Genomic DNA, 133546 nt, shown 5'->3' with positions numbered 1-133546 from the left:
AATCTCATCCTTGCTTGTGACTGCTCACTGAGAGACATGCTCCAGTGCTGCTGACCTAGCAAGTGCTGTATACAGTGATAAACTTAAAGCTTTTCAGTGATTAACACCTTCACTACACTATTGTTCTATTGTTTATTAGTTATCTAGTTTGATTGCATTAAGCGACAGTCAGCTCAGACTCTGTGTGCTGCAGCAGCTGCTAGTTAGGTCCTGTGTCTGTGTGTGCTGTGCACAGACCAGGCCTGCTGCTGGCCTGCTATTAGCCTTAGCTACAGTATAGGTTAGGGCACAGGTGTCGAACTCCAGGCCTGGAGGGCCAGATCCATGCCAGTGTTTAGGATGGACTGAGAAAGAGAGAAATGTGTTCTACCTGATGGACCACACCTTTCCTGATTCAGACCCATCAATTCATTTGAGCTGTATCAAAAATGTGTGAGGATCTCGACCCTCATAGGACCGGTTTGACATCCCTGGGTTAGGGAATAGGATTACTGTGTTATTGTGTAGTTAGTACTGCAGTGCTAGTTAGATGTTAGAGTAGTACTGTGTTAGCTTACTACAGATTACTGCAGTGCTGCTGTGCTGAGCAGTGTCAGTGTGACAGTAAGACAGTTAGTGTGCACTAACTGCAAACGGAAAGTCGTGGGAGGTCCAACACCGACCTAGGGACAACTGCTTTGCGAAGGCACATGATCTCACATCACAAACACCTATGGGATGAATACATCAGGAAAAGCAGCACTGAGTCTTCTACTCTGCTGTCTGTCACTCCATGCTGATTCGCTTTAAAATCCAACCCCGATTTTAATAAAGTACAAGTACCCCAGATCATCTGGTGACATCATCACATATAACTTGTACTATGTCTGCTGGCACTGGCAGCTGGGGGAGGGGCAGCAAGGCCAAGAGGAGAGCGAGCAACATTGCGGCCACCATGAGCAGTTCAGCCGTGTCAGTGTCCATTCTGCCGCTAGCCACTGGCCGTCCAGCTGTTAGGGGTAGTCACGCTGCAGAGGAGCAGTGTGTAACAGCCATTTTCCAGCTGATGGTGGATGAGCAGGCCACCACCAGCTCTACAACTGAAACCTCCACCCCCACCAGCACTCCTGTTCGCAGCAAGCTGGCGCTGGCAGTGGTCAGACTCAGAGCATCAGAACCCCCTCTGCCACTCCTGTCGACACTAAGGCCTGTTCAGGCACCCAGTCCTCAGTGGCCTCCTCTGCTCCCTCCACCGCTTCCTGTGCAAGGAAAAACCGCCGCCAGACCCTGTTGGGCGAGTCTTTCCCTGTTGTTGGCAAGAAGGGGACATGAAGTGGCTGGGAATCACTATGCCTGTCTTACCACCCTTTACCACCACCACCACAACCTCCTGGCTCCTCCTGATTGTTAACTATTACTAACTAAGCCGCCTGGTTCACAATTTTTTTTACAGCCGTGGTATCAATGCTACGTGCCAAGGTACAATCTCCGGCATGCTCCTGGAACACGTTACACCTGCTGCTGCATTGCCCTGCTCCTGCTGCCTTTACTGCTCCCATCGCAAGGGTGCTACAGCCCACTGCTTCTGTGCTGATATCACCTATACAGGATCTTCTCAAAAAATTAGCATTTTGTGATAAAGTTCATTATTTTCTGTAATGTACTGATAAACATTAGACTTTCATATATTTTAGATTCAAATACACACAACTGAAGTAGGTCAAGCCTTTTATTGTTTTAATATTGATGATTTTGGCATACAGCTCATGAAAACCCAAAATTCCTATCTCAAAAAATTAGCATATTTCATCCGACCAATAAAAGAAAAGTGTTTTTAAAACAAAAAAAAGTCAACCTTCAAATAATTATGTTCAGTTATGCACTCAATACTTGGTCGGGAATCCTTTTGCAGAAATGACTGCTTCAATGTGGCATGGCATGGAGGCAATCAGCCTGTGGCACTGCTCAGGTGTTAAGGAGGCCCAGGATGCTTCGATAGCAACCTTAAGCTCATCCAGAGTGTTGGGTCTTGCGTCTCTCAACTTTCTCTTCACAATATCCCACAGATTCTCTATGGGGTTCAGGTCAGGAGAGTTGGCAGGCCAATTGAGCACAGTAATACCATGGTCAGTAAACCATTTACCAGTGGTTTTGGCACTGTGAGCAGATGCCAGGTCGTGCTGAAAAATGAAATATTTATCTCTATAAAGCTTTTCAGCAGTTGGAAGCATAAACCCACTTTTGAACCAGAAACAGCGGCAGAAGCGCCTGACCTGGGCTACAGAGAAGCAGCACTGGACTGTTGCTCAGTGGTCCAAAGTACTTTTTTTCGGATGAAAGCAATCTTTACATGTCATTCGGAAATCAAGGTGCCAGAGTCTGGAGGAAGACTGGGGAGAGGGAAATGCCAAAATGCCTGAAGTCCAGTGTCAAGTAGTGTTGGGCGAACACCTGGATGTTCGGGTTCGGGAAAGTTCGCCGAACATGGCCAAGATGTTCGGCATGTTCGGGCCGAACCCCGAACTCCCCGAACATCCCGCTTTTGGGGGCCCTATGGGGTCGCAGGCATAAGGGGGGAGCATGCCCCGATCGCGGGGGGGGGTCGGAAATTCCCCCCACCCCCTCCGCTAGCGCTCCCCCCTCTGCCCGCTTCCCCATACAAAAGTTTCAGGAAGTAAAACAGTACCGGTGGTACTAGTGGGTGGCTGGCAGTGGGCGGCACTGTGAAGTGAGTGAGGAGGAGTCCGGAGAGTGACGCGTTGAGGGAGGCCGGGCAGCGGGCGGTTCAGCAGTAGTACGGTACTAGGCACCACCAGGTTAGGCACCACCAGGGGGGTCTTAGGGTTAGGCACCAACAGGGGGGTCTTAGGTTTAGGCACCAACAGGGGGGTCTTAGGGTTAGGCACCAACAGGGGGGTCTAGGGGTTAGGGATAGGTACAGGGAGGGTTCTGTGTGAGAGTAGGGTTAGGTATAGCTTTAGTAAAATTCTTATTAATGTTTTATAAAACGTTATTATAAATTTCAATTTTTAAACAGGGAAGATTAACGTTTTTAAAATTGCCGATTTTATACACATTATTTAATGATTTATAACTTTATAAAACATTATTTTTAAACGAAATATAACACAATTTTTTTTAAACGTTATTCATGATTATCTTTTAAAACCCTGCGCCCTTTTTTCCCGGCGCCCTTTTTTAACGTACGCAGTTTACCCACCCCTTCATATCAGTGTCTAGTAGCTCATAATATATTACTGATAGTGATAGAGGCTTTTCTAAAAATTTGCTCATTAGCGTTATTTCCAGGTGGCAGGAGTTCATATTTCTTACTCTGCCGCCTGGGAATAGGTATCCAAAGGCATGTCTGATTTGAAGATAATGGAAGAACGTATTATTTTTGAGTGAGTAAAGCTGTTTAAGTTGATTAAATGTCAGGAGCTTTCCATCATCGACTATGTGATGCAGTGCCTTAATACCACTTTGCGCCCACAATAAAGGAATAGGGATTTCCATAAAATGAGGTAAATTGGGATTATCACAAAGGGAGGAGTGTGGTGACAGTATGTTGTTTCCGCCTCTAAGTTTAATCATATCTTGCCAAACTTTTGCGCTCGTGGCCATAGGAGTTGTGGTTATGTCGTTGTTACCTGTACATCTGAATTCTAATAGGGTGAGTCTCTCATATGACCCTAGCCGAGCTGCCTCCACTGTGACCGATGGATTATATGTGTCTTGCGTGAACCACCAACGGACAGAAACCAATATCGCCGCACAATAGTATAAATATAGATTTGGAAGGGCTAATCTGCCGTGGTCGATCGGTAGTTGAAGCGTGGTTACAGCTATCTTAGGAGGTTGATTATGCCGTATGAACGTAGTTACGCATAAGTGAAGGATTCGAAAAATCTTTTTGGGAATTACTGTAGGTGATTGGCGAAAGATATACAAGAACTTGGGGAGAAAGATCATTTTGAAAAGGTTTATGCGGCCGATCAATGAGAGTGGGAGATTTTTCCAGACACTAGCTTTCCGTTTAAAGTTATGTAATATGGGAGGATCACATTTTAGTGTATAAAAATCTGAGACCTGTGCAGTTATGTTAACACCAAGTTACTTAAATTGTTTAACCCATTTAAAGGGGTAGTTAGATGTACCTATAGGAAAATCATCTATCTGCATCATTACCGATTTCCCATGGTTAATTCGCAGGTGTAAGAAATATGGAGGAAGCAGCTGCGGGCAGTCTGGCGTCCTCCGCAGCTGCTTCCATTCCGCTGCCCAGTATGTCACCCGTGCCTCAGGCGTCTAGCACGCCGAGGACGGGTTTGTCAGCCACACATAGGGTTGCATTGTTGCGTGTGTGCGCGCACAGACAGGACCTTTATGCGGGGAGGAGGCGCGTCAGCTGACCAGAGGGTCGGCTGACGTCAGAGGAGACGTTTGCCGCTCCTCATTGGCTCAGAGGAGTGGGCGTGCCAATTGGGTCTCCTCTGCTTCTTAAGCCTCTCGGCTTCACTTGCAAACTGTCTGCTGTTGCGAATGCTACGTGTTAGCACTCAAACCTTAGATAGATCCGGTGTGCTTTGATCCGGGAGGAAACCGGGGATTTCACACAAGACTAGGATTTATTATTGTTATTGATATATTGCTAGATATCCTGTGTTTGACTCTGGCTCTCTTCTGACTTCGCTTTCGCTTAATGATTCTGTACTTTAGCCCATCTGATCCTGTTGCTAACTCTGCCTGAAATATCTCTATCCTCTTGCCTGCCGATTTTGTACTGTATCTTCCTGTCTGTTGCCGATCCGATCTGCCTGACTACTCCACTCAACAGTGAGCCCTTGTCACTGGTGAGGTTCATTACTGATAGTACCCACCAGCTCTTCTGGTGAGGGCTTCTGTACTGATAGTACCCACCAGCTCCTCTGGTGAGGGCTTCTGTACTGATAATACCCTCCAGCTCCTCTGGTGAGGGCCCCTGTACTGATAGTACCCACCAGCTCCTCTGGTGAGGGCTTCTGTACTGATAATACCCACCAGCTCCTCTGGTGAGGGCCCCTGTACTGATAGTACCCACCAGCTCCTCTGGTGAGGTATTGCTATCAAGTACTACTGTTGCACCAAGCACTATACATTGTATATCTCCTGTGTGGGGCTACACCTGTTACACCATCTGTATTTGTTGTCACGGCAGCTTCTGTAGTGGCTGGATGGTGTAATGTAATGTATTCGAATCTCGGCTCTGCCTCTTCAGTAAGCCAGCACCTATTCAGTAGGAGACCTTTGGCAAGTCTCCCTAACACTGCTACTGCCTATAGAGCGCGCTCTAGTGGCTGCTGCTCTGGCGCTTTGAGTCTGCCAGGAGAAAAGCGCGATATAAATGTTATTTGTCTTGTCTTGTCTTCTGATACACCAGCATTATAGGTGATTCTGCAGATCACCTTATAATCAGGTATATATCTGCATTATAGGTGATACTGCAGATCACCTAATAATCAGAATTCTGCCTCTTGCTGACACAGATCATTACAGAACAGCAGACCAAAATGTCTATGGAGACACTGTGCAGTCAGGTTGAACTCCAGACAACGGCTGTAAACAATTTAACCACCACGGAGAACACCCAACAGACACAGATAGACCAGCTATCTTAGACGGTGCGCACTTTACAACCGCCTAATGTACTAGTGTCATCTCCTTTTGTTATGGAACTCCGGATACCTCTCCCTGAAAGGTTTTCAGGGCATAGGTCTGATTTCCAAAATTTTAAAAATCGTTGCCTTTCCTATTTTGAGTTACGGCCTGCCTCTTCAGGTTCAGAGAGTCAGAGAGTTACTTTTATAAAGACGTTATTATCTGGAGATTCACAGTCATGGGCCTTCAGTCTTCCCACTGGTCATGAGGCTTTAAATTCAGTGCAGGAATTCTTTAAAACTATGGCAATTATATATGATGATCCCGATTTAGCAGTGACTGCAGAGAGGAAGTTAAAAACTCTCAGACAAGGGCATAATACTGTTGAAACATACGCTGCAGAATTTAGAAAGTGGGCAGTCTCGGCCAGATGGGGACAGTTTGCCCTTTTAGATTGTTTCTTGTCAGGGTTATCTGACGCTGTTGCTGATCTAATGTTGAGTCACCCAGAACCCAAAACTGTGGATGATGCAATTTCATTAGCTGTAAGGATAGATCGACGAGTTCGCTAGCAAAGGCTAATGAGAAGTAAAGCAGCAGTGAAATCCAATTCCATCACATTCTCTGCTCCTACTTCTTCTCGTCCTCAAGATGAGCCAATGCAAATCGGACTATCGAAATTGACTGAGGCAGAGAAAACTAGGAGACGTACTGAGAGACTTTGCCTATACTGTGCTGAGAAAGGTCATATGGTACAGAATTGCCCGCAGAAGGCGGAAAACTGTATTGCCTAGGTGTAGCTGGAGGTACTACCCTAGGCGAACCTTTGTTACCTCTAAAAGAAAATCGGTTACTGCTCCCGTGCTCTATCACCTGGGAAGATCAAGTCCAATCTACCCAGGCCTTTAGAGACTCGGGTTCCGCAGCCAATTTCATGGACTATGACTTTGCTGTTAAGTTTGGTTTTCCCCTTGTTTCCTTGGGTCGTAGAATCTTCATCACTGCAGTGGACGATTCACCACTGCAGGGGAAACAACCGCTATCACAGACTCCTGTATTGTTATGTCAGGTGGGGGCACTGCATAAGGAGCAGATACAGTTCTTTGTTCTCAAAATGGCTACTTCCACAGTGATCCTTGGTATGCCGTGGTTGCAAAAACACTCCCCTCAGATCGACTGGAGTTCCAGACAGTTGCTGAGCTGGTCCTCCTTTTGCCATCATCATTGTATGGAGAAAGTCACGGTTTGCACTACCAAGGTTCAAATGGAAGGTTTGCCTGCTCAGTACTCTGATTTTGCTGATGTATTTTGTCCCAAAGCGGCAGACAAAGTTCCTCCACATCGGAGTTTTGACTGTCACATTGAGTTAAGATCAGGTTGTATGCCCCCTAGAGGTCATTTGTATAACCTTTCAGGACCTGAAAAGCTTGCTATGCAGGAGTATATTAAGGAAAACTTGGCCAAGGGATTTATCCGTCCTTCTAGGTCTCCGGCCGTAGCGGGATTCTTTTTCGTACAGAAAAAGGACGGTGGCCTGCGGCCATGTATCGATTACAGAGAGTTGAACAAAATTACTGTAAAGAATCGTTATCCTCTCCTCTTAATTGACGATTTATTCTCTCAGGTTACGGATGCTTGTATCTTCTCAAAACTTGATCTGAGAGGGGCATACAACCTGGTAAGGATAAGGCAGGGTGATGAATGGAAGACGGCGTTTAACACACCCGACGGGCACTATGAGTATCTTGTCATGCCCTTTGGGTTGTATAATGCTCCAGCCGTCTTCCAGGAACTAATCAATGAGGTTTTCAGAGAAGTCCTGGGGCGATTCGTATTCGTGTATTTGGATGATATACTTATTTTTTCCACCAACGTAACTGAACATAGAAAGCATGTGAGATTTGTGCTAAAGAAACTTAGGCAGAATTCTTTATATACAAAGTTGGAAAAATGTCTTTTTGAAGTGTCTGAGGTTCCTTTTCTGGGATACATTATCTCTACTGCTGGACTTTCTATGGATCCTGACAAAGTTTCTAATAACGGATATTTGGGAGCATAACACGGATATCCGCGGATATTGCGGATATCCGGATCCAAAATACTGTAACTAAAGAGATGACGTCCTGGAGCCAATCAGAGGGCTCCCAGCAGAAGCCCTAGCAACCAATCACAGAGGGGAACCCTGGCCAGCCCCACCTGACCTCATTGAGCCAATCAGAGGGCTCCCAGCCTAAACCCTGGCACCCAATTACAGAAAGGAACACTGGCCAGCCCCCCTGTATAATAAGGAGGGCTGCCAAGAAGAGACTTATCGTCTTAGCTTGCTGAATGCTCACTGAGAGACATGCTCCAGTGCTGGTGGCCTAGCAAGGGCTGTACACAGTTATAAACCTAAAGCTGTTCAGTAATTAAACCCTTTACTACTATCACTACACTATTGTTAAATCGTTAATTAGCTTGATTGATGTCATAGTGTGACAGTCAGAGTGTGTGCTCCAGTGCTGCTGGGCCTAGTAGCAAGGGTTGTACACAGTGATAAGCTGTGCAGTGATTAACCCCTTCACTACTATCACTACACTATTGTTAAATCGTTAATTTGCTTGATTGATGTCATTGTATGACAGTCAGAGTGTGTGCTCCAATGCTGCTGGCCTAGCAAGGGCTGAACACAGTGATAACCCGAAAGCTGTTCAGTGATTAACCCCTTCACTATCACTACACTATTGTTAATTCATTAATTAGCTTGATGTCATTTGTATGACAGTCAGAGTGTGTGCTGCAGGCAGCTGCTATGTGTCTGTGTGTGTGCTGTGCACAGACCAGTCCAGCTGCTGCCTGCTGGCCAGCTATTAGCCTTAGGTATAGGTTAGGTTAGGGATTAGGGGATAGGATTACTGTGTTATTGTGTAGTTAGTACTCTAGTACTGCAGTCATTGCTAGTAGTTGTTAGAGTAGTAGTACTACTGTGTTAACTTTCTACAGAACTGCTGTGCTGTCAGCAGTGGCAGTGTGACAGTTAGTGTGCACTAGTGTCTTCTTCTCTGCTGTCTGACTGTCACTCGGCACTTGGCACGTGTCACGTGTCACATGGCATGTGTCACATGGCACTTGGCACTTCCCACGTGGCACTTGCCACGTGTCACGTGGTTTTTCTATCTAGATATCCAAATTTGCCCGGATATCCCGGATACTAAGGTCGGATATCCGATTCGGATTTGGATCGGAAAATTTATAGAGGGCTTTAATTAGCGATATAAATTTAGGGCCAAAACCATATTGTTCTAATGAATGCCAAAGGAAGGGCCATTCCATGGAGTCGAAGGTCTTTTCTGTATCAAGAGAAGCCACCCCTTGACGCCCAGAGACTGTGTCCGGAATAGAGATATTAGTGTATAAACGGCGTATGTTAATGTCTGTGCCTTTGTGTGGCATGAATCCAGATTGATCACAGTGGATTAAGGAGGTAATGATTGGCTTAAGTCTGTTGGCTAGTATTTTTGCTAACATTTTTGCATCTACATTCAGAAGAGAAATTGGTCTGTATGAACTACATTCATAGGGGTCTTTAGATGGTTTTAATATTACTATAATTATTATTGCATCAGAAAAGGAGGTAGGGAGAGACTCTCCTTTAAGGACGTTATTAAACAGTCAACAAAGTTTGGGAGCTAGTTTACTGTTACCCCTCTTGAGAAGGAAGTATGACATGAATGCTTAGTCCATTGTACCCAGGACTTAGTCATTCTGTTACAAGTTTATTTGGTAAAATGGGTTTCCTGGAGGACTACTATATATGAGGACTATACCTTTTAATTTGTGATAGGACTGTGCTTCTCTTCTGTGCAGCCCCTATGCCCCTCACATTCCATGATAACATTCTTATTCTTTCAGCCATAGCAAAACCATCTAGCTTTAAATTGTGACTGTCTCATATCAAAATGATCATATATTTTTATAGGTGCCCGCCCCTGCCATGGCCCATAGTGCATGCAAAACAAACATCTTTACATAATAATACCACCTCAACATGAGGGATTAAAGAACACAAATTAAAAGAAAAAATGCAGATTCCTGCAGCAGAACAAGAGGGGGAATTTCCCTTAGGATGATATCCCAGGCAATATCAGGCCCAGACAGTTCAAAAACAGAGGCACACAAATGGAGGAATCATAGACATTTGCATTGCAGCATATTATGTGAGCAATATTCTGTGGTTCGGGCATAAATATAAGAGGATCAAATGTTGGGGTCTTGCCAACAATCTGGGCAGAGGACCTTTGGTTGCCAGCCAGTCCGCTACTTCCTATGGTGTGAAAAAGAACAGAACTTTGCTCCCATCTATAACTCTAAGGCGGGCAGGATAGGCCATTGAGTACTTATAATCCTTTGCTTTCAACAGTTTCTTAACAGCAATAAAAGAAGCTCGGATCTTTTGAAGTTCAGCTAAAAAATCTGGATAAATGCTTAAAGTCACATTCTCAAAGGTGATGGTTTGTTTCTGCCTAGCCAATTGCAGAATTTTGTCCCAGACCTTACAGTTGAGGAGTCTAACCAGATATGGGCGAGGGGGGGTCCCTGGGGGGAGTGGGGATGCAGGCACACAATGAGGTCTTTCAACTGCATATGCTTTGGAAACGTTTTCTCGGCCAAATTCTCTGACCAACCAGTCCTCCATGAATTCAGAAGGATTGTTTCCATCGGCTCTTTCAGGGAGGCCTATAATTCTGATATTATTGCGTCGTGATCGATTTTCAAGACCATCAGCTTTTTGCCGCCAGAATTCTACTGTTTTGGTTAAAGCTTGGTAGTTACCAGGCATGGGGTTAACAGTATCTTCCAAATCAGAAATCCTGCGTTCGGTATCGGTGACTCTGGATCTAATGTTCTGTAAATCTTGATGTATCAAACCCATATCCACTTTCACCTCTTTAAGCCTCCCCGTAAGATCAGTTTTAAGGAGTGAGATCACACCTAGTGGATGGTCTGCCACTTGCTTTACTGTGGGCTCTGAATCTTCCTCAGTTCCCTCATTTACTTTGGGATCCTCATCCCCACAGTTGGAATCGGTTCCCCAGGCCTCCCCCGCTTTATCAGGTTCCGACTCAGGGGGTTGGCGTTTGGTTTGGCCCCAGTGACCCCCTTTAGCCCCCTTAGACTGACCGTGTTTGGTGGTGGATCTGAGAGGAAGCTCTCTCTCCGGAGGTGTAGGAGGGCTCGCAGGGTTTTCAGGGGAGATCGTCGCACCCTTCCCGAGGCTTACGGGCACCATCTTAAGTTTCCACTCAAGCAAACTCTTTAAGTTTCTACATTGCCGTCTGTCTAGTGTTCATCTCTGCTTATCATACCGGTGTCAGCAGAGGTTCAGAAGCCCAGCCAGGTAGATTTAAAAGCCAGATTTCTTTGCAGGATTCATAGTGCGGCAAGTCTCAAAGCTGGAGCTCTCTCACATGCGTGTGACTCAGACGGCTTCTGGTACCACCCTGCAGCTGCAATTTTTTAAATTGAAATCGAACAAAAACTATTTGGTGTAGAACGGCGATTCAGGCATCAAATGAAAGAGGAGAGCACAAGCTACAGAAAGGTATGCATCTTTAAGTACTTTGCAGTACTGGTCGGGGTCTCTAGGCATACCCATAAGAGGTGCTCAGAGTCCCAACCAACATATGCACTTAAAAGCCTTTAACCAGTTCACCACTGGGGTTTTCTTCCCCTTAGGACCAGAAAGAGCAATTCTCACCTTTCAGCAGTCCTCCCTTTCATTCACCATTATACAGAAACTTTATCACTACTAATCACAATGAAAAGATCTATAGCTTGTTTTTTTTCACCACCAATTAGGCTTTATTTGGGTGGTACATTTTGCTAAGAATTACTTTTTTTTAATTGCATTTTAATGGGAATAATAAGAAAAACATTTAAGAAATGTTTTTTTCTCAATTTTCAGCAATTATAGTTTTAAAATAATACATGCTTTACATGCTTCCATAACTAAAACCAATGTATTTTATTTTCCCATTTGTCCTGGTTATAACACCATTTAAATTATGTCCCTATCATAATGTATGGCAACAATATTTTATTTAAAAATAAAGGTGTATTTTTTTTTTCAGTTATGCATCCGTCACTAATTACAAGCCCTTTTTTTTTTCAAAATCAACAGTAATACACCCTCATGACATAAATATTTAAAAAGTTGAATCCAAAAGGTAACTCTTTATGTATTTTTTTATGTAATTTTTTTATTTATAAAAGTGTTTGATATTGGTAAGTATGGGAGTATGGGGAGGTAATGGTAATTAATGGTTATTTTATGTATTTGCATTTAATGGGAGGTTTATGTAGGTGTAATTTTACTATTTGGCCACTAGATGTTCCCCTCACTTTATTCTGAATCAATAACTTTTACTGCATACATGCGTTACAGGAAGTAACCCGTGTATGCTTTCACTAACTGCTTTGATAATGAACACTGTATCTCATTGATGACAGTTTAATTGATCACAGGGAGTTGGATCAATGAATGGGAACTGTGTTCCCATTTACTGACCTCCTTAACAGGCAGCGATGCAAACGTGCATGGTAACACGTGAACTAGTGAGCAGGAGCATGCACAGTGGCGATCAAGGCGAGATACAAATATCAATGCCCCTGGAGCTAAGATGAAGTCTGCATGGGCATAGATATACTGAATCTTTTACATTAACTTGTTAAAGGAGAACTGTAGTGAGAGGTATATAGAGGAAGCCATATTGATTGCCTTTTAAGCAATACCAGTTGCCTGGCTACAGGGGAGGACTGGGACCTTTTGGCCTGGGGGGAAAACACAAACTAGAGGCCCGTTTTCACGGCAGCCCCAGCCCAAATGACATCACACACGTGCCCCACGTGCTATATGTCATTACTCACGTGGGAAATACAGCAAGGACACTCAAGGGACAGTGTGACAGGTAAACTATAAATGCACTGGCACCGGGGGGGGGGCACATAATACATTTTGAGTTACAACAGTCGGGGTTTCTACCTCTTACACAAGTCCTGCAAGCAGCCCTTCTGGAGTCTAGGGACTGTCTGCAAGCAGCCCTTCTGGAGTCTAGGCACTGTCTGCAAGCAGCCCTTATGGAGTCTAGGGACTGTCGAAAACTTGTTAACCTAGATAATATCTTATGTAGCTGTGCACACGCAGTTAACAATGGTGAGAGACCAGACAGATATTTTCCCACGGACCCTGCAGGCAAGCCTCTGCTCTGTATCATGCTGTGTATATTTACTAACTTTCCCGCCCTGCAATTGCTCTGTAATTGGGCGTTTATTTTCCTCATTCAGCCTAGTGTTTCACATTGCCTTATACAAAAACCTAAATTCACCAGGTACAGTGCCAGCCCTAAATCATTAAATGAGAGGCAGCCTGGGGGGAAACCTCCCCCCTTCCCCCCTGGCCAGTCCTCCCCTGCCTGGCTATCCTGCTGATCCTCTGCTACTAATACTTTTAGCCATAGACCCTGAACAAGCATGCAGCAGATCAGGTGTTTCTGACATTTTTGTCAGATCTGACAAGATTAGCTGCATGCTTGTTTCTGGTTTGATTCTGTAAGCAGATAGCTCAGCAGGGCTGCCAGGTAACTGGTATTGCGTAAAAGGAAATCAGTGTGGCAGCCTCCATATAAGTCTCACTACAGTTCTCCTTTAACATTGAACAATAATACATTTATAACAAAAATGGTCCTGCCTAATAAACAAGTTGCTCCACCTCACCATCCACCAAAAAGACCAATCAGCACTGGTCATCCTCCCTCCCTTCTGACTAATGCTAGGTACACATCATACACTTTTCTGGGCGATTTACCTGCCAGATCGATTATTTCCAACATGTCTGAATTTTGTTAGATTTTTTATTTTCAATCGTTTTTCAGATCGATTTTCCATTCACTTCTATAGAAATCGATTGGAAAAAGGATTGGAAAAATGATTTAAAAAAAAAATTGGAAAATCGAAAAATCAATCGAAACTCAGATCGGACATGTTGGAAATAATCAATCTAGCAGGTAAATCAGCCAGAAAATTGTATGGTGTGTACCTAGCATTAAGATTATACTATGCCCATGAAGGCTGAGGCAATGCACGCTACAGCAGCACATAGAGAAAAAACAAATGTCACCAAAATAATATTATAAAACTGGTGAACATGACACAGACCCCAGATAATGGCGACTTTGTTTTGAGTATATCTATGGATTTTCCAAAGGGCAAACTCTTGTTGATTGCCTTTGCCCACTTCACAAATGTGGGAACAGAGGTCTTAATCCATCGTATGTGTAGGATTTTTCTTGCCATATGTATAGTTTCTAATACAAACTTTTTTTTTTTTTTCAAATTTGTTAAAAGTACTTTTTGGTAGTATTAACAGCAATGGTTTAGGATTCAATGGTATTAGGTGTTCTGGCAGCCACAGCTTATCTGCAACACAAGTTCTGCTATTAAAGTACATTGAGCGCATATCTTACTTTTTTTTAATGACCTCCCCCCTCTACCTATGCCCCCTATACTATACCTTAACCCCACCCCCGTGGCACAGAACCCTTGACAACCCCACCTGTGGCCCCTAACCCATAACCACTCCCGCTGCAAAGCCGTGATTTGCGGTAATGTGCGGAGATTTGGAACCCAATAAAATAGCAGGCACCAAGTCTACCTGCTAGAAAAACTGCAGCTTCACATATGGCTCTGTGCTCACTATGTAAAGCTGCAAATTACATAGCAGGAAGACTCAGCATCCATTATTTTATCAGGCACCCAAATTTCCGTACATTACCACGAATCATGGCTTTTATAATGGGCACCTTTTGCAGCACCCTTCTTTCCAAGGTGCATGCGGCACCCTTCTTTTCTGGCTTTGTGCTGTATCTTCATTCAAAATACTAGTTAATTTAAGTAGTGGTAACCCATTTGAAGCAAGGATGCATCTTTGGATTTCGTGTTTAATATTGTTGTTATGTAGATTTAATGTAGGGTAAGTTTTTTGAGTATTACTGTATATTGTAATTTATTGTGACACTAGCAGTCCTAAGCCCATTACAATAATGGGCTCTAGTACTCCCTCACAACCCCCATCCCCTCCTGCCCCTGTCACCGCCGCCATCCGCTGCATGTCAGCATGTATGGAAAAACCACACTCCCCGCCATGCACACTCCCCGCCGTGCGACCACGAACGAGCGCCCCATCGCATGCACACGTGCCCGTGTGCACGGCCACGCTCCCCCTGCACCCATCCGCCTCCTGTCCCAATGGCCACCCACATACACAGGGACAGGAGAGGACTCAGGGACACAGGGGGTTTATTATATATGGAGACTCTTATTACATTTTTCTCCTAAGAGATCATTTTCCATCTTTTATTTAAAATAACTTTTCAGCATTCTGCAATTAAAAAAAAAGTACCAAAAAGTAAGTGAAAAGGTGCTTTCAAAGGTATTCTATTTTCTTGCTTGCCACCAGGCTTAAAAGGCATTTTATGTATGCAAAAAATGAAAAATGTAAAAATATCACCTAGGAGAAAGTATAAGAAAACAAGTGAATTGAATAGGGGCTGGACTGTGGTAAAGATTCGTTACACAAGTTATACAAGTAAGCAAACATTTATTTTGAATACATAGCTCAGTGTCATACAGTTCATGGCAAATGACGTAAAACTTTTACAATGTATGCTATACCTTAAGTTACTCATTACCTGAATTGATTAAAACTCAACACTAGCACATTGTGGCTTGGACCTTTCTTTTTATTTACAGGAGTGAAAGGAGGTAAGAAAATCTGCAAAATTATATCTTACTTACAGCAAATACTTTCTTTCTTTCTTTCTTTCTTTCTTTCTTTCTTTCTTTCTTTCTTTCTTTCTTTCTTTCTTTCTTTTTCTTTCTTTCTTTCTTTCTTTCTTTCTTTCTTTCTTTCTTTCTTTCTTTCTTTCTTACTTTCTTTCTTTCTTTTTCTTTCGTTAGTCATCATGCATTTTTTGGGGTCTTTAGAAATAATGATGGTCATGCCTATGAGAACTCATGGAGAAGCATGTGATTTGTTTGATCAGCTGATAAATTTGCACATTATCATGATTAGCTAATAAAAGACTTACATATTTATCACTTGATCAAACTGACCACCTGCTTCTCCATAAACTCTCATAGACAAGACCATCACTATTCAGAAGATGTACGTTTATATTGGCCAATTTCATGTAATTAGCTAAATTTTTAAATGGTGGTGATATTAACCACTTGATGACCCACCCTTTACCCCCCCCCCCCCCCTTAAGGACCAGCGTTATTTTTTGTGATCTGTGCTGGGTGGGCTCTGCAGCCCCCAGCACAGATCAGCTGGCACACAGAGCGATCAGATCGCCCCCCTTTTTTCCCCCTATAGGGATGATGTGCAGGGGGGGTCTGATCGCTCCTCCTGTCTGGCATGTTGCGGGGGGGCACCTCAAAGCCCCCCTCCGCGGCGAAATTCCCCCCTCCCTCTCCTATCTGCTCATCCCCGGTGATCGGGGCTGCACAGGACGCTATCCGTCCTGTGCAGCCAGTGACAGGCTGTCCCCTGTCACATGGCGGCGATCCCCGGCCGCTGATTGGCCGGGGATCGCCGATCTGACTTACGGCGCTGCTGCGCAGCAGCGCCGTACAATGTAAACAAAGCGGATTATTTCCGCTTGTGTTTACATTTAGCCTGCGAGCCGCGATCGGCGGCCCGCAGGCTATTCACGGAGCCCACCGCCGTGAATTGACAGGAAGCAGCCGCTCGCGCGAGCGGCTGCTTCCTGATTAATCAGCCTGCAGCTGGCGACGCAATACTGCGTCGCTGGTCCTGCAGCTGCCACTTTGCCGACGCGCGGTATGAGTGCGCGGTCGGCAAGTGGTTAATATGGTTTAATTTTTTTGCTTTTACGTTTACCTGTGTTTTACTGTTTCTGCAGCAGAGGTATGCTCTATCATCCTTCCTCTACCATCTCTGTAAAGCAGAACATGCTGCCTGACTCGGAGCCTTCATACCAAAAACGACCACCCAAAATGATCTGTAAAGACTGTCTATTAGGTTCAGTTCCAAGGATGTTGGGGTGTTTACTCTGGTCACACCAAATTAACAACCAAATGGAATCTCAATCCCTAAAGCTACAGAAACATAGTAGATATTTGTCTTGGGAAATGAGAGTAATGCTAGGTGCACACCATACTATTTTCTAGCAGATTAACCTGTTAGATTGATTATTTCCAACATGTCCGATCTGAATTTTGATCGATTTTTTCAATTTCTTTGATCGTTTTTTTCGATCAATTTTTATAGAACTGAATGAAAATCGATCAGAAAATCGATTGGAAAGATGATTTAAAAAAAACAATGGAAAAATCAAAAAATCGATCGAAATTCGGATCGGACATGTTGGAAATAATCGATCTGGCAGGTAAATCTGCCAGAAAATTGTATGGTGTGTACCTAGCATAAGTTAATCCATGATCAATGTATACATATGCTACTTGGCTCTCTGCCAAGCAGCAAATTCTGAACAAAGGCTTATGCATTGACTACAAAAAGTGGTTAATGATTAATATCTACCTGAACCTGATAGCAATTGTTTACCACAGCGCCTCCTTGTTCTCCTTGACAGTAAATCAGGTCTCAGCAGAGATTTTATGGGCTATTATGCACCTCACTGCTTCTTACTACTTTATATGGCCAATGCAGTGCAAAGCAAGCATCCCCCTATTGCCCCAATTACATTGATCTGCAGAAAGAATGATCTTTCCTGATCATTATTTCTGTGACAGAGTGAACGAGAATTCAGGGAGCCTTCATTTTTAATAGATTTTTATTAGATTCAATGTAGCATCAAATCTAATGTTGAATTGGTTATGATTGTAATGGGTGGTATATGCCTTGGTTTAATAGAGAGGAGACTAAGACAGAGAAAATACACTAATAACCAAAGAGATAAAGCATAATAGCAATAGGCTGAGTATTTTAATTGGGTTAATTACTGTGAGGAGAAGGATGGTGAATTAATGGACATAGTACATTACTGGCAACAATGATTACAAGCATTAAAGATAACCTTTAAGTCTAGCAAAACAAATGACATTTAATCACCTGGGGCTTCCCTCAGCCCCCTGCAGCCAATCGGTGCCCTCGCCGTGTCTCGGAGATCCTCCCGTCCTCGCCGGCGACCACTTCCGGTTTCGCCAGAAGGCCGCAATAGCAGCATAGGGGGCAATATTATGGCTGGGAACGCGAAGAATCACTCGCGTTCCCATGCCTGTCGGTTCCTGACGGCGAAACCGGAAGTGGTCGCTGGCGAGGACGGGAGGATCTCCGAGACACGGCGAGGGCACCGATCGGCTGCAGGGGGCTGAGGGAAGACCCAGGTGAGTAAATGTCATTTTTTTTTGTCAGACTTAAAGATACACTGAAGTGAGAATAAATCTCGCTTCAGTGCTTATATTCAGCAGGGGCATGTGTGCCCCTGCTAAAACGCCGCTATCCCACGGCTAAATGGGGGTCCCTTACCCCCTTACCCTAACGGCTGCAGCCCTGCCTCTCAGCGCCGTCTATCAGCGGCGCATCGCCGCCTCTCCCCCGCCCCTCTCAGCGAAGGAAGACTGAGAGGGGCGTCGGAGAGGCGGAGATACGCGCTGACAGACGCGCGTGAGGCAGGGCTGCGGCCATTAGCCATGTCTCAATGCGGAAGTGATCCCCCGCTGCACGTAGGGGATTTGGGAGGTAAGGGACCCCCGTTTAGCCGCGGGACAGCGGCGTTTTAGCAGGGGCACCCATGCCCCTGCTGAATATAAGCACTGAAGCGAGATTTATTCTCGCTTCAGTGTCTCTTTAAGGTTACCTTTAAGCACTAGCAAAACCTAAAATCAGGTGACGATGATGTTGCCTGAACCAATTACACATGGCAACTAGCAGGGTGTTTAAAAAGTCACCTGGATGATTTCAGTGACCAGCAAGTTATTTACACCCTATCTTAATCCATTTTATTGCCACCCAGAATGTATGCTTCTCGTAAAACATGAGCGTTAGCTTAGACCTGATAAGGAGGATGTGTAGGACCAATGGGGAGCCGTGAAAATTCTTTTGGCAGGGTTCTAGTGTTCTGTTTAAGAGGAGGCAGTGGAGGAGAGCAGTGGTGTCCTGAGTGACTAAAATTTGGCTACTAGATGCATGCTTGTTTCAGGTTTCACTACTGAAGCTAACAAGAATTACAGGGCAGCCAGGCAACTTGCAGTGCTTAAAGCAGACCTAAATTCAGAACTTCCTCTCTTTTGTAAAAGATAAGCAACATCATAATAATTTTTAAAGAAAAAACATTTCTGTTACAGCTAATACAAATCCTATTAGCTGCTCAGATGACACAGCTGACAGATCAAATTACAACTTGTGATTAAACACAAATGAGGGGAATTAAACAGGCTAAACTCTCTAAATACATACAGGGTGCATTTCTATGTTTTCTTTCTGTCATATGCAGGTTACCTTTAAGCACTAGCAAAACCTAAAATCAGGTGACGATGATGTTGCCTGAACCAATTACACATGGCAACTAGCAGGGTGTTTAAAAAGTCACCTGGATGATTTCAGTGACCAGCAAGTTATTTACACCCTATCTTAATCCATTTTATTGCCACCCAGAATGTATAAACTCTCTAAATACATACAGGGTGCATTTCTATGTTTTCTTTCTGTCATATGCAGGTTACCTTTAAGCACTAGCAAAACCTAAAATCAGGTGACGATGATGTTGCCTGAACCAATTACACATGGCAACTAGCAGGGTGTTTAAAAAGTCACCTGGATGATTTCAGTGACCAGCAAGTTATTTACACCCTATCTTAATCCATTTTATTGCCACCCAGAATGTATGCTTCTCGTAAAACATGAGCGTTAGCTTAGACCTGATAAGAAGGATGTGTAGAATTACAGGGCAGCCAGGCAACTTGCAGTGCTTAAAGCAGACCTAAATTCAGAACTTCCTCTCTTTTGTAAAAGATAAGCAACATCATAATAATTTTTAAAGAAAAAACATTTCTGTTACAGCTGATACAAATCCTATTAGCTGCTCAGATGACACAGCTGACAGATCAAATTACAACTTGTGATTAAACACAAATGAGGGGAATTAAACAGGCTAAACTCTCTAAATACATACAGGGTGCATTTCTATGTTTTCTTTCTGTCATATGCAGGTTACCTTTAAGCACTAGCAAAACCTAAAATCAGGTGACGATGATGTTGCCTGAACCAATTACACATGGCAACTAGCAGGGTGTTTAAAAAGTCACCTGGATGATTTCAGTGACCAGCAAGTTATTTACACCCTATCTTAATCCATTTTATTGCCACCCAGAATGTATAAACTCTCTAAATACATACAGGGTGCATTTCTATGTTTTCTTTCTGTCATATGCAGGTTACCTTTAAGCACTAGCAAAACCTAAAATCAGGTGACGATGATGTTGCCTGAACCAATTACACATGGCAACTAGCAGGGTGTTTAAAAAGTCACCTGGATGATTTCAGTGACCAGCAAGTTATTTACACCCTATCTTAATCCATTTTATTGCCACCCAGAATGTATGCTTCTCGTAAAACATGAGCGTTAGCTTAGACCTGATAAGGAGGATGTGTAAGACCAATGGGGAGCCGTGAAAATTCTTTTGGCAGGGTTCTAGTGTTCTGTTTAAGAGGAGGCAGTGGAGGAGAGCAGTGGTGTCCTGACTAAAATTTGGCTACTAGATGCATGCTTGTTTCAGGTTTCACTACTGAAGCTAACAAGAATTACAGGGCAGCCAGGCAACTTGCAGTGCTTAAAGCAGACCTAAATTCAGAACTTCCTCTCTTTTGTAAAAGATAAGCAACATCATAATAATTTTTAAAGAAAAAACATTTCTGTTACAGCTGATACAAATCCTATTAGCTGCTCAGATGACACAGCTGACAGATCAAATTACAACTTGTGATAAACACAAATGAGGGGAATTAAACAGGCTAAACTCTCTAAATACATACAGGGTGCATTTCTATGTTTTCTTTCTGTCATATGCAGGAGTTTAGGTCCACTTAAGGTAAATATAACAGGATCCATATCTCTCTCACTGAAGGGTCACTGTAATTCAACACAACATCATCTCATGCCTCAACTGAGAGAATGTGTCCTTTGAACTTTGAAGAGCAGGTACAGTAATAGACAAGTAAACATGAGATAAGAGACAGCTTATAATGCTTTGGTAGAAATATAAAATACACAAAACTGGAACTTCCTGAGGAGAGGAAGAAGAAGAGGGGAACTTTTTTTTAGAAGCAAAAGCATCCAGTCCTGCAGTTAGAGCACTCTGAAGGCAGACCAAGGCTCGTTATCAATAGACTCATAACAAGAGGTATGGAACCCATTTATCTCTTAAAGTAACAGGGGGAATAGTCATGCAGGATTAGTATCCTAATTTTCTAATCCCCTATCTGTAGTCACTATAAATGTATAGACCACTCTAATAACCTCATCTCCTAATGCCTGTTGTCTAGGGTCAAATATGACTCTGAGACCTCTTGTTACTTGATGTTTTAAGATAATACATTTAAAAAGAATATGAAGGCAAAATTAAAAAAACAAAACAAAAAAAACAGCTACTTCCCTAAGGAAAGGGAATGCTCTGGGTTCTATTTCCTCTCCCCATCCCCTCATTCCCCCACAGGCTGCTCCAATTAAATCTCGAGAGGCTTCAGAATTCTTGGGAGCCCAAGTGCTCCCAAAGGCGTGCGGCACTGTACTGCGCAGGCGCAAGTGCACGAGAGGGGCCACTCGCACGTGCACAGTATGGAGGGGCTCCGAGTGCTCCTGAAGACTTAGTGAAGCCCACCAGAAGTGGAAGAGAGCAGTCTCTGACTGGGGGAGCCAGCACAGGAACAACGGGATGAGGAGAGGAACAGGAAGGCTCTATGGGACCCAGAGCCTTTCCTATCCTTAGGCATCTGTTTTTTGTTCTTTTTTCTGCTTCAGACTCCCTTCAAATGTCTATACAGACATTTTTAGACATCAATTGAAATCAGTTTGGGCTACAGTCAAATATTTGTATACATACCCTCCATGCTCTACAGCTAGCATGACTAGGAACTGGCCAAGTTGGATTTATTCAGCTGCATGCTCTGTACTCACCAATAGCTGGAGGCCTCCTGTTTCTACTTTCACTCCGAAATTTAACAAAAGCGTATTTCAGGTGACAACATTGTAATGCATGTATGACCACTTAAGATTGCGGGAAAATTATTTAAAGCATGCTTATATATATATGTGTGTGTGTGTGTGTGTGTGTGTGTGTTTGTGTATTTGGTTATTCTAGTTTATATTAGTGACAACGAGGCACAGTTGTGTTGGATGTAAGATCACCAAAGAGCTATAAGAACTGCCAAGTTGTTTAGAATACAAAGTCAAAAAAGTAATATTAATGAGAAAGACTGTCTTTTCCATAGACTGGTACGCCTACCTTGAAGTTTGTACACAAGGTATGATGGAGAGGCTCATCATAAAAAGGAAATCCATAGTGAGTAGTTTACAACCAATCATATCTGAATGCAGAAATTTTCTCGCCCACACAAATAACCCCCAATACAGACCACTACTATTTAACCTCACGTCCCGACTAAAAAAGTTTGAAATAGACACTATAGACACTAAACTGAAAAAATTAAACAGGGACCGACTGGCATATGCGGAACATAGAGAAAGGGAACGCAAACCACGCGGCCCTCCTGGTATCCCACAGCTAGTCGCTCCTCCAACGTATCCCCCCAAACGCCCACCACCACTGATGAGTCTCACTATCCCACCACCTTCCACAAAATATCCACCTTACCCACCACCACCGTTTATTCCTCCAGTGAACTTAGCACCACCAAAAGACACCCCCACAATCACTCCTACACAAAAAACCACAACCACAGTCACCAAAATACCCACAAAGCCATTCACAGCCTCCACACCTCCCCCCAACAGCTTCAACTATAACACAAGCCCAACCACGAACCCTAAACCACGCCGTCAAAACAAAAACACCATCACTAATAACAATAATAACAAAAAGGTGATCACGGCTGAAATACATACCATACCATCCAAATCCATCACCTCTACTCCACGTACTGAGGGCGACAAGCCAATCACCCGACCACCCCTGTTAAATCCGGAATTCAATTTTGCGGGCAAACACCCTCCACAGACATTGATTCCACCAAATCAAAGGAAAAAGTCAGTACCGGAGACGAGTGACAATCCTTCTCCCCTACAGCTGAGCCCCGAACACAATTCACCAATCAGGGCTTCACAAATTAGCATCTGCGAATCTGCCCCCACATCACTCAACTCCTCTGTACATGAAAGTCCCCTAACAATTCCAATTATCAACCATAAAAATACCCACCAACGCCCCCAATACCAAACAGCAACTCACCAGTCTCCAAACGTCCATCAATAGTTTTTTTCAACCAAGCTCGAACACCACCAACCCACTAAGTAACCAGGCTAATTGCAACTCAACCCTCACTTCATCTTTTTTAGACCTCCCCTCATCCCTATCCCAGAACATACTTACAACCCAACTACCCAGTCCAAAAGCATCCCGCACCATACTACAACCAAAGAAAAAAAGACCCTTGCCAGACTCAGAAAAAGGGGCAAACGAGGGAAAAGAAAAAAGAAACAAACACCAATAACCCCAATAACACTGACACTAAATGTATATTCAACCTGTCCGATCACCAACTGTCCCTTAAAGGGGTTCTGTGGGGGTTTCTGAAGATAAAAACTGCCACCTACCTTGGGCTTCTATGAGCCCCATGCAGCGGTAATGTCCCACGACGTCCTGCTCCCATCCGCCGCTCCCCGCAGCCGGCACCGGGCTATTATTCATCTGACATACAGACGAATAATGCGCGTTGCCGTGCCTCCGCTCGCGTCATCTGAGGCTTACTGCACAGGCGCAGTACAACGGAGCCTTGTACTGCGCCTGCGCAGTAAGCTTCCGATGACGCAGGCGAAAGCGAGCGGGTGCGCGGCCACTCTAGCGCAGCCGCAGTTGGATCCCATGCAGCTTAGACCGGGGCCGGCGGCGGAGAACGGCAGATGGGAGGAGGACGGCGTGGGACATTACCGCTGCACGGGGCTCATAGAAGCCCAAGGTAAGTGGCAGTTTTTTTCTTCCACAATCCCCCACAGAACTCCTTTAATGAAACCACACTTCTCGAAAAGGGTCTATCCTTCTGCCCAACCAATCAGTCAAACATGTTCGAAATCTTTTCAGACCTAAACGCATATATCCGCAAATTAACACTAAAACGGCATTTTGCTATAAAAGAATTGTCTACACCCCCGGTCACTGACCAAACTTCCCTAATCATTACAAACAATGACGCAATACCACCTTGTACAATATCTTCAGCCGAAATCACCACGGAGAAATACATCACCACACAACTTAAGGGGAGATCACGGTTCTACCCAGTAGCATCCAAAGGCAATTTCATCGACACCTTTTATTCTTTAGTACTTCAGGACCTACAAACCATGCATAATAGCACACCCATCACCTCCTCAAATCTATCCCGCCAACAAAAAGCAGCCATCCTATCACTACAAAACAACTACAACCTCATCATTAAACCAGCGAATAAGGGGGGAGGGATTGTCATTCTCAATACCAAGGATTACCTTGAAGAATTTCTACTATCTACAGAGAGCGACTTCTTATTCCTGAGTGGTGTCAGGATAATCTCCCCACCTGCCTTTACAGTGGTTGCCTATTGGTGACCCATGTTTGTGAGTATAACAACTATTACTCTTTGTCATTACCCCCTTTGTCAATACATACTACACTATTGGGGCTCTTGGTGTTCCTCTGTTAATCTCGTTTGAAGAAGCGGAACGTTTATTAGGCGATAAAAATTACTACGAAATTTTAAACACAGATCCCACTATGGAACTCAATAAAAAACTAAAATCATTCATTAATGAAGCACTACTCAATAACATTATTACAAAAAATGAAAGAAACTTTATCATCAATCCCCACCTGAAAACACCATTTTTTTACTATCTACCCAAAATACATAAAACACTACAGAAACCGCCTGGGCGCCCCATCATATCTGGAATCAATTCCTTAACCAGTAATCTGTCACGTTTCATTGATCATCATTTACAACCTCATGTCCAATCCCTCAATTCTTACCTAAAAGACTCATCCCATCTCATCGACCTTCTAAATAATTACAGCTGGGACAATGACTACCTATGGCTCACATGTGATGTGACATCACTCTACACAACCATCCCCCACACCTATGGCCTTTCTGCAATCAAACACTTCCTTTCCACCAACACATCAATGCCCCACAAGCAATCCTTCCTAGCCCAGTGCACCGAATTTATCTTGCAAAATAACGTGTTCACATTCACAGACAAAGTCTACCACCAGACCAATGGAACGGCGATGGGTTCGTTGTTCGCTCCTTCTTATGCAAACCTATCCATGGGCCTCCTGGAACTCCAAAAATTACACCACAATAACCCTTTCACAGACAACATCATTTTTTACAAACGTTATATCGATGACCTCATTTTCATTTGGAAGGGCGACCACGAACTCATCCCCGGCTTCATGAGCTATCTAAACTCAAATACAGCAGGCTTACAATTTACATCACAACATCATCCCACTACCATACAATTTTTAGACCTAACATTATTCACCGAATCCAGACATATAAAAACCAAAACCTATTTCAAACCGGTAGACGCCAATAATTACATACCGTACATTTTGACAGCTTTCATTACCACCCTTGGACCATCAACACCCCATACAGCCAATTCAAAAGGATCCGTAGAAACTGTACCGACACCAAAGATTATGAAATCCAATCTGAAGTCCTCACAAAAAAATTCCAGGCCCGTAATTACCCCAAAAAGCTCATTAAGGATGCCAAATTCAAAGCAAAATCACTAACAGTCCCCAACACCTCACCTATACCCGCAGACCAGCCAATCGCCAATCATCCACGCTTTATTACTAGATACAATGCTCAACATTTCCAGATCCGCTCCATCCTGAAAAAAAGATGGGACATTCTACTACAGGACCCATATCTTAGACCCACCATCACACGAACACCAGCCATTACCTTTAGAAGAGCCCCTAACTTACGCAATCTTCTGGCACCCAGTCGTTACAAAACACCACCAATACAAGAACCCCCCCAACAACCCCGACGTACACAGCTCAGACCAGGGAGCTCGCCATGTAATAACACTAGATGCAAAGCTTGTCCATTCATCCAGACCACCGCCTCCTATATATCCAACACCACTAAATTACAATACCATATCAGAAACCATATAACTTGCACCTCCAAGTACGTCATCTACATTATCTCCTGTCCTTGTCACCTTCAGTACGTGGGCCGCACCACCCAACCAGCACGGAGTTGAATCGGACAACATAAAAGAAACATACTCAACAACTTCACCCTGCACAGTGTATCCAGACACTTTGGCACCCATCACAACAATGACCCCACCCTGTTTCAGATCACACTCATCGAATGCATAGACCAATCACAACCGGACGCTTTCAATAAACTTAGAGCGCGAGAAATGTTCTGGATCCAAATGTTGAGGACCCTCGTTCCAGAAGGCCTCAACGAAATTCTTGAGAAAATATATTAATCACAATATACGAAAAAAGGTTTTTTAATCGGTCGCCTCTTTTATCATTCTTGTCAGTCACCATGTTCCTATATGTATCCGTTATATACTAGTACTAGCCAATTTTATGATGTTTAATGTTTCCCACTCTTAACAATATACGACGTATAAATGTCCTTTTTTATTGTCACACTCACAGCTAATATGTTGTAGAGTTCCTGTTCCATCTAGACCTGTATTACAATATATTCATATATTTATTTATTTAATGATTTCAATATACTGGTAGAAATACGGTTAGCAATATGGTCTTTTAAGTACGGAAAAAACATTTTTAATCCCGAGTTTTCTAGGTTATGATTTTATTGATTTAACATTCTTTTTATACATTTTCAGATGCACAACTGGGTTTTACTATATGTAAACAGAAACATGTTTTATAAAAATTCTCCTGCTTAAAACCACCCACTAGATGGCACCATAACACCACCCTCTATAGCTATTAGATACAGTTTCAACATAAGGTCCCGACAGCAGGCCATAAAAACAAATAAACCAAAATCGGCATAAGATTAAATATGATTCAGCTGGGCACAAGTGATTTATTTCACCATCCTCGCACCCATAAACCCCTTCTTCCCCATAGCAGCGAGATTCGCCGCGCTAGCCAGCCTTTCCTAAATCAAAGATGGCCGAAATGACATCTGACGCACACGCAGTGCACACGCGTGACGTCGCATGGGATACCTCCGTCGCTTGTGAGTGTGCCGCCTTGTTTATGACAGCAAAACTCTGCGCCCATTCCCCATCCACCACATCATCCAGTAGCGACAAATATGGTCGCATTGGACGCAGGGCAGTAAGGAATTGCTTCCCGTGAGGCGGGAAATCAGGAGCCGGCCCCCGCCTTCTGATTGGCTTAGAATCCCCACTCTGCCATAATTAAACAGCAGGTCCGGGACACCATGGTAACGAGGCGCCAGGTGTTACCCGGACCTAATGCTGGTAAGTGAAACTGCCTTATTACTCCCTATTACCGCAAAGCGTATGTGAATAATGTTATACAACATTTTCCCTACTACCCTCGGCCTGGTCCCGCACGGACCCTTACACTAAGCCAAAACCCCCCTCCCTCCTCCTTCTTCCCAGCACCCCACAGCAAATCTAATGGTAATAACCTCCCCTCTCTCCACACATCTCATACTCCTAATATACCATTCCACACACCTATGGTCCCCCGCGTTTTTTGCCCCCCCATTCCTCCCATACATACCAATATACTATTTACATCCCCCCATACACTAGAAAAATGTGTACATATATACACTGCACTGAAAAAATAATGAATTTCCCCACCCCTTCCATAGCCCCACACTTTCCTAATTTTCCATAATATACCTCACTCCACTTCCCCATAGCAGTATCAAACACTATATATACTAGTGTATACATATATATACATACATATATTTTTTACCACTCTGTACCTACTATACTTACCTAGATAGAGGTCACTGTTTATTTTTATACTTACCTATGTACATATCACCACCATTTTGTCTGATATACTTGAGTTTATTTTTTATACTTACCTATGTACATATCACCACCATTTTGTCTGTTATACTTACCTATGCATATGTCTGGGAATATACATCAATTATGCCTCTTGCCCACGGTTGTGTACTCCGTTTGCTATTGCCTGAGAAAGCAGGTTCTGCCTGCGAAACGCGTTGCGACTACCCCCCCTCCCCCCGGAGTGTACCAATAAATTTAATTTGTTCGAAATACACAGCTTGTTGTGTCTGCTTGCTGGAGGTAAGTCCACCACTGCCTCCTAAGCATTTTTTAAACCTTTTAAGTACTGTTTTTATTCTTTAGGCGCCTCTGTTCTCGTCATATTAATGAGAAAGAGTTGCATGAAACATTAAATTGTAGTAAGGCTGTCACTTTTGATGTGGGATTTGAGTCCTTTGACCAGGGTGTGAATCCTGGCTCAAGCTAGTACATAAAACAGTACAGAGTCTTCGGGCAAGGCTCCCTAATGATCCTAATGGCTTTAAAGCGGACCCAAACCAAACATTTTTTTAATTTAAAATATTTAGTTGCACCACTCTGACACATACAAAGATAAATAAACACTCCTTCAAGCCTATGAGCATTTCAGTGCATGATTTTCACCCTCCTCTTCGCATAACTAGGATTACACAGGGGGCAGCCATTAGCAATTCCTCCTTTGCTGGACACCATCTACTCCACCAGTTTGCCGGATTATTTACCGGCAATATGAAAGGGAGGGAGGGGTTTCTCCAATAAATGTAAAATATTTTATATTTGTCATCATGCAGCTGAAAAAAGACTGCTATTTATTATTATAATTTAGAAAATAGATTTTATTTCTGAAATCTTGTATTTTTAGTTTGGGTCCACTTTAAGTGGCTGCAGCTCTGGTGCTTTGAGTCTACCAGGAGAAAAGTGTGAACGTTCTGTGTCGTGTCTAGTAATATCTGCATGTCATTGACATCTGTGTGTTAATAGTAATACAGATATATGCATCTTTGGCATTTGCCAGTGTTGTAAATGTTTTTTTATTTGCTATTAAAATTCGACATCATTTTCCCCAGAAGCATGTGTGACACTGTGGCCTGAGGGATAGTAATGCATATTTTCTGGGAAAACAAATGTGGCAGATTAGTACAGTGCCTAGAGCTTGTAACCTATGATCACAAATGTTATGTCCATTATTTGGGTCTACTTAGAATTTATAATAATAATAATAATCTGAACATTTGGATAGTGCTGTTCTCCTGTCGGACTCAAAGCGCTCAAGTTGAGAGGCCACCCTGCAGTGTTAGGGAGTCTTGCCTTGAACTCCTTACTGAATAGGTCCTGACCGTAACCAGGATTCAAACCCTGGTCACCTTAACCAATTTATTGTGGTCATACCTCGACTACAAGCATATTCATTGTTTGCTGTCCAAACATGCTTCATTTCTTCTGAGACCCCATTAATAGAGATGTCGCAAACATCAGATTTTGGTTTCGCTAATGTCAAATCCAAACATCCAGAAAAAGTTCAGATTCGCACCAACCGGGTGAGCCTCCATAGACTTCAAAAGGCAGACGAATTTCACAAACTACAAAGACTGTTTTTGGCCACAAAAGTGATGGAAAACTAGTTACAAAGGGTCTAACACCTGGACAGGGGCATGGCGGAGGGGGATCTATGCCAAAAGTCCCACCAAAAATTACGGAGTGGACACAAAGTCAGGTTTTAGTCCCTAAAGGGCAGAAATCACAGTACATTCCCACATTTGAGGAAAAGGGCTGCTTTAAAATGTCCATAGTGGTAATGTAAGGGTTATGCCCGCTTCACATTGACAGACCAAACACTGCATTTATCTAGATTGAGTGCTACCAGGTCTGTAAGGCCCTTAGGTGTGTGGGCACTGCATGCGCGCTCAACTGAGGCAGACTGGCTCAGTGTACAGGTGAAATGTTATTTTTCTTGGGCCTATTTGTGAAAGTTTTTGATAAAAAAAATATTTTGAAAGTTATTTATGTATAGAAAAGATATTTATAACAAATTTAAAAAATACAAATTTATTTATAAAAAATACAAAATTTCAAGGTAATATTTATATAATTTCAATGATAATTTTCAAAAAATGTTAAGTCAGCAGGTGTCAGGCTGGCAGCAGGCCCGCCTGCCATTCGTGGTGGGGGTGATGTGGTGGTGGTGTCACCCAACTCCAATGCAGAGTCACGCAGTGGAGGATTGACACCAGTTGCCATTGGTGTTCACTGGGTGGCAGGTTGGCAGTAGGCCTGCCTGCCATTCGTGGTGGTGGTGCCACCATCAACTGCAATGCAGAGCCATGCAGTGGAGGCTTGCAAGCAATGAAATGCAAGCTACCTGAAACTCCATCATGGTGTCTGAAGTGAAGAACAAAGAATGAGAAGGGAGGGTGGTGGTGGGTGGTATTCATGAACTGGCAACCTCCTTTTTTTGTTTACCTTGTTTGACAAAGTGAATTATGAAAAAATAAAAAATAAATGTTTGTTTTAAAATAAAATGAAAATGGAAAAGTTATTTATACAATTCTACATTTTTCCCCTGAAATGTTAAGACAGCAGGTGTCAGGCTGGCAGCAGCTCTGCCTAACATTCCTGGTGGCGGTGCCACCACCAACTCCAATGCAGAGCCATGCAATGGAGGCTCGCAAGCAATGAAATGCAGGCTACCTCAAACTCCATCATAGTGTCTAAAGTGAAGAACAAAGAATGTGAATGTGAGGGTGGTGGTGGGTGGTGTGCGTGAACTGAGTTTTGATTAAATTTTGCTGCAGATAAATTGTTTGGAGGAGAGCTGTGGGGAGTGGACATTCCTCTGAAAAATCTGATGGTGATCGGAATGGATCTATGGATCCATGATGCCGGATGGAGTTCCCGCTCAGTGACAGGCTTTGTGGCCAGCATAAATTCTTGCCCGAGCCGCTGCTACTTCCGTGTAGTCTTTCAGCTTCCACATCAGGAGATTATGGATGGCTTGAAGCTGTGCGTTGTGGCTGCTCTCCAGAAATACTGCGAGGTAAATCATGCGCTGCCAGAGAAGATTGTGGTGTACCAACCTGGAGTATCAGATGGACAGCTCAGCAAAGTGCAGAATCATGAGGCTCGATTCACAAAGCGGTGCTAACCCAGTTAAAGACTTTAGGCATGATAACCATTTTTATCATGCCTAAACTCAGTTTAGGCATGATAAGTTTAGGCATGATAAGTTTAGGCATGATAAGTTTAGATAAGTTTAGATCGCGCGCAAAGTCCCGCACGCAAAGCAGCGCCATTAAACTCTATGCAAAGTGCACCAGACTTTGCTAGCGCAAAACTTTTGATCAGCTGTGCACTGCGGTGCTAACCCAGTTGGTGCTTAAACTTATCACGCCTAAAAACTTATCACACCTAAACTTATCATGCCTAAACTTATCACACCTAAACTTATCACACCTAAACTTATCATGCCTAAACAGAGTTTAGGCGTGATAAAGGGCTTTTCACCACGGTGCTAACTGTTAGCACCGCTTTGTGAATCAGGCCCATGGGATCCCCCAGTTACAAATCAGCTTTGGTACTTTTAAAAATTATTCCCCTTGCATGATTGTCATCGTAGTGCAAAAAAGGATCAGCACCAATCTACCGTCGTGGACCACTGTCAGCAACCGCGTCTGGGTGGATTTCTTCCTGCTCTCCCACCATTCCAGGAAAGGATGTGGCATTCCCACTCACTATACTGTATATGTGTAATGAACACTGCAAACCTCAGCCCTGACCATCTACAAAGGTTGACTTTTAAATTGTGCCACATGTACTGGAATTGGCCTGGGACCATCCGAGTGCAAATATTTCCACATCGCTTTCCTGTCCAGACAGTTCCTTCACCATGAGCCTTCCATTCAGCTGTGTGATAAGCTCATCTTTCTTTAAGTGTTGGGAACAAGCAGCATTGTTTTTTGCCCGTCGCCCACACAATTACCTTGCTTTGAATAGCCTTCCCTTTTGTTTTTATTGATCTGCCTACGGATCATGCTGTAGATCTCATCCAAAACTGATTTAGCTTGAAATAACTTTTTATCTCAGAATATGTTTTTTTTTTTTTGGGGGGGGGGGGGGGGGTTATAACATTACAAAATAAACAAAACAACAGTTAATGGGTTGAGTGGGAGGAGTATCCCACTCAACCAGGCTTTGGCATCACAGTATGCTTACTAAGAGGCGCATACCAACATCAAGGGGAGCTAAGGGTTTAAAAGTGGTGAGACCTCCATAACAGTTCTGCCATTTTATGCTTATAGCAAAGGTAGCATTGCCACCCAGTTCAGGTCATTCTCCTTTAACCATTTTTACATGGGGGTCCCTCCCTCAACAGGCAGGACAGCATGAAAGACCCCATTTGATGCATCCATTTTGCATCCAATCAGCATGTAGTGGAAACAGTCCCTAACTGAGAGCAACTGATTAAGTGTAAAGGGCCCTTATGCTTCTGATGGGGCTCTGGGATCAGTATACCATTGTTTCCAATGTGCAAAGAACTCAAACAGTGGTGGAGGAGGGACACAGGTACCAAGCAGGTAGTAAAAACGGAATGGATGAAACTGGATGAAAAACTGATGCCATGAAGAAACTGGTCCATTTATACAGAAAATTGATCAGTTTTTACAGGATCAGTGTGAATTTATCCTAAATATAGCCTAATAGCTGTTCCTATTACAGTGGAAATGACAAAATATTTTTTTTTCTCTTGTCATTGTGTAGGTATCAGAATGGTTAAAACAGTGGCAATAATTGGAGCTGGAGTGAGTGGTTTGGTAGCTATTAAATCATGTTTGGAAGAAAATTTGGAACCCACATGCTTTGAAAAAAGTGATGACATCGGAGGCCTTTGGAAATTCTCTGTGAGTTAATTTCTTTTTGTATTTTAACTCCCTTTGAATAATTAGCTTACATATACTACTGTCTCTCTACTTTTCCTAAGATGTCAAAAAAAACAAAAAAAATTGTGTTTCAAAAATATATGTATTTAAAGAAAACCTGAACTGAAAATTAAAGTCAAAATAAACATACACAAGTCATACTTGCCTCCCGTGTAGTCTACTCCTCAATCTCTCTCTCCTTTCTCGCGTCCGGTTTGTCCACTGTGACCAAGGGAATTCCCCGTCCTCCATTTTGAAAATGGCCATTACCCCATAACAGCTTCCTGGTCAGCACACTGTTAAACTGTAACATTGCCCACTTGAGCCATAGGGAAACATAGACATTACTTGGCACAGCAGTTGTCCTCTAAAGCTATAACTGACAGCAACTGATAAATAACTGACAGCAACTGATATATTTCAGATCTGACAAAATGTTGTCAGAACTGGAAGGGATAATTGTCAGAAGAAAATGGTGAGCTTCTGAGAGGAACTGATGGCAAGATAACTATGTAATGTTCATTTGAAGTTACCTCATGTGTTTATTTTAAATAATTTTACTCAGTACAGGTTCTCTTTAAAAATTTTAAGCAGCTACATAGCACTGACATCATGGGCGGTGCTACACTGGGGAATTACTGTGCCCTTGTAACGATCGGTGAGCACAGAGAGTATCTGATTACCGGTGATCTGCAGTAGTGTTGGGTGAACAGTGTTCGCCACTGTTCGGGTTCTGCAAAACATCACCCTGTTCGGGTGATGTTCGAGTTCGGCCGAACACCTGATGGTGTTCGGCCAAACCGTTCGGCCACATGGCCGAACTAAGAGCGCATGGCCGAACGTTCCCTGAACGTTCGGCTAGCGCTGTGATTGGCCGAACGGGTCACGTGGTTCGGACCCGAACGCGCTCTGATTGGCCGAACTGTCACGTGGTTCGGGTAAATAAATACCCGAACCACGTCATATTTCCGCCATTTGTCTGTGGGTTTAGCTTTGGGTAGGCAGGCAGGGTAGTTCGCTCTCCAGCCACGCTAGCCAGGGTCCCCCCCAGTCATTGTGTGTCACTGCTGGGAATAGTAGTACACCGCTCGCTCAGCATTCTGTTTACTGCCACTCTGTGTACCTCGCTCAGCCACACTATATAGCATTCTGTTTACTGTTCTGTGTCTGCTGGGAATAGTAGTACACCGCTCGCTCAGCCACACTATATAGCATTCTGTTTACTGCCACTCTGTGTACCTCGCTCAGCCACACTATATAGCATTCTGTTTACTGTTCTGTGTCTGCTGGGTATAGTAGTACACCGCTCGCTCAGCCACACTATATAGCATTCTGTTTACTGCCACTCTGTGTACCTCGCTCAGCCACACTATATAGCATTCTGTTTACTGTTCTGTGTCTGCTGGGAATAGTAGTACACCGCTCGCTCAGCCACACTATATAGCATTCTGTTTACTGCCACTCTGTGTACCTCGCTCAGCCACACTATATAGCATTCTGTTTACTGCCACTCTGTGTCTGCTGGGAATAGTAGTACACCGCTCACCCGCCACTGTATAGCATTGTGCTCTGTGTCGCTGCTGGGAATAGTGGTACACCGCTCACCCGCCACTGTATAGCATTGTGCTCTGTGTCGCTGCTGGGAATAGTGGTACACCGCTCACCCGCCACTGTGCTCTGTGTCGCTGCTGGGAATAGTGGTACACCGCTCAGCCACACTATATAGCATTCTGTTTACTGTTCTGTGTCTGCTGGGAATAGTAGTACACCGCTCGCTCAGCCACACTATATAGCATTCTGTTTACTGCCACTCTGTGTACCTCGCTCAGCCACACTATATAGCATTCTGTTTACTGCCACTCTGTGTCTGCTGGGAATAGTAGTACACCGCTCACCCGCCACTGTATAGCATTGTGCTCTGTGTCGTTGCTGGGAATAGTGGTACACCGCTCACCCGCCACTGTATAGCATTGTGCTCTGTGTCGCTGCTGGGAATAGTGGTACACCGCTCACCCGCCACTGTATAGCATTGTGCTCTGTGTCGCTGCTGGGAATAGTGGTACACCGCTCACCCGCCACTGTATAGCATTGTGCTCTGTGTCGCTGCTGGGAATAGTGGTACACCGCTCACCCGCCACTGTATAGCATTGTGCTCTGTGTCGCTGCTGGAAATAGTGGTACACCGCTCACCCACCACTGTATAGCATTGTGCTCTGTGTCGCTGCTGAGAATAGTGGTACACCGCTCACCCACCGCTGTATAGCATTGTGCTCTGTGTCGCTGCTGGGAATAGTGGTACACCGCTCAGCCACACTATATAGCATTCTGTTTACTGTTCTGTGTCTGCTGGGAATAGTAGTACACCGCTCGCTCAGCCACACTATATAGCATACTGTTTACTGCCACTCTGTGTACCTCGCTCAGCCACACTATATAGCATTCTGTTTACTGCCACTCTGTGTCTGCTGGGAATAGTAGTACACCGCTCACCCGCCACTGTATAGCATTGTGCTCTGTGTCGCTGCTGGGAATAGTGGTACACCGCTCACCCGCCACTGTATAGCATTGTGCTCTGTGTCGCTGCTGGGAATAGTGGTACACCGCTCACCTGCCACTGTATAGCATTGTGCTCTGTGTCGCTGCTGGGAATAATGGTACACCGCTCAACCACACTATATAACATTCTGTTTACTGTTCTGTGTCTGCTGGGAATAGTAGTACACCGCTCGCTCAGCCACACTATATAGCATTCTGTTTACTGCCACTCTGTGTACCTCGCTCAGCCACACTATATAGCTTTCTGTTTACTGCCACTCTGTGTCTGCTGGGAATAGTAGTACACCGCTCACCCGCCACTGTATAGCATTGTGCTCTGTGTCGCTGCTGGGAATAGTGGTACACCGCTCACCCGCCACTGTATAGCATTGTGCTCTGTGTCGCTGCTGGGAATAGTGGTACACCGCTCACCCGCCACTGTATAGCATTGTGCTCTGTGTCGCTGCTGGGAATAGTGGTACACCGCTCACCCGCCACTGTATAGCATTGTGCTCTGTGTCGCTGCTGGGAATAGTGGTACACCGCTCACCCGCCACTGTATAGCATTGTGCACTGTGTCGCTGCTGGGAATAGAGGTACACCGCTCACCCGCCACTGTATAGCATTGTGCTCTGTGTCGCTGCTGGGAATAGTGGTATACCGCTCACCCGCCACTGTATAGCATTGTGCTCTGTGTCGCTGCTGGGAATAGTGGTACACCGCTCAGCCACACTATATAGCATTCTGTTTACTGCCACTCTGTGTCTGCTGGGAATAGTAGTACACCGCTCACCCGCCACTGTATAGCATTGTGCTCTGTGTCGCTGCTGGGAATAGTGGTACACCGCTCACCCGCCACTGTATAGCATTGTGCTCTGTGTCGCTGCTGGGAATAGTGGTACACCGCTCACCCGCCACTGTATAGCATTTCTGTACTGCCACTGTACTGCTGCCAGTCAGCGTGTACTTTAAGGATAAGTGAAATGAGGAAGAAATCCGGTGAAAGAGGGAGGGGCAAGGGAAGAGGTGTTTCCCCTGACGGTTCACGTACAGGCCACAGGGGAGCACCCAAGAAAACCCACTCAATACCGCCCATGTTGTCCAGGACAACAACCCTCACAAATCCAAAAGAACAGGACCAGATAATTACTTGGATGACCTCTCAAGCGTCCAGCAGTGGGTTAAGCAGCACCAGCACATCACGCACGAGGTCCGAGTCCTCAGCCAGTTACAAGGAGCCAGTGGGCACAAAGCTGACACAACCGGCAGCGACACCACGCACACAACTGCCAGATAACCAGTCCGATGAATTACCTCAGGACACAATGGGGTATTCGCAGGAGCTATTCCCAGCCCAACAAACTTCCACCTTTCAAAGGTCAATGGAGGAACAGCCAGAAATGTTGTGCCCGGATTCACAACCATTAACTGTGGGAAATGCACTGCGCACTGAAATACAAGGCGAGTCCGAGGAGGACTCGGAAACCCAAATCCCAGAGCAAGTTGGGCAGGAGGGGTTGCAATTGCAGGAGGTCGGCCGACAAGATCTGGAAGACGACGTTGGAGTGAGCTGCGCAGAGGTTGTTCTGGGGAGCTCTACTTCACGGCGGCGGCCCCCCACAATGACATATGACGAGTTTCAGGAGATGGAAGAGGAGGGTATGGACAATGTGGACAGAGACCCAGATTTTGTTTGTGAACGAGAACATCGCCGTCGTAGCAGCAGCACAGATGAGTCTGTTGAAGAACCCACTGCTGCACGAGTTCGCCTTGTGCCACAAGGTAGGCGGCGCGCAATTTCAGGCACCACAAGCGTGGAAGTTCAAGTGAGAGGCAAAAGAGGAGCAAACAGAAATCGCCAGCAAGGCAGGTGCTCCAAAGTCTGGGCTTTCTTTGAAGACTGCACTGAGGATGTTACCATGGCGATTTGCAAGGTGTGCAAGACCCGCCTGAGCAGGGGGAAAAGTATTAACAACCTCTCCACCACCAGCATGAGCCGCCACATGCTATCCAAACATCCCACTCTGTGGGCAAATGCGGCAGGACAGGGTACCAGCAACACTGCCTCCCTTGGGTTCACCAGACTCACCACCAGACCCGCCTCAGCAGCAGCAGTAGCCCAGCCATTGCGTGGTTCACAACATTCACAAACATCAGACGACGCTGACACTGTCACTTTCCGGAGTAGTGCTCTTGAGGTCTCCCAGTGTTCATCAAACACAACAACCAACAGCCCTTCCGTGTGCAGCTGTAATAAGACGGCGGCCTGACCGCATTCAGCAAGCGGAACGCGGAGGTTTGGCCGCGTCCGCATCAGCGGCACCATCCACCACATGGTCGCATGCGGAACGCGGAGAAACATCCGCATCGGCGTTGAGATCCACCGTTCGGTCACAGGCCTCTCGGCGTACTTTACGTCGAGGCTGTGGTCCGGTTCTTCCCTCACAGGCCTCTCGGCGTACTTTACGTCGAGGCTGTGGTCCGGTTCTTCCCTCACAGGCCTCAGGGCCTGCCACACACCAACGCTATCCTCAATCCAGTCTGGACCCCGTAGGGGCTGCGCGCGTGTGCAATAAAGCCTTTTATACTCTTAGAAGGAGAGTCAGCTGACCAGCTGGTCAGCTGACCTCAGTAAGGTCCTTGAGCTGTGCTGCAAGGTCCTTGAACTGTGTTGTGATTGGCTGATTGGCTGGGCGGGCTGGTTGAGCCCAGCACAGTATAAAAGCAGGCATTCTGTCAGTTGCAAGTTGTCTGCAGTAAGCGTTACTTTGTGATAGCCCTCAGACCTTAGCTAGATCCGAGAGAGACAGTCCTAGCTGGAGCAAGGCTCCTGTCTCTCATCAGTCAGTCTTTGTTGTTTTCCTGATTATTGTATAATTGTATGTAACCTGATCTCTGTTATAGTCAGCCAGTCAGTTGATCTAATAGTCAGCCAGATAGTGATCTGACAGTCAGTACCATCGTGGGCCAAGTGCGGCTTGCCGTAACTAGCCCACAACAGTCAGATTTGTTATTTTCCTGATCTGCGACATATATTGGTTTTGCCAATATATTCGCAAGCACTATTGTTATCTGTGCCATTTTCTGATCTCCCGTTGCCGAACCTCTGCTTGTCTATTTCACTACGAGTTCGGCTTTCTGACTTTGTACCTCCGCCTATCTGATTTCCGTTACTGACCTTGGCTAGATTTCTGACTTTGCCCCCTTTAGTGGTTCTCCCACTAAAGGGTTTATTCTGCTGAATCCCTCCTTGCGGAGGTCTCAGTGGTTCCCCAGTATATCATTGCTGCTGGGGAACGCGATTCTAGCGTTACGTCATCTAGTCGCAGAATCGCACACACTGCGTTTCTCTTTTAGAGGTACCCAGTCCTCTTAAAGATATCAGTGCGGTGGGTTTTCCACTGTCGTTATACCCGGTATCCAGAGTTACAAATAAATATCCGCATTATTGGCGATTCCGCAGATCGCCACATAATCGGATATATCAGCATTATTGGTGATACTGCGGATCACCAACAATCTGAATACTCTGAGTGTGCACCAAACACCACACATTGTTACAGTACTGCAGACCATATTATGAATATGGAAGGTCTGGTGGAACGATTAAATATGCTGTCAGCCACTATTGGAGAACTGTCCAAAACTGTGACCTTACAGCAAGCTCAGATCTCCCAGCTTACAGAGAGAATTAATGCCCTGTCTCCACCAGTGGTTCAACCTTCCCCTCACACAGTCGAGCCCAAGATGCCCCTTCCGGAAAAATTTTCTGGCTCACGGGCCGACTTTAGTAACTTTAGAAATCGCTGTTTAGCATATTTCCAGATGAAACCTGTGTCGTCCGGTTCAGAGGCACAGAGGGTTACTCTGATTAGGACCCTCTTACAGGGAGATTCCCAGACCTGGGCATTTAGCCTTCCCGAAGGTCATACTGCCTTGTCATCGGTGTCTGAATTCTTTAAAGCGATGGCCATTATCTACGATGATCCCGACATCGCCGGCACAGCCGAGCGCAAGCTCAGGGAACTTAAACAAGGTAGTCGCATGGTTGAGGAGTATGCGGCAGAGTTCAGGAAGTGGGCAGTCTCAGTGAGGTGGGATCAATTCACACTATTAGACACGTATATGAATGGGTTATCTGATTCCATCTCTGATGTCATCATAAGCCACCCTGAACCGAAAAGTTTAGATGAGGCCATAACACTGTCCATTAAAATTGATAGACGTATTCGATATCATAAGAAGGGCAGATCTTTAGCACTCGCCAGGGTGTCCCATGCGGTTAGTCCTCCTGAGGTCTCGGAGGAGGAACCGATGCAATTGGGGCATGGCCATCTGACAGGGTCTGAGAGAGCTAGGAGAATGAAGGAGGGACTATGCCTATACTGTGGGGAGAAGGGTCACCGAGTGCAGAAGTGCAGCAAGAGGACGGGAAACTTGTCCGCTTAGGGCTGGTTGGAGGTACCGCCCTAAGCGAGCCAACCCTACCTCCATATCACAGTAAGATCTTGCTGCCTTGTTCCCTTCAATGGGAGAATCAAGTTTGTCACACGTCTGCATTCATCGACTCGGGCTCCGCCGCCAATTTCATAGATCGTGATCTAGCTTTGAGGTTCAATATCCCCATTCTCCTGATTCAGAAGCATATCTATGTCACTGCAATCGATGACTCCCCACTGCAAGACAAGTCACCTCTTTGTCAAACTCCATTTCTCACCCTCCAGGTTGGGGTTCTTCACACAGAAAACATTCAGTTCTTTGTTTTAAAGATGGCCACCTCATCAGTCATCCTGGGTCTCCCTTGGCTGAGGAAGCATTCTCCCCAGATAAATTGGAGAGAGGGACAACTGTCTGCATGGTCACACTATTGTCAGGAGAATTGTTTAGGGTCTGTATCAGTCTGTTCCTCTGAGGTTCACGTTGAAGGGGTTCCACCTCAGTATTCTGAATTCAGTGACGTGTTTTGTGCCCGGTCTGCGGACAGGTTGCCTCCCCATAGACCCTATGACTGTCCTGTTGAGCTGAGACCAGGTACTATGCCCCCTCGGGGCCGGTTGTACAATCTTTCTGGTCCCGAGAAGATCGCGATGAAGGATTATATCAGGGAGAACTTGGAGAAGGGCTTTATCCGTCCTTTATCCGTCCTTCCAAGTCCCCTGCGGGAGCGGGGTTCTTCTTTGTTAAGAAGAAAGACGGTGGTCTTCGCCCGTGTATAGATTATAGACAACTTAACAAGATCACCATCAAAAACCGTTACCCTCTCCCACTCATCGACGATCTATTCTCACAGATTACTGATGCCTGTGTTTTTTCCAAGTTGGACCTCAGGGGGGCATATAACCTTATTCGTATCCGAGAAGACGACGAGTGGAAGACCGCGTTTAATACACCTGACGGTCACTATGAGTACCTCGTCATGCCCTTCGGGTTATGCAATGCCCCGGCAGTCTTTCAGGAGTTTGTCAATGATATCTTTAGAGATGTATCAGGCAGATTCTTAGTGGTTTATCTTGACGACATTTTAATTTTTTGAAAGACTTGCAGCAGCATAGGCAGCATGTTAGGTTTGTCCTCCAAAAACTACGTGAGAACCAATTATACGCCAAGTTGGAGAAATGTATTTTCGAAGTCAGGGAGGTAGCCTTTCTGGGATACATTATCTCCACATCTGGGTTGACAATGGATCCTAGTAAGGTCGCAGCAGTCCTGGAATGGCCACAGCCTTCAGGCCTCAAGGCACTGCAGAGGTTTTTGGGATTCGCCAACTATTACAGGAGGTTCATTAAGGGGTACTCTTCGGTGGTGGCCCCTATGACTCAGTTGACAAGAAAGGGGGCTGATGCTAGTAACTGGCCATCTGAAGCAGTTAAGGCCTTTGAGTTGTTGAAAGCAGCCTTCTGTTCCGCTCCCACGTCACCCGCCCCTTTATTGTGGAGGTGGATGCATCCGATGTAGGAGTCGGCGCAGTTTTATCGCAGGCTTTTGGCCCGGATGGTAAGGTCCATCCGTGTGCATACTTCTCAAGGAGGTTTGCGCCCGCGGAGAAAAATTATGATGTGGGGAATCGAGAGCTGTTGGCCATCAAACTGGCACTGGAGGAGTGGCGCCATTGGTTGGAAGGGGCAGAGTTCCCTTTTACAGTGTATACAGATCACAAAAACCTCGAATACATCGAGAAAGCTAAGAGGTTAACGCCCAGACAGGCCAGATGGGCGCTTTTCTTTTCTCGTTTTGATTTTGTGATCACGTATAGTCCAGGTGACAAGAACGTTAAGGCTGATGCCTTGTCTAGGTGCTTTGAGCCTGAGTCTGCCCCATCTGCTACTCCCACTAATATCCTCCCTGAAAAGTACTTTCTGGCAGCTACTGAGATCTCGGAGGATCTTTCCAAGGTGCTTTCGGCATGTCAGGCTAATGTTCCTAAGGGGAAACCCAAGGGTCTCCTGTATGTTCCCATCCGCTTCCGAGGGCAAGTGCTACGTATGTTTCATGAACACAAGAATGTGGGACACCCGGGCATTGCCCGTACTCAGGAACTGTTGAGTAGGGCTGTCTGGTGGCCTTCTTTCATGTCCGACTGTGAGGAGTTTGTCAAGTCCTGTTCTGTCTGTGCCAGGTGCAAATCCTCCAGGAAGGCTCCAGCCGGGTCTCTCCAACCCCTGCCTTCTCCACAGGTTCCATGGTCCCACATCTCCATGGACTTTGTGGGTGAACTGCCTGAATCTGACGGTAAGACCGTCATCTGGGTCGTAACTGACAGGTTCAGTAAGATGGCACATTTTGTTGCTCTGCCCGGGTTGCCGTCTGCTCAGGATTTGGCAGAACTATTTGTGCATAACATCTTTAAGCTTCATGGAATTCCTGTGGATGTGGTTTCAGACCGAGGGGTACAGTTTGTATCTAAATTCTGGAGGTCCTTTTGCAAAGATTTGGGCATCTCTCTGTCTTTTTCGTCTGGCTACCATCCCCAGACCAATGGGCAGACAGAGAGAATCAACCAATCCCTTGAACAATTCTTGAGATGTTACGTGGCGGAGGCGCAACATCTGTGGGTGAAATTCTTGCCATTTGCTGAATTCGCTCACAATAATCTCAGGAACACATCTTCCGGGTATTCTCCATTTCAGGTCGTTTACGGTAGATCACCCAAATTCTCGTCGCTTCCAGTCAGGGAGTCACCTCTTCCAGCTCTCCAGGAGTGGCAAGGAGCCTTCAAGAAAATTTGGGAGAATGTCAGGTACAATCTGAATAAGGCCTTTAAGATCCAGAAAAAGTATGCGGACAAAAGACGTTCCATTGAATGGAACTTTGTTCCGGGGGATTTTGTTTGGGTATCCACCAAACATATCTCTCTCAGACAGCCATCGGCAAAACTGGGTCCCCGGTTTATTGGGCCTTTCCCTGTGGAAAGAAAGATTAATGATGTGACATACAGGGTGAAACTACCTGCCAGTCTGAGATGTGGCAGGACATACCATGTCTCCCTATTGAAACCTGCTGTTAGGGTAGACTCGGCTCCCCCTTCTCCTGTGGTGGTCGATGGGGAACTGGAGTATGAGGTTCAGGATATCCTGGATTCTCGCATTGTACGCAATAAAGTTCAGTATCTGGTACACTGGAAGGGGTATGGACCAGAGGAAAGATTATGGGTTCCCCTTCGAGATCTGCATGCCAAAGAGATAAGAAAGAAGTTTCATGAGTCACATCCCGGGAAGCCTGGAGAAGCATGTCCGGAGGCCACGCCTGAAAGGGGGGGTACTGTAATAAGACGGCGGCCTGACCGCATTCAGCAAGCGGAACGCGGAGGTTTGGCCGCGTCCGCATCAGCGGCACCATCCACCACATGGTCGCATGCGGAACGCGGAGAAACATCCGCATCGGCGTTGAGATCCACCGTTCGGTCACAGGCCTCTCGGCGTACTTTACGTCGAGGCTGTGGTCCGGTTCTTCCCTCACAGGCCTCAGGGCCTGCCACACACCAACGCTATCCTCAATCCAGTCTGGACCCCGTAGGGGCTGCGCGCGTGTGCAATAAAGCCTTTTATACTCTTAGAAGGAGAGTCAGCTGACCAGCTGGTCAGCTGACCTCAGTAAGGTCCTTGAGCTGTGCTGCAAGGTCCTTGAACTGTGTTGTGATTGGCTGATTGGCTGGGCGGGCTGGTTGAGCCCAGCACAGTATAAAAGCAGGCATTCTGTCAGTTGCAAGTTGTCTGCAGTAAGCGTTACTTTGTGATAGCCCTCAGACCTTAGCTAGATCCGAGAGAGACAGTCCTAGCTGGAGCAAGGCTCCTGTCTCTCATCAGTCAGTCTTTGTTGTTTTCCTGATTATTGTATAATTGTATGTAACCTGATCTCTGTTATAGTCAGCCAGTCAGTTGATCTAATAGTCAGCCAGATAGTGATCTGACAGTCAGTACCATCGTGGGCCAAGTGCGGCTTGCCGTAACTAGCCCACAACAGTCAGATTTGTTATTTTCCTGATCTGCGACATATATTGGTTTTGCCAATATATTCGCAAGCACTATTGTTATCTGTGCCATTTTCTGATCTCCCGTTGCCGAACCTCTGCTTGTCTATTTCACTACGAGTTCGGCTTTCTGACTTTGTACCTCCGCCTATCTGATTTCCGTTACTGACCTTGGCTAGATTTCTGACTTTGCCCCCTTTAGTGGTTCTCCCACTAAAGGGTTTATTCTGCTGAATCCCTCCTTGCGGAGGTCTCAGTGGTTCCCCAGTATATCATTGCTGCTGGGGAACGCGATTCTAGCGTTACGTCATCTAGTCGCAGAATCGCACACACTGCGTTTCTCTTTTAGAGGTACCCAGTCCTCTTAAAGATATCAGTGCGGTGGGTTTTCCACTGTCGTTATACCCGGTATCCAGAGTTACAAATAAATATCCGCATTATTGGCGATTCCGCAGATCGCCACATAATCGGATATATCAGCATTATTGGTGATACTGCGGATCACCAACAATCTGAATACTCTGTGTGTGCACCAAACACCACACATTGTTACAGTACTGCAGACCATATTATGAATATGGAAGGTCTGGTGGAACGATTAAATATGCTGTCAGCCACTATTGGAGAACTGTCCAAAACTGTGACCTTACAGCAAGCTCAGATCTCCCAGCTTACAGAGAGAATTAATGCCCTGTCTCCACCAGTGGTTCAACCTTCCCCTCACACAGTCGAGCCCAAGATGCCCCTTCCGGAAAAATTTTCTGGCTCACGGGCCGACTTTAGTAACTTTAGAAATCGCTGTTTAACATATTTCCAGATGAAACCTGTGTCGTCCGGTTCAGAGGCACAGAGGGTTACTCTGATTAGGACCCTCTTACAGGGAGATTCCCAGACCTGGGCATTTAGCCTTCCCGAAGGTCATACTGCCTTGTCATCGGTGTCTGAATTCTTTAAAGCGATGGCCATTATCTACGATGATCCCGACATCGCCGGCACAGCCGAGCGCAAGCTCAGGGAACTTAAACAAGGTAGTCGCATGGTTGAGGAGTATGCGGCAGAGTTCAGGAAGTGGGCAGTCTCAGTGAGGTGGGATCAATTCACACTATTAGACACGTATATGAATGGGTTATCTGATTCCATCTCTGATGTCATCATAAGCCACCCTGAACCGAAAAGTTTAGATGAGGCCATAACACTGTCCATTAAAATTGATAGACGTATTCGATATCATAAGAAGGGCAGATCTTTAGCACTCGCCAGGGTGTCCCATGCGGTTAGTCCTCCTGAGGTCTCGGAGGAGGAACCGATGCAATTGGGGCATGGCCATCTGACAGGGTCTGAGAGAGCTAGGAGAATGAAGGAGGGACTATGCCTATACTGTGGGGAGAAGGGTCACCGAGTGCAGAAGTGCAGCAAGAGGACGGGAAACTTGTCCGCTTAGGGCTGGTTGGAGGTACCGCCCTAAGCGAGCCAACCCTACCTCCATATCACAGTAAGATCTTGCTGCCTTGTTCCCTTCAATGGGAGAATCAAGTTTGTCACACGTCTGCATTCATCGACTCGGGCTCCGCCGCCAATTTCATAGATCGTGATCTAGCTTTGAGGTTCAATATCCCCATTCTCCTGATTCAGAAGCATATCTATGTCACTGCAATCGATGACTCCCCACTGCAAGACAAGTCACCTCTTTGTCAAACTCCATTTCTCACCCTCCAGGTTGGGGTTCTTCACACAGAAAACATTCAGTTCTTTGTTTTAAAGATGGCCACCTCATCAGTCATCCTGGGTCTCCCTTGGCTGAGGAAGCATTCTCCCCAGATAAATTGGAGAGAGGGACAACTGTCTGCATGGTCACACTATTGTCAGGAGAATTGTTTAGGGTCTGTATCAGTCTGTTCCTCTGAGGTTCACGTTGAAGGGGTTCCACCTCAGTATTCTGAATTCAGTGACGTGTTTTGTGCCCGGTCTGCGGACAGGTTGCCTCCCCATAGACCCTATGACTGTCCTGTTGAGCTGAGACCAGGTACTATGCCCCCTCGGGGCCGGTTGTACAATCTTTCTGGTCCCGAGAAGATCGCGATGAAGGATTATATCAGGGAGAACTTGGAGAAGGGCTTTATCCGTCCTTTATCCGTCCTTCCAAGTCCCCTGCGGGAGCGGGGTTCTTCTTTGTTAAGAAGAAAGACGGTGGTCTTCGCCCGTGTATAGATTATAGACAACTTAACAAGATCACCATCAAAAACCGTTACCCTCTCCCACTCATCGACGATCTATTCTCACAGATTACTGATGCCTGTGTTTTTTCCAAGTTGGACCTCAGGGGGGCATATAACCTTATTCGTATCCGAGAAGACGACGAGTGGAAGACCGCGTTTAATACACCTGACGGTCACTATGAGTACCTCGTCATGCCCTTCGGGTTATGCAATGCCCCGGCAGTCTTTCAGGAGTTTGTCAATGATATCTTTAGAGATGTATCAGGCAGATTCTTAGTGGTTTATCTTGACGACATTTTAATTTTTTGAAAGACTTGCAGCAGCATAGGCAGCATGTTAGGTTTGTCCTCCAAAAACTACGTGAGAACCAATTATACGCCAAGTTGGAGAAATGTATTTTCGAAGTCAGGGAGGTAGCCTTTCTGGGATACATTATCTCCACATCTGGGTTGGCAATGGATCCTAGTAAGGTCGCAGCAGTCCTGGAATGGCCACAGCCTTCAGGCCTCAAGGCACTGCAGAGGTTTTTGGGATTCGCCAACTATTACAGGAGGTTCATTAAGGGGTACTCTTCGGTGGTGGCCCCTATGACTCAGTTGACAAGAAAGGGGGCTGATGCTAGTAACTGGCCATCTGAAGCAGTTAAGGCCTTTGAGTTGTTGAAAGCAGCCTTCTGTTCCGCTCCCACGTCACCCGCCCCTTTATTGTGGAGGTGGATGCATCCGATGTAGGAGTCGGCGCAGTTTTATCGCAGGCTTTTGGCCCGGATGGTAAGGTCCATCCGTGTGCATACTTCTCAAGGAGGTTTGCGCCCGCGGAGAAAAATTATGATGTGGGGAATCGAGAGCTGTTGGCCATCAAACTGGCACTGGAGGAGTGGCGCCATTGGTTGGAAGGGGCAGAGTTCCCTTTTACAGTGTATACAGATCACAAAAACCTCGAATACATCGAGAAAGCTAAGAGGTTAACGCCCAGACAGGCCAGATGGGCGCTTTTCTTTTCTCGTTTTGATTTTGTGATCACGTATAGTCCAGGTGACAAGAACGTTAAGGCTGATGCCTTGTCTAGGTGCTTTGAGCCTGAGTCTGCCCCATCTGCTACTCCCACTAATATCCTCCCTGAAAAGTACTTTCTGGCAGCTACTGAGATCTCGGAGGATCTTTCCAAGGTGCTTTCGGCATGTCAGGCTAATGTTCCTAAGGGGAAACCCAAGGGTCTCCTGTATGTTCCCATCCGCTTCCGAGGGCAAGTGCTACGTATGTTTCATGAACACAAGAATGTGGGACACCCGGGCATTGCCCGTACTCAGGAACTGTTGAGTAGGGCTGTCTGGTGGCCTTCTTTCATGTCCGACTGTGAGGAGTTTGTCAAGTCCTGTTCTGTCTGTGCCAGGTGCAAATCCTCCAGGAAGGCTCCAGCCGGGTCTCTCCAACCCCTGCCTTCTCCACAGGTTCCATGGTCCCACATCTCCATGGACTTTGTGGGTGAACTGCCTGAATCTGACGGTAAGACCGTCATCTGGGTCGTAACTGACAGGTTCAGTAAGATGGCACATTTTGTTGCTCTGCCCGGGTTGCCGTCTGCTCAGGATTTGGCAGAACTATTTGTGCATAACATCTTTAAGCTTCATGGAATTCCTGTGGATGTGGTTTCAGACCGAGGGGTACAGTTTGTATCTAAATTCTGGAGGTCCTTTTGCAAAGATTTGGGCATCTCTCTGTCTTTTTCGTCTGGCTACCATCCCCAGACCAATGGGCAGACAGAGAGAATCAACCAATCCCTTGAACAATTCTTGAGATGTTACGTGGCGGAGGCGCAACATCTGTGGGTGAAATTCTTGCCATTTGCTGAATTCGCTCACAATAATCTCAGGAACACATCTTCCGGGTATTCTCCATTTCAGGTCGTTTACGGTAGATCACCCAAATTCTCGTCGCTTCCAGTCAGGGAGTCACCTCTTCCAGCTCTCCAGGAGTGGCAAGGAGCCTTCAAGAAAATTTGGGAGAATGTCAGGTACAATCTGAATAAGGCCTTTAAGATCCAGAAAAAGTATGCGGACAAAAGACGTTCCATTGAATGGAACTTTGTTCCGGGGGATTTTGTTTGGGTATCCACCAAACATATCTCTCTCAGACAGCCATCGGCAAAACTGGGTCCCCGGTTTATTGGGCCTTTCCCTGTGGAAAGAAAGATTAATGATGTGACATACAGGGTGAAACTACCTGCCAGTGTGAGATGTGGCAGGACATACCATGTCTCCCTATTGAAACCTGCTGTTAGGGTAGACTCGGCTCCCCCTTCTCCTGTGGTGGTCGATGGGGAACTGGAGTATGAGGTTCAGGATATCCTGGATTCTCGCATTGTACGCAATAAAGTTCAGTATCTGGTACACTGGAAGGGGTATGGACCAGAGGAAAGATTATGGGTTCCCCTTCGAGATCTGCATGCCAAAGAGATAAGAAAGAAGTTTCATGAGTCACATCCCGGGAAGCCTGGAGAGGCATGTCCGGAGGCCACGCCTGAAAGGGGGGGTACTGTAATAAGACAGGGGCCTGACCGCATTCAGCAAGCGGAACGCGGAGGTTTGGCCGCGTCCGCATCAGCGGCACCATCCACCACATGGTCGCATGCGGAACGCGGAGAAACATCCGCATCGGCGTTGAGATCCACCGTTCGGTCACAGGCCTCTCGGCATACTTTACGTCGAGGCTGTGGTCCGGTTCTTCCCTCACAGGCCTCAGGGCCTGCCACACACCAACGCTATCCTCAATCCAGTCTGGACCCCGGAGGGGCTGCGCGCGTGTGCAATAAAGCCTTTTATACTCTTAGAAGGAGAGTCAGCTGACCAGCTGGTCAGCTGACCTCAGTAAGGTCCTTGACCTGTGCTGCAAGGTCCTTGAACTGTGTTGTGATTGGCTGATTGGCTGGGCGGGCTGGTTGAGCCCAGCACAGTATAAAAGCAGGCATTCTGTCAGTTGCAAGTTGTCTGCAGTAAGCGTTACTTTGTGATAGCCCTCAGACCTTAGCTAGATCCGAGAGAGACAGTCCTAGCTGGAGCAAGGCTCCTGTCTCTCATCAGTCAGTCTTTGTTGTTTTCCTGATTATTGTATAATTGTATGTAACCTGATCTCTGTTATAGTCAGCCAGTCAGTTGATCTAATAGTCAGCCAGATAGTGATCTGACAGTCAGTACCATCGTGGGCCAAGTGCGGCTTGCCGTAACTAGCCCACAACAGTCAGATTTGTTATTTTCCTGATCTGCGACATATATTGGTTTTGCCAATATATTCGCAAGCACTATTGTTATCTGTGCCATTTTCTGATCTCCCGTTGCCGAACCTCTGCTTGTCTATTTCACTACGAGTTCGGCTTTCTGACTTTGTACCTCCGCCTATCTGATTTCCGTTACTGACCTTGGCTAGATTTCTGACTTTGCCCCCTTTAGTGGTTCTCCCACTAAAGGGTTTATTCTGCTGAATCCCTCCTTGCGGAGGTCTCAGTGCCCAGTATATCATTGCTGCTGGGGAACGCGATTCTAGCGTTACGTCATCTAGGCGCAGAATCGCACACACTGCGTTTCTCTTTTAGAGGTACCCAGTCCTCTTAAAGATATCAGTGTGGTGGGTTTTCCACTGTCGTTATACCCGGTATCCAGAGTTACAAATAAATATCTGCATTATTGGCGATTCCGCAGATCGCCACATAATCGGATATATCAGCATTATTGGTGATACTGCGGATCACCAACAATCTGAATACTCTGAGTGTGCACCAAACACCACACATTGTTACAGCAGCGCTACGGTTCAGTTGTCTGTGTCGGAGATGTTTGAGCGCAAGAGGAAATTGCCAGCAAATGACCCCCGGGCCGTGGCAGTAACAGCCAGCATAGCCAAGCTTCTGGCCTGCGAAATGCTGCTATATCGAGTGGTGGAGACAAACAGCTTCAAGGGCATGATGTCAGTGGCCATCCCACGTTACGTGGTTCCCAGCCGCTACCACTTTGCGCGCTCTGCAGTGCCTGAGTTGCATGAGCACGTGGTCAGCAAAATAACCCGAAGCTTGAAGAATGCCGTTGCCTGCAAGGTTCACCTCACCACTGACACCTGGACGAGTGCGTTCGGCCAGGGTCGATACATCTCCCTTACCGCGCACTGGGTGAACCTTGTGGAGCCTGGCAGCGATTCCTCACCTGCTACGGCGCGGGTGTTGCCCACGCCGCAAACAGCTGCACCGCCGTCCCTCCCACTGGATAACAACAGCAGCACCTACCTCTCTGACTCCTTCTCCTCCAACGCATCTCAAAGCTGTACCTCATCCGGAAACGCTAACCCAACAGCAGTAGGATCGTGGAAGCAGTGCAGCACAGCTGTTGGCATGCGTCAGCAAGCGTTGCTGAAGCTGATCTGCCTTGGGGATAAGCAGCACACAGGGGAGGAAATTTGGAGGGGAATAAAGGAACAGACGGATTTGTGGCTGGCACCGCTGGACCTGAAACCGGGCATGGTTGTGTGTGATAATGGGAGTAATCTCATTCGCGCTTTAAGGTTGGCTAAGCTGACACACATCCCTTGCCTGGCACACGTGATGAACCTAGTAGTTCAGCGGTTCCTGAGGACATACCCAGGCGTGGCCGATCTTCTGTTGAAGGTGCGACGAGTGGCCAAACATTGCAGAAATTCCAGTACTGCTTCAGGGGCACTCGCCAAGATGCAGGAGCGCTTCAATCTCCCCCACCATCGCTTGCTGTGTGATGTCCCTACGCGCTGGAATTCTACGTTGCACATGCTAGCCCGCTTTTGCGAGCAGAAGAGTGCAGTGGTCCAGTACATGACGGCGCAGTACCGAGGCGCATCCGGACAGCTGCCAAGCTTCTGTGGATCCGATTGGGCCAACATGTTGGACCTCTGCCAAGTCCTCCAAAATTTTGAGCAATCCACGTTGCTTGTGAGCAGTGACAACTCTTCAGTCAGCATTACCATACCACTGCTGTGTTTACTGAAGAGGTCGATGTTGAAAATCAAGGAAACAGCTGTCATGATGCAACTGGGGGAATCTGAGGGAGAAAACGATCAGCGTGATGGTACCAACATCAGGCCATCCGCCTCAGGAAACGCTGGCCCCAGCAGCTATGACGAAGAAGAGGAGGAGGAACAGCTGGAGTTGGAGCAGGAATTTCCTGCCACCACTGACGAGGGCCAGAGCGGTGCACGTTGGACTTCCACAATTCAGCGCGAATGGTCAGCAGAAGCAGACCAGGAAGAAGGTGACGACTATGATGCATCACAACTATCACAACGCTCACAAGAGGATGATGAGGATTCTGGCAGGACTCTGGCACACATGGCTCAATTCATGCTAGACTGCATTGAACGCGACCCACGCATTGTGCGCATTCTGGACAACACCAATTACTGGGTTTATACCCTTCTGGATCCACGGTACAAACACAATGTTCCAAAACTGCTTGAAGAAGGAGTCAGACAGGTCAAAATGGAAGAATACCAGCAGGCCCTTGTGGAGACTTTAGAGAGGAGATTGACATCCTCCCCCTCCTCTAGCCAGTTGTACTCGGACAGACTGACTTCCGCAAACCCAGGACGACCAGGAGGGCAGCAAACAACACAAGCCGCAGGTAGTGCCCAAAAGGGAATAGTATCGGCAGTGTCCTTGGAGTGGGAAAATTTTATGACACCCATGCAGCAGCAGCCCACAGAACAGCAAGCGTGCAGATCCACCTCCAACACCGATCGCCTGGAGAAGATGGTCAAGGACTACATGTCAGATGGCATAGCTGTGTTGAACAATCCATCTGCACCCTTCAATTATTGGGTATCGAAGCTAGACACCTGGCACGAACTGGCAATGTACGCAATAGAGGTGCTGGCTTGCCCGGCAGCCAGCGTTATGTCGGAACGCTGTTTCAGTGCTGCCGGAGGCATCGTCACAGATCGGCGTATCCGCCTCTCCACAGAAAATGCAGACCGTCTGACTCAAATTAAAATGAATCAATCCTGGATTGGAAACGACTACGCAACACTCCTGGACCCCAACCAAGTAACATGAACAATGACCATCTGTGATGGGTTAGCGTTTCCGGTCCCTGTTTATTGAACCTCTCATCTTTATTACATTTATGACTGCATGGCGGCAAAAAGCATTGCTATATCCGCACGCTATTTGTCCTCATGCAAGGCCTGGGATGTTGTGTCTCAAAAAGCGTGGCCTTCTCCTCCTGCGGCTCCTCCTGTTCCCTCACGTGTGCTGCTGCTGCTGCTGCTGCTGCTGCTGCTGCTGGGTTAGCGTTTCCGGTCCCTGTTTATTGAACCTCTCATCTTTATTACATTTATGACTGCATGGCGGCAAAAAGCATTGCTATATCCGCACGCTATTTGTCCTCATGCAAGGCCTGGGATGTTGTGTCTCAAAAAGCGTGGCCTTCTCCTCCTGCGGCTCCTCCTGTTCCCTCACGTGTGCTGCTGCTGCTGCTGGGTTAGCGTTTCCGGTCCCTTTTCCTGGAACCTCTTCTCTGTATTACATTTATGACTGCATGGCGACAAAAAGCATGTTACCTGTGCAAAGAAACATGGCATTTTCCACATTTAAAAGACAGTTTTTCCTTTGAAACTTTACAATCAATTTTCTCAAAAACTATAAGCTCTTTTTCAAATATTTTTTTTCCTCTTGTACCCACTCCCAAGGTGCACATACCCTGCAAATTTGGGGTATGTAGCATGTAAGGAAGCTTTACAAAGCACGAAAGTTCGGGTCCCCATTGACTTCCATTATGTTCTGAGTTCGGCGCGAACACCCGAACATCGCGGCGATGTTCGGCGAACGTTCGCGAACCCGAACATCTAGGTGTTCGCCCAACACTAATCTGCAGTATCACTGGGAATACAGATATATACCAGATTATAAGTGATCTGCAGTATCACCGATAAACCGATATACTAGCTAACCTCTGTTCACCTGAGTAGAGTGTAGTGTTTGGTGTGACAGTAACACTTTGAGGACTAGGCCTCAGTGCAGCAAGGAGTACTGCACAGATTCCTTCCGCAGACCTGAGCTCTCCAAGACGGGAGGAGTCAGACTGACAGTAGGAAGGATGTCTGAAAGTGACCCTCAGGAGGAAAGGTCGCTAACAGAGCGAGGAACCGCCTCTAACGGTAAGGTCGGTTCTCGAGGTCGGACAAGCCAGGTCGTACACACACGGACAGATACAGTACAAGATCAGGAGACAAAGGCGGAGTCTAAGTACAGGCAGGGTTCGGCAACGGGGTATCAGAAATATCGAGGTACAGAATCAGGAGGCTGAGGCGGAGTCTAGGAACAAGCCAGGGATCGGCAACAGAGTATCAGAAATATCGAGGTACAAGATCAGAGTTCAGGAGGGTAGTCAAGGCAAGCAAAAGTCATAACAGATAATCACAATCAAACTAGTACTTTAGCTATCAACAGAATCTAGCTAAGTGTAAGATTACAGCTCCAGCTGGTCCCGGCACACTTGCGGATCTGACTACGGATCTGGGTGCTCCCACATATGTGATCACAACGCCAGACAAAGAGCAAGTGAACAGCCAGCAGTATATATACACAAGGACCTCTCCAGGACCTCCCTAATTGCTGGACCAATGAGAGTTGTGGAAAATGTCAGCTGACCCGCCTGGTCAGCTGACTCACTTCTGTCACTCTGGGCCTTGGTGGACTATCAGTCCCAGCCACACCAGTACTGTCTAGCAATGTATTTTGTGAACCGCTTGCGGGGGCCGCCTCCAATGCGGATTCCGCCGTTCTCAACGCGGATTCCGCCGTTCCCAATGCGGATTCCGCCGCTCTGCCTAAGCGGCATGCGGCGGTTTTTCCACGTTGTGACCCCCTGCTGGACGCGGAAACAGCCGCCTCACTATGAGAGACGGCGGCTCTTTCGCGTTTTCTCACAGTACCCCCCCCCCCCCCCCGAGGAGTGGACTTTGGACAACTCCCACCAGGCTTCTCGGGATGTAAGGCATGAAATTCTCTCCTTAATTCGTCTGCATGCATGCGCATCCCCGGAACCCATTGCCTCTCCTCAATGCCGTACCCTTTCCAGTGTACGAGATATTGTACCGAGTTTTGTACAGAGCGTGAATCTAGAATCTTTTCCACCTCATATTCGGGTTGGGCATCTACCAAGACAGGAGGAGGAGGAGTGGGACCCACCTGGACTGCTGGTTTAAGAAGGGATACATAGAAGGACCTTACCCCGCGCATGCTAGTGGGAAAATCGATGGCATAAGTAACATCGTTGATTTTCTTAGCAACCGGGAATGGGCCCACAAACCTGGGACCGAGCTTATTAGAAGGTTGTCTAAGGGTCAAGTGACGTGTGGACACCCAGACCAAGTCTCCTGGTCGGAACTTCCACTCCAATGACCGTCTCTTGTCAGCTTGACTCTTCTGACTCAAAAAGGCCTTCTCCAGGTTACTTCTTACCGTCCCCCAAAGGTCCTTAAATGACCTTTGCCAGGCCTCCAGGGCTGGAAACGGAGTGGAGGCTATAGGTAATGGGGAAAATTTGGGTGATCTCCCCGTCACTACCTGAAAAGGAGAGAACCCGGAGGACGAGTTTTTTAAATTGTTTTGGGCAAATTCTGCGAAGGGCAGGAATCTGACCCAATCGTCCTGCGCCTCTGCCACATAACACCTTAAAAACTGCTCTAAAGACTGATTTATCCTCTCAGTCTGGCCATTGGTCTGTGGGTGATAGCCAGATGAGAAAGACAGCTTTATGCCCATGAGCCGGCAAAAAGCTTTCCAAAATCGTGAGACAAATTGGACTCCCCTGTCTGAAACTATGTCTTCGGGAATGCCGTGTAATCGGAAGACATGAGTGATAAACAACTCGGCCAATTCCTGAGCCGAGGGGAGTCCTTTCAAAGGCACAAAATGGGCCATTTTGCTAAATCGGTCGACTATCATCCAAATGACCGCCATACCTTCAGATCTGGGAAGCTCACCCACAAAATCCATGGACAGGTGGGTCCACGGCTCACTCGGGGTGGGCAAAGGCTGCAAAGTACCGACAGGTGCCAGCCGGGAGGGTTTACTCTTGGCACATATCACACACTTCTTCACGTATTCCTTGCAATCCGCTGCCAAGGAAGGCCACCACGCGCATCTGGCTACCAGATCCTGTGTTCTAGATGCCCCAGGATGCCCTGCATTCTTATGTGCATGGAACATCTCAAGAACCTGGAGGCAAAATGGCAGAGGCATGAACAGGACCCCTGCGGGCTTCCCTTCCGGGATGGATGTCCTGCTGAAAGGGAGCCAACGTCTCCCTCCAATCCTCCCAAGTTCCAGTGGCTGTCAGAATCAACCTCTGGGGAATAATGGTCTCTGGAATGGAGGGCTGTGCTGTCTCTGACTCAAAACATTGGGATAAAGCATCCGCCTTAACATTCTTGCTCCCCGGGGTGTACGTAATAATAAAACTGAACCGGGAGAAAAATAACGAGGGCTCAACCTCTTAGCCCCCTCGATGTACTCTAAGTTTTTGTGATCGGTGTAAACCGTGATGGTATGCTCAGCTCTCTCTAACCAATGTCGCCATTCCTCGAAAGCCAATTTAATGGCCAGGAGCTCCCTGTTGCCAATATCGTAATTCCTCTCTGCAGGGGAGAACCTGCAAGAGAAATAAGCACACGGGTGCATTCTACCCTGCAAGCCTGACCGCTGAGACAGCACAGCCCCCACCCCAACCTCCGAGGCATCCACCTCCACAATGAACGGGAAAGACGTATCCACATGTCTGAGGATGGGTGCTGAACAGAATAGGCCCTTCAGGGTGGTAAAAGCATGTAAAGCCTCAGGAGACCAGTGAGTGGTATCTGCCCCCTTTTTAGTGAGACTGGTAAGGGGAGAAATGACCGTGGAGTACCCCTTTATAAACCTTCTATAATAATTGGCGAAGCCAAGAAAGCGCTGAAGGGATTTCAACCCAACCGGCTGTGGCCATTCCAGAACAGCGGAGACCTTGGCAGGATCCATAGACAGGCCCGTGGTGGAAATTATGTACCCCAAGAAAGCGACAGATGTTACTTTAAAGATGCATTTTTCAAGCTTTGCGTATAGGGAGTTCTACCTTAACTGATTCAAAACAAACCTCACATGGTTTCTATGTTCATAGAGATTGTTGGAGAAGATAAGGATATCATCTAGATAAACTAGAACGAATCTCCCCAACACCTCTCTGAATACCTCGTTAATGAGTTCCTGGAAAACGGCCGGAGCATTACATAGCCCGAAGGGCATCACCAGGTACTCATAATGCCCGTCTGGTGTATTAAAGGCCGTTTTCCACTCATCGCCCTTTCTTATGCGTATCAGATTGTACGCGCCCCGCAAATCTAGCTTAGAAAAGATCTTAGCGTCTGTAATCTGAGTGAACAAATCGTCTATCAGTGGCAGCGGATAGCGATTTTTTACTGTAATCTTGTTAAGACCGCGATAGTCGATGGAGGGTCGCAGGCCTCCGTCCTTCTTTTTAACAAAAAAGAAACCTGCTCCAGCAGGCGACCGGGACGGGTGAATGAAACCCTTGGCCAAATTTTCATGGATGTACTCCTGCATGGCCAATTTTTCTGGCCCTGACAGATTGTACAAATGGCCCCGGGGGGGTACACAACTTGAACGGAGATCAATGGGACAATCGAAATGGCGATGTGGGGGCAATTTGTCTGCTGCCTTGGGGCAGAACACGTCGGAAAATTCAGAGTACTGGTCTGGTACCCCTCCCACCTGAATTCTGGTTTGCCCTAAGGTCAACTTCCCCAAACACTGCTGAAAACAACGAGGTGACCAAGTAGTTAACTGACCCGTGGCCCAGTCTATTTGAGGTGAATGGAGCAGGGATGGTCGTAGTCAACCAACTTCGCTACGCTGGAAATACGCGTAGTTTTACGCAATTACACTTCACCAAACTACGGCTTCGAAAACAAATATTCGCTTCGTATGCATTTCGTAGAATACGCGTTAAAATACGCAATTACGCGTAGTGCGAAGCGTAGTTTATGCGGATACTTATGCCCGTATGCAGAAAATTGTACGCATTAATTTCTTTAGAAATGCATATACTGGGAACCCTTCTATGCGTACATTCCCCTTTCCAATGCGTAAATTTGTATGCATACAACCGCATGCGGAAAATTAGACGCGAGTAACACATTCGTAGTTCACTACGCAATACACATAACTACGCATAGTGGGCGTAAGCTACGCGTAGCGGTACTTCGCTACGCGTAAATTCGTAAGCGTAGGTTTGATACTTCGCCTATGAACTACGATGCGTAGATGCAAACTACGATGCGTAAATTCGCACTGGCGTAGTTTCTGCTCATCCCTGGAATGGAGTTGTAACCACGGCATGCCTAGGATAATAGTGGAGGTAGACATGTGCAATGCAAAAAATGATAATTGTTCCCCATGCAATACCCCTATGGTGACCTTCACCTCCGGGGTCTGTGACAGAGCACGATTCCGTTGCAGAGGGGAATCGTCTACTGCCGTGACCTGAATGGGGGGTCTCACAGGGGTGAGAGGAATACCCAACTCCTGAGCAAACTCAAAGTTCATAAAATTGGCCGCTGAGCCCGAATCAATAAAAGCCTCAGTGGCCACAGATTTATTCTCCCATGTAATAGTACAGGGGAGAAGCAATTTCTTTTCTTTAAGGGGTGAAAATGGTGTGCCTAGGGTGTCACCCCCCACTACTCCTAGACAAACTCGTTTCCCGACTTGTTCGGGCAGTTTCGCACCCTATGCCCTGCTTCTGCACAGTATAGGCATAGTTGTTCCGTCATTCTCCGCGCTTCGCTCCACCTGGGTCAATTTTGATCGACCAATCTGCATTGGTTCAGGTGGAGGCACGGCCGGAGGGGATGAGACAGACGGAGATGGCGTTACTAAAGGTGCGGCGGAGGGTGCCGCATAGGATGTCACCCTGACACGGTGACTGCCCCGAATCTGCCTCTGATGGCGTAATCGACGGTCGACTCGAATGGCCGATGTGATGGCCTCATCGACTGTCCTGGGCTTGGGCAAAGTTAACATTAGATCGGATACCTCCTCTGACAACCCAGACAAGAAGTAATCCATCAGGGCAAAATTGTCAAACCTGGCGGTGACTGACCATCTGTGAAACTCTGCCGCGTAATCCTCGACTGAGCCTCTGCCTTGTCGCAGAAGTTTGAGCTTGCGCTCAGAGGTTGCCGCAAGGTCAGGGTCGTCGTATATCATGGCCATGGCCTTAAAAAATTCCTCTACCGAGGTCAGAGCTGTATCAGTGGGAGGCAGATTGTATGCCCAGGTCTGGGAGTCACCAGTTAACAATGTTTTAATAAAGACGACCCGTTGGGTCTCAGTCCCAGATGATCGGGGTCTCAACTCGAAGTATGACAACACTCTACTCTTAAAATTCTGGAAGTCAGACTTGTGGCCGGAAAATTTATCTGGTACGGGCATCCGTATGTCATCACTAGGAGGGGATCGCACTGAATCAACTGACGTCTGAAGGGTTTGCACAGAGCCTGTAAGGGCATCAATTAAAGCTTTGTGCTGGCCCAGTGCTTGCTGGATAGTATCTACCGAAGTGGCAAGCACAGTTAGAGGGTCAGCGCGTGCGTCCATAATTAATTGGTCTGGCGTTCTGTAACGATCGGTGAGCACAGAGAGTATCTGATTACCGGTGATCTGCAGTATCACTGGGAATACAGATATATACCAGATTATAAGTGATCTGCAGTATCACCGATAAACCGATATAGCTAACCTCTGTTCACCTGAGTAGAGTGTAGTGTTTGGTGTGACAGTAACACTTTGAGGACTAGGCCTCATTGCAACAAGGAGTACTGCACAGATTCCTTCCGCAGACCTGAGCTCTCCAAGACGGGAGGAGACAGACTGACAGTAGGAAGGATGTCTGAAAGTGACCCTCAGGAGGAAGGGTCGCTAACAGAGCGAGGAACCGCCTCTAACGGTAAGGTCGGTTCTCGAGGTCGGACAAGCCAGGTCGTACACACATGGACAGATACAGTACAAGATCAGGAGACAAAGGCGGAGTCTAAGTACAGGCAGGGTTCGGCAACAGGGTATCAGAAATATCGAGGTACAGAATCAGGAGGCTGAGGCGGAGTCTAGGAACGAGCCGGGGATCGGCAACAGAGTATCAGAAATATCGAGGTACAAGATCAGAGTTCAGGAGGGTAGTCAAGGCAGGCAAAAGTCATAACAGATAATCACAATCAAACTAGTACTTTAGCTATCAACAGAATCTAGCTAAGTGTAGGATTACAGCTCCAGCTGGTCCCGGCACACTTGTGGATCTGACTACGGATCTGGGTGCTCCCACATATGTGATCACAACGCCAGACAAAGAGCAAGTGAACAGCCAGCAGTATATATACACAAGGACCTCTCCAGGACCTCCCTAATTGCTGGACCAATGAGAGTTGTGGAAAATGTCAGCTGACCCGCCTGGTCAGCTGACTCACTTCTGGCTGTTATTTAAACTCAGCCTCTGAGCGCGCGCGCGTGTCACTCTGGGCCTTGGTGGACTATCAGTCCCAGCCACACCAGTACTGTCTAGCAATGTATTTTGTGAACCGCTTGCGGGGGCCGCCTCCAATGCGGATTCCGCCGTTCTCAACGCGGATTCCGCCGTTCCCAATGCGGACTCTGCCGCTCTGCCTAAGCGGCATGCGGCGGTTTTTCCGCGTTGTGACGCCCTGCTGGACGCGGAAACAGCCGCCTCACTATGAGAGACGGCGGCTCTTCCGCGTTTTCTCACAGCCCTTCCTCCTCTGAGTGCCCCCCAACCCCCACTCAGTAACAAAGTTAGCAGCTTGGACGCATAAGTGAATGCTGTGCACTGCTTTCTATACATGCCCGGCGGGGAGACAACAGGCATATACCGCTTCGGTCTGGTGGAGGGGAGGACACAGAATTCAGCAGGCAGGCTGCATCCACAATAAATGCCTGCATATTCCGATTTGGCAGGGGCAGCCACAATACATTAGCCCCATCATATTGCTGCACATCTATGGGGGGGGTTACACTAATTCAGCCAGTCTGGCCAGTATAAGCTCACACAGTCAAAGCAGGCCCTCTGCTTGCCTGCAATCTGCAATTCCTTAGCTATTCGCCCTATTAACCCCCTTGCCGGTCCAATTCCCGTGGCAAGGGGGCAGCGCAGCGCTTTTTAACATTTTTTTTAAATCATGTAGCGATCCCAGGGCTCCGGCGATCAGAGTAAGCAGGAAATCCCGTTCAGGACGGGATTTCCTGCTGGGCTTCCCCGGTCGCCATGGCGACGGGGCGGGATGACGTCACCGACGTCATGGACGTCGGGACGTCAGAGGGAATCCCGATCCACCCCTCAGCACTGCCTGGCACTGATTGGCCAGGCTGCGCAAGGGGTCTGGAAGGGGGGGGGGGGGCGGCGCGGCGCGGTGGAGAGCGGCGGATCGGCGGGTAGGGGCGGCGATCAGATGTTACAAGCAGCTAGCAAAGTGCTAGCTGCATGTAACAAAAAAAATTATGCAAATCGGCCCAGCGGGGCCTGAGAATGCCTCCTGCGCAGGTTACCCCGAGCTGAGCTCGGGATAACCGGCAAGGAGGTTAAGGGGACACTTTAGGAAAGTAGTGTGATTAATACCGTAATTGTATGTATGTCAAAAGTACTGACATCTTTTGCAGAGCATAACAGAGCACTTAGTTAAGTTACTACCAAGTCACTCCTGTGGACAAGCAGTAGTAAATGGAAATGCTAGCGCAGGTTATCTATATTTATTGAGGTTCTCCTAACTGGGAGTACAGTGGAGAGCATGTATACCTGCTGCAATTCCTACCCCCGGCTTATACTCGAGTCAATCATTTATCCCTGTTTTTTAGGGAAAAATGGGGGTCAGCTTATACTCGAGTATATACGGTAGCTACTAAGATAAGAAATTGTACACAGTGTTTCTCTCCCTCCTTCCTCTTCCCTCTCCCATTGCTTGCAGAGTCGTGAGGCACAGACTGGGGTCTGGAATGATTTGTCTGTGATCTGTGATCTGTCCACACAGTAGCACCATCATTTGGATAATCTGTCCTGCTCAAAAGCCTCTGAGTACTGTGTGTGATGTTCACAATTGGTTCCTACCATTGCTGAACTAGTTAACCTTCATTTTACCTGAGTTAGGCAACAAATATCTAAAGCTCACCATACAAACATTGATTTTTATCACCCAAATAGGCCCCACCAGCCAGCCATCATGCCCACTTTGTGCGCACACACACACACACACACACACACTTGAAGCTGGAGCAACCACTGATTGGGTTCTCTAAGATCTTACTTTTTCACATAACTTTTGAAGCCCTCTTCTGTATGTAAGTGTATATATATATATATATATATATATACAGTATATATATATATATATATATATATATATATATATATATATATATATATATATATATATATACATATATACATATACATATATATATATATATATATATATATATATACAGTATATATATATATATATATATACATATATATATATATATATACAGTATATACAGTGTATATGTATATATATATATATATATATATATATATATATATATATATATACAGTATATATATATATATATATATATATATATATATATATATATATATATATACAGTGTATATATATATATATATATATATATATATATATATATATATATACATACATACATACATACATACATACATACATACATACATACATACATACATACATACATGGAGGGGGAGAGAGAGAGAGAGAGAGAGAGTCCAGGCTAGATGAGGGCTCAGCTAAGCCAGAGATGCATACTTGAGGGAATTTACCCTACAAAAACGTTTTCAAAGCAATTTAAAGCCCACTTCCGGTTTTTCTATTCGGATATCTGAATCTGCCTGGATAGCCCAGATAATGCGTTCGGATATCTGCATGAAAGCGGATATCTGAAAGTTCTGATTCGAATATCTTGGTATCCGGATCCGTATCAATTCGGATTTTGAAAAGGGGTATCCGAGCAGCACTGACCCACTTGAGCCATAGGGAAATATGGACATTACGTTGCACATCCAGTTGTAACTGACAGCTGCTGATACATAACTGACAGCAACTGGTATATTTCAGCTCTGACGAAATATTGTCAGAAATGGAAGGGATCACTGTAAAAAGAAAATGGTGAGCTTCTGAGAGGAACTGATGGTGAGGTTAGTATGTAATATTCATTTGCAGCTACGTCGTGTTTATTTTAGATAATTTTACTCGCTTCAGGTTCCCTTTAAGCCTCCTGCCAGGGCGCCCCATTGGTTTAGCTTATCAGCCAGTGAGAATCCTCCTCGAATTGCATATGCCTCTCAGTCTTGTGTTTACAAAGCATCCCTGTTTTACTTTGCTAAGTTAGAATAAGCAAACTAAGATTCTCAAGATTTCCATGGACAAAATCTTTATAAACAGGGTTTTTTATAAGGTAAGACCAAAAACTGTATTTAACTATAGTTTCTGTGTTAACATTGCAAACAAACTGAATGTGAAAGTTGATGAATGTAAAATATAGTAAAGGTGTGTTTCAATGCTACATATTGCAGGATGACGTGAAGGATCACAAAGCAAGTATCTACAATTCTTTGGTGACCAATAGTTCAAAAGAGCTCTCGGCTTTCAGTGACTTCCCCATGCCTGCTGACTTTCCTAACTTCCTACCCCATCATAAGTATTATGAATATCTCAAACTATATGCTGAGAATTTTAAACTGGTGAAATACATTCAGTTCAAGGTAGGTTTTACAAACATCCTATATAATAATAGCCCTGTGTCTCTGCGTCTCATCCCTCACTTCGTGTGTGTGTGTGTGTGTGTGTGTGTGTGTGTCTAGAACTCATGGAAAAGCCAGAGATTTGTTTGACCTATTAGTTGACTCAGATTTGTTTGATCTATTAGCTGACTCAGTCCTGACTCAGACAGGAAGTGACTACAGTGTGACCCTCACTGATAAGAAATTCCCCTTTTTATCTCTTTCTTGCTCTTAGAAGCCATTTTCTGCTAGGAAAGTGTTTTATAGTTGGAATTTCTTATCAGTGAGGGTCACATTTGTAGTCACTTCCTGTCTGAGTCAGGACTTAGTCAGCCACTTACATACCTGATATTTAACTCTTTCAGACAGAGTAAGAAAAAAAGAAACACAGCCTAGTTATTTGTGTGCTAGGCACTGTACATACACATGTCTATCCCATCATTTTACATGTCACTTCGGGTATCCTTTAAAAAACACACACAAAACTCATACAAAATGCAATAAAACACTATGGGCCTGATTCACAAAGTGGTGCAAACTTTTTCGTGGACTTTTGCGCGCGCAATTTGCCGCGATTCGCGCGATCGCGAACTTTTGCGCGCACCGCTTTGTGAATCAGGCCCTATACCTCTGCATCACCACTGGCATACATTAGGTGCGTTTTAGATGTGTTTTTGAAAAATATGCACCAAGCACATTGCAGAATGCAAACATATGCATTTTTTCATGCTGCATTATGTGCGTTAATGCTAGTATGTTACACAACGCTAGTGTTTCTGCCTAGTGTGTTCCTACCCTGAAGCTTCTCCTTATTTTGATTGCAAACCAGTGCCCTTCTCAGTTTGCATGAACTCTTCTGTGACAGATTGCTTAAAGGACATCCGAGGTGAAAATAAACTGATGAGAAAAACAATTGTATCTATCATCCGTCTCCTAAAACAATGACTTTTTGGGGAACCCACAATTTTATTTTATATTTAAATCTAGTTTTGTAAGTTTTTACTGTTTAATTGTCTATACTTAATGACACTATTACTGAAGTATACTAGAGTTCACATCTATGAATTATTGACCCTTTTTATCTCTGTCCCGCTCTAAGAAGCCATTTACTGATAGGAAAGTATTTTATGGCTGTAATTACTTATCAGTGAGGGTTATGCTATAGTCTTTCCCAGTCCGACCCAGTCCAGACCCAGACAGAAACTGTCACTTACATACCTGATGTTTAACACTTTCAGGCAGAGAAAGAAAAAAAAAGGAACACAGCCCAGTTATTTGTGTGCTTGGCACTATACATACACATGTCTCTCTCATCATGTCACATGTCCTTTAAATAATCTTGTTAGCTTGATTGTATTGTTCGCTTTCTAATGTTTTAAGCTCTATTTTAGATTTCTTCCATCTATGAAACGTTCAGTTCAGGGGCGTAGCTAGAAATGACTAGGCCCCATAGCAAAAAAATGTTATGCCCCCCCCCCCCCCCCCCACAACCTTCCAACCCCATGGACCTCTGACCTCCCACCCAAACATTCCTCCAGGACCCTCCACCCCAACATTCCCACACCCCTCTAAGTACAGTATAAGTAGTCAGGTCTATAGGTGTCCCCAGTTTAGGTAGTAGTCAGGGGCGTAACTTGAAATCACAGGGCCCCCTTGTGGCAACAGCAATTTAAACTAAATACTGTACAAACGTTTTAACTCATACATGAACATTATGGAAAATCCAAGTTGAAAATAAACTGTGAAGATAAACAATTTCATCCATCCTACTCCTGAAAAATAAATTAATTTTTTTACAACCTCCTAGTTTCATTTTCTGTTTTAAAAAGCTAAAAAAGTAGGTTTAATGCTATTGTCTCATATGATGATGATTCAGCTTTTCCCATAGTCTCGCAGTTAGCAATCATGTGACCCCCAACAAGACAAATTCAGCAATCATGAGGCCCCCAACAAGACAAATTCAGCAATCATGAGGCCCCCAACAAATCATGAGGCCCCCAACAAGACAAATTCAGCAATCATGAGGCACCCAACAAGACAAATTCAGCAATCATGAGGCCCCCAACAAGACAAATTCAGCAATCATGAGCAGTGGCGTAGCTACAAACCTCTGGGCCCCGATGCGGAATCTGGATGTGGGCCCCCCCCCCACGGCAACAACAGCCCCCCTCCCCCGGCAACACCCGACGCATACACATATCCGAATCCCTATAGCCAGCTATAGGTCCCCCCAGTATAGGTAGCCAGGCATAGGTACGCCAGTATAGTTGCCCCCGGTATAGGTTAGCCAGGTAGGTGCCTCCAGCATAGGTAGCCAGTATAGTTGCCCCCAGTATAGGTTAGATAGGCAGGCGCCGCCAGTACAGGTTAGCTAGGTGGGTGCCTCTAATATAGGTAGCCAGAATAGTTGCCCCCAGCATAGGTTAGATAGGTAGGTGCCCCCAGTATAGGTTAGTTAGGTAGGTGCCTCCAATATAGGTAGCCAGTATAGTTGCCACCTGTATAGGCTAGCTAGGTGCCCCGAATACAGGTTAGACAATTAAGTGCCCCCAGGTTAGATAGGTAGGTGCCCCCCAGTATAGGTTAGATTAGGTAGCTGCCCCCCAGTATAGGTTAGATGAGGTAGGTGCCCCCCAGGATAGGTTAGGTAGCTGCCCCCCAGGATAGATTAGGTAGCTTTCCCCCAGGATAGGTTAGGTAGGTAGCTGGCCCCCCAGGATAGGTTAGGTAGGTAGCTGGCCCCCCCAGGATAGGTTAGGTAGGTAGCTGGCCCCCCAGGGTAGGTTAAGTAGGTAGCTGCCCCCCCAGGATAGGTTAGGTAGCTGCCCCCCAGGATAGGTTAGGTAGCTGCCCCCCCAGGATAGCTTAGGTAGGTAGCTGCCCCCCAGGATAGATTAGGTAGGTAGCTGGCCCCCCAGGATGGGTTAGGTAGGTAGCTGGCCCCCCAGGATAGGTTAGGTAGGTAGCTGGCCCCCCAGGATAGGTTAGGTAGGTAGCTGGCCCCCCAGGATAGGTTAGGTAGGTAGCTGGCCCCCCAGGATAGGTTAGGTAGGTAGCTGGCCCCCAGGATAGGTTAGAGTAGGTAGCTGCCCCCCCCGGATAGGTTAGAGTAGGTAGCTGCCCCCCAGGATAGGTTAGGTAGGTAGCTGGCCCCCCAGGATAGGTTAGGTAGGTAGCTGGCCCCCCAGGATAGGTTAGGTAGGTAGCTGGCCCCCCAGGATAGGTTAGGTAGGTAGCTGGCCCCCCAGGATAGGTTAGGTAGGTAGCTGGCCCCCCAGGATAGGTTAGGTAGGTAGCTGGCCCCCCAGGATAGGTTAGGTAGGTAGCTGGCCCCCCAGGATAGGTTAGGTAGGTAGCTGGCCCCCCAGGATAGGTTAGAGTAGGTAGCTGCCCCCCCCGGATAGGCACGGAAGCGCTGTAGGCGGAACTCACCTCCGTCCCTGCTCCGCTGGTCTCCTCCCGCTCTGTATAGATGTTGTTGTTACACACTGCTTCCTGTTTAGCCGGAAGCAGTGTGTAACAGCAGATCTATGCAGAGCGGGAGGAGACCAGCGGCGCTTGGAACGCAGGCAGGTGAGTTCTGCCTACAGCGCTTCCGTGCGCTGCGCACTCTGCATCTGATATGGAGGGGAGGGCCCGGGGAGAGGTCGGACTGCCCTCCCCATGGCTGCAGCTCCCCCCTCCCAATAACGCAGGCAGGGATCCCATCTCCGAGTCCAAACGGACATGGGCCCCCCGGGCCCCTCCCCCGCCTCTTCAGGAGCCGGGCCCGGTCGCCGAGGCGACCGTTGCGACCACAGGCCCTACGCCCCTGATCATGAGGCCCCCAACAAGACAAATTCAGCAGTCATGAGGCACATAAATAGACAGAATTTCACATAAATAGGCAGAATGCCCCCTTAATGTGGTAGACACGTCTCACCTGGCTTCTGAATTCTCCTGTACTGGCTGCTTTGCCTGGCAATACTGTTTTTGGCTGGATTGGGGATGATGTGTGGGCTGAAAGGCCTGGCAGTGATGCTGTGGCCTGGCTGGCGGTGATGCTGTGGCCGATGCTGTGGCTGGGTTGGCAGTGATGCTGTGGCTGGGTTGGCTGGCGGTGATGCAGTGGCTGGGTTGGCTGGCGGTGATGCTGGGCTGTGCTTGGCTGGTTGAAGTAAAAGCTGGCCTGACTGGTGGTGATGCTGTGGCCTTTTTGACTGTGATTCTGGGCTGGTTGGCTGGTGGTGATGCTGGGCTGGCTGGCCTAGATAGTTTAGGTAGTGACAGGTGCCCCCTAGTTAAGGTAGTGCCAGGAGTCCCCAAGTTTAGGTAGTGACAGGAGCCCCACCAGTTCTGGCAGTGACAGGAGCCCCCCAGTTCAGGCAGTGACAGGAGCCCCCCAGTTCAGGCAGTGACAGGAGCCCCCCAGTGTAAGTAGTAACAGGTGACCCCCAGTTCAGGTAGTGACAGGGACCCCAAGTGTATGTAGTGGCAGGAGCCCCCAGTTATGTAGTGAGTGACAGGGACCCCCAGTTAGGTAGTGATGGACCCCCAGGTTAGGTAGTAATTGACAGAGACCCCCAGGTTAGGTAGTGAGTGATAGGGACCCCCAGGTTAGGTAGTGAGTGACAGGCGCCCCCCAGGTTAGGAAGTGACAGGAGCCCCCCAGGTTAGGTAGTGAATGACAGGGACCACCAGTTAGGTAGTGAGTGACAGGGATCCCCAGGTTAGGTTGTGAGTGACAGGGACCCCCAGGTTAGGTAGTGAGTGACAGGGACCCCCAGGTTAGGTAGTGAGTGACAGGGACCCCCAGTTAGGTAGTGAGTGACAGGGACTCCCAGGTTAGGTTGTGAGTGACAGGGACCCCCAGGTTAGATTGTGAGCGACAGGGACCCCCCAGGTTAGGTTGTGAGCGACAGGGACCCCCAGTTAGGTTGTGACTGACAGGGACCCCCAGGTTAGGTTGTGAGTGACAGGGACCCCCAGGTTAGATTGTGAGCAACAGGGACCCCCCAGGTTAGGTTGTGAGCGACAGGGACCCCCAGTTAGGTAGTGACTGACAGGGACCTCCAGGTTAGGCTGTGAGTGACAGGGACCCCCAGGTTAGGTTGTGAGTGACAGGCGCCCCCCCCAGGTTAGGTTGTGAGTGACAGGGACCTCCAGGTTAGGTTGTGAGCGACAGGGACCCCCCAGGTTAGGTTGTGAGTGACAGGGACCCCCAGGTTAGGTTGTGAGTGACAGGCACCCCCCAGTTAAGTAGTGAGTGACAGGCGCCCCCAGGTTAGGTTGTGAGTGACACGGACCCCCAGGTTAGGTTGTGAGTGACAGGGACCCCCAGGTTAGGTTGTGAGTGACAGGGTCGCCCAGGTTAGGTTGTGAGTGACAGGCGCCCCCAGGTTAGGTTGTGAGTGACAGGGACCCCCAGGTTAGGTTGTGAGTGACAGGGACGCCCAGGTTAGGTTGTGAGTGACAGGCGCCCCCCAGTTAACTAGTGAGTGACAGGCGCCCCCCAGGTTAGGTTGTGAGTGACAGGCGCCCCCCAGTTAAGTAGTGAGTGACAGGCGCCCCCAAGGTTAGGTTGTGAGTGACAGGCGCCCCCCAGTTAACTAGTGAGTGACAGGCGCCCCCCAGTTAAGTAGTGAGTGACAGGTGGCACCCCCCAGGTTAGGCCGCCCCTCCCCCCGGGCCCGCTCAGGGCCGTTTTGAGGGCTGGAGGGGTCACAGCATGAGGGAAGAGCTTGGTGGCACACAAACAAAGATTGTATGCAGGAGGAGGCGGTGGGGCAGCGGCGGCAGATACATACCTTCCGTGCGCTCCAGCCTCCACCGATGCGTCTCTCTCTAGCTTCTGACGCGACTTCCGGTATAAACAGGAAGTCGCGTCAGAGGCTAGAGAGAGACGCATCGGTGGAGCGCATGGAAGGTATGTATCTGCCGCCACTGCCCCGCCGCCTCCGCCTGCATACAATCTTGTTTAATGCTGGAGGGGAGAGCGCAGAGGGGAGAGCCCAAGGTGAGGGAGGGGGGGCCCTTCCCCCCTCCCCACCGACGTGCCACCAAGCTCTCCCCTCATGCTGTGACCCCTCCAGCACCTAGCGGGGCATCCTGCTGCGGGCCCCCTGCGACGTAGGGGCCCCATAGCAACGCTATGGTTGCTATAGCGATTGCTACGCCTCTGGTTCAGTTCCAATCATCTTCTGTCTTTAGGTATGGTGCTTCCACTTGTTAAATAAAATGGATCCTTTGCCGCATATGTTGCCCATAGCCACATATGGCGCAACATACCTGCTTCATAGACGCAATGTTAAAATGGAGCGGAGCTGACACTGAAATGGTCCACTACGATCCGAATTGGAGCCAGTAAATGGCTCCTGAGTTGCATTACAACAGGATTGCAACAGAGGGGAAAAGTGGCATCACACTTGATGCCATCGGTGTGATGCATACAGTGACGTATACGCTACAAAGAAAGTATGCTTCACTGTCATTGTTAATGTGTGTGTTATGTGGTAACACACTGCTTGCATTGTGTTATGCCTGATGGATCAATTGCACTGCACTTTCAATTGCACTGCACTTTCAATATGCCCATTTGAACAGTAGTATTACATTATACATAGCATTGCCATAGTAATGCAATTATATTGTCTGATGCAATAGACCACAACACACCGGTGTGAAAGTAGCCTTAGGGCTCAAACCCACTAGCAGCCTTTTCTAAGCACTTGTGATTTAAAAAAAGCTCTTGCTAATTTAATGCTATGGGGTTTTTTATAAAATCACATCACTCAAGTGGGATCACACACATAGCATGACATTAGCAAGAGCTTTTCAATTCACAAAGTACTCAGCACTCCTAGTGGGTTCCAGGCCTTAGGCTTGGGACCCACTAGCAGCGCTTTTCTAAGCTTTTGTACTTTGAAAAGCTCTTGCTAATGTTATGCTGCGTGTGATCCCACTTTAGGGATGTGATTTTCTAAAAATCCCCCATAGCATTACATTAGCACTTAGGAAAGCAGTGCAATTGGGTGCCAGGCCTTAAGCCTGGAACCCACTACAAAACGCTATCACTAATCGCAATCGCTAGCATTTTTAATGAGCATTTTGTATGCGATTTCATGAGGTTGGTAGCAATTTTAAAAAGTGTGTTTTGCCAGCAATTGTGTAGCAATTAGTGTTTTTAATTCTGATTGGTCCTTTCAATTAATTACACATTTTTTACATTGTACAGTTATTTAAAAACGCTAGCAAAATCGCTCTGTGTAGGTTTTAATGAGCGATTACGCCAGTGTTTATATACTTTACATTGCAGAAACGCTAACGCAAATGCTAAAAATGCTGCATGTTCTGTGTTTGCAATTTTGGTAATCGCAATCGCTCCAGTGGAATTTGGCCCATCTATTAACATTAGCTGAGCGTTTAGGGAAATTGTGAGCTTTTTGAATCGCTCCCTAAACGCTCAAAAAATCGCTCTAATGGGTTCCAGACGTTAGAGTTGCATCAATGATTGCAATGCACAATCAAGCTGTCAGTTTCATCAAACAAGGTGCTAGACTCTGCCATTAAAAAGTGGCTACAACAAGCCATTAGATTAAGATGGGGTGATTTCAATCAGCAAAAATAAGAATTAAAGTTTTATAATACTTATTATTAGGAGTGGTTACTACTTATTTCACTTATGACCAACAGGAAAGGGCTCTTTGAAAGGATCTGTTTTGCCGATAAAAGGGGGAGGTACTGTGGCAGCAGATGCTGGCACCAGGACGTTTCTGAGGGCAGGCTGCAGCGATGCTGCAAGGCTACAGGGAGAAGCACCATATGCACACATCCTGCACAGACATCTGGGGCGTGTGCAGCATGCCACCCCTCTCTCAAGCTCTTGAAAGGCACACCACCTTACCAATCCATCCACTTGCAAGGTCACACTTGCCATGACTTTTTTGCAGTTTATTTTTCATATGCATTTTTGAAATGTTTTGTTTGCATACAAATTTTTTTCACAATTTTCCAGTGAATATAAATAGAGTGAATTTTCATGAACATGTATCTAATTAACTTTAAAATTGTATGCAATTTTTCATACAAAATATGATTTCTCTGTGTTCTCGTCGACTTGCATTGGAACACACACAAAAAACAGACCTGCTGTCCAATTTAAAATAAGAAAATTAGCAAATTGCAAATCTCATATTAACACAGGGAAAATGTGATGCCAGTAAAATACATTAGATGAGCAGCGATCACGATTGAAAAAAAAAACGCAATTTGATGCAATTCTAATAAATGTGATCCCTGCCTTTGGCAAGTTTCCCACATATCCAAATTTGCATCTGAATCAAATTTATCTTAAATCGCGATTGCCAAACATTGTACTTCAATTTTTATTAAGTTCTGAGGCAATGGGCTTGATTCACTAAAACAAATAGCATAACTTATCAAAGTTAACATGCCTTATCAGAGTAGCATAGCAAGCGCTACGAACCCGCAGGGGCTCAGGGCAGGACGAGTGGAGCTCTCATCATTGCCAAATACCAGGCATAAGTTCTTAGCGCTCGCTATGATACTCTGATAAGGCGTGTTCACTTTGATAAGGCGTGTTATCTCTGATAAGGCATGCTATTTGTCTTGAATCAAGTGAATCAAGCTCAATATGTGATTTGCATTTTTTTCTTGCATTTTAAATACAAACAGCAACCTTTTTTGGTGTGGAATTTGTATTTTAATGCAAATCATTGGAGATGCAGAAAAGTAGTGCTTTGCATTAAAAATTGCATGCAGCTTTGAAGTTACATACATTTTAATATAACTTAGTTTAATTGTATTCGCAGAAAAATCACAACATAAAAATTCTCAAACAAACACATACAAAAATGGCAAAAATGTGCACAAAATCCAACAAAAAATACTTAGATATTTGCAAACACAAATGCATGCATGCAGAAAACATAATGACAGATTAAAAATGCCCCCCCCCCCCCAAAAAAAAGAATTCGTTTTCACATGTACATATGGAAATAGTTTACATTAAAAAAAAACATTAAAGCGACACTGAAGCGAAAAAAACCTTATGAAATTATGAATTGGCAAGACTCCCTAACACTGCAGGGTGGCCTCTTGAGCGTGTCCCAGTGGCTGCAGCTCTTGAGCGCTTTGAGTCCGACAGGAGAAAAGCGCTATACAAATGTTCGGATTATTATTATTATGATTATTATAATTGTATGTGTAGTATGGATAAGGAATAGAACATTAGTAGCAAAGAAATGAGTCTCATATTTTTATTTAAAGTTCTATAGCTTTTTTTTTTCATTGTAGTGTTGCATCATATCGTCATATTTGCAGTTTGCTCTGTTTATAGTTTAAAATATAGAGTGTGGTTTGCAGAGCTAATGACCATTTGAATGTCTCTGAAGTAAAAACCTTATCTGAAGCTGTCACTGTTTCTTTGATGTATAATGCTCCAGAAATCAGCAACCAAGTTGGGTCAGAGAGCTCAGAGGAGCTCTTTTGCATAGATAACTGACGTTTCTTAACTCTTCCTGTACTGGAAATAATATATGGCGTGTTTCTTTGCTATTAATGTACTACACATACAATTCATCTCACTAATATTATAAATACGAAATAAAGTTTGGATGTTTGGATGCTTGTTATTCACATAGTACATTACCTAGAATAACATATAGGATACTTTTTTATGCCCATAACCAAAAAGTGGGTGGAGACAAATACAAATTTCACTGGGAAAATGTAAACTGCAGCCATTCTTACACTTTGAATGGTAGGTGTAACGAGCGGCGGGGACGCCATTTCTTCCGTCCCCGCCACTCTCTCGGTTTCCCCGCATGCTGGCCTCTCGCCCGCGCACACCACCAGACTAGTGCGCGCGCACGGCCAGCGTCACTGTATTTACGCCTCTAGGAGGCGAGTCAGCTGACCAGCAGGTCAGCTGACATCACAGGGAGCGCTCCTCGCCCCTGATTGGCCGGCTGGCGGGGGCGTGACTCAGGGCTCCCCTGTCGGCATAAAGACAGCGAGCTGTCAGTAGCTCGCTGTCTGTTGTCGAGAATACCAGTGTTTTATCACTCAGACCATAGACTAGACCCAGGTGTTGATGCCAAGGACTTCACACCTAGACTAGGATATTGATTGTATTGTATTGTTTACCTGTTTGACCTTGCTCGTTCCTGACTATTCTCTCGCTCTCTGATTCTGTACTTACGCCTATCTGATACCATTGCCGAATCTTGCCTGACCTCTGACTCTGAGCCTGCTTTCTGATTCTGTACTTTAGCCATCTGATTCTGTTGCCGACTATCCGCCTGCCCCTCACTCTGATTCTGCTTACAGATTTTGTATCTATCTGCCTGTGTGTTGCCGACCTATTTCTGTCTGACGCTTCTACTCACCAGTGGGCCGATTGCCACTGGTGAGGTTACTCCTGAAGTCCTCAGCTGATCTCTCCTGCCTGGGAGGTTAGTGTGGGAATCTTCAGAGTACTACTGTGTGAACCAATCACTCCACACACACATTATTAAAGTTGGTAGCCTTATCGTTCTACTCTATATCTGTATTATTGGTGATTCTGCAGATCACCTAATAATCAGACATAGTATCTGCATTATTGGTGATATTGGAGATCACCAGTACTCAGATCCTAGTTGCTACACACCGTTACAGAACAACAGACCATATTATGGATGCATTGTGTAACCAGGTACAGGCCCTAACCACAGCAGTTAACAATCTAACGGCCACGGTTAATGCTCAACAAGAACAAATTAATCGGCTATCAGAGACGGTTCGGGTCTTGCAGAACCCTGGGGTACCAGTGTCATCCCCTCAAGTGGTGGAACCGAGAATGTCTCCTCCCGAGAAGTTCTCAGGCCATAGGTCAGATTTTAGCAACTTTAGGAATCGTGTATTATCCTATTTTTAGTTACGGCCTGTCTCATCTGGCACGGAACAGCAGAGAGTAATATTCATTAAAACTTTGTTGTCAGGAGACTCCCAGACCTGGGCATACAGTTTGCCAACAGGTCACGAGGCCCTATCCTCTGTTCAGAATTTTTTCGATGCTATGGCCGTCATTTACGATGATCCGGATTTGGCGGTCAGATCAGAAAGGAGACTGAAAACTCTCCGTCAGGGCCACATTTCCATTGAAGTTTATGCAGCTGAGTTCAGACGCTGGGCAGCGTCGGCTAGATGGGGTCCCTTTGCCTTGCTAGATTGTTTCCTGACAGGCTTGTCCGATGCCGTGTCAGATATCATGTTGAGTCATCCTGAACCCAAATCACTGGATGACGCCATCACCCTAGCGGTCAAAATCGACAGGAGGGTTCGTTATCAGAAATAGAGTCAGGCCAGAGGTTCTGCTAAGCCAGGGCCAATCCCTGTATCCTCCTCTACCACTCAGGATGAGCCAATGCAGATTGGTCAGTCCAGACTGTCAGAGCTGGAGAAGAATCGTAGAAGGAAGGAGGGGCTCTGTTTGTACTGTGCAAAGAAGGGTCACATTGTGCAAAACTGTCCTAGGAAGGCGGAAAACCCCTTCGCCTAGGTGTAGTTAGAGGTACTACCCTAGGCGAGCCAGTTTTACCTCTACCTGATAATCGATGTTTGCTGCCGTGCTCTATTGCTTGGGGGGATCAGGTCATATCCACCCAAGCATTCGTTGATTCAGGCTCCGCAGCAAACTTTTTGGACTACGATTTGGCCCGTAAGTGGGGTATTCCTAGCCAACCTTTGAACAGGCGCATTGTGATCACTGCGATCGATGACTCCCCGTTGTCGTCTAGTCACCCTCTCTCTCTGACGCCTAACCTGCTCTTCCAGGTTGGGGTGCTCCATAAGGAAGAGATACAGTTTTTTGTTCTCAAGATGGCCACTTCTACTGTGATCCTGGGTATGCACTGGCTTCAGAGGCATTCTCCACAGATCGACTGGAGTACCGGCCAATTGTTGAGTTGGTCGTACTTTTGCCACCAACACTGTATTGACAAAATTTCTGTGTGTACCACTCAACTTCATGTAGAGAGTTTGCCACCACAATATTCCGCATTTTCTGATGTATTTTGCCCAAAGGCGGCAGATAAACTCCCTCCTCACCGGAGTTTCGACTGCCCAATTGACTTGAGGCCGTGTACCATGCCTCCTAGAGGACACATTTATAATTTGTCTGGGCCCGGGAAAACAGCAATGAAGGAGTAAATTAACCACTTCACCACTGAGGGGTTTTACCCCCTGACCACCAGAGCAATTTTCACCTTTCAGCGCTCCGTCCATTCATTCGTCTATAACTTTATTATTTTATTATTATTATTATTATTTATTTGCCCATTATTCCCGATTATAAAACCGTTTAAATTATGTCCCTATCACAATGTTTGGCCCCAATATTTTATTTGGAAATAAAGGTGCATTTTTTTCAGTTTTGCGTCCATCCCTAATTACAAGTCCGTAGTTTATAAAGTAACAGTGTTATACCCTCTTGACATAAATATTTAAAAAGTTCAGTCCCTAAGGTAACTATTTATGTTTTTTTTTTATTGTATATATTTTTATTTTTTAAAAATTACAAAAAAAAAAATTGGGGAGTGTGGGAGGTAATGAGTTAATTTATTATGTAAAACAATTTATTTGTATGTGTAAAATGCATTAGGGTGTAGTTTACTATTTGGACACAAGATGGCCACAGTGAGTATGTTTACATCTGACCTGTAAGCGACCGGAAGGACGCTTACAGGAAGCAGTAGGAGGCTGGGAGACTCACAATGATCGCGCTGTTTCTGAAAGAAGCAGCAGATCATTGCGGGGGCTTAGATCAACGAACGGGAATGGATTTTCCCGTTCATTGATCTCCGGGCAAGCGGGCAGCGGCGTGCACGAGCGGCGAGTGCGCGCGCATGAGCGGCGGTAGCGCGGACAGCGGCGGGAGTGCGGAAGGTACGGATTTCTCCGTCCCTGGTTTTTTAGGAGGGAAAAAAGGGGCGGAGAAATTCGTACCGCCGGGGGTAAAGTGGTTAAGGAGAATTTGGCCAAAGGGTTCATCCGCCCTTCTAAGTCCCCTGCAGGGGCCGGGTTCTTCTTTGTACAGCAGAAGGATGGGGGGTTACGACCCTGTATCGATTACCGGGGACTAAACAAGATCACGGTCAGAAATCGGTACCCCCTTCCGTTAATAGATGATCTATTCTCTCAGGTCACCAATGCCAGTGTGTTCTCTAAATTAGATCTTCGGGGGGCATATAATCTCATCCGTATACGAGAAGGGGATGAATGGAAGACGACCTTCAACACTCCCGACGGGCACTACGAGTACCTTGTGATGCCCTTCGGGTTGTGTAACGCACCGCCCGTCTTCCAATAACTCGTTAATGAAATTTACAGGGAGGTCCTTGGTCGCTTTGTCTTGGTTTACCTGGATGACATCACTGGCGTATCCAGACGGGGGTTCTGGATGTATGGAACACCCCCCTGAGACTCCTGTACCTTTAAAAAAAATTCCCTGAAATCGCTGAAGCAGACAAGCTGGTAAATATACAGAGGCTTGCCTGAAGGGTCTGTGGGAAAAACTCAGCTCTTTCCCTATTGTAAAGACTGCATTGTAGACAGCTACATAAGGTATGTCACAGGTTGAAAAGTTTTTGACAGTCCCTAAACTGCCTGCAGCTTGTGTGAGAGGCTGACCATCCCTTACATTCTCCACACCCCTATGGACAGTATACCTATATCATTCCGCTATTCCCACAATCCTCCCCACCATGTTGTTAATGTTTTGTTTTTGCTTTGGCAATGCTAAATGTATTTGGTCCTGCCAATAAAGCTTTTTTGGATTTGGCTGGCAGGGACAGGAGACACATTACAAGCAAGTAGCCTGTGTGATGTGGGACTGCAATACAGATACGCTATCTGCTCTATCTCAGTCTCTCCACTCCACCTGGGGGGGCAATCTCCCCCCAGGCCCCCTTTCATTCAGTGATTTAGGGCTGGTGTCTGGTGTATTCAGGTTTGTTGTTGTAAGGCAATGCAAAATACTAGGCTAGCTGATAAAACTGCAATTAAAGGGCAGGCAAGCTGGTATATATACACAGCATGATGCAGAGCTTGCCTGGAGGGTCCGTGGGCAAAAATCCGTCTCTCCCCTATGTCATAATGACTGCATCTTGTTAAACAAGGTGAACATTTTTTGACAGTCCCTAGACTCCAGGAGGGCTGCTTTCTGACTTGTGTGAGAGACTGGCAGTGACAGGAGTCCTATTACAGGCAAGTAGCCTCTGTGTGATGTGGGACTGCAATACAGATAATGCTCCATCTCAGGCTATTCTCAATTTCTCTCCACTCCTCTTCTCTCTGGGCTAGTGCACGCCAAAATCACAATAGCAATCGCTAGCAATTAGTGAGTGCGATTTTCAGAGCGATTTCTGAATGAATCACTCAAAAAAATGCTACATGCGGTATAACTGCGATTTTGAAAAAATCACAACGCTGCTGTGGGAACACCCACATAGGGTAACATTAGCCAAGCGCTTTTCAAATCAATGTTGATTTGAAAAACGCTCAGAAGCCCTCTTGGTGTGCACCAGCCCTCCCTCATTCACCTTTGTTTCCCTCTTCCCCTAGTGCTGGCTGGCTGTGTCTTCTTGTCATACAGGAAAGCTAAATAAAAGTGCAATCCTGGTGAGGCAAATTATAATTATTTAGTATTTATATAGCGTCGCCATCTTCCGCAGATGCATATATCCCTGCATCATATGGGTATCGCTTGCGCTATGTGACATGTGACATATTCCACTGAATTGTCCAAACTAAGTCTATCTCCCGCTCCTCTCTCGGGGAGTTGTTCCAGCGATGTCCCCTGTTCAAATTTGCTGCTTCCAGAAGCCCTCAGAAACACTTGTGTCCTTGAGTACTTCCAAAGATAGGCAGCTCCGTAATACGCCAGCGCACTTTTGTGCATGGGCAGTATGGAGCCACCTGTATTCGGAAGCACTCGGGGACATGAGTGCTTCTGGACCTTTCAGGAATCCCCCCCCTTAAAAATCCTGCATTTGCCCCTGGACATCCTGATATTTTCCAAGAGTTTGGATGAACATAGGGACCATGTCAAGTATGTTTTATCAAAACTTAGAGGGAACCATCTCTATGCCAAATTGGAGAAATGCGTTTTTGAGAGGACTGAGGTACCGTTCCTGGGGTACATTATTTCTACTTCCGGGTTGACTATGGACCCCAAGAAAGTAGAAGCCGTATTGGAGTGGCCTCAGCCTCTTCGGTTGAAGGCACTTCAACGCTTCCTGGGCTTTGCTAATTACTACAGGAAGTTCATCAAGGGGTTTTCTTCCATAGTATCCCCTCTTACAGACCTTACTAAGAAGGGGGCGGATACTTATCACTGGACCAAGGAGGCCTGTTCAGCATTCTCCTTGTTAAAAGACTTGTTCTGCTCTGCCCCTGTTCTCCGTCATGTGGACATCCACCTTCCCTTCATTGTGGAGGAAGACGCCTCGGAGATAGGGGTAGGAGCTGTGTTGTCCCAACATTCAGGTTACCAAGGTCGCTTACACCCCTGTGCCTTCTTCTCCCGCAAGTTCTCTTCCGCTGAGAAGAACTATGATATAGGGAACAGGGAGCTACTAGCCATCAAATTAGCATCTGAAGAATGGCGTCACTCGTTGGACGGTGCTGAGCATGTCATCACGGTTTATACTGACCACAAAAATCTAGAGTACATCGAGGGAGCCAAGAGGCTCAGCCCTCGACAAGCTCGCTGGTCTCTGTTCTTCTCTAGATTTAGATTCATTATCACATACAGTACAAACCTGGGAACAAGAATATCAAAGCTGATGCATTGTCCAGGTGCTTTGAACCAGAGTCTTCCCCACCCTCTCAACCAGTGACAATTCTTCCTGAGCGGGTGGTCCTGGCCGCCACTGAGATTAAAAAAGACCTGAAGGCCATACTGAGGACTTTTCAACAGGATTCCCCTGAAGGGAGGCCTGAAGGGGTTCTCTTTGTGCCCATTCAGCTGAGACTCCAGGTCCTGGAGATGTTTCACAGCCATAAAGTAACAGGCCATCCCGGGTTTGCCAGAACTCTGGAACTGTTGTCCAGATGTGTCTGGTGGCTGTCTTTGTCTCGGGATTGCAAAGAATTTGTGAGGACTTGCTCTGTCTGTGCCAGGAGCAAGCCTTCTCGTATACCTCCGGCTGGCACTCTGCAAAGTCTGCCTGTGCCTGAGGAGCCATGGATCCATCTGTCCATGGACTTTGTAGGAGAGCTCCCCAATTCTGACGGAAAAACGGTCATTTGGGTGGTGGTGGACCGCTTCAGTAAAATGGCCCATTTTGTTCCTCTGGAAGGTCTCCCATCTGCCCAGCAATTGGCAGACTTATTTATTTCACACATTTTCCGCCTACACGGAATCCCGAAAAACATAGTCTCGGATAGAGGGGTGCAGTTCGTATCTCAATTCTGGAGGGCATTTTGCCATCATTTGGGCATGGAGCTCTCTTTCTCCTCAGGGTACCATCCCCAGACCAATGGGCAGACTGAAAGGGTCAACCAGGCCCTTCAGCAATTCCTGCGGTGTTATGTGTCGGATGTCCAGCATGAGTGGGCCAAGTTCTTACCGTATGCGGAATTCGCACATAACAACCTTAGAAGTGGGTCCTCTGGTTTTTCGCCCTTTCAGGTGGTCACTGGCAGATCACCAAAGTTTTCCCCCCTGTCTGTGGTGACCTCTCCTTTTCCTGCCTTGGAGACCTGGCAGAGATCTTTGAAGGAGAGATGGGCGCTGGTTAAAACCAATTTGGAGAAGGCTTTTAGAGTCCAAAAAAGACAGGCTGACAAGAGACGGTCAATGGAATGGACGTTTGAGACGGGAGATTATGTTTTGGTCTCCACACGTCATATCGCCCTCAAGCAACCTTCAGTTAAGTTGGGACCCAGGTTCATCGGTCCGTACCCCATTTCCAAGAAGATCAACGATGTGAATTATGTTGTGGCTCTACCAGTAACCATGAGAAGTACCAAGTCGTTTCACGTGTCACTGCTTAAACCAGCGGTACATGTGGATTCCTCTCCCCCCCCCCCCCCCCCTCTACTTGTTGATGGTGAACCTGAGTACGAGATCGAGGAGATTCTCGATTCGCGTTTTGTCCAAAATTCACCTCAGTATTTGGTTCACTGGAAGGGGTAAAGGCCTGAGGAAAGATCATGGGTTCCGGGACATTGGTTACATGTGGAGGAACTTAGACTTAGGTTTCATCAATTACATCCAGAGAAACCTTGTAGAACGTGTCCGGAGTCCACGCCTCAAGGGGGGTACTGTAACGAGCAGCAGGGACGCCGTTTCTTCCGTCCCCGCCGCTCTCTCGGTTTCCCCTCTCACCCGCGCACACCACCAGACTAGTGCGCGCGCGCGGCCAGCGTCACTGTATTTATGCCTCTAGGAGGCAAGTCAGCTGACCAGTAGGTCAGCTGACATCACAGGGAACGCTCCTCGCCCCTGATTGGCCGGCTGGTGGGGGCGTGACTCAGGGCTCCCCTGTCGGCATAAAAACAGCGAGCTGTCAGTAGCTCGCTGTCTGTTGTCGTGAATACCAGTGTGTTAGCGCTCAGACCATAGACTAGATCTCAGGTGTTGATGCCAAGGACTTCACACCTAGACTAGGATATTGATTGTATTGTATTGTTTACCTGTTTGACCTTGCTCGTTCCTGACTATTCTCTCGCTCTCTGATTCTGTACTTACGCCTATCTGATACCGTTGCCGAACCTTGCCTGACCTCTGACTCTGAGCCTGCTTTCTGATTCTGTACTTTAGCCATCTGATTCTGTTGCCGACTATCCGCCTGCCCCTCACTCTGATTCTGCTTACCGATTTTGTATCTATCTGCCTGTGTGTTGCCGACCTATTTCTGTCTGACGCTTCTACTCACCAGTGGGCCAATTGCCACTGGTGAGGTTACTCCTGAAGTCCTCAGCTGATCTCTCCTGCCTGGGAGGTTAGTGTGGGAATCTTCAGAGTACTACTGTGTGCACCAATCACTCCACACACACACTATTAAAGTTGGTAGCTTTATCGTTCTACTCTATATCTGTATTATTGGTGATTCTGCAGATCAGCTAATAATCAGATATAGTATCTGCATTATTGGTGATACTGCAGATCACCAGTACTCAGATCCTAGTTGCTACACACCGTTACAGTAGGGTTCTCAAACTTGCACAGTTGGTCATTGGGAAATTGGGATTAATATTCAGAAAAGTACTGAAATTCTTGCACTGTTAATGGCACAAGCCTCAAACCTGGTACAGTTGGTCATTGGGTGACTGGGGTTCAAATTCAGAAAAGGAGTAGAGCCACAAATAGCCAATCAATTTTGTAGCATTGCAATGCAAATTATTGATGCCAAAGACCGCAAAGCTCACAAACTAGGTCATTGAGTAATTGAGTAATTGTGTGTTAGGCTTAGAAAAAGTGGGCGCAGCCAACACCAGCCAAATACATACCCGGGCGATTGCGGGTCATCAGTGGGCTGAGACAAATTTCACTTGGAAAATGTAAACTGCAGCCATTTTTACACTGTTTATGATAGGGTTCTCAAACTTTGCACAGTTGGTCACTGGGTGACTGGGATTAGTATTCAGAAAAGTGGGTGGAGCCTAAAAAAGCCAATTAAAATTCACCTATTCATTTTCAAGGGGAATATTTAATTGCTGCCATTCTTGCACTGTTAATGGCACTAGCCTCAAACCTGCCAATCAGATTTGTTTCATTTCAATGCAAATTATTGATGCCAAAGACCACAAAGCTCACAAACTAGGTCATTGAGTAATTGAGTACCTAATTGTGTGTTAGGGTTAGAAAAAGTGGGCGGAGCCAACACCAGTCAAATACATACCCGGGCAATGCCGGGCCATCAGCTACTTACAGTGGTGTGAAAAACGATTTGCCCCCTTCCTGATTTCTTATTCTTTTGCATGTTTGTCACACTTAAATGTTTCTGCTCATCAAAAACCGTTAACTATTAGTCAAAGATAACATAATTGAACACAAAATGCAGTTTTAAATGATGGTTTTTATTGTTTAGTGAGAAAAAAAAAACTCAAAACCTACATGGCCCTGTGTGAAAAAGAAATTGCCCCCTGAACCTAATAACTGGTTGGGCCACCCTTAGCAGCAATAACTGCAATTAAGCGTTTGCGATAACTTGCAACAAGTCTTTTACAATGCTCTGGAGGAATTTTGGCCCACTCATCTTTGTAATTCAGCTTTATTTGAGGGTTTTCTAGCATGAACCGCCTTTTTAAGGTCATGCCACAACATCTCAATAGGATTCAGGTCAGGACTTTGACTAGGCCACTCCAAAGTCTTCATTTTGTTTTTCTTCAGCCATTCAGAGGTGGATATGCTGGTGTGTTTTGGGTCATTGTCCTGCTGCAGCACCCAAGATCGCTTCAGCTTGAGTGGACGAACAGATGGCCGGACATTCTCCTTCAGGATTTTTTGGTAGACAGTAGAATTCATGGTTCCATCTATCACAGCAAGCCTTCCAGGTCCTGAAGCAGCAAAACAACCCCAGACCATCACACTACCACCACCATATTTTACTGTTGGTATGATGTTCTTTTGCTGAAATGCTGTGTTACTTCTACGCCAGATGTAACGGGACACGCACCTTCCAAAAAGTTCAACTTTTGTCTCGTCGGTCCACAAGGTATTTTTCCAAAAGTCTTGGCAATCATTGAGATGTTTTTTAGCAAAATTGAGACGAGCCTTAATGTTCTTTTTGCTTAAAAGTGGTTTGCGCCTTGGATATCTGCCATGCAGGCCGTTTTTGCCCAGTCTCTTTCTTATGGTGGAGTCGTGAACACTGACCTTAAAGAGAACCCGAGGTGGGTTTGAAGAATATTATCTGCATACAGAGGCTGAATCTGCCTATACAGCCCAGCCTCTGTTGCTATCCCAAACCCCCCTAAGGTCCCCCTGCACTCTGCAATCCCTCATAAATCACAGCCACTCTGCTGACAAACAGCTTGTCAGAGCTGGCTGTGTTTATCTCTATAGTGTCAGTCTGCTGCTCTCCCCGCCTCCTGCAGAACTCCAGTCCCCGCCTGCATCCCTTCCCTCCCTGCTGATTGGAGGGAAGGGACGGGGGCAGGGACCGGAGCTATGCAGGAGGCGGGGGAGCAGCTGAGACTGACACTACAGATGTAAACACAGCCTCAGAGCATGGCTGTGATTTATGAGGGATTGCAGAGTGCGGGGGGATTTCTCTGCGCTCTTGGGGTAATTTTGGTCGGATGGCCACTCCTGGGAAGGTTCATCACTGTTCCATGTTTTTGCCATTTGTGGATAATGGCTCTCACTGTGGTTCGCTGGAGTCCCAAAGCTTTAGAAATGGCTTTATAACCTTTACCAGACTGATAGATCTCAATTACAGTACTTTTGTTCTCATTTGTTCCTGAATTTCTTTGGATCTTGGCATGATGTCTAGCTTTTGAGGTGCTTTTGGTCTACTTCTCTGTGTCAGATAGCTCCTATTTAAGTGATTTCTTGATTGAAACAGGTGTGGCAGTAATCAGGCCTGGGGGTGACTACAGAAATTGAACTCAGGTGTGATAAACCACAGTTAAGTTGTTTTTCTAACAAGGGGGCAATCACTTTTTCACACAGGGCCATGTAGATTTGGAGTTTTTTTTCTCACTAAATAATAAAAACCATCATTTAAAACTGCATTTTGTGTTCAATTATGTTATCTTTGACGAATAGTTAACGGTTTTTGATGAGCAGAAACATTTAAGTGTGACAAACATGCAAAAGAATAAGAAATCAGGAAGGGGGCAAATAGTTTTTCACACCACTGTATCTTATAAGTTTATTTTCACTTCAGATTCCCTTTAAATGAGTTCACATAATTTAATTTTACAATTATAATTAATGTATTTTTTGTGCGCATGTAACATCTTAATTGTTATTGGACACTGCACACACATATCTTATTATGTTTTTCCTAAGACCAAGGTGTGTCGACTGGAAAAACATCCTGATTTTGCTGCCACTGGTCGTTGGAAAGTTACTACAGAGCACAAAGGACAAATAAAGACAGCCATCTTTGATGCAGTTTTTGTCTGCTCTGGTCAAAATGTGAATGCTATTATGCCAATTGACACATTTCCAGGTAATAAATATTTATACTCTAAAAGTTACATAGAATGTTTGTAAATTTCTTTGAATGAACTACAAATGCAAACATTTCTAATTTGTGAAGCAAGCAAATGATTTTAAAGAAAATCTGTATTCACAAAATGAAGTATAAACAAACATCCCTGCCTGTTTGGGGTCATCTCCTAGCCCCCTGTGTAATATTTTTGCTGCTCTCCGCTGCAATAAAGAGGGTAAAAAAACTGTTTTATAAACTGTTTTGTAAACAGAAAAGATGGCCACCAAAACAGGAAGTACATCAGGAGAGCAGTGAACTCAGTTAATACTCAGTGAGTACACAGAGAATTCAGTGAGTTACACATTGAATTCAGTCTCCAGAGGTTATGTGCAAGTTTTGAAAGAGCTCTGTGTCAATGAAGCATGACAAGCTGTGTTAGAGCCTGGAGTCGTGTTAGCCTGCCAGGCAGCTTCCTCCTCAGCCAGCTATTCTTTGTTCAGTTTATCAGTCTGTGTTTATCAACCTCACAGATAGCAGACAGCTGACAGTGAGAGCAAGGGACATTGTCTGTGAAGAATAATCATCACAGGAGCACTGGAGGGGCTTGGAAGGAGTTAACTTGTTCACATTACTGAAGAGTTGGCAGCCTTCCAGACAAATCCGACAGGGGAAAGATAAGTTGATTTATTACAGAGATGGTGTAAGTAGAAAGTGCTGCAGTAAGCCAGAGCACAATGGAACAGCCTTAGGAACTTGTAGGATAGGAGAAATACTGCTGAAATTTTTGTTACGGAGTCTCTTGAAGAGAGACGTTATAGACATTCTTATCTTCATCAGTTTAGATTAGAGCTGGGGAAAATTTTTGAGAGAGAAATTTTGCATTCAAACGCCACAGAGGCGTTTGGCTTGTTACACAACTAATTTCAGTTACTCCTTGATTTTGCCTGATGAAACAGATTATACCTGCAAAATGTGTCACACATCGGAGTATATAATAAAGTGATTTTTATTTGAAATCAACCAAATTGAGTCATTTATAGAGAGGAAAGTCCACCACTACCTCCCTTTTTTTTAAACTGCTTTTAGCAAAGTAAGCTTCTCTGGGAAAAAAAACATGCTGCTAGCGCTAATCCCGAGCCCGGGTCGGGTGGCTGTCAGGCAGGTTATTGTAGAGCATACAGTGGAGTGCCACTGAATACTTACTGCCCTGGGATCCGGACAGACTCTTCCGTGTCCTCTGATGCTCTCGATCCCTCAGGTGAAATTGCTGTCTGTCACATGTCTACAGAGGACAATCTCACCATACAGAGATAGAGCACCCCCCAGAGGACAGGAGGAAGAAATGTAGCGCTAGATCCCAGGGTGATGAGTTCCGTGCAGGGGCTGCCTGAACTTGAGGAGGGGTTCTCTGGCATGTAATTAGCTCTGAATTTAAAGAACAACCATAACCAAGAATTGAACTTCACCCCAATCAGTAGCTGATACGCCCTTTCCCATGATAAATCTTTTCCTTTTCACAAACAGATCATAAGGGGGCTCTGTATGGCTGATATTGTGATGAAACCCTTCCCACAATGTGATGTTAGGACCATAGTTCTGACATCACACTGTGGGAACCTTGTTGCATTTTGGGAATTAACAGCTATTGACAGCTGTTTCAAACTGCCAAAAAAGCAATCAGCATCTCCTTTCACTGACATCACCTGCCAGCAGTAAAATTGCCATCATGTGATAAGTGTCAGAATGTAAATCAGGGAGAGGAAAGATTTTACAATGGGCAAACACTGACTAAACCACTTATACATAGTTATTGTAAAAATGAAGCACTTTTTTATTACATTATTTTCACTGGAGTTCCTCTTTAAGGTCTAAAAGCAGAAAAAAATTGCACCGCTTTAGATCCTAAAATCCAAAACTACTTAGAATGCCAAAAAGGTTAAGGGAATGTATCACTGTAGATGTTATGTGTCTAATTTTCTAAGAGTAAGGAATACTGTCAATGGTTCCGGTGGAGGAAAAGATTATACAATTAGATCATTTATAGCCTGCCTCATATTGTATACATAATAATGTGTCCTAATTATGCCCTTTAGGCTGTAGACACACTATAGGCTTGATTCACTAAAGTGTGATAACTGCTATCACAGCAGTTATCACGCGAGCAGCCGCGCACAAAGGTTTGCGCACGAACAGCGTTACTTTGCGTGATAAGCGAAGGTTTGCGTGTGACCACGTGCGCTGCAAACCTTCGCTTATCACGTGAAATAACACTGTTTGCGCGCAAACCTTTGCACGCAGCAGCTTGCGTAATAACTGCTGTGATAGCAATTATCACACTTTAGTGAATCAAGCCCCATGAGTGCTTCCTGAATGCTTTTCTGACCATCATAGCTTTCTGATCATTATTAACCACTTCAGCCTACAGGCCATTTTACCTTAAAGTGAACCTCTAGACTAAAAATCTACTCAGCAGCACTTAAAAGGCTTGGTGTTTCTTTAACAGTTTTGCAGCATCAGAACTTTGTTTTTCTTACCCAAGCCTCATTTTAGCTGCACAGTAGAAAACTGCCCGGGCATTTTTTCCCCGATGCTGTGCAAAGCATAATGGGATTTCTGATGTTATTCTCGTTCTGCTGTTTTGGTGCAATTTTCTTTTCAATTTTGAATTTGAGATTTGAAGCCTAGCATGCGCAGCTGGGAGGGGTGATCAGGACAAAGGACAGTTGGGACTGTGTCTCATGCTCCCTGTCACCTCCTTTCAACCAAAAAGATGGTTGCCCCAAGAAAAAGATGGCTGCCCCCATGAAATCACAAACATTTGCCTGTTCTTTTAAAACAGGGTGGGTAAGAGATTATATTATCTATCTATTTTAATTAACATAACTAATGTAACTTAATGACAGTATGTTTGTTTAGGCTGAAGTTCCCCTTTAACGTCAAAAGCAATTTTTACAGGGGCGTGGCCAAGATGGCGAGCGGCTAACAGCCTGAGGAAAGAGCTCCACCGTCCAGCAGCTGAAAACCAGGGCCGGGCCGAGGCATAGGCTGGAGAGGCTCCAGCCTCAGGGCGCATTATAGGAAGGGGCGCACAATTCATTCAGCTGTCATTCCTAATTGTGTATGAAGCAGAAAGAAATAAGAAAAGGGGATACATAGCAAAGACTGCAAGCCAGATAACTAGATATTAAGGTGTTGGGGAGGTTGTGGGCCCTGTGGCCCTCTTAGTCTAATAGTAATCAGTGTGTGACGGCTGGGGTGGCGGGGATGGAGGGGCGCACTTTGGTGTCTCAGCCTTGGGTGCTGGAGGACCTTGTCCCGGCTCTGCTGAAAACCCTACATTTACCCCACCGTTTCTCACCCCCGACTAGGCTAATCCATCACTCTGTGTCTGCTGCACCTGCAGAGCAAATCCTGGAGTGGTACAATCCTCCATCGCTGCCAGAGCATGAGTTGAAATCTCTCCCGCTCCCGGCTAGGGAAGACTCAGCAGGCCCCTGCCGCACACACCGCACGGCTGACTGATTTGCCCCATACGAGACATCCATGATGGCACAAAGAGGCAACAAAGCGAACAGAGAAAAAGATAAAGCTAAAGATAAGGGGGAGAAGACCGACCCCCCCAGATCAGCTGGGACCATCGCAAGCTCAGCCTAAATCAATTCCAAAGAACAAGCAGATCGTACAAGACCCAGACCATGAGGCTGAACAAGATGGCGACCAGCTACTCCCGCCAGACCCATTTGAGATTCTAGATGCAATCAAACAATGTCAGGCCTCCCTCGCCATGAAAATGGACACTTATGAAGCGGGTCTTGGTTTGCTGCGACAAGATGTCTCCACATTGAGGGAACACGCCACAGAAACGGAACGTAGAGTGTCTGACCTGGAAGACACTCAGCAAGGTCACTCACGTGCCATTCCGGCCATGGAAGAACACCTGCAGGAGCTGGAACACATTGCTGAGAATCGTAATTGGCGAAATAATCTTAGATTGCTCGGCTTACCAGAGGGCACAGAAGGCGACAAAGTCCCTGCTTTCGCAGAATCCCTGCTACGAGAACTTCTCCCTGAAGATACCTTCTCCCCATTCTTTCTCATCGAGAGAGCTCACAGGATGCCAGTCAAACGTGACCCACCGGGAACCCTTCCCCGTCCGATCATTTTCAAGCTACTAAACTATCAAGATCGGAATGCAATCCTGGCTGCTGCTAGGAAAGCGGAAAATTTAGTATATGAGAATGCCAGACTTATGCTTTTTGCAGATTTCACTACTGAAACCCAGAAATTACGTAAGTCTTTTGCACAAGTGAAATTAATGCTACGGGAGAAAAAAATTGTATACGCCATGATGTTTCCTGTGCGTCTCCGCATACAAGATGGTGAGTCTGTTATTTTCTTTTTGAGAAACCAGAAGAGGCTACCTAAATAATTTTTATACGCACATCCTTATCTCTATGATGCTTTTACTTCTCCCTTTTCTGATAACTGTGGCTGATGTTTATTACCGGTAAATTGCTAAAACTGCATTAGAAAGCAGCATCTTGGAACTGCATACGTTTCTGAATGCCTTAATCTGCATTTTTTTACCAGCATGGAAAATGAACTCCCTTGTTTCTTAAGGCTTGGTGGAGCTTAAAGGCCCATACACACGTCTGATTTTTTGGAACGACGGGTCGTTTGAACGTCCCGTCGTTCAGACGTCCGCCCGGGTGTGTGTACAGACTGTCGTTCGCATGATAAGACTGAGTTTGAGCGATTCGCCGGGCGGATGTTCCAAAACATCAGACGTGTGTATGGGCCTTTAGTTCAACATAAACCTTTTCTTCTCTTGTTATCTCCTTTTTATTGCTTTATCAAAGTTGAGTTTTACACATAATAGACTGGACTTTCATTCCTGATATTAGGGTCTATAGTTTACATTACCTGCTATACTATACGGGTAGTTGTACCGAGTTCGTTGATGAGTTTCATAAATACTCAATGTATGTGCTAACTGTTACATGACAAGAATAGGTTTGTTGTTATACGATAAGCCTAGTCCTCTTTAATACCAAAGGTGCTGTCAATATACTGTCTTTAATTTTATGCCATTGCTTATTTATCACAATGCATATAAGTGTTTCATTTAGATGTTGACATATGCTGGTTCCCGCTGGCTTCTCGGGATGGGGGATGTGCTGGGGGATAGTCATTGCAACTATTCCTTCATTCCATGCTTTGGCTCATGCCAGTCTGTCGGCCGTCCCCCATCATGAGTTGGCTCTTAAAATGACCTTAGTGCTCTGCGTGCACCGACAAATGACTCCTCCTATATATTACCAAAATACCTCTGAGGTGATATGCCGGCTCTGGGGGGGTCCTTTTTGGGATGCACTTCATTGTTGTTCTTGCCCTGCCCGGGGGGGGGGGGGGGGGGGGGGGGAGAGAGAGAGGGTTAGGGGGGACGGAAAGGGTAGCGGGCCCCATCACTGGGCTTCTATATTGGAGTCCCCCCGGCCTGCGCCTGCTCTGTCCCAGTGCTCCCACCGGGGTCATTGGACGAATCAGCTAATCTTTGAGACCTTATTGATATGAACCATTTGATGGCGCCTTCTGAACTGATGGTGACTATTGCTGATGGCCTCCCTAGTGGCGGTTGCGCTGGTTCGTGGGGGGGCGGTGGGGCGGTCAAGGTAGCGGGCCCCGTCACTGGAGTCTATACCCCGGCTCACGCTGGATCTGTCCCCCGCCCCCCCCCCCCCCCCCCCCGGCCCTGGTTTTAATTGTAGTTGTGCAAATTTGGACAGAGGCGCCAGGCATGTTAAAATGATCTAAAAACAACTAAAAAGGAGGAGTACAGGTGGACTTACCTCCTGAAATGATGGACAATCGAGATTGTTCAAATCGCAAATAACAATTTATTTTGGCACTCCGCAACGCGTTTCGCAGGTACAACCCGCTTCATCAGGCAAGGAGTGCAAGCTCAAAAAGGTCCAATAGTGGCAATGCGCCTCATTTCATTTATTGAAGGTGTGTGGTGTCTGCAATCTTACTTTGCACCACTAGATGAGGCTAGAAACACAATCCGGATTTACCAGGAAGTGTTTTTTTTTTTTGTTTCTTTCGTTATTATGAATGGACATGGCCTCTGATTGGGGTTATGTCCATTCATTACAGGCACTTGCTTCTCTTACCCAACTGCCAACTTCGAAATACCGCCGGGTACAAGTGGCAGTCGAGTGCGCATGCATGCGCACCCACCGCTTAAACACTGGATGCGTATATGCATCCAGTTAGACTTAAGTGGAGCCTGTCTGGATGACTATAGTCATCCAGATAGGCTGAAGTGGTTAAAAATATGCTACCATTGATTTGCATGGACTTGCAGTAAAATTATTGTAAAATTGCCACGATCACGATTTTTGTAAAAATCACGATTGCTGCAATTTTACTGCGATTTTAATGCAAATCAATGGGAGCATTTTTTGAAAAACACTCAGAAAGCTGTGATGGTCAGAAAAGCACCAAGAAAGCGCAAATATTGTGTCTACAGCCTAAATTTGGAAAATCGCAAATAAAATGTAAGATCCAGTAGCACATAAAAAAGCTAATTCACAATACAGTTTATGTTGCAGTATATGGCTACTCTAGAGCTGAGATTTACCCATTTGACTCAGATTAAGAAAAGTTGGATGGTCAGAGAGGGTTATTGGAATATCTTGGGCAGAACCAGTGGCTCCATTTTTACAGGAGAGGTGATTTATGTCCTCTTTACAGTATACATGTTTTTTTACCATTTAGCTTCTTTCCCTATCCAAAGTAGTATGTTACGCCATTAGAGGTGATCAGTGAAATGCTAATTATTCGGACTAAATTTAAAGTAGCAAATTGGTGTTTTGATATATATATATATATATATATATATATATATATATATATATATATATATATATATATATATATATATATATACAGTATTTCCCTTGGGTTTAAATATTTCCCTTGGAGCTCCTTCCATCCCCTCCTCTTTGTTTTGGTTCCTGTGATTTAAACATTTTAGGTTGGGTCATGCACATCTCTTTCAACCTTGGATGTTTTACAGAAAGAGGGGAATGTTGAGAATGGAAGAGAGGAGTGGCATATAATAGATATTTAAAGTGGATCCGAGATAAACTTTTACTCATTGCATATTTTTGTTCCTTTCCTATTGTCTATAGGGCATTCCTCAAGCCAAATACTTTTTTGTTTTGTTTTAATGCTCTATAAACTAAACAAGCCTCGCCCACAGCTTCTCCAGAGTGCCTTGGCATTTTGAGAGCCATGTAGCAAGGGCTTATGGGAGCTCAGTCTGGGCAGGAGGAGGAGGAGGTTTCTAGCCAGATATTTCAGAGGCAGAGGGGAGGAGGAGAGGGGAGTGAAGTTAACACAGGCTGAGGGCTGGAGATACAGATCAGCTTGCCTGTGTGTAATGTGACAAACAGAACATGGCCACTCTCATTGTATCACAGGAATAAATAATCATAAACTGTTGAAGCTGTTTGCAGCTTGATTTGCTGTGTAAACTATCTACACTTTAGAAAAGTGTACTAGTTAGTTTTTCATCTCGGGTCTGCTTTAAAGAGAATCTGTATTGTTAAAATCGCACAAAAGTAAACATACCAGTGCGTTAGGGGACATCTCCTATTACCCTCTGTCACAATTTTGCCGCTCCTCGCCGCATTAAAAGTGGTTAAAAACAGTTTTAAAAAGTTTGTTTATAAACAAACAAAATGGGCACCAAAACAGGAAGTAGGTTGATGTACAGTATGTCCACACATAGAAAATACATCCATACACAAACAGCCTGTATACACCCTTCCTTTTGAATCTCAAGAGATCATTTGTGTGTTTCTTTCCCCCTGCAGATCTCATGCACTGAAGTTTCAGGCTGCTCTTTTCTTCCTGCAAACAGCTTTGCCCTTGTCTATAATTCCTCAGTATGTGAAAGCCCAGCCAGCTCAGAGGACGATTTATCCAGCTTGTAAAAGATAAGATAGGCCTAGTGCACACCGAGCGGTTTTTGGAGCGATCCGCCGGCCGCATCCACCTGTAAAAACGCTTGGCTAATGTATTGCAATGGGATGGTGCACACCGGCGGTTTGAGGTTTTTGCCCAGCCTCAAATGCGCCTCCTGCTGCATGTTTGCGGTTTTCGGAAGCGTTTCGTCCTCAATGTAAAGTATAGGAAAAACGCAAACCGCTCTGAAAAACGCTACTTCAGAGCGGTTTGCCAGGCGTTTTTGTTACAGAAGCTGTTCAGTAACAGCTTTTACTGTAACAATATGTGTAATCTCCTACACAAAAACGCACCCAAACCGCTAGGTATGTTTAGAAAACCTCTCTAAACATGCCTAGAATCGCTCTGAAATCAGCTCCCAAAACCGCTAGCATATTGCGGATCTGCTAGCGGTTTTGGTGTGCACTGGGCCAGAGAAGAGAGAAGCTGCCCTAATCTAAACAATACACAGGCAGTGTGCATAGAGGGGCCTGGAAGGGGGAGTTCGTAGCAGAACCACAACACTGAAGAACTTGGCAGCCTTCCAGACACAGGCCGACAAGTGTGACAGGGGAAAGATACATTGATTTATTACAGAGACTGTGATAGTAGAAAGTGTTGCAGTAAGCCAGAACACATTAGAATAGCTTTTGGAACTTGTAGGATGATAAAAAACAGGATGCAATTTTTGTTACGGAGTCTCTTTAAACTAGATGCTGTCAGCAACCCAACAAACCCAGTTGTAATGGGAAATACACATTGTTGGAATAGATAAAAAAAGAAGTTATCGGGCACTGTCCAATAAACACTGACTCTTATGAGAAATAGTCATTCCAAAAGAGGTGGTCATTTTAATCCAGCATGCGGAAGATAGGTGGGTGGGAATGGTTTGCATTGGCTGTGCAAAACCAGAAATAGTGCACTCTGCATATGACTGGAGACCACTATCAGGAGAAACCAAGTCTAACATACAGATCTTCCTGGCTGCATGATGGCAATAGATGGCCATACAGAAGGCCTCAGTCTAAGTGGAGGAAAATCACTCTATTCTTCCTTCATGGTATATGTATTTGTCAAACTGAAGAGCAAATGGTAGCTGATACCCCCTTTCCACGGGAAATCTCTACCTTTTCTCAAATAGATCATTGTCTGGATGGCTGATATGGTGTTGACGTGCGTACGTACGCACGCAAGCACGCACACACGCACACACATGTCATGTCCAAGGCCCTAATAGTTTCTGTCTTTGAACGTCTATGCATGGTGGTAAATAACAGCTTTTTCCAACTGCCAAGCAAGCAATATTTCCCTCTGCGCAGAGAGCTCTCAGTAACGAATATTCCATACAGATCACATGGCAGAACTAAAGATGTTCCAATCTATGATGAATTGCAGAATGGAAATCAGGGAGAGGAAAGATTTTACAATAGTCAAACACTAACTAAATAATCTATAAATGAATATTGTAAACAATAAGCTGTTTTATTAACTATGTTATTTTCACAACAGTCCCTCTTTAACATTAATATGAGGGGAGCCCCTGGAGACAGGCACTTTCCTGAAGTGCCTCATCTATGCAAGATCCTCTGACACAGGTACAGGAAGGCAAGATCCTAGTTTGCCTTATGAAAATACTGCCTCTGGTGCAAAGGTTACTTTAACTGTCTAAACTAGTCTATACGTATCCATAATCCTTACATTTCATTGGATGGAGAAACCAGCAGGAAAACATTTGTGTTTGGTCCTACGAGTTGAATTGACTAGCAGCTCAAAGGATAATACAATTATTTTAAACAAAGTAGAATACTTTGTTTATAAAAAGTCTAATTTTGGAAATGTTTGTCTCCTTAAAGGTATCAACAATTTTAAAGGGAAAGTTCTACATTCCAAGGAATACAAAAGACCAGCTGGTTATGATGATAAAAAGGTGTTAATCATTGGAATGGGCAACTCTGGAGTCGACATATCAGTTGATTTGTGTCCACAAGCCTCCCAGGTATACATTGATAGAGTTATAGTTCTTGAAAATTACATTGAAATGTTATGCTTCCATTGTCGCTTTGGTAAAGCAATAGTTGAACAATTTACTAACTGTAATATTTCTAATTTCTGGTCTAGCTGTGTATATTCATACCAGTAAAAATGTGAATTAGTGAAAAGGAGCCTTCAACAAAGACAACACACAAAAAAAAAAAAAAAAAGCAATCCTACTTATATAAAAAAAACCTTTAAGTTAGATATTGTGCTTACCTAAGTATTGGGAAACCTGTGGATAGTCCAGAAGTTTTCTGGATCCTTCTCCAGGCCACCAGCGCTGGGTCCCTCTTTAGGTTCTGGCCGGGAACATGGCTTTGCCCGAGCCCATCTACACAGGGCTTGTGCGAGTACGGTTCCCACATGCCCAGAAGAAGGAAGCAATTGTGACAGAGCACTTCCCTCTACTGGGCATGTACGGACCATACTCATGCATGCCCAGTATGGATGGGCTTGTTCACAGACACACTTCCAGCCAGAAGATAAAAAGAGACCCAGTGTTGGAGTGGTGGCCTGGTTCACTTCTGGGCCCAGCAATGGGTTGGTGGGCTTTTTAGAGGATCCAGGAAGCCTCTGGACAAGGCTTCCTACTACTGAGGGTAAGTATCTAACATTTATATTTTTTTTTCACATCAGGATTGCTTTAACGGATATCGGCTAAGTGGCCAATCAGCACAGTGTACTCTCATTGTGTAACTGAGATAAATAGTGAAACACCATGACAGCAGCTGAGGTAAGGAATATTCTTGTCTTATGAGAAAAAGGGGCAGCTGCATCAGGCCCATAAACTCTCAAAGAAACCTACCAAATTTTTATCTCACACACAAAATAGTCTGAATGGAGGGGAGCTATGCCATTAAACACAAAGGCCTCAAGGTGGCAACATTAAACCCTCAGAATCATAACATGGAATGTAAAATTAATTTTACGTTATTAAAAAAGAACAACAATCCAATACATGAACTAAACTGCATGTCTATCTCAGCTTAGAGGCAACTCACAAATATTTATTATATACTTATAATAGAAATGAAATGATATAGACTAAATAGCAAGGGCATAGGTATAACCATAGAATGCATAGCATTCCTATGGGGCCCAACACCCATAGCCCAAACAAGGGGCCCACCTGCCTCTCTGCTTGTTTGTGCAATTTGTTTGGGGGTTTTCTGTATTCATGGGCCCTCTGGCCTGGCCATGATGGTCAGATATTAACCCTGCTGCCCCGGGGCCCACGTGCCCATGGGCATGCAGAGAGGTTGGCAGGTGAAATGGGACTATTTTCCACCTGCCACCTCTCTGCACATTGATATTCCCTGAAACTATATACTTCCGGCCAGGCCTGAAACACAGTAGAGCTACACTGGTTGTGGCTCCTCTCTCCCCTCACAGTGTTGTCAGTGGCTCTGCCCTTCCTTTTAAACCTAAAATTAATCAAAAATATTGTTTGGACTAGATGGAAAATCTATGTCGGGGTTGGGATCCGGGAGGAGTGTGTGGGTGTTGGGGTGGGTGCTCCAGGAGGAAGGGGGGTGGTGGGACCATAAAAAAAATGTGACGTCATGTGGTGGGCTTGGGAGCTGTGTCTTCAAAGGAGTTAGTTGTTGCGTGGCCAAGTTGATATGCTGGACGGATCAACTGCGGGTCGGGGTCGTAGGCCACTGTACATAAGCCTGACTATCAGGCGGTCATTATCAGGCACCCTAGCCTACATTAGCCATGAGTGTGTACAAGACTTAAGTCAACCACTGGAGCACAATTGTACCTGATACCTGCTAAGAGGCCATGAAAATTGTGTGTGATGGCTCTAATAAACACCCCTGATGGTAGGAAATAGGAAAGACATTAAACAGCTCTGTGTCAATCTATATGGAAGATGAAAACTCATAAAGTGCAGATGCGGAAACAATCGACATAGTTTAATCTTAAAATTATTTTATAGATTTAATTGTTTATCTCGTCAGATGCAACTGTTTATTGTTTACTCTGGACTTACTTTAACCACTTCAGTACCGACATATAAAACCCTCTTAAGGAACAGAGCCATTTTGACATTTTAGCTATGTCCTTCTGTAATCAGCAATAACTTTATTGCTTCTTAAAGAGACCCTGAGATCTGATTAAAATTACATTTTTCACTTACCTGGGGCTTCCTTCAGCCCCCCATAGCCTACAAGATCCCTCAGCATCCTGGTACCTTACGTGGTCCTGATCCTGGCTCTGGTAATCTGGCGACTTCGCGTGAAGTCGCCCCCGCACACTCCTGCCGTGCACACATGTTTTTACCACCATCTAGTGGTCAAAAAGTAATATTACACACACATACACAGGCACAAAGACACACACACACACACACACACAGGCTTATAATTAAAAATTAATACAATTAATCCCTTTAGCTTCCAAAGCCCCCTTCTCCCCCCCCCCCCAAACAATTGTAAAAAAAAAAAAAAGGGAGCAACGCTGACAGGTGTAATTGGTCTGGACCATTAGGGTAAAAACCCCTGGAGGTGAAATGGTTAAATAAAGGTGGGTTTTTGCTTCAGTGTTATCTTTTCGCCTTGAACTGAAAAAATAATACAAGTATAAGAGAGAAAGGGATCATGGTAAAGGTTAATTAACAATTTTATTATGTAGAAGGTGTGGTCTTAAAAGTGGGTGGGGTTAAATGTATATTTTATTGAATCATTTTCACTGCATCAGCCGTGATGCACATGCGCAGTACAGCACATCTTTGGACGACTATAAAGATACAGTGAGCCAGCCATAGGAGGATAGGAGCGTCCCAGGTGGATGGTGAGGGAGCCCACTGTGCTGGAGGAAGTCCCAGGTAAGAATAAATGCTTTTCAGTGAGTACAGGCATAGGTGCCCCCAGTATACGTAGCCAGGCATAGGTGCCCCCAGTATAGGTAGCCAGACATAGGTGATCCCAGTATAGGTAGCCTGTTAAAGGTGCCCTCAGTATAGGTAGCCAGGAATATGTGCCTCCAGTATAGGTATTCAGATATAGGTGCCCCCAATATAGGCAGCTAGGCATAGGTGCCCCCAATATAGGTAGCCAGGTATAGGTGCCCTCAATATAGGTAGCCAGGCATAGGTGCAACCAGTATAGGTAGCCAGGTATAGGTGCTCCCAGTATGGGTAACCGAAGAGAGGTGAGATCTATTCTTCTCCCGCAGCTGCCTACTGATCATTACGATCAGCGGCGATTGTAGTGATCACATGATCAGGAGCCAATCACTATGGCTCCTGATCAGTGAGGGGAGATGTCAGCTGTAATATGACAGCTGAACCTCCCCATTTGGGTACATGAGATCATGCGGGAGTGGCGGGACTAAGGTCAGTTACAGTTACATCCTGTTAGCAGCAAACAGCCACACACAGGGTGTAACTATAATGTCCTTCGTCCCAAATTACCAGATCAAAAAGAATAAGGTGGACTGCGGCACTCTTCAAGTTGAGCTTCTTAGTACCAAATTACTGCTATAGTCACACAAAGCTTTCAACGCCAAAAAGCCATGCTTTCTTCACAACCCACACAACTGTGATGGGCTATAATGACTCGATCCTCCTCCCTTCCTCCTCCTTGCAGAGTGCAGTGGAGCTGAGTAAATAATATATTTACCTTCTCTTGTCATATCGGATCGTATCTTTCTCACTCTTTGCAGCAGCTCGCTCTATACTGCCCTCCTCTTTCTCCCCATCAGGGGCTGTAATTGGCCCTGACTGCTTCCAGGCCTCACGCACTGGCAGACCACCCAGGTGGTGTCTACCAACTGCTACAGAGTCCCTGGGGCCCATGCATGATGTGTAGCTGCACTACAATAAATCACCTGTCCAGGCGGCTGCTCTGCAGGTGCTCCGTCTTTAGCCCAGTTGTCTGTCTCTTCTCCATGACGCAGCACAGGTTATTTATGCACCGCCTGGAGAAGAGGTAGGCAGTGAGGCAGAAGACAGAGCATGGATGGAGCAGCCGTCGGGACAGGTGAGTTATTGCAATACAGCTACACGTCGTGCAGGGGCCCCGGGAGCTGTCGGAGGGAGACCTCCGGGAAGACCGCAGGTGGCTTGGGGGCCTCAGGGGCTGACTTTGCTGGAGAGGTAGGGGGCCCCAAAGTATCCTTTGCCCCTAAACTGCAAGGGAGAAGGCAAAGTGGAAAGGAGGATGGTTGTGTTCTGTAGGAAGCTGAGGGGGGTATAGAGGGGTATAGTTACGCTCGTGCCGAAGATGCTTATTTTTAAAAATATTGGCAGGAAAGGGGTTATAAAACATCTCTGCAACTTCAAAAAAAAATACGGTACCTCTGAACTGGGTTTTGCTCACCATCAGGGGCGTAGGAATAGACCCTGCAGTGCAGCCCCTGCAGTTGCAGGGGGGCCCCTAGCAAGTCAGGGGCCCGGAGGAGGAAAGGCTGTCACCACCGGCGTACCTACCGGGGATGCGACTCTTTCAGCCGCAGGGGGGCCGGCCGCCCGGGGCTGCTCTGGGGCCCGCTCATTGTGCGTGGGGGGAGCGCTGCTCTGGACCCCCCAGCAAGGTGCTCAACTGGCCGCAGCGTCTGCCAGTTCATTCCCCGCAGCCCCGCTCCACCAGCAGCCTGCATAGTCTCCGGCAGGCAGAGCAGGGCTACGGCAAGATGGCCGCCGAAGAAGCCCTACACTGGAGACTATTTGTGTCTCTAGTACAGGGTTTCGGCAGCCATCTTGCCGTAGCCCTGCACTCTGCCTGTCAGCGCGGGAGATGTGCTGCAGGAGGACTCGGGGAGCTGTGTGCCAGATGCCGGGAGAGGAGAAGACTTCTGTCAGGTAAGTGAATTGTTTTTTTTTCACAGGTGCATTTTTTTTTCTAGTGTCTCCTGCCCACATTGTGATTTTTAGGTGTCTGCTGCCCACATTGTGATTTTCAGGTGTCTGCTGCCCACATTGTGATTTTCTGGTGACTGCTGCCCACATTACGATTTTCTGGTCACTGCTGCCCACATTGCGATTTTCAGGTGTCTGCTGCCCACATTACGATTTTCAGGTGTCTGCTGCCCACATTACGATTTTCAGGTGTCTGCTGCCCACATTACGATTTTCAGGTGTCTGCTGCCCACATTGCGATTTTCAGGTGTCTGCTGCCCACATTGTGATTTTCTGGTCACTGCTGCCCACATTGCGATTTTCTGGTGTCTGCTGCCCACATTACGATTTTCAGGTGTCTGCTGCCCACATTGTGATTTTCAGGTGTCTGCTGCCCACATTGCGATTTTCTGGTGTCTGCTGCCCACATTACGATTTTCAGGTGTCTGCTGCCCACATTGTGATTTTCAGGTGTCTGCTGCCCACATTACGATTTTCTGGTCACTGCTGCCCACATTGCGATTTTCTGGTCACTGCTGCCCACATTGCGATTTTCAGGTGTCTGCTGCCCTCATTACGATTTTCAGGTGTCTGCTGCCCACATTACGATTTTCAGGTGTCTGCTGCCCACATTACGATTTTCAGGTGTCTGCTGCCCACATTGCGATTTTCAGGTGTCTGCTGCCCACATTATGATTTTCTGGTCACTGCTGCCCACATTGTGATTTTCAGGTGTCTGCTGCCCACATTATGATTTTCTGGTCACTGCTGCCCACATTGTGATTTTCAGGTGTCTGCTGCCCACATTGCGATTTTCTGGTGTCTGCTGCCCACATTATGATTTTCTGGTGTCTGCTGCCCACATTACGATTTTCTAGTCACTGCTGCCCACATTGCGATTTTCTGGTGTCTGCTGCCCACATTGCGATTTTCTGGTGTCTGCTGCCCACATTACGATTTTCAGGTGTCTGCTGCCCACATTGTGATTTTCAGGTGTCTGCTGCCCACATTACGATTTTCTGGTCACTGCTGCCCACATTGCGATTTTCTGGTCACTGCTGCCCACATTGCGATTTTCAGGTGTCTGCTGCCCTCATTACGATTTTCAGGTGTCTGCTGCCCACATTACGATTTTCAGGTGTCTGCTGCCCACATTACGATTTTCAGGTGTCTGCTGCCCACATTGCGATTTTCAGGTGTCTGCTGCCCACATTGCGATTTTCTGGTGTCTGCTGCCCACATTACGATTTTCTGGTGTATGCTGCCCACATTAGGATTTTCTGGTGACTGCTGCCCACATTGCGATTTTTCTGGTGACTGCTGCCCACATTGCGATTTTTCTGGTGACTGCTGCCCACATAAGGATTTTCTGGTGACTGCTGCCCACATTAGGATTTTCTGGTGTCTGCTGCCCACATTACGACATTCTGGTGACTGACTGCTGCCCACATTAGGATTTTCTGGTGACTGCTGCCCACATTACGATATTCTGGTGACTGCTGCCCACATTAGGATTTTCTGGTGACTGATGCCCACATTGCAATTTTCTGGTGACTGCTGCCCACATGGCGATTTTCTGGTGACTGCTGCCCACATTGCGATTTTCTGGTGAACTCTGCCCACATTACGATTTTCTGGCCCACATTACGATTTTCTGGTGAACACTGCCCACGTTACGATTGTCTGGTGAATGCTGTCCACGTTACGATTTTCTGGTGAACGCTGCCCACATTACGATTTTCTGGCCCACATTACGATTTTCTGGCGAACACTGCCCAAGTTACGATTGTCTGGTGAATGCTGTCCATGTTACAATTTTCTGGTGAACTCTGCCCACATTACGATTTTCTGTCCCACATTACGATATTCTGGTGAACGCTGCCCACATTACGATTGTCTGGTGAATGCTGCCCACGTTACAATTTTCTGGTGACTGCTGCTCGCGTTACTATTTTCTGGTGACTGGTGCCCACATTAGGATTTTCTGGTGAACTCTGCCCACATTATGATTTTCTAAAGGCCCACATTACGATTTTCTGGTGAACTCTGCCAACATTACGATTTTCTGGCCCACATTACGATTGTCTGGTAAAATGCTGCCCACTTTACAATTAATTTACAGTGAAACGCTGCCCCATTACGATTATTTGGCACCTATGGGGGGGGCCCCATCCAAATATTCGCAGGGGGGCCCAGTGATTTCTAGTTACGCCCCTGCTCACCATACTTTTAATTCTGTTTTATCTGTGGTGGTGTGACATGTCACAGCACTATCCTCACACTCCAGCGCCCCCTGTGGCCCCCGCTCTGCTTAGCTGTAATATTCGACTGAGCAGAACGTCAATTATAGGCGGGGAGGAAGTGGCAGTTCCCCTTCATCCCTGCCTGTGATGTCCCCTCCACTTGCCGCTTATGGTTGTACTGCACACAGCAGGAGAGCTTCAACGTTTGTGGACTTGTGGAGATTGATCTCGGAACAATAGTGTACTAATAGCTGTATTAGTACACTACTGTTTTGAGCTCAATCTCCACATGTCCACACATGTTGCAGCTTTCCTGCAAGCTGTGTGCAGTATAGGCATATCGGGAACCAAAAGCAGCAAGTAGAGTGGGGAATAATATATGAGGATAGAACTTTTTTTTGCTGATAAGGGGTTACAGGATGATAGCATTTGTGTGTGTATGTTAATAGGCAAGGTGGAGGAGACAGCATGATGGCAGTACGTAACAATAACAAAATACATGAAGCAATTTTATTCAAGGTCTATCCATTTTATTTTGACATTTCTATCAAATTTCTCTAGGTATACCTTTCAACCAGACAAGGAGTGTGGGTGATTCCGCGCCTTGGGACTGGAGGATACCCTTATGATTTCAATGTAGTGTTCCGTTTCAAAGACTGGATTGAAAACCTAGTACCTCCAGCTGTGTCTAGATGGATGTTCAAACGTTACGTAAATGGACGGTTTAGCCATCAAATGTACAATTTCGAGCCTGAAGGGTAAGGGAAAATATTTTCCCATAAAAAATGTAAAAAAAATCCTTTCTGTTTACTGTTTCTGCAAATTAACAAAACAGAGAACTTTATGCAATATACAGAACATTTTAATTCATTTTTGCTGTACACACTGAGGGAATACACGTCGCAGTCCATTGGCAGTAGCTGAATAGTGTAATGGTTAAGGGTTCTGCCTCTGACATAGGAGACCTGGGTTCTTCCTACTCAGTAAGCCAGTGTCTATTCAGTAAGGAGCTCTTGGGCTAGACTCCCTAACACTGCTGCCTACTGAGTGCGCTCTAGTGGCTGCCTCACAATTGCTTTTAGTCCAACAAGAGAACAGAGCTATACAAATATATTAATTATTTATTGACTAGTTGACCTAAGCCCGTTTAAAAATAGGCTCTAGGTCTCTTCATGCCGCGACCAGTCAGTGCGCGCACACCCGCCTGCCAGGCTCCCTGGCCCGTCCTCCTGTCCCAACAGATTTCTGTACTGCGCACATGCGCAGTACAAAAAACCCACGGACACTCAGCCATGGCCCAGAAGGATGACGCAGGGACAGTAAGGTTTTATTATAAAGGACATCTCAGTGCTGCTACAATGGCCTAAGCACAAGACAAAAAAAAAGTGCAACATATGGCACTTCTGGAGCTTTACTGTGCAGCTGCAGGCACACAAATGTACAGCTAGTGTGGATTGCAATGTAATTTTTGATAGCACATCACACACACAGGATGTTAAAAGTGAAACTTGGAAAAAAAAATGTTAAAAGTAGAACTTAATAGAAAATGTGTTGGAGAAGGACTCAGGTGTAAAAGGAGTACAAGTGAACTATTCAGCCCTCTCCATGCAACAGGAAGTGAGCTAACCGTCATGTCTCTGAACACAACTGCCAGGAGAGGGGACAGAAGCCTGCGAGCCCCCAGCATGTTAGTGGTAATTGAGAGCTGGCAGATCAGTGGCATTCCCACTGTTGAAAAGAAAAATAAAACCAAGTCTGCAGGAAAAAGAAGATCTGAGATGTAAGGCTCATTGTCAGGTGCTCCTCTAAAATATAAAGAGTTATGGGTATCGGAGGATATCTAGGAAAAGTTACAATGTCTATCCTTAAAGATTTGTCTCAGCATTAAGAAACTTGGAGTTAAGATTTAGAGAGGAAATTGACTTTCTAAAAAAAGAGTCTTAAATATTTTACCAACTTTGGCAATATTGCTGACAAAGCAGAATAAGCCATGAAAAGAAAGCAAAGTCCAAACAAAATTGATGCGTATTTATGTGGGGCTAGACTAGGCTAGACAGACAGAGTACTTTTCCTTCAGTTGGCACTTGGCATGTGGCACTTGGCACATGGCACTTGGCACGTGGCACTTGGCACATGGCACGTGGCACTTGGCATGTGGCACGTGGCACATGGCACTTGGCACGTGGCACATGGCACTTGGCACATGGCACTTTGCACATGGCACTTTGCACGTGGCACTTGGCACGTGTCACTGCCACGTTGTCACGTGCCACGTGCCAAGTGCAAAGTGCCAAGTGCAAAGTGCCACGTGCCACTGTCAAGTGCAACCTCCGGCATGCTCCTGGCAGACGTTACACCTGCTGCTGCTGCATTGCCTACTCCTGCTGCCTTTGCTGCTTCCACCGCCAGGGTGCCACAGACCACTGCTGCTGTGCTGATACCACCTATATTTAACCCACAACACAATTGCTGCGTAATTTTTTGGAGGTGTCTGGGCTAAAAACTGTCATGTCCCAGATGTGCGGTTGGACTTTGGACACAGTGTAGGCTGCACGACTGCTGTCTGGAACCTAGTCCTGGTGTTAATTGACAGCCATTTTTTTATTTATTTTTTTTGGGGGGGGGGGATTTTAAGTCCCCACATCATCATCAATTAGTGTTTCCCTTTAAAAAAACATAATTCTACATGCCTCATTTACCCTAAAAAAAAGTTTTAAAAGCAATTTAAAGCCCACTTCCAGTTTTTGTATCCAGATATCAGAATCCGCCCGGATATCCCGGATACTGGGTTCGGATATCCGATTCTATTTGGATACCTCAAAGTTCAGATTCGGATATCCAATCCGGATTCGGATATCTGGGTATCCGGATCCGGATCAATTTGAATTTTGAAAAGAGGTATCCGAGCACCCCACCCAAAAAACCATCAGAAGGATAAAGTAGCCCTCAGAAAGGCTGTTTGGGGTGCTTTAACCACTTTACCCTCCACGGTATGAATTTCTCTCTCCCTTTTTGCACCCTTAAAAAACCAAGGGACGGAGAAATCTGTACCTCCCGCGCTCCCGCCGCTGTCCGCGCTCCCGCCGCTCGTGCACGCCGCCGCTCGGAGATCAATGAACGGAAAATCCATTCCCGTTCCTTGATCTAAACCCCTGCAATGATCTGCTGCTTCTATGAGAAACAGTGCGATCATTGTGATTTTCCCAGCCTTATACTGCTTCCTGTAATCAGAATCAGAATCTTTATTTTCGCCAAGCACTACTGGGTCGTGCCCGGAATTGGTCTTGGCACGTACAGGATACAGGTAGGATAGGGTACATAGAATACATCAGAAAGGATCAACACTATATCAGACATTTCATTCAGAGAAATACATACAAGCAAAAAAACACTCAATTTTTGTATAGTTACGCAAATATTGAGTGTTTTTTTTGCTTGTATGCTTACAGGTCGCATGAATACAAACTCACTGTAAAACTACACCCTAAAGCATTTTACATATACAAATACATTAGTTTTACACAATAAATTAACTCATTACCTCCCACATTCCCCATTTTTTTTTTGTAATAAAAAAAAAAAATACAATAAAAAAAAAAACATAGATAGTTACCTTAGGGACTGAACTTTTTAAATATTTATGTCAAGAGGGCATAACACTGTTACTTTATAAACTACGGGCTTGTAATTAGGGATGGATGCAAAACTGAAAAAAAAATGCACCTTTATTTCTGAATAAAATATTGGCGCCAAACATTGTGATAAGGACATAATTTAAACGGTTTTATAACCGGGACAAATGGGCAAATACATTTCATGGGTTTTAATTACAGTAGCATGAATTATTTAAAAACTATAATGGCCGAAAACTGAAAAATAATTTTTTCCCACATTTTTTCCTATTTTTCCCATTAAAACACATTTAGAATAAAATAATTATTGGCATAATGTCCCACCTAAAGAAAGCCTAATTCATGTCGAAAAAAACAAGATAGTTCATTTCATTGCGATAAGTCATAATAAAGTTATAGACGAATGAATGGAAGGAGCGCTGAAAGGTGAAAATTGCTCTGGTGTTCAAGGGGTAAAACCCCTCAGTGGTGAAGTGGTTAACAGGAAGTCAGTCAGTGAGGATTAAAATAAACAGGCCTAGCTACCACTTTCCCTATTTCCAGCATGCTCTGTCCATTCCTCCCACTATTCCAGCCGATGACAGATTGGAACATGGCGAGTGGAGTGCATTTTTACAGGGGTTGGGGGGTCCATGAGGGAGTGCAGGCTGATTGGCAGCCATGTGCCTGCTGACTGTGATGTAAGGGGTCAAAGTTTAGCTCAATAATTATGTAATGGGGCGAGTCGAATAGTCCCACGTGCTTGCCGCTTGCGGCTAGCATGAATACCTGATCTTCACCGAATAGTGCTCGCCGGCGAAGCGTTCGGGCCATCTCTACTTACAAACTATGGACAAGATTCTTAATGATCTATGCACCTGCAAGTTTAACTTTCTGCCTTAAAGAGACTCTGTAACAAAATGTTCAGCCTTATTTCTTCTATCATATAAGTTCCTATACCTGTTCTAATGTGCTCTGGCTTACTGCAGCCTTTCCTAGTTGCACAGTGGCTATATTATCTCTGTTATATCATCTAATCTTCTTTCTTCTGTCGGCTCTGTCTTATCTGAGCCTATCACAAGCTTTTAGCAGCCATGTATTTTGTTTGTAAACACTGCCTAAAACTGGCAATTACAAGCCAGGATCGCAGCAGGGAGTGGCAGGAGAACATAATGAATAGAATGGTATGCTTTTTATTGTAAGAATTTTAGAGTACAGATTCTCTTTAAAGGGACTCCGAGCTCACGAAAAAAAGAAAAGTTGTACTCACCAGGGGCTTTCTCCAGCCCAGTGCTGGTCGGGAGGTCCCACGCCGGCGTCCTGGCTCCTCTCCTTCTCCCCGCTCCGGTATAGCTGACGGGCCGCAGCCCGGGCGACACTCGGTGGAGTGTCGGGCTGCAGCTTCCGCGTATGACGCGGATTACGTCACACGCCGGCCGCCTCGCGTCATCACGGCGGCCGGCGTGAAAGTACTGCGCATGCGCGATTAAAGCGCGCATGCGCAGTACTTTCACGCCGGCCGCCGTGATGACGCGAGGCGGCCGGCGTGTGACGTAATCCGCATCATACGCGGAAGCTGCATCCCGACACTCCACCGAGTGTCGCCCGGGCTGCGGCCTGTCAGCTATACCGGAGCGGGGAGAAGGAGAGGAGCCAGGACGCCGGCGTGGGACCTCCCGACCAGCACTGGGCTGGAGAAAGCCCCTGGTGAGTACAACTTTTCTTTTTTTCGTGAGCTCGGAGTCCCTTTAAGTTGTGATTAAATGCAAAACAATTTTTCTTGTTTTTCCACTGTTACATTTTTTAGATTTTCAGATTTGTGCTCTTCATCACACATTAGGGACATCTCTGTTAATGGAAGGTTAAATGTTACATTTTTTTATTTTTTGTACAGAATCCTGTGGAAGGAGCCTTTGGTAAATGATGAACTTCCAAGCCATATTCTGTCAGGCTCAATTATCATCAAGCCAGGAGTGACCAAATTCACAGAAACAGCTGCTCATTTCTGGGATGGCACTGTGGTGGACAACCTTGATGCTGTCATTGTTTGTACCGGATTTGACTGCGATTTCCCATTCTTGGATGAATCTGTATTTAAGATGGATGAGAGCAAAGGATCTTTATATAAAAAGATAATTCCTCTCGGGATAGAGAAACCAACAATTGCTTTTCTTTCATTTGTGCGTCCAGTTGGATCCCACATGGTACTTTCTGAACTTCAGAGTCGCTGGGCCACTAGGCTATTTAAAGGTACGGAACAAAGAAACAACAAAAACAAATTAGTGGTTTTTAATCAGTCACAAACAACAACCTCTGAATTGACTCATACTGTATGGTGTGTCATGTTGCAGGCTTACACAAGCTTCCAGATCCAGGAAATATTAAAAGAGAGATGCTGAAAGATCAGGAAAGAAGAAAGAAATGGTGAGACTCGAAGCATATTATGTGGCATTCTATATACTTTCTTACATAATCAAGGATATATTGTTTAGTCAATAGATTTTTCTGGAACCTAGCAGACAACCCGAAAGCTATATGTTTTGTTAAAGTACACTTTGTGTCATCATACATGATTACACAATGCCATCAAATAACTACAGCTGTAACCAGCAGTGTAGATATGTCATAATATGCCATCTCCAAAGAAATTGTAGTGGACCAGCACCAGAGATATATAAATAATCTGTTTATTTATCTTGCCACAGTGAATACATAGCCATAAGGTCCACTCCAGAACACTTAAGAATATAGCTTTTAAAGGATATACGATGTGATCAAGCTTAGAAAAGTTAAATACTTGTTATGGGGCATAATCCTTCTGGGATGCAGTCTGCGTCCTTGTTTTGCCCCAGATTACCTCCAAGCGCAGTTCAAACAGTCCATACTGGCCCCCTTCTCCCCTGTGTTGCCAATGCCATCCTTGACCCGGCAAAAAAATTAGTCCATAGTCCCCCGCTAGTGATGTCGCGAACCTCCGATATTCGGTTCGCGAACCCTGTTCGCGAACCTCCGCCGAAAGTTCGATTCGCGAAAAAGTTTGCGAGCCGCAATAGACTTCAATGGGGAGGCGAACATCAAAATGTAGAAAAATTTCTACTGGCTGGAAAAATTATACAAAACATGTTTCAAGGGTTCTAATACCTGGAGGACCACCCTCCTACCCATTCCCTCCTCCCTCCTACCGGAGAGAGGAGGGTCTCATCTGCCAGGGAATTATAGTATTTCAAAAGCCAGCTTACATACCGTGGCTGGGAATTGAATCCAGGTCTCAGTGTATGGTAGGTAAGGTAACTAACATATCCATTATACCACCAACACTACTAGCTGAAACTAGCCTAGCATGTACCATTTATGCTCAATCCAAGAGAAAAATTAGACAAGACAAATAACATTTATATCACACTTTTCTCCTGGCGGACTCAAAGCGCCAGAGCTGCAGCCACTAGGGCACGCTCTATAGGCAGTAGCAGTGTTAGGAAGACTTGCCTAAGGTCTCTTACTGAATAGGTGCTGGCTTACTGAACAGACAGAGCCGAGATTCAAATCCTGGTCTCCTGAGTCAGAGGCAGGGCCCTTAACCATTACACCATCCAGCCACTGCTTAAGGATATGTAGCCAGGCATGGCCTTGCCTTTTGTGTTCAACAGTTGTCAAGAGAAAAATTAGACAAGACAAACAACATTTATATTGCGCTTTTCTCCTGGCTGACTCAAAGCGCCAGAGCTGCAGCCATTAGGGCACGCTCTATAGGCAGTAGCAGTGTTAGGAAGACTTCCCTAAGGTCTCCTACTGAATAGGTGCTGGCTTACTGAACAGACAGAGCCGAGATTTGAACCCTGGTCTCCTGTGTCAGAGGCAGAGCCCTTAACCATTACACCATCCAGCCACTGCTTAAGGATATGTAGCCAGGCATGGCCTTGCCTTTTGTGTTCAACAGTTGTCCAAAGAGAACCCCAGATAGCCAGGTAGATTCATCTCTCTCTCTCTCTCTTTCTCTCTCTCTCTCTCTCTGCCTCTAACACAGGAGACCAGGGTTCGAATCTCGGCTCTGTCTGTTCAGTAAGCCAGCACCTATTCAGTAGGAGATCTTAGGCAAGCAGGGACGGATCTAGACCAAGTTGCCCCAAGTTGCGCCTGGGGCAAGGTCAGGTTTTGGCGCCTAAACTGCCATTCCCCATCCACATTTTGCCGCCTTTTTAAGAATTCAACAAACTGCGCCTGGGGCAAGAGACCCGCTTGCTCCCCCCTAGATCCGTCCCTGTAGGCAAGTCTTCCTAACACTGCTACTGCCTATAGAGTGTGCCCTAGTGGCTGCAGCTCTGGCGCTTTGAGTCAACCAGGAGAAAAGCGCGATATAAATGTTATTTGTCTTGTCTAATTTTTCTCTTGGATTGAGCATAAATGGTACATGCTAGGCTAGTTTCAGCTAGTAGTGTTATATGGATATGTTAGTTACCTACCATACACTGAGACCTGGGTTCAATTCCCAGCCATGGTATGTAAGCTGGCTTTTGAAATACTGTAATTCCCTGGCATATGAGACCCTCCTCCCTCCGGTAGGAGGGAGGAGGGAATAAGCAGAAGGGGAGGAGGGTGCCTAATTAAACTCTCCCTAGCAGAGTGTGTGTAGCAGCTGTCCCTTAACTAATTAGTGTAGGCAGACGAGTGAGTCAAATGGCACAAGGATCTTGCCTTGTATAAGAGGGGGTGGGGCTCCACCAGTGAGTGCAGTCTGATTGGCAACAATGTGCCTGCTGACTGTGATGTAGAGGGTCAAAGTTTTGCTCAATAGAGCATTATGGGGCGAATCGAGCTTCCGGGAAAGTTCGCCTGCCAACCACCGAAGTTCGCCGGCGAACCGTTCGGGACATCGCTCCTGCGCAGTTTGTCTTGCTGTTACTGCACCTGCACCTGTGCTGGCCCTGGCCCCATGTCCTTTCTCAAGTGGTAGGTACCAACCACTTGAGAAAGGAAGGGATAACTGTCCAAAACAGCAACTGTCCTGTAACACTTACTCACCTCGCCCTAACACCAACAACAAATTTTCAATGGCGGGGGGACGCACACCCGGTGGACTTTCGGGCTTGGTGTTCCCTTGTTCTCTAGCATGCGCATGCATGCTATATTCTCGATTTGTCCTGGTGGCAAGGGGCATGGCCAAAGCACTGGCGCAAGAGTCATGGTATTTAAACCCTGAACTCTCACTAGTTAAGTGCTGTTGCATTGCCCTTATAGCCTGCTAGTTTATCTATTGTCAGTCCCTTGCATTTGTGTTTCCGTCTGCCCAGTGTTTGTTTTCCTGCCCACTCCCTGCCTGCCATTCACGCCAGTCCTATCCCTGTCAGTCCTGCTCCTTGCCTTTCTGCCTTTCCAGTCCTGTCATTCACTTGTCCTGTCAGCCCAGACCTGTCACTACCCGTGTGCCCCGTCCACCAGTCTGGGCTCTATCAGTACAGCCCCGTCCGTGCAACCCTGTCAATACAGTCTTGTTAATACGGCCCTCTCAGTATAGCCAAGTTTTTCCCTTCCAGGCTGCACACTCCAGTACTCCGGTACAAATCTAGCGTCCCCTGTCCAGTACTCTGGTACTTATCCAGCTAGTCCCAATTCAACCTGTTCCATCCAGCATGTCCCTTCCTGCCTGTCCTGTTCAGTCCACCCCGTCTAGCCCATCTTGTCCAGTTTTTCCCACTCAGTCACTCCCATCCGTCCTGTCCAGTCCATCCTGTTCAGTCCTTCCTGTTCAGCCTGTCCCATCCATACTATCCCATCTGCACTGTCCTGTCCAGTTAGTTTGTTAGTGAGTCATGCTCTTGCTCTGTACTCCTTCCCAAATCGGCAAGCTAATCCAGTCTGACTGAAGTCTGACTGGATTTCTATCCTAAGAACTATTGAGCATGGACAATTGTGCTTAGGATAGAAAAGCCCAATAATGTTCCTATCAGAAGCAAGACCAGAGAAACCTTCAGGTGGGAACAGTTTGAGAGGTCCATAATATACAGAACTTTGCAGTCCAGCCCAAGAGGGGACATGAAGTGTATCTTGTTTTTTATAAATTGTTATAGTGGTCATAAGCTGGATTCAAAATGTAACTTTAGCCAAAAATGTTATGAAATCATGTATATTCTAATATCAATTTCTGGACGATTGCAATCATATACAGTGGTGTGAAAAACTATTTGCCCCCTTCCTGATTTCTTATTCTTTTGCATTGTTGTCACACTTAAATGTTTCTGATCATCAAAAACCATTAACTATTAGTCAAAGATAACATAATTGAACACAAAATGCAGTTTTAAATGATGGTTTTTATTATTTAGTGAGGAAAAAAAACTCCATCTAAATGGCCCTGTGTGAAAAAGTGATTGCCCCCCTTGTTAAAAAATAACTTAACTGTGGTTTATCACACCTGAGTTCAATTTCTGCAGTCACTCCCAGGCCTGATTACTGCCACACCTGTTTCAATCAAGAAATCACTTAAATAGGAGCTATCTGACACAGAGAAGTAGACCAAAAGCACCTCAAAAGCTAGACATCATGCCAAGATCCAAAGAAATTCAGGAACAAATGAGAACAAAAGTACTATAATTGAGATCTATCAGTCTGGTAAAGGTTATAAAGCCATTTCTAAAGCTTTGGGACTCCAGCGAACCACAGTGAGAGCCATTATCCACAAATGGCAAAAACATGGAACAGTGATGAACCTTCCCAGGAGTGGCCGGCCGACCAAAATTACCCCAAGAGCGCAGAGAAAACTCATCCGAGAGGCCACAAAAGACCCCAGGACAACATCTAAAGAACTGCAGGCCTCACTTGCCTCAATTAAGGTCCGTGTTCACGACTCCACCATAAGAAATAGACTGGGCAAAAACGGCCTGCATGGCAGATATCCAAGGCGCAAACCACTTTTAAGCAAAAAGAACATTAAGGCTCGTCTCAATTTTGCTAAAAAACATCTCAATGATTGCCAAGACTTTTGGGAAAATACCTTGTGGACCGACGAGACAAAAGTTGAACTTTTTGGAAGGTGCGTGTCACGTTACATCTGGCGTAGAAGTAACACAGCATTTCAGCAAAAGAACATCATACCAACAATAAAATATAGTGGTGGTAGTGTGATGGTCTGGGGTTGTTTTGCTGCTTCAGGACCTGGAAGGCTTGCTGTGACAGATGGAACCATGAATTCTACTGTCTACCAAAAAATCCTGAAGGAGAATGTCCGGCCATCTGTTCGTCAACTCAAGCTGAAGCGATCTTGGGTACTGCAGCAGGACAATGACCCAAAACACACCAGCAAATCTACCTCTGAATGGCTGAAGAAAAACAAAATGAAGACTTTGGAGTGGCCTAGTCAAAGTCCTGACCTGAATCCTATTGAGATGTTGTGGCATGACCTTAAAAAGGCGGTTCATGCTAGAAAACCCTCAAATAAAGCTGAATTACAACAATTCTGCAAAGATGAGTGGGCCAAAATTCCTCCAGAGTGCTGTAAAAGACTCGTTGCAAGTTATCGCAAACGCTTGATTGCAGTTATTGCTGCTAAGGGTGGCCCAACCAGTTATTAGGTTCAGGGGGCATTTTGTTTTTCACACAGGGCCATGTAGGTTTTGAGTTTTTTTTCTCACTAAATAATAAAAACCATCATTTAAAACTGCATTTTGTGTTCAATTATGTTATCTTTGACTAATAGTTAACGGTTTTTGATGAGCAGAAACATTTAAGTGTGACAAACATGCAAAAGAATAAGAAATCAGGAAGGGGGCAAATAGTTTTTCACACCACTGTACCTTATACCACCTTCTGACCGGTGTACATTGAGTGAGACCACTGTGTTCTTTTAAAAATACATATATGTTCAGAAAATATCTGTAAAATGATTTGTAAAATAATTTAAATCAATTTCTTTTAATCTTTTAAGGTTTGCAACATCTGAAGATAATTTTCGCCGAACCAATTACATCTCTTACTTGGATGACCTTGCTTCAGATATAGGTGTCAAGCCAAACATTTGGAAGCTTTTCTTCACAGATCCAATTTTGGCATTCAACATTGTCTTTGGAATCTTTAGTTCATACCAATACCGTTTAAATGGCCCAGGAAAATGGCCAGGAGCTCGAAAAGCCATTCTCACTCATTGGGAGCGTATTCATAAGCCGCTCAATACACGAGTTTCAAAACAGGATCCTAAACTTCCACTTACTTCATTTATGCTCTTGTTTCTCTTCTTTGTAAGCCTGTTTGTGGCACTTTGGCTAAAAAACTGACATTTAGTATTGTACTGTTATGTCCTCAGGTCAAGTACACTTGAAATAATCTAATAATACAACAGAAAATGAAAGACTAAATGGACACTATGGTTTAATTTCAAATATATAAACTTGTTTTGCATTGTCCCTTATCAGTAACAATCTTTATAGCTTTTTAAAGTATGCTGCATTCATGGACAATTACAATGAGTTGACCTAGTCACCTTGCATATTGACTCTAACAGGACAGATAAGCCTTCAGATGATGCCATATTAATAGGAGAAAAGTAGGAAAAAAGAGGAGAAAAATGACATTTTGACAAGAGAACATGTAACATGAAAACTATGTTTTAGTTTTTCTAAAATATATTTTTACCCCATTTGAATGGTCTACATTCAATGGTAGCTAGCTATTGAGAACAAGCAAGACAGAATGTACCCTTACCCAGCAGTAGGCCAACAGGATTGAAATAAAGAAGATATAGGCGGTGATTTATTAACAACATTAGCAATGTCAAAAATGAGCAATACATTACTTTCCTCCTATGTTGCTGTCACTTACAGTAGGTAGTAGAAATCTGACATTACGATAGGTTTTGTGTTAGACCATCTGTAGTGCTAGTGCTATAGCTTTTATGTGCCATATTGTACTGATGGTGCTGTAGTGAGCCATCTTGAATGTGAATCTTTTCATTCAGATCTGTGTATTGGTTAATTTGAGTTGGGTGGACTTCTTTAACACTTGTTTATCAGGAAACTAACACAGATGGGTCTATGAGTCATATGTTACTTAAAAAGCACCATTATAGGGAGTGCTTGCATATACAGAATGTACTAATCTGACCCAAGATGTAGGACTCTTCATTAATGAACTAATGGCCCTTTAGTGTATGAAGTTAAGGGACATTAGGATATTTTTTAGGCTATAATGCATGGCTATGACTTTAGAAATGAGTCGTAAATCTAGTAGTTGTATTCCAGAGTGAATATCTAATTGTGTAGATGGGCGGATGGACATATGAAAGGGGGCCAAAAATCTATCAAAAGTATGCTGACCCGAAATTTGGTGCGCTTTCAGCCATTATCACTTGTTCGGAGTTGCTGATTGTCAAAAAGGGTTTTTTTCTTCCATACTCCATAGGCTAACATGGGGCTCCATGTTGGCCTATGGGATGAAAAGCTATAAAACCCAGCTGCTATTTCAAGAGGACGGAATTCTCTCAACTCATAGCTGGGCTGGCCACCTAGCTAAGTCTGACTGCGCTTCCCGTCTGAGGAACTTCTAGACTATCGTGAGGGAAGAGTTGCTCTCTAGGAAAGATAGAAGTTACTGCAACCTTGAGCGGGACACCTAGGAAACACAAGGTGATGTGATGTGTTTATAATTCTGATACTTGTTATGTTATGTTGTTATTCTCTGTCTTCTTTCCAATAACTTGGTATTGTATATCATATTTTGTATCAATAAACTTGTTAACCTTGTTACTTGTCTCTGATTTTGGAGGAATCTAAAAGAAGCTGCAATTGCTACCTGTGTAAGTGGTGTCACTTTTTCTGTAGCAATACACCATCTCTTCATGGGGGATTCTCAGCATGGCCTATATTCTTTATAAAGACATTCCCTGAGAAAATGTATACAAAGATGCTGGCCAGCCTCCTGCTCACCATACACTTATTTGGCAGTTGGCCAGAGCAACTGCCATTCACTAAGTGTTTTAAAAATAAAGAAACCCTATGAGAAGATGGGCAAGTCCAAAATCTGTTGGTAATGTCAGATTTCTACTACTTACTGTAAGTGACAGAAACATAGGAGAAAAGTAATTTATGTCTCATTTTACTCTGGAAGAAACGTACTTCTTATTTGTATATGTTTACATGTATTTTACTTTTTAAGATTTTCACGACAGAGATCCTTTAAATAAATGTATGAGTATTTTTGACAAAGCAGATTGATTTGGAGAGGAAAGATTGGGCACTTGGCTATAGCTGTATCTTCAGTGAGAGGAGGAAGGACTGATGCCAGTGCTCCACTGCAGCTGCATCTGGCAGAGGGAGTAAGGATCAAGCACCTGTAAGAAAAAGGGTTTGGCACTGGTAATTGGAGCTAAACTGAAAAAAAAAAATATGAGTACTGGTTAGGGCTGTCAGATAATTTAGACATAGATTATAAGAGTTTACATTAGGGTACAGGATAGAGAGAAAACAGTTTTAGCTGTTGGGGTAGGCATCTGGAAGGGTTTGGGAGCCTATGGTTAGGGAGCCTATGGTTGGGAACCTATAGAGGGAGTCAGAGCCGGGACAAGGTCCTCCAGCACCCAAGGCTGAGACACCAAAGTGCGCCCCTACATCCCTCCCACCCCAGCCATCACACACTGATTGCTATTAGACTAGGAGGTGCCCCAGGGCCCCCAACTCCCCTAAGACCTTAATCTCTATTTATCTGGCTTGCAGTCACTGCTATGTATCCCCTTTTCTTATTTCTTTCTGCTTCATACACAATTAGGAATGACAACTGAATGAATTGTGCGCCCCCTCCTACACTGCGCCCTGAGGCTGGAGCCTCTCCAGCCTATGCCTCGGCACGGCCCTGGAGGGAGTCTATGGTTAGGCTTTCGGGAGAGGGCAACATCAATGGGAGAGGTTAAGGTTGAGAGTTAGGTTACGATTAGGCATTGGAAAGGAGCTTTTCATAAAAGGGCATCAGATGATGATGCTTGAGGAAATTAGGGCTCCCAATTTCAGATAGTAGAATATCAGTAAAATATACCAATAGTTTGTGTTTCTAAAGTGCAAATTGTTGTAGTAAAATATCAGAAAATACTGATATTTTACTACAATTTAACCTAACACTACTCTCACACAGAACCCGCCTTAGTGTCTGTTTCCACTAGGGCTGAATTGGGAGTGGATCAGCAGTGTTTCCCCGCATATGAGAGGGGCAGGGAAATGCTGCCTACACCTACAATGGGCTGCCCATCTAATTCACTGAGGTGCGATTCTGGACGGCATGCTGCAGTTTCCACCCGAATCCCTATAGCCATGCATGGCGCAGCTTAGCGATTCGGGCTGTGCATTTTGCAACATGACGGGAGCCGCAGCTGAATTAGTGGAAACCGGCCCTCACTGATGCTTAACCTTAACCATCCTCCCTATGCCTAACACTATAACATTTTCCCACACACACCTAACCTTAACTACCCCCTCATGCCTAACCCTTAAACCCCCCCCCCCACGCTTTACCTATGCTTACCTTTAAGCACCTATGCCTAACCTTAAGCAAGGCCATTCACACACACCTCAGGAGCTACAGTATAGCCTGATATAAGCTGATATTTGCTAGTATATGGAATATTTATATAAATGGGATACAGTTGGGGACAGTTGGGGACATCAAACTTGGAGAAGGACTTAGGAGTACTCATTGACAACAAGTTAAATAAACGTACTCAATGCCAAGCAGCTGCAGCTAAAGCTAACAAAATTTTGGGATGCATTAAAAGGGAAATAAAAACTCGAGATGCTAGCATAATATTGCCCCTGTTTAACTCTCTAGTAAGGCCACATCTGGAATATGGAATTCAGTTCTGGGCACCACATTACAAAAAAGATATAGCAGTTTTAGAGCAGGTGCAGAGACGAGCAACAAAATTGATGCGTGGGATGGAAGGTCTCACTTATCGAGAAAGGTTAGATAAACTGGGTTTATTTAGTCTAGAGAAAAGACGCCTTAGAGGGGATCTAATTAACATGTATAAATACATCAGAGGGCAATATAATACCTTGGCGGATGAGCTTTTTGTCCCTAGGCCTTCTCAAAGGACTAGAGGACATGATCTGCGCATGGAGGAAAAACGTTTTAACCATTTATTTAGGAAAGGGTTCTTTACAGTAAGAGTGATTAAGATGTGGAATGCATTGCCACAGGAAGTCGTTATGGCAAACTCTATACCTGCATTTAAAGGGGGCTTAGATGCTTTCCTTGCGTTGAAAGACATCCATGGCTACAATTACTAGGTAATGCCTAATGATGTTGATCCAGGGATTTTATCTGATTGCCATCTGGAGTCGGGAAGGAATTTTTCCCTTTAGAGGCTAATTGGACCATGCCTTGTAAGGGTTTTTTCGCCTTCCTCTGGATCAACAGGGATATGTGAGGGAGCAGGCTGGTGTTGTACTTTATACTGGTTGAACTCGATGGACGTATGTCTTTTTTCAACCAAAATAACTATGTAACTATGTAACTATGTAACTATAGTAGATAATAGTTAGTATAGAGCTATTAATAAATGACCTGATCAATAATAGACCTATATATTAAGGTAAATACGTTTGCTTTTATATATTTTATTGTGAATCAACATTAATGGCTGTTTGTTATGAATACAAATCCAAAACAAAAAACCATGTGACTGTGTAAACAAAAAGACCATGTGACCGTACAGATGATGCACAGAAAAAAAAATATATACTAAACCTGGTGTGTCCATGTTCCAGGAACGTCTTGTACATGTTCTCCCCCAAATGGTGTCCTCCCGTGTCTCCCATGTGTCCCCCTGTGTCCTCCATGTGTCCTCCTGTGTCCTTTCTGTCTCCATATGTCCCCTTCTGTCCCAAGTGAGTGTGCCCTTTTGTCCCAAGTGAGTGTCTCCAGTGTGTCTGCTCCCCTCACATGCCTCTGCTGCCTCCCCCTTGTCTCCTGCCTCCCCATGTGTGTAGAAGCAGCTGTGTTACCTAATCCATAGCCCCATGGGGATTGCAGACCTCCTTCTCCTCCGCACGATTCCCCTAGTGGATGGCTTGTACTGATTGCGGCATCTGCACAAGCCGTTACTAGAGCGAGCAGCATGGAGGAGAAAGCCTCTGCAATCCCTGTGGGCGCCATGGATTAAGTAAGCCAGCTGCCGCTACACTTACACAGGGCAGCAGGAGACACAGGGGAGAGAGAGGATGCATGAGAGGGGATCAGGCACACTACAGACACAGATGCAGGGAATCCCCGATGTGGCGGCAGGTCAGTGGTTCGTATCTTTGTATTTGTAAGTAGGGAATTCCCTGCATTCACTGAATAAGACGCAGGGACTTTTTCTCCCCATTTTGTCAGGAGAAAACGTGCGTCTTATACTGCAGAAAATACGGTAATCAATAATGTGCAAAATAACATACTAACCTAGAATAAAGATAATCTGTGAACATACTTGATTTCTTGGCTTACCTCACTCCAATTAAGAATATCAGATCTAGATAGATGTCATAGAAACAACGCCTGTGTCATAAGTTCTAATTGTAATGTTTATTGATGTCATTATGATTAAAAAAGATGGAGGTTATTTATGTTAAATAAGCAAAGTGGCGTCAGATATTTATGCACCTGTTCCAATAACCTGATAGATTACTGTTCTGATAACCTGATAGTTTACTGTTTCAATACCCTGTTTGTTTAAAATGTCACAATTTAGAGAATGTACAAACTAAAAACAAGTAATAATTATTGTGCATCACCAAATACCTCCTAAAAAACACCATCTTAGAATCATTCACCAGTGATGCTCGGATGGAGGTCGCGATCACGAATTGCCGTGATTCCACAACCATTTTTCAGCTATCCGCCACGGGTATTCGTCGCCGGGGATCAATTTTCATTCACTAAAATCCGATTCATCCGATTCAGCAGACCGTGAATGAATGCATTCACACACGTGAAAACGGTGCAGAAGCTGTGGTTAGGTCGTGATTAGCGGAAGTAGGTGGAAGTGACTTCCCTGGGCCAATCAGAGGTCCCCCAGCCAGGCCCTAGCAACCAATCATAGGAGGGGAGGCTATGCCCTCCCCTCCTTCATATAAAGCTCCGTCCTTGCTAGACTCTGGTACTGAGAGGATCATCTCCATGCCATTGTTGCTTCAGCAAGCGCATTTTCTGTGTCAAAGACTCAAAACCCAGCGTTTTTACTCCTAACAGTGTTCTTATATTGTACTTGTCAGTTGTATTTAGTCAGGTAGCCAGTGAGTCATTGCTGTAGTCAGTGTAGTCAGAGTGTACTGGTGATTAGTGTGTTTAGTGCAGGCAGGCAGGTTCACAGTGTACTGCTCACTTGTATTTAGCCAGCCAGTCATACCAGTGGCGTAGCTAGAAACCTCTGGGCCCCGATGCGGAATCTGGATGTGGGCCCCCCCCCTCCCGGCAACAACAGCCCCCCCTCGCAACACCCGAAGCACACACATATCCAAATCCCCATAGCTGTGCATGGCATGGCTATATCAATTCCGCTTTCCAGCAGTTCAATTTGCAAACATACGCAGCATGTTTGCAGAGGAAATAGGGCAATTAGTAGCAAGATGCCAGTCTGAAGGAAAATAATCGCTATGTGCGCAGCATTCACCCGATAATAATTATTATATGCGCAGCATTCACCAGAAAATCGTTATGTGTGCAGCATTCACCAGAAAATAATCGTTATGTGCGCATCATTCACCAGAAAATAATCGCTATGTGGCCAGCATTCACCAGAAAATAATCGCTATGTGGGCAGCATTCACCAGAAAATAATCGCAATGTGGGAACATTCACCAGAAAATAATCGCAATGTGGGAGCATTCACCAGAAAATAATCGCAATATGGGGAGCAGTCACCAGAAAATAATCGTTATGTGTGCAGCATTCACCAGAAAATAATCGCAATGTGGGAGCATTCACCAGAAAATAATCGCAATATGGGGAGCAGTCACCAGAAAATAATCGTTATGTGTGCAGCATTCACCAGAAAATAATCGCAATGTGGGAGCATTCACCAGAAAATAATCGCAATATGGGGAGCAGTCACCAGAAAATAATCGTTATGTGTGCAGCATTCACCAGAAAATAAACACAATGTGGGAACATTCACCAGAAAATAAACGCAAAGTGGGAGCTTTCACCAGAAAATAAACGCAATGTGGGGGAATTCAACAGAAAATAAACGCAATGTGGGGGCATTCACCAGAAAATAGACGCAATGTGGGGGCATTCACCAGAAAATAAACGCAATGTGGGGGCATTCACCAGAAAATAATCGTTATGTGGGGACAGTCACCAGAAAATATTCGTTATGTAGGGGCAGTCACCAGAAAATAATCGTTATGTGGGGAGCAGTCACCAGAAAATAATCGTTATGTGGGGGCAGTCACCAGAAAATAATAGTTATGTGGGAGCATTCACCAGAAAATAATCGTTATGTGGGGAGCATTCACCAGAAAATAATCGTTATGTAGGGACAGTCACCAGAAAATAATCGTTATGTGGGGGCAGTCACCAGAAAATAATCGTTATGTGGGGACAGTCACCAGAAAATAATCGTTATGTGGGGACAGTCACCAGAAAATAATCGTTATGTGGGGGCAGTCACCAGAAAATAATCGTTATGTGGGGACAGTCACCAGAAAATAATCGTTATGTGGGGACAGTCACCAGAAAATAATCGTTATGTGGGGGCAGTCACCAGAAAATAATCGTTATGTGGGGGCAGTCACCAGAAAATAATCGTTATGTGGGGGCAGTCACCAGAAAATAATCGTTATGTGGGGGCAGTCACCAGAAAATAATCGTTATGTGGGGACAGTCACCAGAAAATAATCGTTATGTGGGGGCAGTCACCAGACAATAATCGTTATGTGGGGGCAGTCACCAGACAATAATCGTTATGTGGGGGCAGTCACCAGAAAATAATCGTTATGTGGGGGCAATCACCAGAAAATAATCGTTATGTGGGGGCAGTCACCAGAAAATAATCATTATGTGTGGAGCAGTCACCAGAAAATAATCGTTATGTGGGGAGCAGTCACCAGAAAATAATCGTTATGTGGGGAGCAGTCACCAGAAAATAATCGTTATGTGGGGACAGTCACCAGAAAATAATCGTTATGTGGGGAGCATTCACCAGAAAATAATCGTTATGTGGGGAGCAGTCACCAGACCATAATCGTTATGTGGGGAGCAGTCACCAGAAAATAAACCTGTACAAATAAAAAAAATTCACTCACCTGGCCAGCCTCTGACGTGAGCTCCCTGACATGCAGCCAGCCTCCCTCGTGCAGCTCCTCTAGCGACGATCCTGCAGCGGAGCAGCCTGTTTCTCCCTCGCTGACAGGCAGAGCAGGGCTACGGGAATATGGCGCCGGAAGCCCTGTACTGGAGACACAAATAGTTTCTAGTGCAGGGCTTCGGCAGCCATCTTGCCGTAGCCCTGCTCTGCCTCCGATAGAAACTGGCTGCTCCGCTGCAGCACCCTGCTCTGCCTCCGGGAGCCAGTGCGGGGATTTCAACACCTGGGGGGTCCAGGCCCCCGGGCCCCTCCCCCGCCTCTTTAGGAGGCGGGCCCGGTCGCTACGGCGACCCCTGCGACCGCGGGCCCTACGCCCATGAGTCATACACTTCAGCTACTACTTACAGACAGTCATAATGCCACTGCCAGTACTGTTCATTCAGTAAGTTTCGTGAGTAACATTGTGTACTGTGCTCACTGCTCACTGGTATTATTCATCTCAATTGCCAGTGATACCCTTCAGTTAGGTTGTACTCTGCTCACTGGTATTGTTCATCTCATTTGGCAGTGATACCCTTCAGTTAGGTTGTACTGTGCTCACTGGTATTAATCATCTCATTACCCAGCGATACCCCTCTGTTACGTTGTACTGTGCTCACTGCTCACTGGTATTGATCATCACATTTGGCAGTGATACCCTTAAGTTATGTTGAACTGTGCTCACTGGTATTAATCATCTCATTACTCAGTGATACCCTTCAGTTACATTGTACTGTGCTCACTGCTCACTGGTATTAATCATCTCATTTGGCAGTGATACCCTTCAGTTACGTTGTACTGTGCTCACTGCTCACTGGTATTAATCATCTCATTACCCAGTGATACCCTTCAGTTACATTGTACTGTGCTCACTGCTCACTGGTATTAATCATCTCATTACCCAGTGATACCCTTCAGTTACGTTGTACTGTGCTCAGTGCTCACTGGTATTAATCATCTCATTTGGCAGTGATACCCTTTAGTTACATTGTACTGTGCTCACTGCTCACTGATATTAATCATCTCATTTTGCAGTGATTCATTAGCAACATGTCTGGCAGGGTTCATGGGGGTGTCAGGAAAGGGAGTTCCATTGCTTCAGCCACTTCTGGGACTGCTCCACGACCAGGGAGAGAATGCCCAGCTGTACGGGGTCATGGTCCAGCAGAAAGGGCAGCACAGCCTGGGCCGAGTCAGCGGACGCCATTATCACAATATTTTAAAACTTCTGGACCCCGTGTGGTGATTGAGCAGAGAGAACCTGACGTATTGATGGACATCATGACTGCATCCCAGACCTCTACTGTGAGCAGCACTCCAAGCAGCAGCAGCCAATGCCCCACGCTTGCTGTGACATCCACCCCAGCAGCCAGTGGTCAGCAGCCCTCCCAGGATGACAGCGTTCTGTCCCTCAGTCCGGCATCTGGGAACATATGGATGGCTGAAGCTCAGGACCTACTGGGGACAGATATGGAGGAGATTCAGCTCGAGCCAGAATCACAACTCTTATTGAACGATGTTGATGAAGAGGGGTCTGTGTCTGTGGATGTAGGTGCAGAAGAGGAGGTGGGGGAGTTAGAGGAAGAGCTTGATTTTGATGACGATGATGATGATGATGATAATGTGGACTGTCAGTATGTGAAGCCTGAGTCCGGGGAAGAATGGTCGGAGCAGGATGATGAGTTATCTAGGCCTAGGCAAGGATATCACCATATGTCAGGCAGTGGCTGGTGCAGCAGTGGGCGTGGAGGGAGTAGACAGGACACTGCTTCAGCCGGCACCACCACCATGCAACCCCCAAGCACAAATTGTTCCACTGCACCCTCTGCTAGCGGTAGCGTCCAGGGCCACAGTAAATTGAAGTCACCAGTATGGAACTTTTTTTGAGGTGTCAAGCCAGGACAAAAAATATGTGGTCTGTAAGTTATGCAGCAAAAAATTGAGCCGTGGGAAAAATATGTCCAAGATGTGTACCTCATCCCTCCAGGGCCACCTGAAGAGCTGCCACCGCCGTCAGTATGAGGAGTTCAAGAGGAGGCCGGCACTGCAAGCAAGGGGTGCTGAGAACACAAGGCCCACCACCGCAGCAACAACATCCCTCCCTCAGGGTCGTGAATCCCCCGCCGCAGCAGCAGTACTAGCATGCAAGTGCTATTCCACCTCGGCTACTCAGGACACAGACATTGAGGCTGGCAGCCAGTCGTCTCTCTCTCCTCTGTCTCCCCTGCATCACATTGTTGTCAGACCCTGCTGAGCGACACCTTTCAGGGTCTGACCAAGCTTCTGCCTCCAAGCCACAGTTGCATCCGCAAACTAAATGACTTACTGACCCGGGCCATGGCATCACAGCTGCTTCCCTACTCCTTGGTGCAGGAGGGGAGCGATATGCGGACACTGCTCCAATTTGGCATCCCCAAGTGGCAAATCCCACCGAGTGGCAAATCCCAAATTACACTGTGGTACTATTAGTGAGTTGCCATGGTCCTTCTGTGCTTTGTCCTCCTAACTCAGTCGCTACCACATTCTGCATTCAAACTGCCTGGGTCCACTGACACATCTAATCTAATGCAGGGGAGACAGATGAGAGAGAGACGACTGGCTGCCAGCCTCAATGTCTGTGTCCTGAGTAGCCGAGGTGGAATAGCACTTGCATGCTAGTACTGCTGCTGCGGCATGGGATTCACGACCCTGAGGGAGGGATGTTATTGCTGCGGTGGTGGGCCTTGTGCTCTCAGCACCCCTTGCTTGCAGTGCCTGCCTCCTCTTGGACTCCTCATACTGACTGTCAGTATGTGAAGCCTGAGTCCGGGGAAGAATGGTCGGAGCAGGATGCTATTAGTGAGTTGCCATGGTCCTTCTGTGCTGCCAAACTGACCGTCCGCTTTGTCCTCCTAACTCAGTCGCTACCACATTCTGATAAGAAATTCCCATTTTTATCTCTTTCTTGCTCTCAGAAGCCATGGAAACTCACTGGTAGTACCACAGTGTAATAGTGCTGCCCAAAAAATTAGATGCGTCAGTGGACCCGGGCAGTGTGAACGCAGAGTGTAGTAGCGACTGAGTCAGGAGGAGAAAGCAGATGGTCAGTTCGGCAGCACAGAAGGACCATGGCAACTTACTGGTAGTACCACAGTGAAATAGTGCCGCTTAAAAAAATTAGATGTGTCAGTGTACCCGGGCAGTTTGAATCTTTAGTTAGATTGGTGGATAGCATCCACCAAGCCCCTAGATTCTCTCCAGGCCCAAGGCAATTGCCAGTTTGACTTTTGGATAGTCCAGCTCTGAGTTTTGAAAAAAATGTAAAAAAACTGGAGGGTAGATTTATAGAGGAAAATGCATTTTAGCTCCTGCATGGCGTACATTTAAAAAAGTCGCGGTCAAATTTAGGCGCGATTTATCGGGCAAAGAAAAATATCGTAATTTAGAAATATCGATAAGTTAACGGTATTTGTAATGTAAAATTGATAATTCTGATTATTATTATTACAGGTATAAAACAGATGTGAGATGAAAACGAAAATATAATAACGTTAAATATCGTAATGTAATTCAACAACACAGCTTAACCCAACCCTACTCTCACACAGAACCCTCCCTTGGTGGTGCCTAACCTTAACCACCCCCCCCTGGTGGTGCCTAACCCTAACCCCCCATGGTGGTGGCTAACCCTAAATATACCTAACCCTACTCTGACACAGAACCCTCCCTGTACCTATCCCTAACCCCTAGACCCCCTAGTGGTGCCTAACCCTAACCACCCCCTGGTGGTGCCTAACCTTAAAACTCCCCTGGTGGTGCCTAACCTTAACCATCCCCCTGGTGGTGCCTAACCCTAACCACTTCCCTGGTGGTGCCTAACCCTAACCACCCCCCTGGTGGTGTCTAACCCTAAATTATCGTAAATACTTCATATATTATCGTAAATAGAAATGTCAAATATCGTTATTACATCTGTACAGTGAATGTTATATTTTCGTAATTACAAAATTATATGTATTTGGACAGAATTTGCTTATATTCCCTTTATTAAACATGTTCATTTACCGTTATTACACCAAAAGACTTTTTAAGTTATCGTTATGGCTGATTTTTTCTTTATTTAGCGTTATGATATTCGTTCTGATATATTATCATAAACTTTAAATTACCGATATTACCGATTCCACAACAAAATTAGGAATATTACCGAGTTTACTTTATCGATTTACGTAAAATATCGATTTTAGGCACTTGCGCCCAAACATATGCAAAATTGAGTGTAAATTTACAAAAACGATAATTAACATTAGAAATATAGCCGCGCCCAAATCTATTAGCGCTATTTTTAGCTGATCCGCATGCATGTGCTATTGTCACCAAGTTTGCCAGGATTAATAGTGGGAACATGTAAAAATGTTGCAGGAAAGACGTGGAGCATGCATTGGATATACAGTACTTCTTTTGGTATTAATAGTCTTTTTGTATGGCTGAAAAATGTAAAATGTGCGGCGTGTATATGTACATGTCGATCAGGTAGTGTAAGGGTTAGGCCCACTTCACACTGACAGACCAAACTCCCCGTTTAGTGCACTGCAAACAACTGCAAAAAGAAATTGTCAATAGTTGACACCCTCAGGAAATAAATGTTAGTCCTCCTGGTGGCAATCTTTGTGTAGTGCTCACCATGCTTGTGCACACGTTTACGGGAGTGTCGGCGATGGTGTTTTTTCCTAGCCCCTGTGGTCTGGCTGAGGTAGTTCAATGACAGTAAAGTGACCAAAAAACCTATACTGCAGAAAAATTTGACATGTACACATGCCTGAAAAATTCCGGTTTTGTTACAGCCGCTGCTGTTTTGCAAATGTTGCATCTTTTCTGACTTCTGGTAAGTTGGTTTCATTTCTGCCACTTTGTGCTTATACCTAGGGTCTAGTAGCTTTGCCATCCAGTACTTCTCATTCAGCTTCTTTGATACAATTTTCCACACTCCGAAAATACCCAATACATTTTTTTTTATTAAACATTGTTTCCCACTATCTTTTTAACATATCCTGAAAATGTGGTGTTTCTAGGATATAAGGGGCCTTTGCTATTAACTGCTGGGAAATATTTCCCACACGCTGACCAGCGGCATTTAAATGTATCGTTTTTTTCTTTGAACTTTAAAATCGATTTTCTCAAAAAGTATAAGGTCTTTTTGAAAAAAAATGTTCCTCTTGTTCCCACTGTTCTTCTTAACATTCCCTGCAAATTTGGTGCTTCTGGCATTTAAGGGGGCTTTGCTATTAACCGCTTAAGTCGGCGGGCGTTTAATTTTCCCACGGTCAGAAGGAGAATTTTAAAATCGATTTTCTCAAAAAGTATAAAGTCTTTTTGAAAAAAAAAATGTCCTCTTGTTCCCACTGTTCTTCTTAACATTCCCTGCAAATTTGGTGTTTCTATCTTTTAAGGAGGCTGTGCTATTACACATTAACTGCTAACAAGGAGAGAGGGGAGGCAGGCACTCAGCAAAACTGTGGATACTGTGAGGCTGTTACACAGCGGTAGTAGTATAATTCCAGCAGAAGTTACGTGCTCAAGACTGTAGTGGACAATACATTGCAGAAACTGGCAAAAAGGAGGAAAGCATGAACGTCTGGCACTGTAACTTTAATAAAGGCAGCAGGTGTGCAACAGATGAATCAAAACATCAACACAAGAACGCATGTCCGTGCAGTAATGTGGTACTTATCGTGCTCTGCTGGAATGGGGAGGGAGCTATGGGCGCCAGAGGGTGCACGGCCTTACGACCGTTTCGCAATGGGGTGAGCCTTGTTTCTTCGGAGGCTGAAGTGCACGAAGTGCTGGTCGGAAGGGACCATCGAAATAGCCCACTTCCGTAAAGGTCCCCGCCTATCTGTCCGGACGGCCTGGAGCCAATCAGAAAGGAAAGACACAGTGTGCGTCATGATGGGCGGCTCAATGAGTCGCCGCATTCAAAACACGCACATCACGTCAGGAGAAGATCAAGTCACCATGGCAACTCGGGACGCTCCCACGTCCCGCGAGAGGCGGCAGCAAAACGCTCTCAGCCAATCGCTGGGGAGGGGGCGGGAGAGGCGCTCAAATGGTAAGCAAGCATTGCATAACAGCGTCCTCCCCTGTGCAGCAAGGCAGGCCGCGTTGGAACTTGGCAGCCCGCGATGCAGCACAAGGGAGGTCTTCCATACCACGACTCATGGTATTTTTACCATGAGGAAAAAGCTTATTAGCTAAGTGGTGGTATCCTATCGAGTCGCCAACACCAGTAAAGCTATAACCGGTATGGAGATGAATAGCTCCAGGTCGGGGTGAAAGGGGAGGGGAAAAGAGGGAAAGTGGGTGCTGGTGAGACTTGGAAACAGGAATTCCTGGAACATTCAGCACGGCTACAGAATATAGTGCTGGATAGGAGCAAAATTGAATTAAGCTTGATTACATCTGCCATATCTGAAAGCAAATTGGCATACAAAAAACTGGTTCCAGACAACGCATACAAAGCAACTCTTGACAAGATAGACAAAAAACTGGTGCCATTGCAGGACAACATTAAAGCACGTAAATTGAAGAAATATCTGAGAGATAGAGAGGATTATAAGTTTGGTAGAATCTTTAACTGGGGTCCATTCGTTAATCAGGGACCGAGAGGTAGACCTCATTCCCCTAAGAGGCCCAGAGGCTACTGGACGACCGAGTCAGAGTCCAGTGGAGACGAGACACCAAACAAAAAACCTAAACGACAACCACGAAAGCCACAGAAGTCACCTAAATCACAAAAACCTAAAAAAAGCACCGACCGAGGACCAACGGGCCCCTTTAGGAGAAGAATCCGGCGAGGAAGAGGAGGGAACAGGAGAAAAACAAGTCTCTTGGGAGGACAAAAAGAGGAAGAGCAAGAAGAGGAAAACAAGACGTAACAATGCCATCCAATATAAAAACAAATCTGGTCAACCTTACCACTGAAATACTTCCAGAAGGAATTGAAGAATTACTTAAGGGTTTGAACTATTCCCTATCCACTGAGTTTGACTACTCTAGATTTAAGGTAGATTTATATAAGGGAGTTAGGAAGGTAGGAACATTAGACACAATTTCGAAAAGAAAAGGGCAGATGGGGACAATCCAGTTAGCAATTTTCAATCAGGAAGAAGGCCAACTGTGGGAACCCTTCCTTTCAGTACATCAAAAAACTGGAATGACAAGGACTTAGAAACAATCTCAGTTTTGAACGAACTGTTAGCGGAGTCAGTTCCGACTGAAGTGTCGCTACGTGACCCTAAGAAATTTCAACCTTGCAAATCTATTATGCCTTTTCCCACACAAGCTGGATCCGCCATCGACATCTTTGAAAAACAAGTGGATAGGGAGGTCAAAGCCCTTTTGTACCCCCAGTCACGACCCATCCTTACCCCAGTAGAACTAAAGGCCTTAAATTGGCTTAAAGATCGCCCAGATCTAACTATTAGAAAGGCTGACAAGGGGGGCTCAGTAGTCATCCTCCCCACTGCAACCTATAAAAAAGAAGCGTTGAGACAGCTTACTGATCTTTCAACTTACAAACCTTTAAAGGGGGACCCCACGGTGGGATATCAATCCGCCTTGAGGTCCCTCTTGAGACAAGGGGTGGAATTGGGTTTTCTAACCCCCAGGTTGGCTAGAGATTTGTTACCTGATTTTCCGGTGAAGCCGGTCTGGTACCATTTACCTAAAATACATAAGTCCCTGACCGACCCACCAGGCCGACCAATTGTGTCGGGCCTGGGGTCGGTCACGGAAAGACTCTCCAGGTATCTGGATCATGTTCTCAGACCTCTCTTGTCCCAGGTCCCTTCTTACTTGAGTGACACCCTCGATGTTTTAGAGGGCCTGGAGTCCACATTGTGATGCGAAGGGGACCTGTTGGTTACCATAGATGTCACTAGCCTGTACAGCAGGATACCGCACTTAGAGGGTCTAAAGGCTGTTAGAATGTATCTGGACAGAGGTGACAAAGACTCCCTCTATAATGAATACATTTGCGACTTCTTAGGCTTTATTACTCATAATGCCTTTATGTTTGGCGACACTTGGTACCAGCAGGTCTCCGGCACCGCAATGGGGACTCCAGTCACTTGTACCTACGCTAACCTTTTTCTTGGGGCCTGGGAGGAGAGATACATCCACACTCGGGACAATCCGTTTAAACCTAATCGGAGGATGTGGTCCAGATACGTGAATGATGTCTTGGCCTTCTGGTCGGGAGATGGCTCATCTCTATCCAGGTTTTTGGAATACTTGAATACCAACAATGTGAATATGTTGTTTACAATGGAATACTCCAGTGAAAAGATCTATTTTTTGGATCTCGAGTTGGTGGTCAGTAAAGGCATGCTTGTAACAAGGGGCTATCGTAAACCGACGACCTCCAATACAATTTTGCATGCCGATAGCTACCATCCCCACCATGTCACGAAGTCTCTCCCATTTGGTCAATTTCTGCGTTTATGCAGAAATAACACCAACTTGGAGGACTTTGTGAAGCAGGCTACAGAACTTAAACTACGCTTGCTTTCAAGAGGGTATGTTGCAGAGGAGCTAGATCTAGCCATGAGTGAGGCTTTGAAAAAAAGATAGATCAGATCTAATCAGAAAAAGGATCCACAATCCTGAACATCGAAAGAAAGGGTCGGGGGTATTTACCTTCGGTTTTTCACCTATGAATAGGGAGATCAAAAGGACAATAGCAAGAAATTGGCCTATTTTACTTCAAGACCCCGTTCTCAAAGAATGTTTACCATCTAAACCTTTAGTTGCCTTTAAAAGAGCACCCACTATTGGAGATCTCCTTACCCACAGTGATTTTAGTGAAAATCGACACAAAACATGGCTGGATGGCATAGCCTCCGCAGGTAACCACCGATGTGGGGCATGCAAGGCATGCCGGCCCGGCACATGAAGACAGGTACATCTTTTAGATTAGGGCCAGTTCAATTTAGGGTCCCTTTTTTTGCAACCTGCAGGACAATCTATGTCGTATATGCACTATGGTGTCCTTGCCAATGCTTTTACGTTGGCAAGACAACCAGGATGGTCAAGGACAGAGTCTTGGAGCACGTCCGCCAGCTACCTAAAGGCAAGGGCTGCCCGAGAGTGGTGAAGCACATGACTGCTGCCCACAACTCGGACCCCAACCTTCTGTCCTTTGCCATCTCCCACACAGAGGTGGCAACAGAAACAAATTGCTTCTTACATTAGAAGCAAAGTGGATCTTCAAAACCGATGCCATGGGCCCTTTAGGCCTAAATGACTATGTGAATTTAGCCTGTTTCCTTGACCCATAATTTTTCTACACCTTTCGGCTCTTTTGTCTACCACCGCTCCTCGCCTTGACACACTTTGGCCGCATAGGCTATTAGCATGCAAATTTGCTGATATAGCTTTTTTAATAATTATTTTAATATATTTTTGGTAAAATTCTAACAAAAAATGTATAAAGGATTTTTTATGGAGAATAGTTTTTGTAGATTTTTATTTATAAGAATGTTTCTACTAATTACCTTGTCATAGCCTGCAGCCAATTGTTTGTTACCTGGGTATTTCTGGATTTTCCAGGTTTTTAGAGTGGCTTCCAATTTTCTTCCATCCGTGCTCTCTTTGAGCCTTCCTCTGGGACTAGTGCCCGCTACACTGCCCTTCCCCACTTTTTTCCTCCACCAGCACCCACATTCCCCACTTTCCCTCTTTTCCCCTCCCCTTTCACCCCTCCCTGGAGCTGTTCATCTCCATACCGGTTATAGCTTTACCGGTGTTGGCGACTCGATAGGATACCACCACTTAGCTAATAAGCTTTTTCCTCATGGTAAATATACCATGAGTCGTGGTATGGAAGACCTCCCTTGTGCTGCATCGCGGGCTACCAAGTTCCAACGCGGCCTGCCTTGCAGCACAGGGGAGGACGCTGTTTTGTGATGTTTGTTTACCATTTGAGCGACTCTCCCGCCCCCTCCCCAGCGATTGGCTGAGAGCGTTGTGCTGCTGCCTCTCGCGGGACGTGGGAGCGTCCCGAGTTGCCATGGCGACTTGATCTTCTCCTGACGTGATGTGCGTGTTTTGAATGCGGCGACTCATTGAGCCGCCCATCATGACGCACACTGTGTCTTTCCTTTCTGATTGGCTCCAGGCCGTCCGGACAGATAGGCGGGGACCTTTACAGAAGTGGGCTATTTCAATGGCCCCTTCTGACCAGCACTTCGTGCACTTCAGCCTCCGAAGAAACAAGGCTCACCCCATTGCGAAACGGTCGTAAGGCCGTTGCACCCTCTGGCGCCCACAGCTCCCTCCCCATTCCAACAGAGCACGATAAGTACCACATTACTGCACGGACATGTGTTCTTGTGTTGATGTTTTGATTCATCTGTTGTACACCTGCTGCCTTTATTAAAGTTACAGTGCCAGACGTTCATGCTTTCCTCCTTTTTGCCTATTACACATTAAAGTCGGCGGGTAGACTTATTCTAAATGGCAGCAAAGCAGGGCTTAAAATGATAAATCTTGTTCAGGCAGGACAAAAAAAAGCAGGTTTTAAAACTATAAATTACGTTCACAAGGTCTGCGCCATTAAAACGATAAATATTGTTTTAAACAAATATCAGGCAGAAGGGGGCGCCATTATTTAACCGGCGCCATTTTTCACTGGACGCATAGAGCTGGAGGCATATGAAGATCAGCAACTTGGTGAAAAAGATCTTATGGCAACAGAGGTGATATTTGCATTGTGGACCAAGCCCATCCTAATGTCCAACTTCCCACATAGACCAGATAAGAGTAAGTTGTCATAATTGTTTTACTGTATATGGCTGAAGTACTGAGATAAAATAGAGATACTGTGTATGTGATTATTGAGTCTGGCCAGCTGTGCCAGGAGGGTCACATATCCAATGTCTAGTGTTTTGTAAGCTTATGCAGACTTTGACTTTGCTTTCCCAATCATATGGCTTGTCCACCTTTCTGTTTGCAGTTTGTATACTGCTGAGAAACAGCTCAATGAAGTGAACAGAATACATTTTATAAGTAGCTGATATGAAAGTGAATAAGCTGCTTTGATAGATTTGTGATTTTTCATTTTGGGAAAACGTACACTGAGAGAAATATGGAACCTGCCATTGGTGACTTTGATGTGAAGAAAAACAAAAAGACACTTGAGTCACTTACTTGCAGGACTCACCCTCTGTATTTACCATATTTTTAGGCATATATAAGATGCTCTGGACTATAAGATGCACCTAGGTTTAGAGAGCAAAAAACAGGAAAAAATATACTAAACCTGATGTGTCCATGGTCTAGGAGTGTCTTGTAGATGTTCTCCTTCAATTATTGTGTCCTCTATGTAACTCATGTGTCCCTATGTGTCCTCCTGTGCACCCCATGTGTCTTGTTCTGTCCCCTATTTGTTCCCTTCTGTATCCTTCTGTCCCCCATGTATCCCCTTTCTGACCCCATGTGTCACCTTCTGTCCCCATGTGTCACCTTTTGTCCACCATGTGTTCCCTTCTGCCTCTTATGTGTCCCCTTATTTCCTCCATGTTTCCCCTTCTGGCCCCCATGTGTCTCCTCTGCTCGCCAATGTGTACCTTTCTGTCCCCATGTATCTTCTCCACTCTCCCATGTATCCTTCTGTCCCCTATGTGTTTTCTCTGTTCCCCAATGTGACCTCTTCTGTACCCCATGTGTCTTCTCCACTCCCCTCTGTCTTCTCCACTTCCCATGAATAAATGGAAAGAAGCAGCAGCACGGCTCACCTATTCCATTTGCTCCAGCAGGGGTCAGAGACCTCTCCCTCACGGCTCCCCTAGTGCTGACTTCTGCTGGTTGCATCCTCAGAGGAAGCCATCACTAACGGAGCCGTGAGGGAGACGAGAGGCCTATGATAGTCGCTGGAGCTATTAGGTGAGCCGTGCTGCTGAAGCTTTCTGTTTATTCATGGGGACGGTAGGAGAACACGGGGAGTGGAGGAAACATGGAGATAATACAGGGAGGAAGTCCCGGACATCATGATGGATTTGCGGTTCGTATCGGCGGGCGTTCATAAGTTGGGGACTCCCTGCACTTGGCATAAAAGATGCAGAGACTTTTTCTCTCCATTCTTGTCTCCCTGATCCATTCATTTTGCTTCCCTGATCCAGAGCACGTATGCAGATCAGAGGCTCTGATTTAATTGGCTACATGCTTGTTAGAAAGGGTGGGTTCCACAAGCAGTGTTGGACTGAGAGGTGGTAAAGCTGAGGAAAGCCACTTGTTGCCCAAGCAGCAGAAACCAGGTGCTCGCAGTGAAGACTTGCTACAGGTTTCTATTGGGAGTGATAACACATGGTTTCTGCTGCTTGGCCAGCAGGTTTATTTCATCTGTTTTTCCACCTCCCGATCCGACACGGTCCACAACTGCTATTACAGCAGTTATCATGCGAT

At 45.7% G+C, this 133546-nt stretch overlaps 1 protein-coding gene across 1 annotated transcript; it reads left to right on the top strand.

The window, feature by feature from the left end:
* Positions 1–21023: 21023 nt before the first annotated feature.
* On the top strand, positions 21024–114533 carry LOC137522549 (dimethylaniline monooxygenase [N-oxide-forming] 2-like). The gene is made up of 9 exons (XM_068242629.1): positions 21024–21036; positions 32664–32803; positions 62703–62891; positions 83917–84079; positions 93928–94070; positions 101756–101952; positions 106700–107055; positions 107157–107229; positions 112724–114533. The coding sequence occupies exons 2-9, from the start codon at positions 32672–32674 to the stop codon at positions 113067–113069; spliced, it is 1599 nt and encodes a 532-aa protein (XP_068098730.1). The 5' UTR covers positions 21024–21036; positions 32664–32671; the 3' UTR covers positions 113070–114533.
* Positions 114534–133546: the final 19013 nt, after the last annotated feature.

Source organism: Hyperolius riggenbachi, chromosome 6, assembly GCF_040937935.1.
Source record: "Hyperolius riggenbachi isolate aHypRig1 chromosome 6, aHypRig1.pri, whole genome shotgun sequence".
Lineage (NCBI taxonomy): Eukaryota > Metazoa > Chordata > Amphibia > Anura > Hyperoliidae > Hyperolius > Hyperolius riggenbachi.
Note: the sequence above shows the minus strand (reverse complement) of the source record. Positions and strands in the feature narration are given on the sequence as shown.

Excerpts from the sequence above, each read along its gene's own strand:
- LOC137522549 (XM_068242629.1), top strand. The coding sequence starts at position 32,672 with ATGGTTAAAACAGTGGCAATAATTGGAGCTGGAGTGAGTGGTTTGGTA. Across the intron at positions 62,892-83,916 it reads TGAAATACATTCAGTTCAAG|ACCAAGGTGTGTCGACTGGA; the intron begins GTAGGTTTTACA and ends GTTTTTCCTAAG. Across the intron at positions 107,230-112,723 it reads CAGGAAAGAAGAAAGAAATG|GTTTGCAACATCTGAAGATA; the intron begins GTGAGACTCGAA and ends TAATCTTTTAAG.